This window comes from Mustela putorius, unplaced genomic scaffold (genome assembly GCF_011764305.1).
Source record: "Mustela putorius furo isolate JIRA1106 unplaced genomic scaffold, ASM1176430v1.1 tig00000095_pilon_pilon_pilon, whole genome shotgun sequence".
Taxonomy (NCBI): Eukaryota; Metazoa; Chordata; class Mammalia; order Carnivora; family Mustelidae; genus Mustela; species Mustela putorius.
This window is the reverse complement of record NW_025421280.1, coordinates 33,173,627-33,276,326: the sequence shown is the minus strand read 5'-3', so window position 1 is coordinate 33,276,326 and position 102,700 is coordinate 33,173,627. Positions and strand designations below refer to the sequence as shown.

Here is a 102,700-nt window from a genome sequence, read left to right as displayed (position 1 = left end):
GGACGCTGCGTGAGGACGAAGACCCCGGTGCGCATGAGCGAGACCTTCCCGGACTGAGTTGGGTGGTACATCAGGAGCGCCTGCTCCTTCTCGTCCCGCCCACGTCCCCGAAGGCCCGAGCGGACGCGCACGCGCACTGGGAGCGGAAGGGCGGGCAGGCGCGCGCACGAGGCCGGGCGGGCGGCGGAAGCGAGAGAAGCCGATTGTCGGGGGGGAGGGGAGCTGGCGGGTGCGCGCGCAGCGGGTGCGCGGGCGGCGTGGGGGGGCGGCCGAGACGGGCGGGCGCGCGCGCGAGACTTACCCTCGCTCGGCGGCGGCGGCGGCGGCGGCGGCGGCTTCTTTGTTTCGTGAGGAGAGGCGAGACGCCCACTCTGCCCCCGGCCCCGCGCGGAGGGGCGGGGGCGGCGCCGGGAAGGCGACGGCGCCGGCGGCTCTCGGTAAGGAACGCGGGCCGCGGGGGGAGCGCGGCGCGGGGCTTGGGAGGACGGTTTGAATGGAGCCAGGGCGCCGAGGGGGGAGGGGGCCGCCGGCGCCCGGAGCGGGGCTGGGGTACGGCGGCGCCGGAGGGTCAAGAAGCCTGTCCGGCACCGCGCGCGCGGGGAAGGCCACAGCGTAGCGAGGCCGCGGCGGCTACAGCATCCGCGGGCCGTGGGGTGGGGGCCCGGGCCGCGTGGAGGCCGCGCGCGCGCTCTCGCCGGGGTCGCCGGACAAAGCTCTCCGCCTCCTCTGCGGGCTGGGGTCCCGGCCCCGGGTCGCTGTGTCGGTCGCGGCAGCAACAATAGCAAGGCGTCTGAGCTTTTCTGGCTACGTTGTAACGGGTCCGACCTGAATGTTGTCTTTTTGGGGAGGCAGCGGTGGGAGCTCAGTAGGAACCCCCCCCCCAGATGAGTTCAGTGTCGCCTGGAAACGAGCCTTAGCAGTCCCTTTGGGTTAACCTACCTAACATTTTATTAAAAAAAAAAATCACGTATTCTAGATTTTTCAAAGAAAAGTAAATAACTCCCCAATTCTTTGCAAGTGGTGACTTCAAAATGTTTGCCCTGGAGAGTCTAGAGCAAGTGGGGGAGGACGCGTAGAACTGTTTGCTTTTGAAAGCATTGTTTTGGTTTTGCATCCTTTCGCCTTCAGTTGATTTTCTAGGTTAAGGCTTTTATTTTAAAACGTGGGCTTTTAGGAGAGTGTTTTGTGCTGGTCTCACGAAGACACCAGTCTTGATCCCCCCCTTCCCCCAGTGAATCCTTGGGGAAACTAGGGAATAAGTGCGAGAGCCACTTCCTAGGAATTTGAAACAAGTTTTCAGTTTCAGCTGACAGACCGGAATGGAGTTTGATTCCCTGGGCTGTCACTCACTTAGCTGTGTGACCTTGGATAAATAGCCTAATCTCTCTGAACTGCTTCGTTTCTTCCTTTGTGAAAAGGGGATAATGCCACAAATGGAGTTGGTGAAAACCTGTAAAATGGTTTCTGGCAAGTGGGAAGTACTGCTGTTATCATCAGGCCCAATCTCCTCCTTTACTGTTGAGCAAATATTTGTTGAGTCCCTACTGGGTGTTAGATGGCTTGGTGGTTGAATGGCCTAGGAGCCTCTCTAGTCTTGTAGGGGAACAGATGGTAAATGTGGGAACAACTCCCCGTGGCCTATCATGTGATCCTCATTACCCTTCCTGGGAGAGGAGCACAGTGGATGCACAGGGGAGTGATGGGATTAGGGAGGTTGATGGAAGAGGGGGGCCTTTTCTCAGGATCTGGAAGGATGTCCAGGCTCGCATGTGACCACCTGGACTAGTCATTGCTGTCCACTGCTACACTCACATATCGCCTTGATCCTTTCTGTGTAGCAGTTACCCCAGTGTGTAATTACACATCCATCTTCTCTGAGGGCCAGCACAGCAGGGATCATGTCTGCTTGGTCTCCTGGAGCGTACTCTGAGTCTGGCCCATACTAGGTCCTTAGGGAGCATTTGTGGAATGAATGAAGGAGAGTCCTTGTGGGGGATGGAGTAAGTGCATGCATGAAATGCTTGGCACAGGACCGGGGTTGGGTTGTAAGCAATAAATGTTAGTTGCTTGTGTTGGTTTTTTAACTTTCCAGGCCCACGTCCCTGGGAACGAGGGTGTGGGCTGGTGATTAGTATGGGTGGTGGTGAGGACTGCTAATTCTGGAATTGGACCTCCTGAATTCACACCCAGCCTTCTAAATCCTAGATTGACCTCCAGCAAGGCATTCACCAGTAGGTTCCCCCCACTTGTGAAATAGGTATGACAGCAATGCTGCCACAGTTGTTGTAAGGGTTGAAAACATAACATGGGAAGTTGTTTAGCACACTGCAGTGCCTGGCATATAGTGAGCACTCAGTTTATTGCAGTAGTTAATGTTGTTCTTTCTGCGTATGTGTGTGTGTGTGTATGTGAATTATTTAAAGAATGCAAAACAAAATTTGAGGTCATCCTATATCCCAGGAAGTTCAGGTTTGATGTGCTCATTATATATATTTTAATTTCTTTAAAATCAATTCATATATAATGATGACAATAATAAGTGCTCCTTCCTGTGCCACATACCCTTATCATTCCTTTTGGACCCTCAGAACACTGGGAGGTAGCCCTAGACCTGATCCTTGTCTTAGCTGTTTATGGGATGTGGGAGGGATTAGGTGTGTGGGGTGAGAACAACATTCTGGTGGTGAAGAAACTGACATTTAGGGATATTTCTTCACCAAGGGCTCTCTTAAGCCTTCTGGATTCGAATCCTGGCTTTACCACTTTCCCTCTTGGTGCCTTAGAGAAATGGGAGATGACAGTTCCTGGCATTTAGTGAGTCTTCAGATATGTCAGCCGGTTTTGGCCTCCATCATTAGGGCTGCCATGGCACAGAGGGATCCATTCTCACTGACCATAGACAGAACACTACATGAGTGACGCCCCCCACTGTCGTGCAAGAAATGGCCCAGCCTCACATTCCTCGTTTGAACAAGTGGGCATTGAGAACCTACCATGAGCCAGGCCCTGATGGGGGCTGGGGATTCAGTGGGGAACAGGCAGACAAGGGCCCTGTTCTCATTCAATCGTAGCCATCTCCTTAGTTGCAAAGGGGGACAGTTCCGTAATGGTACCCAACTATGAGGATTGTTGCAAGGTCTAAACAACAGTAACAACTGTAACGTGCTTAGAACGGCGCCTGGCACACAGTACTGAACAGTTGGTAGCTGGTGTCATTTATTAGGATTCCTACAATGTCCTGGCCATTTGAGATACAGAATATATTTTTGCTCTCCTGTGGTAATAGTTCTGTATGTTTTCAAAGTTGTAGCAAAGGAATCAGCTCTTATGTTTTGTTTCTCATAATTTAAAAATGGTAAGCTTGCACTTTCACCATAATACACTGGAAAGAAAGAAGTGTGTTTGGTGACAAGGGTTTTGGAAAATACCAAATGTTTGTTTTCCATCTCACATATTTCCTTGTAACTTGTAACATTGACTGGAACACTTAAGAGGGAATTGTAGTTTAAAAAAGACTACAGGCGCCTGGGTGGCTCAGTTGGTTATGTCTCCCCTTGGTTTCAGCTCTGGTCATGATCTCAGGGTTGTAATACTGAGCCTGGGGCTCTGCGCTCAGCAAGGAGTCTGCCTGAGATCTTCTCTCTCTCTCTCCGCACCCTCCCCCCGGCCTTCCTCCCCCAAACAAACAAGTAAAACCTTTACAAATAAATAAAAAATTAGGGGGATGTGCAAAATTACTTCCCTACTATAAAACGGGAAGTGACAGCTGCTAGAATATTGGGGGGAAATGTCTGTGGGGAACACATCAGAGTCGCGTCTGAGGCTAAACGGACCTGCCATTGCTGTCAACCTTAAGGAGATCATCCCTAGAAATATAAGGCTCATTGGTACGATTGGAGTTTTCTTTTAACTGCATGCCAATGATACTACTTTTTCATTACGTGGATTTAATGAACACGAGAAATTTGGCCTCGGATCACCTTCATGTAAGGGAAAGGCACTCGAGGGTAGTGCCAGATGTAGCTGGGTTTGCTGGGCCATTGGATTTTGTAGGGCAGAGAGAAAGGAAGGGATGCATTGATTTCCCTCTCAATTACCTTAGAGAAGGGGCTTTCTTTAGAACACAGGTAACTGTTCGCGGGGCATAAACTAGCCCAGGCCCCTTGGAAGCCTTTGGGACTAGACTGGTCCCCAGTGTTTCCCTCTGGGACTGTTACTTTGTTATAAAGGGGGCATGTCTTTATTTTGGCATGTGGATACTTGTTCCTGGGGACAGTGGGTTTTGATCAGCGTGAAGTTCACCAGCTGTGTGTGAGATGAAAGGAGGCCGGACCCCAGATTTAGTAGCAGTGGGCTTTCAAAGGGCTCCTTGGGATGGTTCAAGTTCTCTTTTCTGCTGGTAAGTCATGCCCCGCTGGCTCAGGAAGCAGGTGGCTGCACGGCAGTTGCAGCCTCACCTGTTAAGGGAGGGGACGAGGTTTGATGTGGGTCACTCTGACTTGCACCAAAAGTTCCACTGAAGCAGAATGGTGGGTGCTCTTGTTGTCTGAATGGTGACGCTGAAGCCCGGGAGTCCATCTGCTGTGCGCAGCCAAGCCCGCCTCCTGGGAACGCAGCCGGGATACCCCTGCCTGTCAGAGTGCTCCGCTCTGCCTGCACTTGGCACCCTTTCAGGCTTTCCTCTGCCTTTTGATCCTCAGCCTAAATCAGATCCTCAAGCCTGGAGTCAGACAGACTTGAGGCAGGACTCTGCTTCTTGAGTGATATTGGACCAGTGACTTACCCTTCCTGAGCAGAAAACCCCATTCCCCTCTGTTCCTCCCTCCAACCCTCTCTTACCTCATAGTTTCCCGGGTTGGCACCTCTAGTCACCGATACTGAACCACGGGATGCAAGTTGGAGCTGAAATCCAGCCTTGCTGGGCTTTGCCAGATCTGGCTCCAAGGCCGGTCAGCCCCGAGGAAGGACCACCTTTCATATTTCAAAGGGCATGTGCTTGCTGAAGCCCTGTTGGTTACCTTGGTCACCATTGAGCTTTTCTTTTTCTTTCTTTCTTCTTTTTTTTTTTTTTTTTTTAAGATTTTATTTTATTTATTTGACAGAGAGAGAGAGAGGGAATATAAGCAGGGAGAGTGGGAGAGGGAGAAGCAGGCTTCCTGCCAAGCAGGGAGCCCGATGCGGGGCTCTGGGATCATGACCTGAGTCCAGGTGCGCCTGACTCCTTTCTTGCTTTTAACCTTTCATCTATTCATCAGCGTCTCCAGAGAAATCTTCTAAAACCATCATCAGACCATGTCACCGCCCTGTCCAGAACATTCCAGTGGTTTCCCCTTGCACCTAGAGTAGACTCCTGCCCTCCAGGCCTGTGATCTGCCCTCCGCAGCCGTCTCTGACTTCACCTGCTGCCACATCCCCCTTTCCTGCTCCAGTCCAGCACAGTCCCACTCCGGCGAGCTCTTGTCCTTGCTGCTCGCCTGTCCGTCATGGCTCCCATGGCTCCCATTCCGCTTCAGGTCTCTGCTCGGGTGTATCCCCTCCCTGAGACTCTCCCTGGCCACCATGGTTGGTCCTGTCAGCTTGTTACCCCTGCTGAGTTTTTCATGGTACAAGTTCGTGGCATCTCCCCACTCCCGGCATGAGGAATACCATGTCATCTTTATTTGTGTGCTTGCCTCTGTCACTCAGTTGTCAGTTCCCCGAGGCAGGGATTTTATTGGCTTCTGCATTCCTGATACCTGGTACCCTGTTCAGCGCAGAGTTGGTTTTCAGTCAGTATTTGAGGTGGCTGGGAGGGCCTGTCGCAAGTGACACTGGGCGGTATAGGCACCACCCACCCTGTCCGCAGGTTAGGTGTCGTTCTCAGTGTTGAACAGGTGGCCGGTACCTCAGCCGACCCAGCAGTCGTAGACCTGACATCCTGACATCCATCCGGTGGGGTGTGACCAGCCTTAAAAAGAAGAGAATCTCTCTGCGTTAAACGGGGGGCGTGGTCAGGATAGATTTGTACAGCTGGTTGGATTTACTTGATGTGTGTTTGCTGCGTCATGTCATGACTCCAGGTCATGGTCAGAAGAGTCTGGAAAACGCCCGTGTGGTGGATAGGTGGGTCAGTGTTTGAATTCTCTCAGTGGAGACAGTGTCTCGCTGCTGGGTTAGAGCATGAACTCCCCAAGGGCAGAAAACAAGCTTGGTCGTTGTGATGGGTTCACATCTTGTGATGTGTTGTAGATGAGGAGGTCCTCTTCAGTGGATTTCAAGTGAAGGAAAAAATTTTTAAGCGGGCAGGGAGGTCTGGATTCCAGTGAATATGATGATACATGATTCCCTGGGCTAAAAATAATACAGTAAGACCCCTTATCTGTGGGGGATACGTTCCAAGACCCCCCCCCCCAGAGGATGCCTGAAACGTGAGTAGTACTGAAGCCTATCTCTACTGTTTTTCCTATACATACATAGCTATGGTAAAATTTAATTTATACATGAGGCACAGTAAGAGATGAACAATGTGAAAATTAATAGTAGGAAACCTCATCTAAATGGAATCAGGAGGACAGAAAGAGGAGCTTTCGAGCCCTACCAGTCGTCAGTTGCAGACCCGGGACAGGAACAGACCTACTTGGAAGTCACCTTGCAGGTCACAGTACTTTATTACCCCCGCTGAGAAAGAAAGGTTTTTTCTTCTGCCCCAGCAACCGCCCAGCCAGTGAGACACTACTACAGTTTGAACTCCCTGTTTACTCCGGCGGACTTCTTGTTTATAGCAGCCCTCCTAACTTCCCCCTTTCCTTCCATAAAGGAGCATTGTTTGTTCTCTGGACTTGCCTTTGGTTTTGCCATAGTTTTTGCTTGTCGCAGATTATAGTTCTCTGTGACTCCTGAATGCACACGTTTTTGCAGGTGAATTAACTGACAGGTGTTTTTTTTTTTTTTTTAAAGATTTTATTTATTTATTTGACAGAGGGAGACACAGTGAGAGAGGGAACACGAGTGGGGGGGTGTGTAGGAGAGGGGAGAAGCAGGCTTCCTGCCAAGCAGGAATCCTGCCTGATGTGGGAGTCGATGTGGGACTTGATCCCAGGACCCTGGGATCATGCCCTGAGCCAAAGACAGATGCTTAACGACTGAGCCACCCAGGCGCCCCGTGTTTTTGTTTTGGTTTTTGGGTTTTTTTGAAGATTTTATTTATTGATTTGATAGAAAGTGCATGCACACACACATAGACCAGGGACGGGGCAGAGGGAGAAGCGGACTCCTTGCTCAGGACCCGGAGATCATGACCTGAGCCAAAGGCAGATGCTTAACTGACTTGAGCCACACAGCTGCCCTGAAATTTTTTTGTATTTTTTATTTTTTAAAGATTTTATTTATTTCTTGGAGAGAACAGAGTGAGCATGAGAGACCTAGAACACAAGCGGGGGGAGAGGCAGAGGGAGAGGGAGAAGCAGGCTCCCACTTAGCAGGAAGCCAAGAACCCCCGGATCATGACCTGAGCTGAAGGCAGCCGCCCAGTCAATTGACCCCCCAGGTGCCCCCTGACAATTTTATTTTTAAGGTTAACAACGACTAATAATAAATGGAACATTTATGACAATAACAGTGTAATACAAGTTGCATGGATGTTCTCTTTCTCTCTGAGAATACCTTATTGTACTGTACTTGCCCTTCTTGTGATGATGTGAGATGATAAAATGCCAGTGAGATGAGAGGAGATGAAGTTAGTGTTGTAGGCGTTGTGACGTAGAGTTAAGCTACTATTGATTTTCTGGCAAAACTCAGCAGGAGGATCATCTGCTCGAGGACAAGGACTGTGTAACTGAAACTGGAAAGCGAAACCTGCCTGGGCGGGCTGGTGGGAGGAGGAACTACTGTACTTGGTAACGGACAGACTTGGCATGTCTGCATTTTAGGTAGAACCGATAAGACATTGTAATTAATTATCGTGACATGAGTTTTTTGTTTCTGAAGGGTATTCCTTTTTAAGTGTAGGGCAAGCTTTTGCCGCTTAATTATATTGCAAGGAAAATGCTTGGCAGCTGGCTTGAGCAGCCAGTGTTGGGGAAGCTCTGTGTCAGGAATATGCTATTTCCATATGTTCCCTAAGACAGCAGGTGCCTCATCTCATACGTCCTTCCAGGTTCGCGGACCAGTGTGCCAGGTCTGGTCGGGTATGGACAGTTTTCCTAGTAGAGTATTGGGGGGAACCTCGTTTTGTAGTTTTCATGTAACAAATAAGACTGGTTTTGCTGAAGGCATCCTGGCCAGCTCCTTGACTAATGTGAGTACCCTGGCGCGGCGGAACCACGGTGTGTCTGCTGATGAAACTTGTCGGGGAAGAAATTCCTCCGAGCCCAAAAAGTGAAGTCGCAGCTTTCCTGGGGCCAAACTTAAGTATAATGCTGGTTTTCAGACAAGACAAGAAAAAAACCCAAAATCAAAAACATAGTCTTAGCAAGCAGATTTTAGAAGCTCCCGATTTCCTGTTAGCTGTCTGTCCTGCTTCAGTGGCTGGCCACCACCGTTCTTTTTATTTTAACTTTATTTATTTATTTTTTTTTAAATTTTCATTCTGGTATAGTTAACAAGCAGTGTTGTATTAGTTTCAGGTGTCCAGTATAGTAATGTAAGAGTTAGCCCTCCCTTACCTCAGTGCTCAGTGTGGTGAGTGCGGGCTGGGGTCCCCAGCTCCTGTCCCCCGCCCCACCGGTTTGTTCCCTATAGTTCAGGAGTCTGGTTTTTTTTTTTTTTTTTTGGTTTGTCCCTTTTTTTTCTTTGTTCATTTGTTTTGTTTCTTAAATTCTCTTTTTTCCCCCTTTGCTCATTTGTTTCTTAAATTCCTCATTATGAGTGAGATCATACGGTTTTTGTCTTTCTCTGACTGACTTATTTCACTCAGCATAATACTCTAGATCCATCCATCCTGTTGTGGCCACTGTTGTTTTTTTTTTTTTAATATTTATTTTTTAGGGGCGCCTGGGTGGCTCAGTGGATTAAGCCGCTGCCTTCGGCTCAGGTCATGATCTCAGTGTCCTGGGATCGAGCCCCGCATCGGGCTCTTTGCTCAGCGGGAGCCTGCTTCTCTCTCTCTCTCTCTGCCTGACTCTCTGCCGACTTGTGATCTCTCTGTCAAATAAATAAATAAAATCTTTAAAAAAAAAAAATATTTATTTTTTATTTATTTGACAGAGAGAGAGATCACAAGTAGGCAGGCAGAGAGGCAGGCAGAAAGAGAGAGAGGCAGAATCAGGCTCCCTGCCCAGCAGAATCATGACCTGAGCCGAAGGCAGAGGCTTAAGCCACTGAGCCACCCAGGCGCCCCCCCACTGTTGTTTTTTATAAGAGAAAAGCAAGGGGTGGCATAAAAGAAGAAACTAGACCTACTCCTCAAGCAGTCTGGTTCCGCATTTGAACGTCAGTAGATGTTTCTATTTTATTTTATTTTATTTTTTTTTTAAAGATTTTATTTATTAATTTGACAGAGAGAAATCACAAGTAGACAGAGAGGCAGCCAGAGAGAGAGAGAGAGGGAAGCAGGCTCTCCGCCGAGCAGAGAGCCCGATGCGGGACTCGATCCCAGGACTCTGAGATCATGACCTGAGCCGAAGGCAGCGGCTTAACCCACTGAGCCACCCAGGCGCCCCGATGTTTCTATTTTAAATGATAATTTTGATGAGGTTGAAAGTAGAAAATAATGCAATCCTCACATCCTTTCATCTTTTTAATTTCCATAAAGGTACTTCTGGACATCTTTTCTGGGTATTTTATTTCCCAGGTATTTTTCTGATCTAGGTTGGTTGGTTGGTTTTAGCATTTCTTTTTTAAAGATTTTATTTTACTTATTTATTTGACAGAGAGATCACAGGTAGGCAGAGAGTCAGGCAGAGGGAGAGGGGGACACAAGTTCCCCACTGAGCAGAGAGTTCAATGTGGGGTTTGATCCCAGGACCCTGAAGCCATGAGCTGAGCGGAAGGCAGAGGCTTAACCCATCGAGTCACTCATGCACCCCTATTTTAGCATTTTTTAAAAATATGATTATAGAACTAATAGAAGATTATCATAGAAAAAATAAACACACACAAAAAACACCGGAGCTCCGTGATGTGGAAAGTGTCAGTTCCCCCTCACATACCTCCTAAGAGAGCTGCTGGCCGCTGCCAGCCACGGCTCGGCGAGCTTACTCTGAGCTGGCTTCTACTATCGGATGAACTTGCACCTGTTCTTACGGTTAGCATAGTGGGGCTTGGGTTGGGCACACCTTGCATCGATGCTCCCTCTTTCCTCTCCTGCTTCTTGGAACTTCCTCCACATCCGTGTGCATGAAGCTGCCTCATCGGGTATGGATTGTGTGGGGGTTCTGATTGTTCAGCAATTGGGGTGCTTCTCAAAGAAGTCAAGGTGATGATATGGCCACGTCACCTCCAGACCCCTTGGCTCTGGGAACCGGTTTTCATCTTGCAGCTTACTGAATATCTTAGCTCTCAGGTTTTTGCTTCTTGCCCCAGAGTAGTTTTACTTCCCATCACAGTCCTTTAGGCTGCCTGCCTGCATTCCCAGGCTCCATTCCTTCCTTGTGGCGCCCCCAGACACACCCGACCCGTAGACTACACACTCCTCAGTTAGGCTCCCACATACACGTGCCAGTGGTTTCACTATTTTGTCCCCTCCGTCCCCCCGTCCTTCACTTTTCTCATCTGCTTAGGTGTGGCTCTCTGGTCTGGGATGGGTCTCAGTTTTGTGTTTAATGACCTTCTTTCTCCCAGCCCAGACACCAAGTGACTTGTCATAGAGGAACTTGTTGCAGGAGTCCGGTCTGAACCGTGGAAGCCCCTGAAGCCCTCAAGACCATAGGATGACCTTGGGGACCCTAGGAATTTGCTGACAATGCCAGATCCTTAGTTTACTGTGTAGGAAAGGTAGAGGTGTTCCGTGATGAGTGAAGGAGGCGGTGGGGGGGGCTGTTGTTTGCCCTCAGATCCCACCTCGCTTCTGACATTTCTGGCCAAACTTGGCAAGCCCTCCTGAGTAGGCACGTTGCTGGAGCACCATAGTGCCCCGTTCCAGACCCTCCCCAGCTCTCAAGAGGGGCAGGCCCACCCCTGCCCTTTAAGAAGGTTGACTGGCCGGGACGCCTGGGTGGCTCAGTTGGTTGGACGACTGCCTTCGGCTCAGGTCATGGTCCCGGAGTCTCGGGATCGAGTCCCACATCGGGCTCCCAGCTCCATGGGGAGTCTGCTTCGCTCTCTGACCTTCTCCTCGCTCATGCTCTCTCTCACTGTCTCTCTCTCTCAAATAAATAAAATCTTTAAAAAAAAAAAAGAAGGTTGACTGGCCAAAAGGAGCTTGATGATGGATATGAACACTGCGTTTGTGGCCGTGGGATCCCAGAGGGCGAAGGATAGTTTGTAGCTCAGATCCTGCCCGCTGATTGCCTGGGCGGATCTCATCACTTGTGACCCCTGGTCTTTGCAGTGGGCCTGTGTGGCCTTCAGGCAACCTCTGTTCCTCCCCCAGCTTGGCGGAGGCGCCTTGTGCAGCCTTTACTACCCGAGTTTGCTCCTGAACGCTTCCGGACTGGAGCATCGCTTGAGGTTTGTCCTGTGGGGTAGGCTAAGTTAGGAAGCTTATTTACTACTTGTCTCTTTAAGAGAAGAGGAGCGCCTCGGGGGCTCAGTCATTTAAGCGTCTGCCTTTGGTTCAGGTTGTGATCCCAGGGTCCTAGGGTCAAGTCCCGCATGGGTTCCCTGCTCCTCAGGGAGCCTGCTTCTCCCTCTGCTTCTGCCTGCCACTGTCTCTCTCAAATAAGTAAATAAATAAATCTTTTTTTTTTTTTTTAAAAGAGGAGGATGGAAGGACTTAATCTGCATATTGCTTCTGGGTCAGTAGTGACAAGCAGTAAGCAACTGCTCAGTAAATGTGGGGGCCCTTGGCTTTGCCAGCAGGGTTGTGTTACTTCCTGCCTATACATGCCTTGCCTGCGTTAGCTCAGGTGATGCTGGCGACACCTGAGGGAGGGATTGGTCTCATCTCCAGCCTACAGAGGAGGGGACAGGCTGGGGAAGGTTAAGTCACTCATCTAGTATCATGCGGTTGGCCAGTAAGAGAGTCCAGACTCAGTGCAGGCTGCACTTCAGTGAGTTTCTTGGTGGCTTTGGCCTTGTGACTCTAACAACTTCACTGAGATGCTGGGGGACCGGTGAGCCGTAGGGACCCCTCTGTCAGCAGGGCCCATGATAGTCTCGCTGGGAGGTGCAAGGGTGTGGGCTCAGTGAGTAAATCTCAGTCCTTGCCCCCAAATGGGCCCACAGCCCTGCTTCCCCTCTGGCTGGGTCATCTTCCCTGTTACTTCTGTCACTGATTGTATCCTCAGCAGTTGTAAATCGCAAGGAGGCAGGAGCAAGTCACACTCCCTCTGGATTTTAAAATATCTCTTTCCTTCCTCTTATCTCCATGACCCTGAGATAGTAAAGGAAAACTGGTTTCCTCCGCGGACACCAGATGTGTGGGTTTTCCACCCGGGGCAAGTTTCTGCAGATACCTGCTGGGTGTCCTACACGTCAGTTCTGATGCTAATTACCTAGAGCTAGTGCAGACCCAGAGGTAAAAGGCTCAGTCCCACAGGACTGCTCCCCCCTTAAGATGGCAGTCCCAAGTAGTCGGCCCCCATGTTACCCACACTTCTGCCCCCACTTGGTTACAGATGGGGTTCTCACGAACTGCTCGTCAGGTTTATTTGATATCAGAGCTCACAAAACTCAAGGAGATACATATGTTTACCTGTTTATTATAGAGGATACAGATGAACAGCCATATGAAGAGGTAAATAAAGTGAGGCTTAGAAGGATCCTGTGCCTGGGAGCTTTTGTCCCCCACGGAGTTGGGGTACACCGCCCTCCTAGCATGTGGATGTGTTCCCCACCCCAGAAGCTCTCCTGGCCTCTTAGCTGAGAGATTTTATGGGTGCTTCATCTTGTGGGCGTGGTTGATTATTCACGTCTCGATTCCTCTCCCCTCCTTTGGAGGATGGGGCTGAACGTTCCAACCCTCTAATCATAGCTTGGTCTTTCTGGCAGCTGGCCCCCCCGATCCTGGAGCTGTCCCGGAGTCCACCACGAGTCACTACATTAGAAGAAAAGACCCCCCTACCACTTAGGAAATTCCAGGGGTTTTAGTCTAAAACTGAAGCAGAGACCAAATACATATATCTATTATGTCAGGTAGACAAAATTTTCTTTCTTTCTTTCTTTTTTTTTTAAGATTTGATTTATTGTGGGGAGGGGGAGAGAGAGAAAGAAAGAGTATGCAGGAGCAGGGGGAGGGGCAAAGGGAGAGGGAGAAGCAACCCCCTGCTGAGCAGGGAGCCTGACACAGGGCTCTATCCCAGGACCCCAAGATCACGACCTGAGTTGAAGGCAGAGGCTTAACCGAGGGAGCTACCCAGGCAGAGAGAGGGGAAGGGAAGCAGGCCACCCCTGCTGAGCAGAGAGCCCGATGCGGGGCTCCATCCCAGGACCCTGAGATCATGACCTGAGCCAAAGGCAGAGGCTTTAACCCACTGAGCCACCCAGGCACCCCAAGAGAGGGGCTTTTATTTTATTTTATTTTTTATGTATTTTTAAATAGAAGATTTATTTATTTATTTATTTATTTGACAGACAGAGATCACAAGTAGGCAGAGAGAGAGGAAGGGAAGCAGGCTCCCTGCTGAGCAGAGAGCCGGGTGCTGGGGCTTGATCCCAGGACTCCGGGATCATGACCTGAGCCAAAGGCAGAGACTTTAACCCACTGAGCCACCCAGGCTTCCCCAGAGGGGCTTTTAAATAACGCAGTACGTGGCAGAGTGAGGGAACTTAGTGGAGCCACTAGAATCCACCTTTTGAGGACTACTGTGTGATAAAATGATAAAAAAGATACTCTGTGATAAAAACGGTCCTGCATATAATTCTCTGGAGGAAAGCTTGCCTAGAGTGGGCAATGACTAATGAATAATAAGTAGTACTGTTTAATGTGTGTGTGTGCGCGCGCGCGCACGCGCCTGTGTGCGGAACAATCTAGAAGGGAGGCAGGGAGGTGTGTAGGGGTCCCAGCGGCAACATGAGGGCCGCTCTCCCCTCCCTGAGAGGGCCTACCCTGCATGGCTCAGCTCCATCCTTATGGCTCTGGTGGTGTCCCACGTCTCTGAGGAAACCCCCAACCCCTTCTTTGTACTCCTCACCTCCCCCTGCCCTGCTGGGAAGGGGTAAGGAGAGCAGGGTGGCTTGTTGCTCTCTGCGGAGCTGGTAAGCGCTTCTCCGTGTCTGGTGGGATTTCTGTGTTTTCTGCATTTCAGCACTGCAGATGTATTACTCTGTCCTCACGAAAGAAGTTAGGAAATTGAAAGGAATCATATTTAAGGCCATATATACATAAGTACACAACAGAAAAAGGGTTACCTGAACATTGAACTCTTACTATAAAAAGCATATGTAAAATTTATTAGCTCATGGCCCTGTGGTGGCAAGGAGAATTTACCATCATCATTAGATTTTTTTTTTTTTGTAGTGTAGTTTTGGATCTCGTAGAGGCTTTGGGTTATGGTTCCTGAGTATCAGTTTTTAGTTTTGGGCAGCATTCGGCAACATTCATTTAACCTCAGACACTTGAATATCGCCGTAGAACTGCTTCAGATATCAGAGTGCTGTTACTTCTGTAATACTTTTCTGTAAGTGAACCTGCATTTCAGACTTCCATTCATTTATTTTAAAGGAAGCTTGGTCTCACTGCCCCAAGGGGAAAACCAGCATCGCTTGCCGGGAATCTTTGTATTTGCTGAACTTCTGGAGGCCCAGTTGGATACTGTTGCTGGCAATGACTTTGAACCTTAGTCTTGCTCTCCCTTGTTGTTATTAGGAAGGTGGTAGGTATTAGGTGTGAAGGGCGTATCACCGCTGCCCTGAGACTTTGTCTTGGTTGTGAGCAGAACAGCAAGGGCAGTGAGACCCCAGGTGGGGCCGGGCCGTGGCTGTGGACCTCCACCTCCTGAGTCCTGTCTGTCTCTCAGGGGATTTTGGTCTGAGTTTATATGCCTGATGTATTCTCATTTGTGAGAGGAACGGAGGAGAGAGGTCTGGGTGTTGGGGGTTGCATGTCAAAGGTGTCCGCTCCTTATCAAGTGGGTGCTTCTTGCAATACTGCCTGGGGTCCTCCCTTGCCAGCTCTGACGCCCTGGTGATGGCCATGACCCCCAGACTGACCAGGACTTCTCTCCATCAGGAGACCACTGTCTGCAGCTCCTGTGAAGATGTCCACTCCGGACCCACCCCTGGGTGGAACTCCGCGGCCAGGCCCTTCCCCGGGCCCGGGCCCCTCCCCTGGAGCCATGTTGGGCCCTAGCCCGGGTCCCTCACCAGGCTCTGCGCACAGCATGATGGGGCCCAGTCCGGGGCCTCCCTCGGCAGGACACCCCATCCCAACCCAGGGACCTGGAGGGTACCCTCAGGACAACATGCACCAGATGCACAAGGTAGGGAGCCTGTGCCCAGTGCCCTGACTGACTGGGTCCCTGTGATCGGAGGAGGGACGATGGGCAGTGCATCCGGCCTTCTGCTCCGAGCCGGCCGCCTTCCCGCCTGGTGTCTCCGGTACCATCATCCCACATGGGACATGTGGTCCCACTGCTCCAGAGTTGCCTTTCCTTAAAAAATGAAGATGTCCAAATCCCTAAAAGGTGGCTTATGTCACATGGTTTCCTGCACTCGGGTGGCTCTGCTCACCTGTGCTCTGTGTCCCCACCCTGTCCTGCACTTGGGCGCCACGCACTCACTGTCCCGACAACTTTGGGAATTGATCAGATGCTTTTAACCTCTTAACACAAATAGTTTTCCTTTCTTTCTGTGTTCCTGGGTGATCCTCCTATCTGTGTCAGCATCTAAAGGAAAAAGTGCCATGTTCAAGCCTCAGAGACCACAAGAGATCCTCGTGGAAGATGGACATGGTGCGGCTTAGAGGCGAGGGGTCTCTGCTGACCCCTCTAGCCTTGCTCCCGGGGCCGTCCGTGTGTTCATACCCATTCTGCTTAGCTCTCCCCTTGCCCAGCAGGTGTAGGCTATTGTGCCCATTTTACAGACGAGGAAGTGGAGTCTCAAGAGATGGTCAGTTACCGAGTCAGGGGTGGGGCCGCTCTCATCCTTCTTGCCCTCCTTGCCTTCCCCATCCCCACACGTTTCTGTCAACAGTACGTTGTCGCTTCCTTTTTGGGAAGCTGTTGGTGACCTGACCACCTCCCCACCGCCCCCAGCCGCCACCCCGGCCAAATTGAGTCTGGCTTCTCCAGCACAGCCTCTTTCCCTCTCTGCCCCCTTTGTTTCTTCCTCTTGGAATCACTTGCACCTGTCTGCCAGATGCCTGGCCTTTGCCCTGCGCCGTGTTAGGAGCCCAGGGGCCAGAGGCCGTGGCAGTGGGACACCCCTCGCCTGCAGAGGCGTCAGCTTCCCGAGGATCTCCCCCTCCCTGCATTTGAAGCTGCTCCTGTGGTCCCCGCCAAGCGCCCTCTCCTCCTCTCGCTTCTCTCATGGCGCACACTGAGCTGTAGCTGACTTTCCTGGGCCCCTCCTTAGACTGAGCTCCCAGGGACCAGGATACTCCTGCCAACCAGGGCCTAGCAGAGTGCCCTGGAAGGGTCCTGGACAATGGCCCCTTTACCAGCTATTCCAGTCTGGGAAGTACTGAGTGCTGAGCCTTTGGAAGGAAATTAGGTGTCATTGTTGTGCAGAGGTCCAGTGTGCCTCTTAGGAGGAACAGAGCTATGCCACAGACACTTTACTCCCAGCTAATGGGCTGGAGGCCAATCTCCGATCAGTGAGGACATGAGCGTACTGTAATCATACCTGCAGGCAGAAATTTCTCTCTGTTCCTCTCATTTACAGTCTCCCAAGGGTTTCTGATCCAAAGATCGGTGGTGACCAAGTCTCCTTGTGACGATTAATTGGGAGCTTGGTGTCCAAGCTAAAAACAGCTCCTCTCCAGGAGCTCATGTCTTTTCTGTGTGGTATTTTGGCCATCCCAAACTGTCTTCCGGTGCCCTGATCCATCTGTCCCTTCACTTCCAGACCTCTAGGCTCCTAGGTGGTCGCCCACTGTCGAGTGACATTGTTTCCTGCATCTGCTTGACACTTCAGTCCGTGCCAGGACCACGGCTTGGACCTAAGCTGCTTGGTCACATCAGTGATTCCGTTAGACACCAGGGCGACCTTGGGTGGACATTTCCACTTGCAGTGAACTCTCAGGCAGCACTTTGCATGCTGTTCCTATTCCCCCTTGTTGAGCTTGCCTTGTCCTTGTCCCCTCTTGTAGCCAATGGAGTCCATGCATGAGAAGGGCATGTCGGATGACCCCCGCTACAACCAGATGAAGGGAATGGGGATGCGGTCGGGGGCCCACGCTGGGATGGGGCCGCCGCCAAGCCCCATGGACCAGCACTCCCAAGGTACTGCTTCATGACTCTTCTTCCCTTGTGTCTGTTGCCTGCCCCCCCGTCCCAACCCTACCCCAGTGTCCTGAGGTTATTTTCGTAGTCGGTCTCTCAGTCTCTCATAGGCAGATTCAGGATAGGCCTAGGCAGTCCGGTCTTGTGGGAGACTCTGCCATGGAGGGCTGGGGAGCTTGGGCTTGCCTGGTGCCCGTTTTGGGCTGGCTTGTCTTAGAGCAGCCTCCGAAGAGGGAACCTTGATAGGACGTGTTTATCTGCAGCCGTGGAGTTTAGACAGGGGCTGAGCAGGGCAGGCTTCTCAGGCCAGCAGCTCCCATACCATCCAGGAATGTACTAGCAATACGGATTCCTGGGCCCCACTTCAGACGGCTGGGACAGAATCTTGGGGTTGGGGCTCTGCTTTAACAAGCCGTCCCTGTAGTTTTTCTGTACCGGGCACTTGGAGAAGGGAAGAGTAGATGGCTGTAGTCATCGGGGTGGGGAGCTCAGTGCCTCCAAAGGGTTCCACACTGAATAGACTTTAGAGGCGTGGTCTGTCCAAGTTGAGGGGCAGGAGGGCAGGCCTGAGGGATCTGTGTAACAGCTCAACATGGACCGTCAGCAGGCAGCTTGCTGAAAGCTGAGCCAAACCAAACCGGTCATGCCGGCCACTGTCCAGGCTGCCAGGGTGTCTCCTCTCTCTGGGAGCTGCTCCTTTGAATCATGGGATTAACGTCATTGGCCGCCCCCTGTCTTGGGATAGGAGCCGGTGTAAGCACAGTTGGAATGTTACCATCTCTGCCTTAGAAATCAGAGGATGTGGGGGTGGGATTATGGACATCGGGGAGGGTATGTGCTTTGGTGAGTGCTGTGAAGTGTGTAAACCTGGTGATTCACAGACCTGTACCCCTGGGGATAAAAATATATGTTTATAAAAAATAAAAAATTAAAAAAAAAAAAGATTCTGCATTGTGACGCAAAAAAAAGAAATCAGAGGATGTGTGTTGCCAAGTGACCATTTGGATCCGCGTTGCTTCACAGGTTACCCCTCCCCCCTGGGTGGCTCCGAGCATGCCTCCAGTCCGGTTCCAGCCAGTGGCCCGTCCTCAGGCCCACAGATGTCCTCTGGGCCAGGTGGGGCCCCCCTGGATGGTGCTGATCCCCAGGCTTTGGGACAGCAGAACCGGGGCCCGACTCCGTTTAACCAGAACCAGCTGCATCAGCTCCGAGCCCAGATCATGGCGTACAAGATGCTGGCCAGGGGGCAGCCCCTCCCCGACCACCTGCAGATGGCGGTGCAGGGGAAGCGGCCGATGCCCGGGATGCAGCAGCAGATGCCAACACTACCTCCACCCTCTGTGTCCGCGACAGGACCTGGCCCCGGGCCTGGCCCTGGCCCTGGCCCGGGTCCGGGACCAGCACCTCCAAATTACAGCCGGCCTCACGGTAGGGCCCACGCTCCCCTGTGCTCGGGGTTGGGAGGGGGACGCAGAATGAACTGACCGGGATGTGGGTGGCGATGTCCACAGACCTGGGCTCTCCTGCCCTCGGCATCCCCCCGGAGCCCGCATGGCGTTGGCAGCGCTCAGGGTGCTCGGGCAGCAGGGCTACCTCCATGCTCTGTGTTGCCTCTCCCGCTGCCTCCCTGGCCCGCATCCCCACAGCCTTATTTGCGCCGAGGGGCTTGTTGCTGGCTGTGTCCCCTGGAGCCAGGCCTGCCTGTGGGGGTGGGGGTGGGAGCAGGCGTAAACACGGGATGCCTTCGATCATCTTGTTTGTTTCTCCTGATGTGTAGGTATGGGAGGACCCAATATGCCCCCCCCAGGACCCTCAGGAGTGCCCCCTGGGATGCCAGGTCAGCCCCCCGGAGGGCCTCCCAAGCCTTGGCCTGAAGGTAAGCCACCTCTGTCTTGGTGACATGCCTCTTCCCTGGCTCCCATCATGGCCTTGTGCCCTGTAGCCCCTGAGAGGGGCCTGTTGAGAGAGAGGCTCCCAAGGACAAGTCCTCGCTTTTTCTGCCTTCTTTGGGTCTTTTTTTTTTCTTTAAAATTTTACTTATTTGGGGTGCCTGGGTGGCTCAGTGGGTTAAGCCTCTGCCTTCGGCTCAGGTCATGACCTCAGGGTCCTGGGATTGAGCCCTGCATTGCACCCTCTGCTCAGCAGAGAGCCTGCTTCCTCCTCTCTCTGTCTCTGCCTGCTTCTCTGCCTACTTGTGATCTCTCTCTCTCTGTCAAATAAATAAATCTTTGAAAAAAAAAAAAGATTTTATTTATTTGACAGAGAGAGATAAAGTGAGAGAGGGAACACACGGGAGTGGCAGAGGGAGACCAGGCTCCCCACCGAGCAGGGAGCCCGATGCAGGGCTCGATCCCAGGACCCTGGGATCATGACCTGAGCTGAAGGCAGATGTTTAACGACTGAGCCCCCCAGGCGCCCCTGCCTTCTTTGGGTCTTATCTGTCCCTGGTCAGTTCCCAGAGGCTCAGGTTTGGTTCCACTGCATGATTCCTACCCCACCTTGTCCTGTGGGTCGTGGTAATCCTGGGGTCTCCTCACTAAGGAGAGGAGGAGCCTAGTGACCGAGTCCACCGGACGCCTCCAGTAAGAGGCTGTGGCGAGGCGCTGCCGCAGCCACAGACCCCATCCTTCAGAGCCCAGAGGCCATGTCTGACCCCCTTCCCTCCTGAGAACGCCACCCCCCCGCCCCCTGTGCTGTGAGAGGCAGGGAGAGTGACAGGGTGGCCCAGGGTTCCGTTTGTGCTGACTGGGTGCAGCCTCCGTGTTCTGTGTAAGATGCCGTCATCAGGAGGTGTTGGAGGGTCATCTCTGTGGGGAAGAAGTATGGACAGAATGGCCTCATTCCTTGTCCGCTTGGAGCCTAAGGTTTAGTGATGGGCCCTGCAGAGCTCATGGCTTAAGTAGGACTCCTTGGGCACAGGATGAAAGTCCGGAAACTGCTGTTCCCGCGAGGCCGCCCACAGAAGGACCGAACCTGGGAGCAGTGCTTAGGCAGGCGGGACTTCGGGGAGGGGAACGTCTCCTGAGATCTGGAGGGGGCAGGAGGGAGGAGGACCCCCGAGGGACCCCTGAGTGAGATGCTGCTTGGGCCTTATCATGTTTGGGGATGAGTTTGTCCCCAAGGCCATAAGCGCCCAGAGGGCTTTTCGTTTACCTCCGGAATCGAGCCGGAATTCAAAGCTGTGCCTCTCCCGCCTGCCTCCTCTCCCCCCACCCCTGCCAGGACCCATGGCGAATGCTGCTGCCCCCACGAGCACACCTCAGAAGCTGATCCCCCCGCAGCCAACGGGCCGCCCCTCACCTGCGCCCCCAGCCGTCCCACCCGCTGCCTCCCCGGTGATGCCACCCCAGACGCAGTCACCGGGGCAGCCTGCCCAGCCTGCCCCCATGGTCCCGTTGCACCAGAAGCAGAGCCGCATCACCCCCATCCAGAAGCCGCGGGGCCTGGACCCTGTGGAGATCCTGCAGGAGCGGGAGTACAGGTAAGGGCGCTGCTGCCTGGGGGCTCTTGGGCTTGCTGCCCCTCGCCTCAGTCAGTCCCTGTGTACGTCGGTTTGACTCAGTTCCAAAGGCCGGTGGGGTAGGAGATGGGAAGTCTGTCACCACTTGCCTAGTTCTCTCTGTTGCTGTGTATCCTTCCAGAGAAGTCCTGTGCGTGTACAGGCAGACAGGTGCCTGTGCTCAGGATGGGCGCGCGGTAGATCTTCCCCTATCTGTACCACATGAGCTTTTCTCCTTGTTGGATGCGCCGTATTCTGGCGGTGGCTTTACCAGAATTGATTTAACCCGGACCCTGTGATGGAAGGGATGTGATGTTGTTTCTAGTTTTTTCCCCCTCATCTTTTGTTAAAACAATGTTACAATCAACACACTTGCGTCTCTCTCTTTTCCCATGTGTGCCCATGTGTCCGAGTAATTCCCTGAAAGTGCCACAGCTTGGGTACAGGGGACCCAGGCAGGGAACGTTCCTAGATTCTGCAAAACTGCCCTGCAGAGAGGTCGTACAAAGAGGTGTTGAAGGCAAGTGCCTTCTTCTCCTCGCTCACTTTCCGCTCTTCAGCTCTCTGCGACCTGGCCGAGCCTTGTGGCGGGCGGTCACAAACGTCACTAGTTGCCGGCTGCTTTGCCAAGGCCTTCTGGGTGCCCGGCACAGGGGGAGAGAGCGGGTGTGTGGGGCCGTGCGGCTGGGGCACCTCAGGTTCACCCCCGAACACCTTGCCCTCTGCTGTTTCCCCATTGCGTTGACAGCTTGTTCAGGACTGGCCTCCCTTGGTAAACGTAAACCGCCTGCGGGAGGGGCTCTGCTTGTTGGCCATAATCCCCAGACGCACCAGTAAATCTTGGCCTAATGACGGGCTCCAGAGGGCTCCACCTGAGGTGCTCTGGAGCTCCAGCCCCTGGACCCAGGTGCCTCCCCTCCAGTTCCATGTAGGTAGCTTAAACGTGGCCTTTCCAGATACATCCTTGCATCCGCCACGCTTCCCTCCCGTTTCTGCACCTGCCTGCAGCTCATTGGGCCAGACCCTGCCTCCCCTTCACTGTTGCTCACCCTCCCCCATCCCGTGTCCTCATCTTAGCTCCCCACCCCCATCCTGGGAACTGGTGGCCTTTTCCACGCTGTGGACCCCACCACCTGGTCTGCATCTCCTTGCTGGCTTCCCTGTTCTCCCCCTTGCTTGTGCAGTCTGTTTTCCACACAGCAGTTTGAAGTTTCTTTTTATAATTAACTTCCATTAGACCTGTTCCCCAGGTTCAACCCTGCCACTGGTGTCCCCGAGCCCATCCAATAAGCACCTTTATGTTTAGCTTCTGCCCAAGGCTCTGTCCTTGCCTACACCCCTGTCCCTGTTCCTCTTTTTCTGTGGAATAAGTGAGACTCATTTCTACCCCCGGCCCTTTACATAAGCTGCACATGACTCCTTGGCTAATTGAGGCCTTATTGCTGAGGTCACCTGCTTATAGAGGCCTTGCCTAACCCCCTCACTTCTAGCCCCTTTCTCAGAGTATTTGGTACTCTCTGCAATTAGTGTAGATATTTAATTTTTTAATTCCTTTATGGGCTGTCTTGCTGGTAAGCCTGAGAGCTCTACGAGAATAAGTCTTGTTTAGTCTTATTTAGTGCTAAGGCCTAATGTCTGGATCAGTCCCTGGCACACAGCAGGCGTTTCATAAATATGGGTGAAACACTGAGAAGGGGGATTACCTCATTTGAACTGTAGACCAAGCCTGGAGCGGTTGCTCTGCGGGGTGGTCCCTGCGTTGAGGTGGAGACGCTGGTCCGCCTGACCCCCAGCTGGCTCTCGCTGCCGGAATGTCACAAAGCAGCTGTGCCCTGTCAGGGTCGGGTTTGCTGGGCCTGCCCCGCTCTTCCCGAGTTCTGGGTTTTGGCTGGCTTCCTTTTCTGAGCCATTGCCCATCTTGTGACCAGGACCTGCCCTCCTCGAGGGATGGATTCTCCTGAGGCCCCACCTTTAAAGGGAACGGGTGTGCTCCCACGAATACACAAGAGCTCTCCTCACCTCTCCTTCCTTCTGTCTTTGCCACCCAGGCTGCAGGCTCGAATCGCACACCGAATTCAGGAACTTGAAAACCTTCCCGGGTCCCTGGCCGGGGATTTGCGAACCAAAGCGACCATTGAGCTCAAGGCCCTCAGGCTGCTGAACTTCCAGAGGCAGGTGGGCGTAGGCGCAGGCCCGTCGCTTGAGGGAAAGAGCCTCTTCTGCCAGCATTGATGCTTCCATTCAAAGAGCTGCTTGCCAGGCGGTTCTTAAATAGGCCTTGACAATTAAAAGCAGCAGTGGCCTCACACCCCCTTTGGCTGGCTGTCCCCCTCTCCTGTCCACGTCCTGCTCGGTGGTGGGACGTTAGCCGCTCTCAGGATGCATAGCTGTGGGTCCTTCCTAAAGCAGTAGTTGGCGGCAGGAAACAGAGACTTAAGTGGGTCTGTTTCTGGGGGCGCTCTACCTTTGAATGACCCGTAAGGAATATCTTGCATGTGGTTGATGAGGGGCAGCACTGGAGACCTGAAGATTTGAGAGAACCTTCTGGATATCCTGAAGCAGTCATCTTCTGAGCTTTGCACTGTCTTTGGGCACCCACCAGAAGGCATTTAGAACGGCTCCTTCTGGAAGGAGCCACATGTGTCTAGCTTGAGATAATGTAAAAATGTGTGGATTTGACAATGTCGTGCGCATCGTTTCTTCCTTCCTCAAGCTACGACAGGAAGTGGTGGTGTGCATGAGGAGGGACACGGCCCTCGAGACGGCCCTCAACGCCAAGGCCTACAAGCGCAGCAAGCGGCAGTCCCTGCGTGAGGCCCGCATCACTGAGAAGCTGGAGAAGCAGCAGAAGATCGAGCAGGAGCGCAAGCGCCGGCAGAAGCACCAGGTGCGTCCCTGCCCTGCCGCGAGGCTCGGCCTGTGTGTCAGGGCTGCCAGGGCTCTACTGCCGTCAGGTCTTGTCTGTGTCTGAGCATGCTGTCTGTCTGTCTTTACTGTTCATCACAACCGTATTCTGGGCACCAAGAATACGTTAGTGGGTAAAACCGCATGGTAGCGGGTAGACAGGCCATAGTCACATGTGCCGTGTTTGGGAGGTGATGAGGGTGTGAAGACACGTGAAGCGGGGGAGGGGAGGGCTAAGCGGGGGAGGGGAGGGCAGAGGGGCCGCTGGCACAGCACCGTTCGGGGAGTTCTCTGAGAAGGCAGGACCTGAGGGAGGGAGCCACACACACATGTGGGCCAGGAGCCTTGCAGATTGAGGGGAACGTGCAGCGGCCCTGGGGCTGGAATGTGCCATGTGTTGTGTGACCAGCAGGGATCCCAGTGTGGCTGTGAGCAAGGGAGAGAGTGCGGGAGGACAGAGAGGGGGAGGGGACGCAGAGGGTCTGGGCTGAGGAGACCACTTGGGCCTTTACTCTAAGTGAGGTGGGAGCCATGGAGGGTCCCAAGCAGACAAGGGTGTGATCTGACTTAGCTTCTACTCGATCTGTCGGGAAGACCCCATCTCTGCCGGAGTAGGACGTGGGACGATTTGGTTTGTTTGCTCACTGACTTTTTCTAAAGCTCTGCTGTGGTCGCTGTCTGGTACAGGTGTAGTTTAGAATTTAAAAAGTCAATACTCGGCATTAACTACCGTTAACGTTTTGGTGTATCCTTCAGGTAGATTTTCTGTCCGCACAGAGTATTCAGAAGTTAAATAACCTCCTTTAAACAAACATATACACACGTGGACTTGTTTTTAAGTATTGTGGAAGCATGATTTTTTTTTTTTTAAGATTTTATTTATTTATTTGACAGAGAGAGATCACAAGTAGGCAGAGAGGCAGGCAGAGTGAGAGGGGGAAGCAGGCTCCCTGCTGAGCAGAGAGCCCGATGCGGGACTCGATCCCAGGACCCTGAGATCATGACCTGAGCCGAAGGCAGAGGCTTAACCCACTGAGCCACCCAGGCGCCCGGAAGCATGATTTTTAATGTCTACATTGTATTCCTTCTCTGCCTTGGTATCTGCTAATTTATGGAACCATTTCCCTGTTGGGGCACATGTAGCCTGTTCTTAGCCTTGCAGTGTTAGAAATAATACCAGAAGAGGCCTTCTTGACCTTGAATTTTTTTGGCCAATGTCTGCTGTTTTCCTTAAAGGGACTTCCTGGCAGTGGAATGACTTGTTTGGAGGGTGAGGGTGTTTTGAAGTGTGTGTTCAGTGCTAGTTTGGGAAAGGCGGATGGCCCTGCCTGTGACCCACGAGGGAGGGCCCCTCTGCCCACAGTTCCCCACGCGAGGCTTTCCTTACACAGGGATCGCCGAACCTCAGGGGCAGACAGTCATTGTACCGTTTCGATTACGTCCTCTGGGTTTTAAACAAGCTGCCTTTAAAGTTTTGTCTCCTTTTCAGCAACGTTACAGTGACCCTGGGGAGTAGCCAGTCCTCTCTTCTGTGTCTGTCCCTGCAGGAGTACCTCAACAGCATTCTGCAGCATGCCAAGGATTTCAAAGAATATCACAGATCGGTCACAGGCAAAATCCAGAAGCTCACGAAGGCGGTGGCCACCTACCACGCCAACACGGAGAGGGAACAGAAGAAGGAAAACGAAAGAATTGAGAAAGAGAGAATGCGGAGACTCATGGTAAATTCTGCCTTCGTGACATCGTGTCCCTTCATGTCCCTTTGTGGCTGCTTTGGGTGTGGCAGGCACCAGGGATCAATTGCCTGGTGTTATTCCCAGGCCGACTGCTGCTCAGAGTTAGAGTTGGGACAGAGAGAAAGAAAGGGCGTGGGTTCGGGAGTCCAGAAGACCTGGCCTGTTCATTCTGTCAGTGTTTGTGAGACCTTAGGCTGGTTAGCTGGCTGCTCTGTGACCTTTCCAGAAAGGGGAGAGGCACATGCTGTAGGTTGGGAGAGTGACTGATGATGTGATTGCTGGCCTGTCCCTCCACCCTTTGTGTTTGGCTGTTTGGGATGATTCAAGTGGATGCTGACAGGCACTGCTGTGTACACACGGCCCTAGCATTAAGGAGAAGCCTGCAGGCCCTACCCTCCCGGCCTCTCCTGCTGGCCGTAGAGAGATGGAGGCCCAGGCCGAACAAACGAGTGTTTTGGGTAGTGTGAAGTACCCCAAAGAGAAGGAAGCCGGATCAGGGAGTAGGGGTTGATGGGGTGTTATGGGAAGGGTGGGCGTGACTCCCTTAATGAAGTGCCTCCCAGGGATAGAGGAACCAAGGGCAGACCCCTGAGGTGGCGGAAAGCCAGGTGCAAGGCACAGCAGAAGGCCCCTAGAAGAGCGTGGTGAGGGCACAAGCTGAGGTCAGAGTCCCTAAGGCAGTCAGGGGGCCTTGTAGACCACAAGAAAGGCTTTGGATTTACTTTTGTGTATGGTGGGAGCCACAGGAGGCTTAAGCTGGGGTGACACCTGATTGATTATTAGAAAGCCAGGAGGGGCTTGCTTCATGGGTCCGTGAGAGTATCTGGCCTGTATTTGGGGGGGTGTTTGTGGACAGAGGGGCTAGGACTTGCCGTTGGCCTTTTCAAATGGCTTCTGGCAAAAGCATATCTGTCCAGCAGGCCCCCTCAGGGTCTTCCCTGGGTACGGGTTGAGGAGATGCTGAAGGGGGAGTCGATAGCCCTGTGAAGGTGTACGTACAGCACGGGTCTGGTGTCAGCTGAGCATTCCTTTGGGGAGGGTCTGGTTGCTGGTTAATGACAGCCCGCAGTGGGCTTCTTGGCTTTGGATTACCTGCCCTGGGCCCTAAGGGACGAGCGCATGTCTCTTGCGAACACCACCATAACCTCACCCTTCTGCAGGCGGAAGATGAGGAGGGCTACCGCAAGCTCATCGACCAGAAGAAGGACAAGCGCTTGGCCTACCTCTTGCAGCAGACAGACGAGTACGTGGCTAACCTCACGGAGCTGGTGCGGCAGCACAAGGCTGCCCAGGTCGCCAAGGAGAAAAAGAAGAAAAAGAAAAAGAAGGTGCGCTGGGCCCGGCCGTGCGCCTGCCCCTGGGTGGGACTGGAGCAGCCAGCTTGGCACGTGTGCCTCGGCCTCCCTGGTGACCGTGTCTCTCTTCACTTGCAGAAGGCAGAAAATGCAGAAGGACAGACGCCTGCTATTGGACCTGATGGCGAGGTAAGGGATCAGGAGTTTCTTTTCATGGAAATGCCAGCCCAGTCCTGGGAGCTTAGGTCTGTCGCATCCTTTAAATTTTTTTTTTCTTTTGAAATCACCAGAGCTATCTATGATGAATGTGTCCCCTGCCACATCGCACCCCCTCCTCAGTCCCACTCCCCAGGAAGGTACATTGTCAGCTCCCGGTGTGTTTCCTTCGGACTTCTTTTGTTGTCCGTCCCGTTATTTTGTTAGTTTCACTCTGACATAATTAAAGGACGGAACTCCAGCATCTTCCTCACCTGGGTTCCGTTTTCCCAAACATTTTTTCCTAAACCGTTGGGAGAGTCACGTGCAGACATGATGAACCCTTACCTCCGTATATTTCAGTGCGTTTCCTAGAAACAAGCTCCTTCTTTTCCGTGACTGTACAATGATCAACAAACAGAAACAAGCATGCCTGCAGTGACACCATGATCTCATCCGCAGTGCTTGTTAAGGCTTAGTCAGCTGTCCCTCTGGTGGCCTTCACAGCAAGTCCGTGGCCACGCGTTGCCTTAAGTGGCGATCCTTCTAGTCCTTTGATCCTGAACAGCTCGTCACTTTGTCTCAGCCTTTTCTGACCTTGGCATTTCTGAAGAGCACAAGCCATGTATTTCTCACAGGGGCCTTTCACTTGGGTTTGACTTGCCCTTTCCTTGTGGTTAGATTCCGGTTATGTATTATTGGCAAGAAGACACCAGAGTGACACTCTGTTCTTCTCCGTGCGTCACAGCGGGAGTCCTGGCGTGGATGGCTTCGGTCACTGGCGATGTTGACCGGGATCCCTTGGTGTCTGCCGAAGCATCTGTGATGAAAAGTTACTATTTTTTCTTTTTGTAATTATTAATTACCTTGTGGAGCGATGCTCAAGACTCTTTAAACAAATTTTACTTCCTCTTTCTTCCACTCGCTCGTTTTTTCATCTGCTTAATTGGTCTTTGCCTGTATCAGTTTTTGCCATGATCGTTACAGAATGGTAATGCCCCCTCTCTTCACCCTGACCCTCCCCTTCCCTCCCCCATGATATCTTCTGCATTTTTTAGATGACTTTCTATAGGAAGGAAGAGTTTCTTCTCTTCTTTCCTGTTTGGCCCATGGTACACAGTTTGCCAGCCCTGGTACCAACCTACAGGATTCTCATTGAATTTAATCCTTTACCATCATTATTTTGATGTTCAAAATAGTCCAGTCTGGGCTAGTAAGAGCCCCTTCTAGTTGGCCCATGTGTCCCTTGAGAGCTGCCTTACTTCCTTGCACACCGAAATGGCCCACGCTCATTTTCTCCTTTCGGCGCCAATATTTAGAAACCAACATCTCTCTCTCTCTTTTTCTTTATCTCCAAGGAAGTTAAGTAAGTAAGTAAGCCAAGTTCTATACCCAGAGTGGGGCTTGAACTCGTGACCCCAAGATCGAGAGTCGCATGGTTTACTCACTGAGCCAGCGAGATGGCCAAGATACTTTGTTAGATGCGATTGTTGATACAGGGCGTCATTGCTTCTAGGCCCTCCTGGCAGTCAGATGTTGGGAGCAGGCATCTGTGCATTGCTAGTCTGTATGTTCAAAACCTTGCAGTCACGTAGCTATCTCTGCATCTAACCTAATACTGTAGGGCTATTTCGGTTCTCTCTTTCCTTATAATAGCCCAAAACTTCGTTCCCATTAGCCATGGTATATTTCTTTATTTGCCTAATCCTGGAAAATATATTCTGGGAAATACATTCAGAGTTGTTAACTCATACTCCTGTGCAAAAGAGGCCTCCTGGCTAGAGTTTAGTTGGTGTCTGGAGTTACTCAGCCTGAAATTAATGTGCTCCCGGTATTACATTTAAACGACACTTGGATTAGTTCTCTCCTGTGCCCTCATTGGTGCGGTTTCCCCTTTCCTTGTTGGTTTTATTTATTTACTCATCATTTGTATATGTATTTTTTTTTTAAGATTTTATTTATTTATTTGACAGAGAGAGATCACAAGTAGGCAGAGAGGCAGGCAGAGAGAGAGAGAGAGGAGGAAGCAGGCTCCCTGCTGAGCAGAGAGCCCGATGCGGGACTTGATCCCAGGACCCTGAGATCATGACCTGAGCCGAAGGCAGCGGCTTAACCCACTGAGCTACCCAGGCACCCTGTATATGTATTTTAATAAAAATTTTTAAAAGGTTTTATTTATGTATTTGACAGAGATCACAAGTAGGCAGAAAGGGTGGGGGAGACAGGCAGAAAACGGGCTCCCTCTGAGCAGAGAGCCTAATATGGGGCTAGGTCCCAGGACCCTGGGAGCATGACCTGAGCTGAAGGCAGAGGCTTAACCCACTGAGCCACCCAGGCGCCCTATTTTAATAAATCTGTTAATAGATTTTATTTATTTGAGGGACGCCTTGGTGGCTCAGTGGGTTAAGCAGCTGCCTTCGGCTCAGGTCATGATCCCAGCGTCCTGGGATCGAGTCCCTCATCGGGCTCCTTGCTCAGCAGGAAGCCTGCTTCTCCCTCTGCCTCTGCCTGCCATTCTGTCTGCCTGTGCTCGCTCTCTCCCCCTCTCTCTTTGATAAATAAATAAAATCTTAAAAAAAAAATAAAAGATTTTATTTATTTGAGATAGTGAGAGATAGAGCCCAAGCTGGGGTGTAGAGGGAGAGGGAGAAGGAAGCCCCCCACTGAGCTGGGAGCCTGAGGTGGGACTCGATCCCAGGACTCTGGGATCATGACCTGAGCCGAAGGCCAACCTTAACCGACTTGAGCCACCCAGGCACCCCTTTCATGTCTGTATTTAATATGTGAAACTTTACTCGTCTGGTTCTAAAAGTCCGCACCGTACAAAGTGGCGCACTCGGAGCGGGCTTGCTGCCTCCACTCACTGCTTTTTCCCTACCACATCCCGACCAGCCTCCTGAAAGCCACTGTTCTCCCTCAGTACACTCATTTGGAGGGAAGCTGTCTAGAAGGGGGAGGTGTAAATAAGTAATGTTTCCTTTCCCGCCTTCCCTGCCCCCTCCTCACTCCTACCTTCCAGAGGAAAACTGTGAGTAACCGTTGTGGAAAGCCATGGTTGCTCTGGGGCCTTTTCTGTGCATGTGCCACCAGATGGTTTTCTTTTTCCAGCCTCTCATTGTGTCTCTGACATCTTCCCACGTTAGCTCACATACCTTATTCTTTCAGTGCCACCGAACCGTCGTATTTCTTGCAGAAAATATTTAAACAGTATGATAAAAAGCCAAAGTCCCCACGGCACCTGCTTTCCCGAGAGCAAGCGTGCGGGCTGAACTTGCATCCAGGAATCGTTTGGTCTACATTCTTTCGGTTTGTTTTAAGGCCATTTGGGGTGATCTAGACATAGCTAGACTGCACTCAGCAGGATCTCTTGGGCCACTTTCCAATTCAAGCCATTAATTCTGTTCTAATTTCGTAGTATGGACGTGTTGGCATCTCACTCGGCAGGCAGACGGGTAGTCATTTAGGTTGCTTTGCATTTGCAGTCACAGTGACGATCCTACACTTCTGGCCTCTGATGCGCCGCCGCGCGCCCCTCCCTTCCCGGAGCCGCTTGCCCTGGTTCCCTTCCTCCCGTTGCACACGTTGTTGTCACGAACCTCCCTGGACATGACGTTTCCATGCTCTCTCCCAGTCAGCGTGGCCTGCCGTAACACAGCACCATGGCTGGGCTGGCTTCAGTACCAAGAAAACAGTATGTTCTCCCAGCTCTAGAGGCTGTAACTCCAAGATCAGAGTGCGGCAAGGTTGGTTCCTGGGGAGAGCTCTCTTCCTCGCTTGTGGATAGCTGCCTTCTTGGTGTGTCCCCGTATGACAGGAGAGACAGCAAGCTTTGCTCTCTTTTACAGGGGGGCACTATTCCGTCCCTAGGGCCCCACCTTGTAACCTCAACTAACTCTCATCACCTCCCACCCAAGGCCCCGTCTCCATATATAGCCGCATTGGCAAGTTGGGGCTTCAGCATTGAATTTGGGGTTGGGGGGCACAATTCAGGCCATAGCAGACACACACTGTCTCCTGGAGGCCAGATTCCTAAAGTGAGTGACCAGTGATTAACTCAAATACGTATTTATTTCAAGAGATTTTATTTTCTCGTACTATTTACTTATCTTTTAAGTGGGCTCCATGCCCGTGTGGGGCTTGAACTCATAACCCTGAGATTGAGAGTCGCCTGCTCCGCCCACTGAACCAGCCAGGCGCCCCATGAGGTTTTATTTTAAATGTTATATTGAATTTTTAAGACTGCAGACTGGCGTTTCACCACAACAGAAAGCCTTTGTAAGGGGGTTTGGGGCATTCAGGGGAAAAGTCCTCTGGCGGCCAAGTGCAGCTCAGGGAGTTCTGTTGGGTAGTCACTGACTGCTCGTCCTGCTGAGCACCAGAAGCCTCGCTTTGGTGGTTGTGAACTGTGCTTGATCTCAGCCTGTGCTTCACAGCCTTGGCCCCTCTGAATGGCCTAGGAGCTTTTCTGAAAGCCCCAGAGCAATTGAATCAGAATTTGGGGGCGGGGGGAAGTGCAGGCCTCAGCACCATTAGCCACTCTCAGGGTGCACTCGGCAATGAAAGTCCCCGATGGGGCCCATGGAGGCTGTGCGTGTGGCAGGTGGTTGTTGTCACCTTTCATGGTAGGCAGGTTTGAGGGCCAGGTGGTCTGGTGACGTGAGAGCTGATCTCTGCTGTATGGGCCATGTTGACTGTGAGTGTGGTCCCTGAAGGGGATGAGAGAGTGGGAGAAGTTTCTGGAAGGTGTGAACAAAGGTTTAAACCAAGAACTTCATCCTTATCCTGGAGGTTTTCTCCAGGAAATTTGAGGGCACTAATGGAGGGGGAATGTTCGTCCAGCGTTGGCATCTCAAAACAAGAAATGGAGGAATTTCATATATGCTAAGAGGAAGTTAGTTGTTTTGCTTTCCAAATATTCTAGTTAGCTCTTTCACGGAAAAGAATGAGGACCTTTGAGAAAGTCTACAAATGTAGTATTAATGGTGGGGAAAGGGGGCCAAACGAATGTGAATAGTATAGTCATTTGTGTATAAACGGGGAGAGCGCAGTCCTTGTTTCTCACGCGCGGAGCAGTCTACGAGGCTGCGTGAGAGACAGGTACCTGGTGGACGCATATGGAGAGAAACTGTCTGATGGGGTCGGCGGAGGGTCCGCACTGTGCTCTTGTGAGGTTGGAGCCGTGTTACCGGTTTGAAAATGAAATACCTCGAAGAAACAGCTGTCATCAATGGATCGTATATTATTACTGGATTATTAATGTCATTAACCCCTCCCTTTTTTAATGTTATTAACCCATTTTCACAACCACTGGCCATATTTTGTGCCATTTTCTGGGCATGGAGTTGGGAGAGCCCTTCCCAGGGTGGCTGTAGTTAGCAGAAGCCTGAGCTGTGGAAACCCTAGAACCTCAGGTTACACGTATGACCCTTTTTCAGCCTCTGGATGAGACCAGCCAAATGAGTGACCTGCCGGTGAAAGTGATCCACGTGGAGAGCGGGAAGATCCTCACGGGCACCGACGCCCCCAAAGCGGGGCAGCTAGAAGCCTGGCTTGAGATGAACCCGGGGTGAGTTGGCCTTGTTCCGGGGGCTCTGGTAACCGATTCTGCTTTCATTTAGAAGTAGGCCAGTTCACTAAGGCTAGTGAATCCTGTGCGCTCTGGCAAAGTGTGTATTAAAACACTAATATTTTTTCTAGATATGAAGTAGCTCCGAGATCTGATAGTGAAGAAAGTGGCTCAGAAGAAGAGGAGGAGGTAAGAGTCCATTTCCTGGCTGCTGTGGTTCTCAGTGTGGTAACTTCCACTCCTGGGGCCCCTGTCACCCCTTTGCACTGTGATCTTCTCCTGCTCTGAGTGGGTGTTGTATGGGGCAGGAAACACGCCCGGGACAGCCAGGGGCTGAAATTTGGTGCCTTAGAGCTGCACTATCCAATACAGTAACCTCTAGCCACATATGGCTCCCCAGTCTTAAATTAATCAAATTAAGTAGAATTTAAAACGGACCATCCTTAGCTCTACTAGCCGTCTTTCAAGTGCTCAAAATCCAAAGCCCTCCTCTCTGGAAAGATCAGTGTGAAGTTGGAATTATTAGATCATGTACGTGTTTGCCCATTATAATATAATCTTTGGAAACATAAATAGTTGGATTTGTTGTGTAAACTCTAAATCATTTAACTATGTCACCTTATGGTTGGCAAAGCTGTACTGACACGCCACGTTCCCCTCTCTGTGCTCAAGTGCCTCCTAGGAGCACACAGTTTTTACTTTCCTCCTTTTTCTTTTTTTTTTTTTTTTAAAGATTTTATTTATTTATTTGACAGAGAGAAATCACAAGTAGACAGAGAGGCAGGCAGAGAGAGAGGGAAGCAGGCTCCCTGCTGAGCAGAGAGCCCGAAAGCGGGACTCGATCCCAGGACCCTGAGATCATGACCCGAGCCGAAAGCAGCAGCTTAATCCACTGAGCCACCCAGGCGCCCCTACTTTCCTCCTTATTACCACTTCAGCTCATCTGGAATTTTATTTGGGGTAGGCTATGGGGCAGAGCTCTGCCGTGTTTCCTCTCCGAGGAGTACTAAGTGAACTGACATTCAGTTTAGTCCTCCCGTCCCACTGGCCTGTAACATCTTTTTAAATGTGTTCAATTTTTATACCCAGTGGGGTTATTCGAGGGCGGCCTGTTCAGGTTCATTTAACATTGATTGTAATGATTTTCCAGTAAAATTTTGTTGTAATTTTTTGATAGCTCTGTAGAGAGATAATTTAAATACCATAAAATGCGCCCATATGAAGCGTATAATTCGGTGATTTTTTTTTTTTTACTGAATTTATAGACTTGTACAGTCTTTACCACACACCAATTTTAGAATGTCCTGTAATCCCAGAATTCTCCCTCCTGCTGGTTTACAGATTGTTCTGACCCCTTCCTCCAGCTCCAGGAAACCAGGAATCTGCTCTCTGTCTCTGTAGATTTGCCTTTTCTGGGTATTTCCTACAAACGGAATCCTATAACGTGTAGTACTTTGTGTCCGGCTTCTTTCAGATAGCTGTTGATGTTCATCCCTGTTGTATGTGTACCAGGAGATCATGGCTGTTTATGTCCGCGTCCTGTCCTGCTGTGCGGTGTGGCACGCTTGCTTATCCTTTCCCAGTTGATGAGCTATTTGTGTTGTTTCCATTTTTGCTGTTACAAATGATATTGCTGTGAACATTCCCATACATGTCTTTGTGCGGACATATGTTTTCATTTCTCAGGGGTAGATACCTAGGAGTGGAATGGCTGGGTCATGGTAAGTTCATGTTTGCCTTTTTTTAAGAAACTGCCAAACCATTTTCTAAAGTGGTTGTACCATTTCACAGGTTCCAGTTTCTCCATATCTTGTCCATACTTGGTGTTATCTGTCCTCTCGATTGAATCCATCCTAGTGGGTGCATAGTAGTATCTCATCATGCCTTTAGTTTGCATTTTCTTAGTAACTAAATAATGTTGAGCATTTCTTTGTGTGTTCGTGCACCTTTCGTATATCTTCTTTGGTGAATGTGTACTCCTGTTTTTTGCCTGTTATGAACTAGGTTGTCATCTCATCACTGAGTTGTAAGATTTCTTTATATATTCTTGGGACATGTCCCTGATCAAATACAGAGCTCACAGTATCTTCTCCTGGTCACTCTGCCTTTTGCTTTTTCTCTCCATGGTGTATTTTAAAATGCAAAATGTTTTTAATTTCAAGGAAATCTAGTTTATCATAAATTTTTTTGTTCCTGCGTTGTGCTTTTGGAGTTATATCTAAGAATTCTTTGAAGTCACTTAGATTTTTCTTCTGTGTTTTCTTCTAGACGTTTTGTAACTGAAGCTCTTACAGTAAAGGTCATAGTTGAGTCAATGGCTATGGTCTGAGATGCAGGTATAAGATTTTTTTCTTGCCCACGGATAGCCACTGTCTTCGCACCATGTGACAGAAAGATCGCTCTTTCCTCCTTCAGATAGTCTTGGCACTTCTGTTGGAAACCGTTTGACCAGAAATGTAAGGTCGTTTCTGTGTCTCCTTTATGTTCTATTAATCTTTATGTCTGTGGTTGTGCCACAACCACTTTATCTTGGTTGTTGTAATTTTATAATAGTTAGGTGGCGTTACTCTTCCAGTTTTGCGGCTTTCACTGTCTATTTTAGATCCTTTGTGTTCCTTTGTAAATTTTAGGGTCAGCTCATCAGTTACTATAAAAATTTCTGCTGGAATTTGTATTGGAGTTGCATTTAATCTGTGGATTGATTTGGGGAGAATCATACCTCAACAATATTTGGTCCTATAATTCATGCTCATGGAATGTCTCTCCATTTATTTTTATCGTTGTTGATTTCTCTTAGCACTGCTTTGAGGGTTTTCAGTATACAGTTTGTATACTTTATTTGCTAAATCTATTTTTAAATATTTCTTTTGATGCTATTATGAATAGAATTAATTTCTTTCTTTCTTTTTAAGATTTTACTCATTTGAGAGAGAGACAGAGTACAAGTAGGCAAAAGGAGAGGGAGAAGCAGGCTCCCCATTGAGCCAGGAGCACGATTTGGGGCTCAATCCCAGGACCTGGAGACCATGACCTGGTTTGAAGGCAAACACTTAACCATCTGAGCCACCCAGGCACCCCTAGAATTGATTACTTAATTGTATTTTTTGGATACTTTATTGCTATTACATGAAAATACAGCTTCTTATATTAGTTTTGAAAAATATTGGTCTTGTATGTAGATATGAACTTGCTGAACTCATACTATTTGTTCTGATAGTTTGGTTTTGATTTTTGATTTTTGTAGATTCTTTAGGATTTTCACGTGCAGGATCATGTCATGTTTAGTAAATAATGGCAGGTTTACTTCTTCCTTTCCCATCTGTGTGCCTTTAACTTCTTTTTTCTTGCTGTATTCCATTGGCTGGGTTCTCACTACTTGCTGTATTCCATTGACTGGATTCTCTACTACAGCGTTGAGTAGAAGTATTAAGAGCAGATATCCTTGCCTTGTTCCCACTCACTGTTCTGCGTTTATTCTGTCACTGCTGTTTGGTGTCAGCTGTAGGTTTTTCATAGAGGCTCTTTATCAAGTTCAGTAAATTCTCTTCTATTTTGTCTATTTTTTTGGTCTATTAAGCTGGTGGTCTGGTTTTGTCTTTTATCTGTTAATACAATTTATTATGTAAATTAATTTTGGATATTACCCCAAACCTTGCATTCCTGGGATAAGTTCTACTCTGTCCTACTGTATAATCTTTTCTGTATATTGCGGCGTTGTTGATATTTTGTTGATGACTTTTAGGTCTATATTCATGAGATATTAGTCTATAGTTCTCTAGACAAGACATCCTTGTCTGGTTTTGATGTGGTTAACATTGACCTCACAGAATGGACTGGAAAATATTCCCTTCTCCTGTACTTCCTGGAAGAGTTTGTGAAGGGTTGGTATTAATCCTAGTGTATTTGAGGGGGTACCTGGATGGCTTAGTTGGTTAAGTGTCTGACTTTGACTCAGGTCATGATCTCCGGGTCCTGGGATTGAGCCTTGTGTTGTGCCCTCTCCTCAGAGGAGGTCTGCTTCTTCCTCTCCCTCTCTGATCTTTTTTCAAGTAAATAAATAAAATTTTTAAAAAAAGAAATCTTAATATATTTGGTAGAATTCACTGCTGAAGCCATCTGGGGCTGGCCATTTCATTGTAATAAGGCTTTTATTTACTAATTGACTTAACCCCCCCCCCCAGTTTTTCCATTTCTTCTTGACTCAGGTTTAGTAATTGTATCTTTCTAGGAGTTTGTCTTGTTTCATCTTAGCTATTTGTTAGCATAAAGTTATTGATAGTATTTCCTTCTCTTTTTGTGGCTCTGGCAGTAATACCTATTTAATTGCTCGTTTTGGGAATTCAGTAATTTGTCTTTCATTTTTTGGAAGGCAGTCTAAGTTTAGGTTATTCATTTAAGACCTTTTTTTCCTGATATACTTGTTTAGAGCTATAAATTTCCCTCTAAGCACTGCTTAAACCTCAAGCCTGTAATTTTGTTTTGTTTTGTTTTGTTTTGAGGGCGGGGGGAGTAGAAGGAGAGGGACAAGCCTGATGTGGGGCTCAGTCCCATCACCCCGAGATCATGAGCTGAGCCAAAATCAGGAGTCGGATGCCTACTTGACTGAGCCACCCGGCACCCTGTGCCTATAAATTTTGATTTGTTGTTTCTGTGTTCTTTCAGTTCAAAATATTGTCTAATATTTTTTATGTTTTGTGTTTTGTGTTTTTTTAGGTTTTTTTTTTTTTGACCATCAGGTCATTTAAAGTTTGTTAAATTTTAAGCATTTGAAAATTCCCTAGTTTTTTTTCTGGTTTTGATTTCTAATTTAATTTTCTCATGGTATGAGAAGAGTACTTTATATGATTTTATTTCTTTTTAATTTATCAAGAGTCATTTACTGGCTCAGGATCCTGGGGAATGTTTCATGTTCACATCTTCTGCATTCTTTGGGTGTAGTGTTCTGTATATGTAGTTCTACTGAGTTGGTGGATAGTATTGTTCAGGTCATGTATATCCTTTATGATTTTGTGTAGTTCTGTTGTTGAGAAAGGAGTAGTAAAATCTCCAACTACTGTTGTTGAATTGTCTGTTTCTCCTTTAAATTCTGTCAGATTTTGCTTCATGTACTTTCATGTTCTGTCGATACATATATTTTAGTTGTTTCGTTTTCCTGATGTATTTGATATTTTATCATTATTAAGTATCTCTCCCTGTCTCTAGTAATTTTTTTTGAATATGAAAGAACCATGGTTTTTTTTTTTAAGTTTTTATTTATTTATTTGACAGAGAGAGATACAGTGAGAGAGGGAACACAAGCACAAGCAGTGTGAGTGGGAGAGGGAAAAGCAGGCTCCCTGCTCGGGGAGCCTGATGCAGGGCACAATCCCCAAACCCTGGGATCATGACTTGAGCCGAATGCAGCTGCTTAACGACTGAGCCACCCAGGCACCCCTCTAGTAATGTTTTTTTTTAAAGATTTCATTTATTTATAAGAGAGAGAACGAACTGGAGGAGATGCAGAAGGCGTGGGAAAAGCAGACTCCCCACTGAGCAGGGAGCCCCTTGCGGAACTTGAACCCAGGATCTTGGGATCATGACTTGAGCCAAAGGCAGATGGTTAGCCAACTGAGCTACCCTGGCACCCCTGGTAATTTTTGTTTCAAAGTCTCTTTTGTCTGGTGTTCGAATAGTCCCTCCAGCTTTCTTCCAGTTACGGTTTCTTTGCGTGGTATGTATGTTTCCGTTCTTTTACTTGAAACCTGTTTGTTCATTTGAGTCTGGAAGAGCAGATAGCTAGATGTTGTTTTTTAAATCTAGTATGACAGTGCCTGCCTTTTGATTGCGTTTTACACTGTTTACGTTTAATATAATTATTGATACGACTTTGTTTACATTTGCCATTTGGCTATTTCTTTTGTCTCATGTCTTTTTGTTCCTCAGTTCCTTTACTGCTTCTTTGTTAACTACTTCTTACTGTATCATTGTATTCTGTATATTTTAATTATTATGGTATCTTTTTAGTTACGTGCCTTGTAGTTGCTCTGAGGATTACGATATGCATTTTGATTGATCACAGTATACTTTAGGTTAATACTAACTCCATTCTGGGAAAATACAGAAATTGTGCTTTATTCTAGTTGAATAAAGCTAGGTCTGTTTGCTGCCTTTCCTTTGTGTTGTCTATTACGTAGCCATGTGTTACTTACACATCACACACCTATATACACCTGTATATCGAACCTGTATACGCTGTAAACCCTGCAGAGCCGTCTTCTGATTCAACCTCCTGCCATCTCTCGATTTGGTCTGAATAAGTCAGTGGCTTATTCAAGTAAGGGAAGATGGATTTATCCAGTCTTCTGTGTTGATCCGTACAGTTGCCATTCCTAATGCTATTGGTGTTTAAGTTCCTGTCTGTTAGCGACAAATTCTCTCAGGGTTGGTAAACCCACGACTGTATTTCTGTAGCTTTGACTTTGCAAGGATGGTTTAGTTGACACAGATGTCTTTGGTGACAGCCTTTTTCCTTGTGAATGTGTTGTTCCACTGCTTCATGGTCTCTGTCTCAAACGAGAATTTAGCTGCTAATCGTATTGATGCTCCTCTGTACTTGGTAACTCATTGTTCTCTTTCTTGCTTTCAGGATTTTGTTGTCTGGCCTTTTTTGGCGGATTGTGAACCCTCTCTGTATTTATTCCCCTAAGTTTTTGTTCTGCTTCTTGGCTGGGTAGTTTCTTGCTTTTCATCAAACTGGGGAAGTTGGTGTCTAACATTGAGATTCTGTATTTGTTGATTTACTGTGCTTAAAGAGAGTTTTCCTTGGTTGTTTGAACATATTTATAATAAGAGTTGCTTCGAAGATTATATGCTGAGTTCATCATCTGGGAGCAGAGACAGAGTCGTTTGCTTTTTCCCTGAACACACATCACACTTACCCTTTTTGCCCATCATGCAACGTTTAGTGGAATCCCGTTTCTAACCATGCTGGATTCTGACTCCCACTCGCGGCTGGTTGTTTCGGTGGTGTATCTGTTCGGTAGCATACTTGGGCTGAATATGTGGAAATCTTTCCCCAGTTGTGTCTCTGCTCAGTTTATTGTTCGGTTTTATTCTCATTTTTATTTTTAATCCTGGCTTTCTAGGAAGAGGCCATGTTTCCTTGTAACTTAGTAGCCGTCCAGTGACTGGCCGGTGATTGTGCTCAGATTTCTTGAGCGAGTAAAGCTGCTGCCTCTGGTGGGTCAGTGCGTGTGAAGCTGCGCATTCCAAGTTCAGGCCATTTCCAGGTCTGCCCTGGCTTTCACTTTCTGTGAGGCCCCGTCTCATTTTTCTCTGCGCATGGTCACAGGCTTAGCTGGTCATTTGCTTTCTCAACCAGAGCAAAACTGGGAGAACCTCACTTACACAACAGCAGGGCTGCTGGCTGGTATGGGCCTTGCCCCCTGCTCTGCAGTGACTGGGTCCCCTTCAGCCTCGGCTGCCAGTGCTCCCGGCTTGGCTGTCCTGGGAGAACCTTCGGGATGGAGCGGGGGTAAAGAGGGTTGGAAGCAGTTCTCAGAACGCTACCAGCTCCCACTCTTCTACTCAAGGTTTAGCAGATTTTCAAGCATCAGTGCTTCTCAGGCCCCTGGAGCTGTCAAAAGGTTGTGCTTTTGCCAGTTTTTGTCCAGCTTCAAGAAGACGTGTGCGTGTGTGTGAGAGAGAGAGAGAGAGAGAGAGTGTTTGTGGACTTCCTTACTCAGACTTAGCCAGAAGTCCTCCCCCTATTTTAATTCCAGATACAGTGATACCAGCTAGGATAAGTTTGTACCAATTACGATTTTTTTTCCCCCAAAAATGTTTGTGCTTTCATTATATGCTGTTCGTTATTCCAAATGACTTGTAAAATAATTTTGCATGCTCCGAGGGACATCGCACAGGACTTTGATTGGAATCATTTAGTAGACTAATTACAGATATGTTTTAGTTTTATAGAAATCCCGTCATACATAAAGATAACCTGTTGCTACCTTGTATGATTTACCCAGGAATACAAGAATGGTTTAACATTGAGAAATGTATTTGTGTGCCTTTCAGCAGTTTGCCACACAGAATCCCTTTATCATTCGCTCAGTCAAGGCTGAAAATTCCCTTTAATGAAGAACAACACTTAAATCTAATTTCCAAGTTGATAGAAAACCTTGCAGTAAACTAAGATGGCTGTTCTCACCAATGTTACTTGACATAGTGTAAATGTTTTAACCTTGTTGATATACCAGGAGTCAGTCGAGAGCAGCAAGTACCGAAAATTGGCTCTAAAATGTTTAATACTTAGAAGATCTCCGAGAATCAAATGAAAAACTGCTTTGAGTTGGTCGGGCCAGGAATAAGCATGGCTGTATGCATTTTGTGATGGAGGGAGGCACGGTGCGCGAGGCTCGTGCTGTTAGTAAAAGGAAGACAATCCCCTGAGGTAGCTGTAAAAAGAAGTCTCTGCGTTCCGTGCTAGGAAAGCTAAAAAATCGTAAACTGAGCTATAATGAGAAGAGACCAAGAAGAGGCATGACACATTCCGGGACAGTGGGAGGGCCTGAAAACAGCACTGGATTCCAAAAGTGTGTTCCGATCCTGAGGGCCCTGTGCCTGTCCCTGAGGCGGGGGGTGACCTGAGGTGGCCTGAGGTGACGCGGGCTTGTGTCTCGGTAGGAGGAGGAGGAGGAGCAGCCGCAGCCAGCACAGCCTCCCAACCTGCCTGTTGAGGAGAAGAAGAAGATTCCAGACCCAGACAGCGACGACGTCTCGGAGGTGGACGCCCGGCACATCATCGAGTAAGGCATCCCTCCACAGCCTCTTGCTCTGTCGGCTTCCTTCGGGGCCGAACCAGCGGGCCTGTTGAGCTCTAGGCCTCTCTCTGGACGGTGCACACCCCTGTCCAGCCAGCAGACATTGTGGGGCTGCAGACAGAGTGAATCGATTTACTTCAGATTTCACTGATTTTCATATGTGTCGAATATTCCATTCATCCACATGGTTCATCTTGTGCTTGAGAGAGTTGGGTGTGCAAGGACAGCCACCTCACTCCTGCTCCCTGGGTGCCCTGACCCCAGCCCCTCCCTGGAGCACCGCGTGTCTTCAGAGATGGCCCATGTCCAGAGATACAAGCAAAACGTGTATATGTTTTTCTTTCTACTTGTACATGTGTATCCAGGCACACCTTCCTTCCCCCTGGCTTTTTTCCCTGCAAGTTCTCTCAGAGGTGATGCTGTCTCCACGCGGGGCGTCAACCACATGGCATCGTGGGTTCCGCCGTCACGCATGAGCCTGTCCCTAGTGGCGGACATTCCCGTTAGCTTCTCACTTTTGCTCTTATAAGCACAAGTACAGCTAACGTAGTGACTTCATCGTTGCTTATGGTACGAAGTTAATGGATACTCTTTAAAAGAAGTAGAGGGCTGAGAGTTGTGTACGCTACGGGTAGGAAAGCAGCCCTAGAGCAAGCTCCCAAGAAATAGGGCAAACCCCCCAAACTCACTGGAAGATTCTTAAGACATAAATCCACCAAAATCACAGTACAGCATGAAACAGTATGACATATAGGATCACCTGTATGTCACGTTAATAAAACAAACAGGGGTTTTTTTCTTAATTTTTAAAATTTTATTTATTTGAGAGAGGGAGATAATGAGAGTGAAAGCGTGAGTGGGGAGAGGGAGAAGCAGAGTCCCTGCTGAACAGGAAGCCCAAAGCGTGGCTCGATCCCAGGACCCCGGAATCAAGACCCAAGCCATAAGCGGACACCCGATGGGCTGAGCCACCCAGGTGCCCCAAAAATGTAGTTAACGTCACTTTTTAAAATAATTCCAGGGGCGCCTGGGTGGCTCAGTCATTAAGCGTCTGCCTTCGGCTCAGGTCGTGAGCTCAGGATCCCAGGATCAAGCCCCATGTTGGACTCCTTGCTCAGCAGGGAGTCTGCTTCTCCCTCTCCCACTCCCCCTGCTTGTGTTCCCTCTCTTGCTGTCTCCCTCTCTCTTGTCAGATAAATAGATAAAATCTTGTAAAAAAAAAAAATTGTGATAAAATAATTCCGGGTAGGATCATGGAATAGCCACAATATATAGGATTCTGGTTTTGTGTGGAGCTGTGCCACGTGCCTTTTCCCTTTATGTCCAGGAATGCGCGGTAGAAAGTGTGGGCTATAGGACCAGCCTCTGGTGGAAAGAAACAGTTTTCTTACAATGTGGCAGCGACCTGACTCCTGTTCTGGGCCGGTGGGGTCGGGACCCGCGCACCCCATTTCGGATTAGTGGTTGCAGCCTGGCCTACCCTCAGACTCTCCGGCTGCGCGGCGGCTTATGTGGCTCAGGCCGTGGGTCCCCGGGCAGAAGGGCTACTCGCAGAGGCTTGTGTCAGAAGCATGTGGTCACAGATCGGAGTGGGTGTCCTCACACGGTGCTTCCCTGTCACTCCCAGGAATGCCAAGCAAGATGTGGATGACGAGTACGGCGTGTCCCAGGCCCTCGCTCGGGGCCTGCAGTCCTACTACGCGGTGGCGCACGCGGTCACTGAGCGAGTGGATAAGCAGTCGGCGCTTATGGTCAATGGTGTCCTCAAGCAGTACCAGGTAAGGCCGGTGGGGACGCGGCCGCAGGCGGTGTGGAGGTTCCCTGCTGCGGTGGCTGCTGAAGCCACATTCCAGTCTCTCTGTCTGGACACTCGCTCTTCCCCTCTGAACCTCCAGTTCCCCATCGGGGACGCAGGGGCCTGATCGGTTAGCTTCACCTCCGGGAGATGAAATTGTGCGGTCGATCAGCATCTGCTGGGCGCTTAATGTATGCAGGCCGAACAGGAGGCTGCTGCCTGTTGGCTTCTCATCCCTCAGTGACCTTAGTCAGCAGGTGCTTCCATCTCTGAGTTTGGTTGGGGTGGAGGATGATGAGGAACGGGGAGGTGCAGCGATTCCCCAAAATAACCGCTCAGGCCTGGGCGCACAGGTACGCGGTGCATGGTTCCCGGAGCCCTGCCGTGTGTGGCACTGAGACTGGGGAGTGAGATGTCCAGAGCCTGCTTCCAGGTGGCCCTTCTAGGTAGAAACCTAGCTGTTCGGATATGTCCCAGAAAAAGAGATTGGACCCTCTGTCACCAGCGCAGCAGCCCAGTGGTTCCGTAGGAGTGATTCCGTAGGGTGAGGCCAAGAAGCCAAGGAGTGGGCTGCTGGAGAGCAAGATGCCAGCACTGCTGACGGCCGCAGGTGGTTCCCTGGGCCAACCGCGCGCCTGGCCGCGCTGGTCTCTGCAGTGTGGACCGTGCTCTCAAGCCCAGCGAGGGCTTCAGTCCTGGCCGCTCGCCTCTCTCCTTGTAGATCAAGGGCTTGGAGTGGCTGGTGTCCCTGTACAACAACAACCTGAACGGCATCCTGGCCGACGAGATGGGCCTGGGCAAGACCATCCAGACCATCGCTCTCATCACGTACCTCATGGAGCACAAGCGGATCAACGGACCCTTTCTCATCATAGTACCTCTCTCGTAAGTGCTCTCGCCCGGGGGGTGGTCCAGGAGTGTCCAGTGGGGAGGCCCTCCCTGTTGCTCGGGTTCACCTCATTAGCTCTTTAAAGACCCCCATCTCCAAATACAGCCCCATCCTGTGGGGGCTTGCGGTTACACGACTCAACCCCTGGCATCCTGCCTCTGGTCTCAGGCGGCGGGACAGGAGAAGGGCAGGTGAGGGAGTGCCCCCCCATCATCCCTGTTGGGGCAGCTCTCGCAACATGACCTTGAGGTTCCCCTCAAGGGACACCCCCCCCCCGACCAGCACATTCCATACAGGGTGTCTCAGGAGCCAGACAAGCTCCCACGAGCAGAGTGGAGCCCTAGCCATTTGAAGAAATACCCAGAACTCTTATTCTCTGGGGCACTGAGCTGTGTGGTCCCCATCCCACCCTTGCCCCGCAATCCTGATGTTTAGTGAGATGGGCAGTGGGGCCTCTGTGAGGGGAAATGGTAGCTACTGGCTCCCTCCTCTGGGTAGGCAGCTCCCAGGGGGCGCCAGGATGGACCAGCCAAGCCGGGCATCCCTCTTCCTAGCTCAGCACTGCCACAACATGGTTCACCTGCCTCAGAGTTTTTCTAGAAGTCCTGGGGCTGGCTCATGGGCCCACCTCAGGTTTCACATCATGCATGAAACCAGTCATAGGCCTGGGGTACGGTCTACCCTGATGGGGCCAGGCCTCTGTAGTCTGCACTTGGCCTGGCCCTGGAGGGACTTCCGACCCCCACCTTTGGCCAGCACTCATCAGCAACTACTTTATCCTCGAATCAGCTGTCCAGGGGAGGAACAGGGAGCTAAGTGCTTATACCCTGATCCCACAGGAAATAAGATGGCCAGGACCCCAGAGCCCATACAGCCATGCTGGGGGGTCCCAGATCTCTCCCAGAATTTACTTGGAGAAGTTTATTTCTTCCTTCTGCCTTCTCCTCCTCGTGGTCCTGTAAATTTGGCTGCCCTGCTAGGAACAGATCCGCATGAAGAGATCTGTTTGCACATTGTGACAGAAGGTCCCAGCCTGAGGACAGATGGCCTTGCTGCCTTCTCCCTCATACTCAGACCCAGCTTCCCAGCTTTCTGCTGTGCTTCCCTGTGCACTGTCCGCGAGCCCACCAGTGACTGTCCCCCCTTAGCTCCGGCGCCCCCTCCTGAAGCGTGAAGTCTGACATGATTTCCACCAGAACAGTTCACTCCATGCTATCCTACAGTGTGGGTGTTTTGTTTATGACTTCTTGTTTTGAAATTATTTCGCTCATAAACAATTATAAAAATAGAATCAAGATTTCCTGCATTCCTTTTTATCAGCTTTACCTGTCATTCCTAATTCCAGGACCATTATAAAGACAACTGGTCTCCGGACGCCTGGGTAGCTCAGTTGGTTAAGCAGCTGCCTTCGGCTCAGGTCATGATCCCAGCGTCCTGGGATCGAGTCCCACATCGGGTTCCTTGCTCGGCAGGGAGTCTGCTTCTCCCTCTGCCTCTGCCTGCCATTCTGTCTGCCTGTGTTCGCTCTCTCCCTCTCTCTCTCTCTGACAAATAAATAAAAAAATCTTTAAAAAAAAAAAAAAAAGACAACTGGTCTCCATTAGTGGTATGCCTGTCAGTTTCCCCATGTAATCTTAGGACTTTTCCTTTGTAATTTGTACGTTTCGGCTGGCGAGGCACTTAGAGACCACGGAAAGGTCCCGTTTCTCATCATACTTTCCCCAGAGATTTCCACGTCTGTCAGATGAGTCTGGCTTGAGACGCTCTTCCCCTATGGGAAGGGCCAGTCGTGGCTTTCTTTCTATTGTTCCTCCCACATGTGTGGGAGAACCACTCTCAGGAAGAACTGTGCCTTCTCCAGGTATTAATTTTAATTTATGTAACTTTCTTTGAAGTGGCAGAATGGACACATTCATAATTTTGTTGCTTATCCGAGATCTGGCCCGGGGACACTCTTCAGGTTGGTTTCCTGGTTCCACATCCCAGTCATTGTATTGTGGTGGTTTGCTTTAGAATAGTTTGAGCTTTACCGGAAAGCTGCAGAGATACTCCCGAGGGCTCCATGCGCCCTCCCCCAGGTCCCCTATCGATAACATCTCACATGACTGTGGGACATTTGTCACAACTCAGGAACCAGCGGGCACATTACCGTTAACTAAGCTCCAGACTTGAATCAGTGTTCACTGCTTTTCTCCCAACATCCCTTTGCCATGCCAGGATCCCGTACGGCCTTCAGTCTTCTCGTAGCTGTTGCCCTCTGTGGTCTGCAAGTGCTCCTTGCTTTCCATGTTTTTGTTAACCTTGGTGGCTTTGAGGAGGATGAGTCAGATGTCCCTCAGTCTGGGTCCATCCGGTGATTTTCTCTGCTTGGATAGGATAGGGCGTAAGGGCCAAAGAACACGGGGCTGAAGGGCCCGTGTCGTCATTTCCAGGGTCAGTGCTGTCCATGTGCCTTATTCTGGTGATGTTGACCTTGAGCACGTGGTTGAGGTTTGCCCGTGCGGTTACTCTTTCTCCTCCTTCGATACACTGTTGAGGAGCAGTCCCCAAGCTCAGCCCCCATGTGAGCGGGCAGTTGAGCTCTACCTCCTTGAGGGGCAAATAGCTGTGTAAATCCTTCAGGATTCTTCTGTAGAGAAGATAGATTTCTTTTACCCATATGTTAATTTAGTCATTTATGTCCGTGGTGACTCATGGGTACTTATTTTATACTTTGGTCTGCATACCGCTATTAGTTCATCCTGTTCTCGAATCATTCCAGCGTTTGCCATGGAGAGCTTTTAGGTGGCTACTCTGTCCCTTAGACATGGCCCCATTGTTGTGGGGTTTTGAGACACGCCTTTGTATTTTGGCACCCAAAGATGCTCCCAGCTCGACTTGTATACCTGTCTGAGGCCCAGAATCAGGCATTTCTCTGAGAAGCTGTGGTCTCTGTTCTTAGAGAACAGTATTAGAAACCAAGAGCTGGGCGCTGGGGGTGCCCCTTGCTTCTGATCTTACTGGCAGGCCCTGTCAGTGGATGGCACTAGGAAATAGACGGATGTGTTTACCTAATGGGATTTGTGTCTAGTGGTGCCAACAGCTGTCTCTGACTCAGCTAGAACCGGAGAGCTCCTTCTAGCTTCTCTTTTTCTTTGTTCATGCACAGTGTTTATGTTCGGCTGCGTGTGCATATGCAGCACTTTCTAAACAGTTAATCCGTGCAAAACAAATTTACCAATTAGAGTACAGTGTTTGGATCCAGTTTGCTTTGTCTTTTGGCACAGTTTCCAGTCAAAATACCTTTTCCCAAGATTATTTAAATTGGCTTCAGTGTGTTGATTTTCAGGCCTTTTTACACCCATGTTCCACCTGGACAAGGGTCTGGGCCATCGAATGACACCCCTTCCAGGCCAGAAGAGCTCCTTTGGCCCGAGGGAGCATTTAAGATGGCGAGGATTCAGCTTCCCATCCATCTGTTCAGACGATCACCCGTCCACCATGAGTTTGCTTGTCCTGCCTCCTGCTAGACTCTGACTCCCAGCCTAGCTCCTCAGTCTCCCCCGCCCCTGACTCTCTCGCTCTTCTCCCCTCCTGCTACAGATGTTCCTCACACTTCACATTTTGGCCCTCAGCTTCTTTCTTGGTGCCCTGTCTGCCCTTGCTCTGTACAATAGAATCCAGGGTAATCTTTCTGACCATTGGTAATACCTCATCTGATGCAGGCCCAGGGGCTCCAAGATGCCAGGACCCAGGCTTCTAAAGATTTCTGCTCAGTCACCCTTAATTATGACTTTTGCCTTTCACCTTCTTACCTCATGGTTGCAATATGGCTGCACTGCCTCCATCATTTCATCTACGTTCCCAGGTTGGTAGACAAGGCAAAGAGCAGCTGGTTCTCCCTTCTCTCCACCCTCCTTTGAGAGTTCCCCCCGCCCCCACTTTCACCCCAGCAACTTGAGCTTTATCTCACTGGCTCCAGTGACGTTCCAGCTGGTTGCCCCAGCTTCTGAAGAGCCTGAGAGCTAGGGGCTTAAGGTGAAGACAGCACCACCCTCAGTGGAACTTCTTGCTGCAGGGAGCTGGGTGAGCCACGAGCAGTCTCTGCCGCTAGGCCTTTGAGTCCTGTCTTTACAAACTACCCAGACTAGACTTTTTGAGTAAGTTCCCTTTCTTACCGAAAACTGAATATCCCAGTTTTTCTCAGGGAACTCACTCTCTGGGAAGTTGGCCTTGTTGTTGTCACCCTCACCCAAGGCTCTCTCTCTTGTCCAGGTGAATTGTTTCCCATCTGCCTTCCACCTTCCACATGCCTGCCCGTTTCTCTCTGTCCTGCTCCTCCTAGCCTTGCTTGTCCCGTGGAGGCGGATGAAAGTCCGTGCTCCCACCCTGCACGCAGTCTTCTGGCCCTCCACCTGAGCCCAGCGTGCTCTCACCATCTCCACTGGCTCTCACCAGGCAAGAGCCTGCAGTGGCTGGCCATTTTCATTGCCAGGTGGCACAGAGAACTTGCGGTGTCTCCCGTGCTCCCCGATATCCCCAGCAGACCCTCTAGCACGGCTCGAGCCTAAAATGAGGCACTGTGAGTCCGCAGATTTCCCAGCAGCAGGTCCACAGCGCACGGTGTGTTCTCAGAGGGGCCTGGGACCCTACAGCAGTGACAGGGCTGGTCGTCCAGGTTCAGCCCCTGGGTCTGGCCTTCTGCAGCCACCTGGCTCCTGCCACCTTAGCGGCAGCTGCCCCTGTACCTGCTGCCGCATCTCTGTGTCCCTGGTCCTCTCACCCAGGGTGTGACACCCCCCCCTTCCCCTAGATGGTCAGTTACTCGGCCGGCTCTGAGCGTCACGGCCACATCGGCCTCGTGCCCCAGTGGACGTTGGCGTAGACAGGAGCTATTGATGAAGGAGTTAGAACCTGACTGTCCCTTCCTTGTTTCCGTCAGCACGCTGTCAAACTGGGCATACGAATTTGACAAGTGGGCCCCCTCTGTGGTGAAGGTGTCCTACAAGGTAGGTCACAGCCTAAAGGGATGGACATGCGTGAGGGCGGGGTGGGAGTGGGAGGTACCGATGAGCCAGGAGGGAGTCCACTTCCGGGAGTGCTGGGCGCACATGCACACGTTTTCCTGTGTTGTATTCATGGGGTCGTGCTCTCCGTGCGGGGTGTGGATCATTCATTTATTTCCGAGTAATGCGTTTGTAAATGGGGCCACGCAGTCAATTAGTGGAATCTGGTGACATCAGCGCTTTCACTGGAAGATTTCATTATTGTGCTCGGAGCTTCGTTAAAACTCATTCCTGTAGGATGCCTGCCTGTATTCTGTAGGACAGGGGACTTGTGGGCCATACCTAGATCGATTCACTCCATGAGGCAGAGACCCATTGTGCATCTTACCTTAGGGAAACAGAGGCAGAAGGGGCAGCCCTCATGCAGTCAGGTTGTGTCCCTGCCTTCCAGGCTCCTGGGTGCAGGCTTTCACCTTGTGCTGTGAGGCTGTCCGCCACATGATGGGGAGGAGGGGGTCCTGACACCGGGAACGGTGTGTGCAGGGAGAACTCAGTGCATTCAAGGAGCCAAGGAGAGTTCTGCCGGCAAGAGCTTTATGGGACGCACTGAAATTCAGTCAGTCTGGAATGTGAGCCTGGAGAAAGCACTGGGTTTATAGAGCCTGGGGCCCTGGTCACGTGGGTCAGGAGTTTGGAGCTGGGGAGGGTCGGGCAGGTTTGCTAACTGGGGAGAAGCTAGAGCCACATCAGGGACGGGTCTGCCGGGCTGCGCTCGCATGGGAAGCCAGGAGGCAGCACGCTGGTGTCCAGCTAGGAGGCCTGGGAAGAGGACGAAGCCCAGAGACCAGGGCGGGTGTGGAGCAGACAGCAAGCTTCCCCAAGGCTCTGGGCTGCCCGTGGCCCACATGCCTTTCTCCTCTCCCTGCAGTTGCCACTCTGCATGGCGGGCTTGGAGGACAGGCCCTGCAGCCTTGCCTAGCATCTTGCCACGGCAGCCACCGTGGCCCCGGGAGGCTAAGACATCTTGCATTCTCTCCCTCACAGGGTTCTCCAGCAGCCAGACGTGCTTTCGTCCCCCAGCTCCGAAGTGGCAAGTTCAATGTCTTGCTGACGACTTACGAGTACATCATTAAGGATAAGCATATCCTTGCGAAGGTAGTGTGTCCCTGTGTAAAACACAGAAGGCCCCCCGTGCTCACATGCTGTCAGTGAACACGTGAGCCAGAGTTAGCCTGCGTGTGTCACATGGACCATCTCCTCAGAGCTTCTGCCCAATTGCTTCGTCACATTCAGTGTCTCCCGACCCGTCAGCCCTACCGTTGTTGTTCCTGGCAGGGTTACAGTGAGGCCAACGTGGTCTCTGCCTGACCCTAGTCAGGGACGGCCCTTCATCCCTGCTAGCCGTGCCACCCCCACCACAGCCCTCAGGACACCAGCCCGCCGAGCAGGTGTGATTTCGGCATTCAGAGCCGAGACTCTGAGGCCCTTTGTGTTCTGTCTGCCTTGAGCTCCTGGGCTGGCACGCATTTGGTGGGGCTTATGCAGGCCTAGGAACCTGCTAATGGGCATAGGTGTGGAGTCAGATGATCAGTGAATCACTGAGACCATGCCTTGACCCAGATGTAAGACAGGCAAGCTTCCTGGCCTGCAGAAAGGCTGAAGATGACGCGTCTGTGTGACCGCTAACCATCGGGTAGAGAGCAGGTCAAGGGATCGTTTTCTGACCCAGGGCTGGAAGTGTTCACAAGTCATCTCTGGGGCTTGGTCACTGTGATGATTTGGGGTGCTTCATCTCGATCTCTAAGCTTAAAGATAGAAACAGAGGCTTGTGGTGTGGGTACACTCCTCTGACTTGTGGCAAGGCCTGGCCCATCCCCAGCCCAAGAACGAGGCTCTGAAAATCCTTATCTGACAACGTCATTAGTGAATGTCAAGGCCAAGAGACGGCGATTCCTTGTGGGAGATGGTTGTCTTGTTCTTGCCTTGGTCAGCTCAGCCCTTTTCACCCTGGGCGTCTGACACATGCACTGCCTCACTCAGGCCTCACTATGCCCACAGATGGTGGAAACTGAGGCCCAGAGCAGTTCGGTGGCTCATCGTGGGGTTCTACAGACCTAAACTATGCTTCAGGCCTGGGGTTCCCACCTGCATACTCACCCTCCCTCTGAGGCTCGACCTTGAGCCCCGTGTCTGTCGGTCCTATAGCCACCAGCAGGCTCTGGGCACGGCCCCCGCCCTTGGGGCTCACAGCCCGAATTTACCTGTGCTGCTCCTCTTTGGAGGCACAGCCTGATGCTTGGAAAATGTACCTGCTCTGAGCCATATTCCCTGTAGATCTCCCCCCCAAACACCCAGGGCCCTGTCTAATCAGTGGGGCGGGGGGTTACTTGGAGGATTTTTCTGTGCTACGTACAAACACAGGGAATTTGGGGGGAAAGCAGAGTGCGGTTCTGCAGCTTGCAGTGTTCACCTGATAGCAGGTCAAGGGCCTGTCTCCCGTGTGTCTGTCTGCACCCCATGCTTCATAGAGGCAGTGTCATATAGCTGTCAGCTGGTGAGCCAGTCCCTTTTGTCAGGGGACCTTGTCAGGCTCTGGTTCTTCACCTGAATATGCGATTCTATCTGGAGACTTGCCTGGTGCGGGGGGAAGTTCCAGCCACGGTGGAGGCCGCCCTGCCCCTCTGACCACTTGCTCTTGGCCCCGCAGATCCGTTGGAAGTACATGATCGTTGATGAAGGCCACCGAATGAAAAATCATCATTGCAAGCTGACGCAGGTCCTCAACACTCACTACGTGGCCCCTCGCCGCCTGCTGCTGACGGGCACACCGCTGCAGAACAAGCTCCCCGAACTCTGGGCGCTCCTCAACTTCCTGCTGCCCACCATCTTCAAGAGCTGCAGCACCTTCGAGCAGTGGTTCAACGCGCCCTTCGCCATGACTGGAGAAAAGGTGCGTGTGTGGCAGGCTGCATGCGGGGACAGGGCGCCGTGGCTGGGGCCGTGCGGAGAGGAACTTCCCACGGGCACGGGGCTAGGCTCAGCAGCTGCTCGCGGGTGTCCGCTGAGGGCCTGGGGCCGAAGGCCATGTGTTCGTGGGGCAAGGCCGCCTTTGCCCTGAGACTGATGGGCACAGATCAAGAGAGTGGACTCTGGGGAGTCTTTCGGGGCTTCCCTGACCCGGTGCCTCAGGCCCAGGGAGGGCACAGCCGGGAATCTGGCTCTGAGGTAGCTGTGGGGCTGGGGCCGAAGGCCATGTGTTCGTGGAGCAAGGCCGCCTTTGCCCTGAGACTGATGGGCACAGATCAAGAGAGTGGACTCTGGGGAGTCTTTCAGGGCTTCCCTGACCCGGTGCCTCAGGCCCAAGGAGGGCACAGCCGGGAATCTGGCTCTGAGGTAGCTGTGGGGCTGGCAGGGCATAGCTGGGGGCCCCTAGGGTCCTGTGGGTCCCTCTAGAGAGTTCACATTTCACGCTAACGGCAGGAAGCTCAGAAAGTTTCCATCAGGGGAGCAACATGGTCAGCTTCCGTAGATTTTGTTTTTAAAAAGCGCTGTGACCAGTGTCTCTCAATGTCTGTCTGGCCGTGGGTGGCATCGTCAGCCTGAAAGCTGGACTACGGTGCATGTGCCGTCGGGGGCCTGGTCTTTGTCCGCTTGAGGAGGGCCCCAAGCCGGCTCCCATTGTGAGCCTCCTGTGCTGCTGGGGTTTGAGGGGGATTTGTGGGCAGCTCGTGTTTTCTGTGGAAGGAGGCTGAGGGGCTGGAGCCTGTGGCTGAGGAACTGGGCGCACTTGCCGAGGTTGAGGGTAGCCGAGGAGCGCCACTGCCCACGGTGGCTGGGCTCCCCGGGGCTGCCGCTCCCTGGCCCAGGCAGCTGGTTCCTGACTGTCAGGTCCCCTGCAGGCAGGTCCAGGCCAGCTGGGGCCACCTTACCGTCATCCAAGAGGTACCCAGTCCTTGGCCCCTGTGGAGACAGGAGCCCTCCCGAAGGAGAAAGCTTGGCTTTTCCAAGAGTCTCCAAAGAGGCGCTCCCAGTGTTCCGACTTCAAGGAGCCTTGACGGAGCAAATGTTCTTATTTTGTTTACTTTGAAGTTTAGGAAAAGTTCAAAAGTTCTACTGAGAGGTGATCAGGGGACCCAGGGAAGATAAGTTTAAGTGTGGTCTGTTTGACTTTTCTTTAAAGATTTTTATTTATTTATTTGAGAGAGAGACAGTGGGAGAGAACATGAGCAAGGAGAAGGTCAGAGGGAGAAGCAGACTCCCCATGGAGCTGGGAGCCTGATGCGGGACTCGATCCCGGGACTCCGGGACCATGACCTGAGCCGAAGGCAGTCGTCCAACCAACTGAGCCACCCAGGCGTCCCTGTTTGACTTTTCTTTAACTTTTAAAAGTTGAACTTCGTGGCAGAGTATTCGATGCCTTGGGAGAGCAGCATTTCTTGCGCTCTGTCCTGCCAGGCTGAAAGGAGAGGATTTGGGGCTCCAGCGACCACCTCCACGACAACCACCCGTTTCACACGGTGGTTCTTTTTTTAAGATTTTATTTATTCATTTGACAGAGATAGCACAAATAGGCAGAGCGGTAGGCAGAGGGAGAGGGGGAAGCAGGGAGCCTGATGCGGGGCTTGATCCCAGGACCCTGGGATGATGACCTGAGCCGAAGGCAGAGGCTTAACCCACTGAACCCCCAAGCGCCCCAACCCAGTGGTTCTGTGAACGTGGAGCTCTCCACCTTCCGATTGGATATGTTGGCAGGTTTCCAGACACATGAGATTATATCACTCTTGGGGAAACAACCAAGTATCCTGTGTGTTTCTTTTCATGAGGCCTGTGGGACCTGGTTCCCTGGAGCCTTGGTTTCTATCTCCTAAGAATTCTGTGGAAGGTTCCAGGTCCTTGCAGTTGTCCACAGGAAGAGGGCGCCCCACCAAGGCCCGTAAAGCGTAAGGCAGTCTGAAACGGAGGCGCTGAGGGCAGGACGACTCCAGATGACCCTCCTTCGCGTCCCCGGCTCCTTCCTTTGGAGGTAACCTTGGTTTGCTTGTCTCGTGGGGGTGCCAGGTGGACCTGAACGAGGAGGAGACGATTCTCATCATCCGTCGTCTCCACAAAGTGCTGCGGCCCTTCCTGCTCCGGCGGCTGAAGAAGGAAGTCGAAGCCCAGTTGCCTGAGAAGGTAATGGACAGTTCTGAGTGGACAGTTGCGGTGTCGTGCCCGGGGCTTTCCCGGGGTGGGCCCTGTCCGGCGGCGCTGCAGCGGCCCTGGGTGTGTTCTCTCGTGGCCCTGGTCTTGCTTCACTTGGTCGTGTCCGTGTGACATGAGGATGGCCACTCTCGCCCTGGCTCTGTAACATGGAGACAGGTGTGTCTGAGATCGGGGGGTCCCATCCCACTGCACCCTCAGTGCTTAGCGGCTGTGGGCTGCTCGTGGGCCCGCTCACACCCAGGATGGCTCTGGCTGCTCGCTCTGGGTCCTAGTCCCCTGGCTGTCCCACCAGGCACCCTCTCCTCTCCCCCGACTCGGGCAGGCAGTACTTGCCCTTGGCTCCCAGCAGGCGGGAGAGGAGTTTTGGGAAGGTAGCCAGGTTGCCCCTTTGGGGCCAGGACATCCCCTCCAGGCTTCTCTGTCCCAGTGCACCTCCCGTAGCCTGCTGCCCCTAGTCCCCCTGCGGAGGGGGCTCCTTACCGTCCTCTCTGGTGCCCTCCTCCAAGTCCTATCCTGGGGTCCCGGGTCCTTCTGAGAGGCTCAGAGACCAGACATGGGCACGGGCTGGGCATTCGGCTCAGAGAGTCTCTGGTCTCACTGGTGACACGTGGCCCCTTTAGGTGGAATACGTCATCAAGTGTGACATGTCTGCGCTCCAGCGTGTGCTCTACCGGCACATGCAGGCCAAGGGGGTGCTGCTCACCGACGGCTCCGAGAAGGACAAGAAGGTTAGCCGTGGGCCCCCCCTTTCCCCATCCAAATGTCCAAGGCTGGGGCTGGGGCTCGAGCACTCTGTCACCTGCAGGGCCTTCCGCCTCCTTGGAGTTGACTGTGGAGCTTAGGGCCTGATCTGGTGGTGATCACAAGGGCCTCAGCCGTAATTCAGTCACAGCTGGGGGGGAACAGCCTCGTTCAGTAAGGCTGACGGGTCAGGGGCTGGTGGCTTATCTCCAGGGAGTCCCCCAAGACCCTCCCAGTCTGTCACTCCCCGGTGTTCTCTGCTTATGAAATGCTGGCCTCCTGCAGGTGCATCCGTCCGTAGGGCGGAGGCCAGCATGAACCCGGCAGAGTTAGAATGTTCTCTGGAGCCTCACCATCCTGGCTCAACAGCCATGCCCCTAAGCCCCTTCACCTTGTTACTTAGTGAGCTTGAGGTGATGTGCGGTGAGGACTGGGCGGGCTGCCATCTCCTGGGACCGCTCTGAGGTCGCAGACCCCTCCCTCCCCAGCTCACCTCATCGAGACAGAGATAGCCTCCCGGGTCCCTTGATTCTGCGTCCCATGCTTCAGGCTCGGCCCCGCCTCCCCATGTCTTCCTCTCCCTGTGTTCTTCGGGCCCTTTCTCACCTGAGGGTGCAGCAGCATGTTTCCTGGGTTACTTCTCAGCCTGCAGCCAGCACCCGCCCCCGCACCCTTCCTTCTCTCTGTAGCCAGAAATCTTAAGTCGTTGTGGCCCATCTGGCTGCGGCCCCCCCAGGGACTCCCCACAATGCCCGCCACCAAGGCAGATGCTGGTCTTTCCCTTCGGTCCTGCCACCCGCTCCCGTGTGCCAGACGGTCTCTGCTCCCCGCAGATCTGGCCTTGAGCTCTCTGTGCCGCCACAGCGGCCAGCCCCTTGCTCCCAGTTACCTGCCCTGGAGCGGCTCCGTTCTGCATCCCCCCCCTCCCCCTGCACCCCAGCCCTGGCCTGGGGACGGGACCCAGTGCAGAGCCTCTCTTCTGCCTCCGCAGGGCAAGGGCGGCACCAAGACCCTGATGAACACCATCATGCAGCTGCGGAAGATCTGCAACCACCCGTACATGTTCCAGCACATCGAGGTGAGGCCCGGGGCCGGGGCCGGGGCCGCAGGCCCTCCCATCTCCCGCAGGCGTCTGTCCCTGACGGATGGGCTCTGCAAAGCTAGTGGCTTTCTCCCTGAGGGCTTTTTAAAAAATGCTTTTTTAATACTTTAAATAGGTAATATGTAGTTAGTGTTTCACTGTTGATTTCCTGTTTGTAAGTGCTCCTTGTAAAGAACCTGAACTTAGTGGGGAAATACACAGTAGAAATGAAAGCTCCAGAAAGTCTGCCCTCAGAGAGCCGCGGTCAACACTCAGAGACCCTTCTTTGGGGCTTTTTGTCCCCACCTGATAAGGTCCCACTGTCTCTGCTGCATGGCGCGCTGGCTCTTCCTGCTCAGGGCCGTGGGGGTCTCTTCCTGGTTTGAAGCTCGAGAGCATTCTTCCATGTCAGGAAGTTTCTGGGTCAGAACTTTTTTGGGCCACGATACCCTTTGAGAGTCTGGATGCTTGCTTCTGAACTGCACAATTATGTCTTGACTTTCTGGTGTGAAGTCTCGGGATCTCTGCAAATCCCCTGACATCCCTGGGCTTTCATCCCGCCACCGCCAGGATGGTCTCAGGCCCACACTGCCCCCGTGTACTCATTTGGGTGGTTACCAGTGTCCTGTCATGATTGACTTTTCTTGGCGGGTGAAGCCCCAGAGAAGGGAGGTGGGCGGGATAGAAAAGCCCTGTGCAGCACCTGTGCGGGGCCTCCGAGCCACATCAGAGCCCCTGTGGGTCACTGAGCACCAGCGTGGGGGCTCAGAGGTGTGGGACTAGGTGGCCTCTTCCTGTGCTGACCAATCTCTTATTCTGTTGCAGGAGTCCTTCTCCGAGCACTTGGGGTTTACCGGTGGCATTGTGCAAGGGTGAGAAGCTTCCCCGTGAAGGGGGTGGGCACGCTGTCCATGTGAAGGTCTTTTTCACTTTTTTTCTTTTCTTTCTTTTTTTTTTTAAGATTTTATTTATTTACTTGACAGAGATCACAAATAGAGGCAGGTAGAGAGAGCAGGGGAAGCAGGCTCCCTGTTGTGCAGAGAGCCCGATGCGGGGCTTGATCCCAGGACCCTGAGATCATGACCTGAGCCGAAGGCAGAGGCTTAACCCACTGAGCCACCCAGGCACCCCTCTTTTTCACTTCTTGAGTGGCTTTATTGCTCTCATGACATTTGTCCAATTTCAGAGAGGCTATAGTCATGTCAGAAAATTTAGGAAATAGAGATATACCCGAAGAAAGGACTAATATAGAAATCCTCCATTAATCTTGAGAGCCAGAGCTGGCTGCCAGGCCCCACGGAGCCACATCTGGGCTCTATGATTCGTGACAGCTGTATTATTTTATTTTTTATTTTCTTTAACGATTTTATATATGTATTTGACAGGTAGAGATCACAAGTAGAAGAAAGGCAGGCGGGGGCGAGAGACGGGAAGCAGGCTCCCTGCTGAGCAGAGAGCCCAATGTGGAGCTCCATCCCAGCACCCTGAGATCATGACCTGAGCCAAAGGCAGAGGCTTAATCGACTGAGCCACCCAGTTGCCCTGTGACAGCCTTTTTAACCGCTCTGGGCCTCAACTCTGTCTGCTAAGAGAGATGCTATTTGATCCACCTTGTTATTGGGGTTTTTTTTCCCAGCATTTTTTTTTTTTTTTTTTTTTTTTTTTTAGATTTTATTTGTTAGAGAGAGAGTGTGTGTGTGTGTGAGCGTGCACAAGCAGGGGGAGGGGCAGAGAGAGAAGGGTTCTGGGATCATGACTTAACCAAACGCAGGCACTTAACTAACTGAGCCACTTAGCATTGATGATGCAACCTAGGCTTCACTCAGCTCTGGTGTTGGACGAGGGTACCCTGTCGAAGTTTCATCACTGCAGTCTTGCTCTAGAGCTGAGGCCAGCAGCAGTTCTCTGAGCTAGTAAACGGTTTTGAAGAACAGGGGCACCAAATAAAAGATCAAAAAAGTTCTTTTGCTCTGTATTTTTTTTTTTTTAAGATTTTATTTATTTAACAGAGAGAGATCACAAGTGGGCAGAGAGGCAGGCAGAGAGAGAGAAAGGGGGAAGCAGGCTCCCTGCTGAGCACATAGCCAGATATGGGACTCAATCCCAGGACCCTGAGATCATGACCTGAGTCGAAGGCAGAGGCTTAACCCACTGAGCCACACAGGCGCCCCTGCTCTATATTTTTCATTCCAAGTTGCATAATGGGGGCTTCTGGATCTGAGTTCAAGTCCTGGCCCCCAGCATATCGGCCGCTATGTCACACGGTACCCCCTCAGCCCGTCTGCTAGGCTGTCAGCTGGGGCTTGTTGACCAGAGGGAATGAGAGAAGCTGCAGTGGCCCTTAAAACTGCGTGGGGTGCGGTGTGGGCCCTCCAGCATGAGCCTCTGCTCCTGGAGTTCCTCCCGTGGGCTAGGGAGGAGGCCCCACTTCCTGTTGTCCCAGCATGCTTCCCGATAGCATCTCTTCTCATTCTTAGAAGTATCTGAGTTGGATGATAATCATGTGCTCACCCTTGACCGAGTATGGCCTTGAGCGTATTTGATTTGGGTTGAAATGGCTTTGCTGGAATTTCATGGAGGTCAGAGGGTCAGCCTGGGAGAACCGCGCCGTTGACCTCCATGTTGAGAGCCTGGAGAGGGGAGGTGCGCTTCCGCCTCTGCCTGTCTGCCAAGGGCCGTCACTAACGTGTTCTTCCTCTGCCCCCTGCTCACCAGGCTGGACCTGTACCGAGCCTCGGGGAAGTTTGAGCTGCTCGATAGGATCCTTCCCAAACTCCGTGCCACTAGCCACAAAGTGCTGCTGTTCTGTCAGATGACCTCCCTCATGACGATCATGGAAGATTATTTTGCGTATCGCGGCTTTAAATACCTCAGGCTTGATGGTGAGTATGAGCAGGAGAGATGTTTGTGGAGGGACAGGTTTATGCACGGTTGCCAAAGCTACTGGCCAGTGTCGCCTCCTTTGCAAGGCCGTGCAAGGCCCGGAAACTGGGTCGAGCATCCAGAGTGAACCTAGCACATTCAGTGAAACAGGCTTACAGGACTAGGAGGGAGGGCTCTGCAAGCGTCGTGGCTGGATCCAAGCCTGTGGCCTAGAAGAGCTTCCAGCCTGGATCCGACACCCCCGTCTCCTAAACATGAGGCTGACAGTGTTTGTACTACAGCTCTGGGTCCAGTGGTTGTCCTCTTTTAGTGGGAGCTGGCAGAAGTCCACATCCTGTGGACATCAGGGACAAGTATAGTGAGTCCCCGGGTTATTCTTGCTTCAGGTACAGCTGGACCCAGGAGTCTCGAGGACAGTGCTGTGGCTTTTCTTGGCTCCGCTGTCCTCCATCTTGGCTTAATACTCAGGCAAGCTGTCCAGGCTCCCTTTATACTTTTTCTGTGTTCCCAACTACAGCCCACCTTCTCCCCCAGAAGTCCAGGGGCTGGCTCTCTCTAGGTTGATGGGAGCCATGTGCCTTTCTTTCCACTGCCAGGTGGTTGTAGAGCTGTCACTGGCCAGGGCTGGAGCTGTAATCGGGTTTGTCCATGGCCGAATCGTGTGCACGGAGGGTAGTGGGGCGGGGGAGAGGGGAGCTGGTGACACAGGATGACAGCAGGCTCTCCTGGGAACAGTGCTTAGCTGCGACTCCCATGCTCTCCTGGGAAGTTGTGTGTCTCTGGCTTTATCCCAGCATGCGGGAGCCCCAGGGAGAAGGTTGCTGAGTGAGATGGTTGACAGCATGTGGGACACATGCTCTGACACATGTCGACTGACCAGGGAGGCCCTGGAGGAAGTCCATGCTCTGTCCAACTGCAAGAGTGCCCGGATGCCCCAGGAGCGAGCTTGGGAGCTTCTGGCTCGAACACAGTTCACTTGGTGGCTCCTTTCTTACAGCTCCTCTGAGCTTTTTTTTTTTTTTTTTTTTTTTTTTTTAAGATTTTATTTATTTATTTAACAGAGATCACAAGTAGGCAGAGAGGCAGTTAGAGAGTGGGGGAAATAGGCTCCCTGCTGAGCAGAGAGCCTGATGCCGGGCTCGATCCCAGGACCCTGAGATCATGACCGGAGCCGAAGGCAGAGGCTTTAAGCCACTGAGCCACCCAGGCGCCCCATCTCTGAGCTCTTATTGAAGCTCATCGCCAAGTGCATTTCCCTGGCAGGATGCCCCAGACCTCTGCGCCCTCATTTGTCTTGCTGTGCATCTGGTGGAACTGTGGTTTCACAAACTACAGACCTGTGGTTGCTGGGCTGATCGCCCGTCAGTCTCTGGCCTCCCTACCCTCACCCGCAGCCGGCCCTTTGTGTCTGTCTTGCCATCTGTCCTCCTGGTCTTGGAGTTCCATCTGGGGCAACCTTTATAAGCACAAATGACATGTGTGTCTTGCTATGTTCCTGCCTCCTCCTGGGGCCTCCTTCCCAAGGCTTGGAGACTGAAAACTGCCCCCCTGCTAGCAGGGTGGCCGGACCTCTCCAGCCGCCTCGCCCATTCTTCAGGGGCCGGGCCGCGTGCACACTGGGTCTTGTCTGTCACCATGCCAGCCCTCAGGAGAGGCTGTAGGTGGAGACTGTGTTCCCCCGTAGCAGGGGTTCATTTGCCCCTTCTCTTTCCTTGTTCTCCATGGTGAGAAGCCTTTTGTCTACTTAGCCACAGCTACACAGTACACACATGGGCACAGACCAGCTCTGGCAAAGAATAGACAGGGTAGGGGCTTAGCAGCATGTTGTGAGATGGAACCTACCAGTGTCAAAGCGGTGAGATTGAAGGTGTGGGCTGGGCCTGGGGGCAGCGGGCCCTTTGCCATGGGCCTGCCCCTTCCCTGCCCCAGCCAGGCCCTGTGGGCATCGGGCCTCTGTGCTGTGCAGCGTGATGGCTGGGCAGGTGGCTGGAAGCATTTAATCTTCATTTCATCACCAAAAATGACTCCTGATTTTGCCAAAGGCACCTTTGGTCTGAGCTGGCAGCCACCCACGGGTTTTGTGTGCTCCTCTGGTGCTCACGGGGCTGTGGATCATGTCCTGACTGGTCACGTGAGAGTCCCCGTGGCTCCATGAAGAGGGGAAACCACTGCTGCTCGCAGGGCAGAGTCCGTATGGTGAGGCACCTGTGTGCTCGCCTGCAGAAGCCTCTGGGGATAGAGAAACCCCCTGCCGTGGGATGGAGGCACGTGCCAGCCTCCCAGCTAGTCCCTCATTCCAGGCCCTGTGCCCCGGCACCCATCCTGTGTCATGCCCACATTGGGCCCATTTGACTCCAAGGTGATGCGGTGGCCTGTAGGGGCTCCTTTCCACCTCCTGGGGTGGGAGGAGTGGCGTCCACGTGTTTGCATCTTAAACCTGAACAGCTCTCGTGTCACCGCTCGGGCACGCGTGTGGAGCAATCATGGAGTTGGCCCCGGAGGCCTCTGTGGGATGTGTGCACGTGCTGTCCCCGCTCTATGGAGCCGCTGTTCCTCTGTGCCTCCTCGCCATTGCTCCCCACCCCACCCTGCGTGGTGCCCCCACTCACAGCCTTGTCCCTGCGCCCCTTAGGAACGACAAAAGCGGAGGACCGGGGCATGCTGCTGAAAACCTTCAATGAGCCGGGCTCCGAGTACTTCATCTTCCTGCTCAGCACCCGCGCCGGGGGGCTCGGGCTCAACCTCCAGTCGGCCGACACTGTGATCATCTTCGACAGCGACTGGAACCCCCACCAGGTGAGGCTGGACTGGCCCCAAGTGGGGCAGGGACTCGAGGCTCCCTGGAGACCCTCTTCCATCCTGGGTACCTGGTGGCACCCACGGCGCCTGAGGCCTTTGTAGAAAAGCCCTGAAAGTATTCATTTTTCTTTATTTTTTAAAACATCTCTTTTTGCTTTGATTATGAAAAATACATACTCCGTTCCTGTTTTTTTAAAAGTCCTCATTTTATTTAAATATGTAAAGTGGAAAATGCCCTTATCTTACCAGCCGTCAGTGATTTTCAGTTTTCGGGATCCAAGCCTTCCAGGTTGCATCCTGTGTGAGTTCTCACACACTTGTGCTTTTAGAAACAACTGGGGTGTGTATGTACGCTGCTGCCCTGGTTTTGTATCTGTGTGCCCTCTCCGGGGCTCCATGCCAGTAGCTTCAGAGAACTGGTATTTGGTAGGTACAACAATTTTTTTTTTTTTATTTTATTTATTTATTTGACAGAGATCACAAGTAGGCATAGAAGCAGGCGGGGGGCGGGGACAGGCTTCCCACTGAGCAGAGAGCCCGCTGCAGGGCTCAATCCCAGGACCCCAGGATCATGACCTGAGTGAAAGGCAGAGGCTTTAACCCACTGAGCCACCCAGATGCCCCGGTACGGCAATTTTTAAGGGAGGTTTTAACTTTTCCTGATGTCTTATTGTAAAAGTAGTAGACTTTTTTAATGCAAATATCAGTAACTCAAAATAACAAACTAAAGAGTCCATTTTCCCCCTCCCACCAATCCCGCTCTTTCTGACCACGTGCTATCGTGTACCTATATGTACACACATGTGTTTTGGTTTTGACAGAAACATGGTGGGTTCTAGCACGTGTTCTTCCCTAGAGCAGCTGCTTTGTTTCTCCTCTCCGGGCAAGCGCACTGCAACTCCACACAGGCATGTCCTCAGCTGCCAGGTGTCCGGACATATGGTGGCCTTAAGGCTTGACTCTGACTGCACTTGGCAGGCGTCTGGGTTTTGTTGCTCAGCGTGACCACTTAGGGAGCCCCTTGTCCCCCTTTTGGAGTGTTGGGACAGGACTCACTGACCAGGCAGCCCCGAGAGGTGGGGGTTGCTTGGCCCATGGGCATGTCCTCTGCTCATTCAGGTCACCTCTGCCTGAGTGGCTTCCAGGAGGCTGCCCCAGGTTTCCCTCCCACTACAGAGTATAAGCCCGTCTTTCCCTGCAGCCTGGAGGCACTAGTACACGGTGTGAACTGTAGCCCATCCGTTGGGTGGAGACTCAGGCTGGTTACTAGTGTCCCTTTCTGTCATCAGCCTGGGGTGTAGTTCTCACCAAGACCTCTGTGACCAGCCAGTTTCCTGAGATGTGATTGTGGTGTGCTACCCCCAGTAGTAGGCAGACAGTGGACAGGGGTTCCCTGGAGCCCGATAGCCCGTGCTTGGAAGCACCGCCAGGAAGCGTGCCGGCCGAACTCGGAGTTCAGCTGTAGACACAAGGCATTCCTGGCCCCCCACCTGACCCCTGGGTGTGAATCTTGACTGTAGGCCCCCACTGCTACTGGTCCAGATGTGGGGTTTCATGCGAGCCCTCCTGGTTCGGAGCTGCAGTGATGATGCAGCCGGTGTCGGCAGCCACGGCTACCATGTGATCGGAGCTTGTTGTGCTGCACACTCTGGGCTGAGTGTCCAATGCCGTTTAGTTCTTCGTCCCTCGCAATCACCAGAAGGGTCTGTGTAAACAGAGTGAGTCCTGAGTCTCATAGAGGTTGGACCTCAGCTTGGGCCGCAAAGCAGGGAAGGAGGAGGGCCTACAACCAAACCAGGCATTTCCAAAAAGCTGCCCAGCTTCTTAACCATCCCATGAACGATTCCCTTAACCATGATATGGCCTTCCCAAGCGTGGGGCCTCCTGGAGTGGGTGAGAGGTCCCATGTAGCTGTGACACAAGCTCCTTGGGAACATAATCGCCCAGGACTTGCCCTCCAAATTGTACCATGCCCTGGAGTACCTAGAGAATCCTGTAAGATGGGAAGGGACAGTCCTCGGGGATCGTCAATCTGGCACAGGCTGCAGGATGTGTTCCTGGGCTCCCCGCTCGAGAAGCTGCTGGTCGGGGCAGCAGAAGGGCCTAGCAGGAGAAAGCAGGCACACAAGAAAAAGAAGGCCTTTCTAGACAGCACCGCGAGGTGTTGGCTGTCTCTTAGACCTCCGCAGAGCTGGATTGGGACTGACCTGCCTCTCTTCTTCTAGGACCTGCAAGCCCAGGACCGCGCCCACCGCATCGGGCAGCAGAACGAGGTGCGGGTGCTCCGTCTGTGCACGGTCAACAGCGTAGAGGAGAAGATTCTGGCCGCGGCCAAGTACAAGCTCAATGTTGACCAGAAGGTGATCCAGGCTGGCATGTTCGACCAGAAGTCCTCCAGCCATGAGAGGCGTGCCTTCCTGCAGGCCATCCTCGAGCACGAGGAGCAGGACGAGGTGAGGGCAGCGCCGGCCCCGACCCCCTCCCCGGCGTGAGTGGTGGACGCATGAGCGGCTTTTCATTTTTGTTTTTTTACCTTTTTTGCACTCTTATTTTTTTTGCATCCCTTTGGAGTAAAGGGAGTGTGGGCTGAAAGGAAAGAGGATGAGTACTTGCTTTTTCTTTGAAGTGGTTTTTTTTTTCTAAACTGCTGGTGAAAGACGCCGGATTGACAGCCCTGGAGACTGAAGTCCTCTATTTATCCACAGAGCAGACACTGCAGCACGGGCAGCGGCAGTGCCAGCTTCGCCCACACTGCCCCTCCGCCAGCGGGCGTCAACCCCGACTTGGAGGAGCCACCTCTAAAGGTGAGAGGGGTAGTTCAGTCTCCACGCCCATTCAATCCTCGGCTTCTCGGCTGAGACGGCCAGCAAGGGCCCTGATCCCACGGAGCGTGCGTGTGCGTGTGCGTGTGTGCCTCTCGCTGCCGTGTGGGTCCCCATCCACCGCAGCCGGACAGGGACCGCCAGCTCATCTCCCACGGACCGCCGCCGCTCGCCTCCGAGCCCGGCCGCCGCCCACCCTGGCCTCTCCGCACTCGGACTAACTGTGCGAACCCTTCTAGGAAGAAGACGAAGTGCCCGACGACGAGACGGTGAACCAGATGATTGCCCGGCACGAGGAGGAGTTTGACCTATTCATGGTAGGTACCGTGGGCGGAGGAGGGCGCCCCGCACACCTCTGGGGGCGCTTTGCGGGCGTCGCACACCCCGCCCTACTGACATCAAGTAGAATAAGACAGCTCAGTACAGACAGAGCGAAACTTCTTAGAGATGGCGGTGTCTCTGGTGGGTCATGGAGCTGGGGCCTCTCTCGGGGGGCCCCATGCTGCCTCCTAACTGACCTGTCCTCCTCCCATGGTCCCCGAAGAGAATTGCCACAATGGTGGGACACGCACATGCACATGCACACACATGTATGCACACCCATCCTCTGTGTGACCCTCAGGCTTGCCACATGGAGGACTTGCCTGTCTTCCTGATTGTTTTGTCCTTACGATTCCCTTTCAGAGGGAGGTCGTACTGTTCCCGGCCTGGGGTCAGTCAGAGGTGCTCCTTAGCTGTGGGTAAAAGGCGTAAGTCCGCACGGAGTTAGAGTGTAGGCCCTTGGTCCCTTTTCTGCGACCCTCCCATCTTTTCTGGAATTCTCTGCCCCCGAGGCCGAGCCCCTAGCGAGGGTCTGCTCTCAGAGCCAGAAACCTCCGAGATGCCGTTGAGCAGACTCACAGCCTCCCCTTGCCACGTGCCCCTGTGTACCCCCAGCTCTCCCCGAGCTCACACCTCTCTCCCTCTGTCCCCTGCCCCGCGTCCCCCAGCGCATGGACCTGGACCGCAGGCGCGAGGAGGCCCGAAACCCCAAGCGGAAGCCGCGCCTGATGGAGGAGGACGAGCTCCCCTCGTGGATCATCAAGGACGACGCGGAGGTGGAGCGGCTGACCTGCGAGGAGGAGGAGGAGAAGATGTTCGGCCGCGGCTCCCGCCACCGCAAGGAGGTCGACTACAGCGACTCGCTGACCGAGAAGCAGTGGCTCAAGGTACATGCTGGAGAGGGCCGGCCGGGGCGGGGCGGGACAGCAGAGATTCGACAGCCGCGCCGGGGCTCATGCGGAATCCAAGCGGGCTCCCTTTGGCCCTACTTGGTTTTCATTAACCACGGCGAGACCTCTGTCAGGGGACCCGCTCCCTCCGGTCCTCCTGACCAGCGCGGGAGCTTTACAAGAGCTTCGTGGGAGATCTCGCCGCTCTCCGCTTGCTGTGCTCTCCCCAGTGCCTGGTGGTGGAAAACAGTGACGGGTCAGAGGGTGACCTGCCCCCGACAAGGGGGGAGTGCCAGCAGGGTTCCGACAGCCTCACATGGGGCACGTCGACCCCAGAGCCAGGTCCGTGGCAGCAGCAGGTATAGGTGGCTGAGTCAGGGCCACGGGCGCCTGGTGAGCCCCCTGGGACTGTGGTGACGCGTCAGGCCCTTCCCCATGCAACCCTCCCCAGAAGCCAGGTGGTGGCGTTCAGCTGGGCCCGGCTGATGGGCGCACCCCAGAACAAACCACAGGGCCTGCCTAGGCCTCTGGTCACACTCCCTGGGGTTCCTCGTGACTGACTGCGGCCCTGCTGCCTCCTCAGTCCGTAGGTCTGGCCGCCCTGGCCCTGCCCTGGCAGCTCAGAATGACCCAGACTAGTGAGCCCGCCGGCTCAGGTGCTCACGTGGGGGCCACTGACACGTGCCAGGAGCCTGTGACCTGCGGGTGGGGCCGCTGGCTTGTCCAGCTCCTCAGCCATCGGCCCCGAGCTCCGGGGACAAGAGGAGAACCGCTGGCGATGGAGCGTAGGCCTGAACGCAGACATGTGGAGCTCCCGTGGCTCTGATCCTTTGAGACACGATACCTTTGTGTGTGTGTGTATCTGTAATTTTTTAAAAATTTTAATAACATATAATGTATTATTAGCCCCAGGGGTCCAGGTCTGTGAATCACCAGATTTACATACTTCACAGCACTCACCCTAGCACATACCTTCTCCAAGAAACACGATACCTTTGAGCATATTTTGCTTTAATACATATACCACTGAATTTACTCAACTAAGTTGTACAGTTCTGTAGATTTTAGAATGTTCAGTGTTGTTCCGTGATCCCCACAAAATAGCTTTGGAATATTCTTTTCACCTCAGAAAAAAGCCCTGTCCTCTTCAGCTCTCTTCCTGTCCCTTTTTCCCCCCTCACTTTTGTTCTGGAGATTTCATATGAAAAGAGGGATGTGTCCTCCCTTTGGCCACTGGCTTCTAGCAGTAAGCTGCATATTTTCAAGGTTTATCCGTGTGGCAGCAAGTGGCCCTCCTTGTCAAGGCCAAGTAGTGGCTTGTTGTGCAACTAGACTACACGGTGCTAATGTCTTTGTTTTTGGTAGACGATCAAAGTTCATCTTTTTTCTGTTTTCTACCTCTGGCCTCCTGTGAACATCGGAGGACAAGATTTTGGCAGGATAGATGTTGTGATTTCTTTCTTTCTTTCTTTTTTAAGATTTTATTTATTTATTTGTAAGAGAGAGAGAGAGAGAGCGAGCACAGGCAGACAGAGTGGAAGGCAGAGTCTGAGAGAGAAGCAGGCTCCCTGCGGAGCAAGGAGCCCAATGTGGGACTCGATCCCAGGACGCTGGGATCATGACCTGAGCCGAAGGCAGCTGCTTAACCAACTGAGCCACCCAGGCGTCCCGATGTTGTGATTTCTATCACATGAACACCCAGAAATAGAATTTCTGAATCAAATGGTAATTTACTTGTTTAGTCTTCTGAGGAACTTCCAGACTGTTTTCCACAGCAGCCACACCATTTTACGTTCCCACCAGCAGTGTGAGGCAGTTCCGGTTTCTCCCATCATCCCAGCTGTGTTTGTCACCTGTCCTTTTGACGCTAGCTTTTCCAGTGAGTACACCACGGTAACCTCCTTGTAGTTTTTAATAGCATTTTCTTGGTGGCTAACGGTGCTGGGCATCGCCGGAGGTGCTTGTCAGCCATTGGCGTATCTTTTTCAAAACTCCCATTATCGATTGTGTGATTTACAAACACTTTCTCCTATGCTATGGGTTATTGTTTACTTTTTTTAATGGTGTCCTTCGAAGCACAAGTGTTTTTTAATTTTGAGGAAGGCCAGTGTATATCTGTTTTTTTTCCTTTAGCTTGTGCTGCGGTATCCTATCAGAGAATCCACTGAGAAATTTAGGAGCACAAAGGTTTACCCCTTCCTTTGAAGAGTTGTAGCTTTTATGTTTGGACCCGTGATCCTTTCTAAGCAGTTTCTGTTTACGATAGGAGGTCAGGACCCAGCTCCTGTACAAGCAGGTGTCCAGTTTTCCCAGCCCCATGTGTTGGATCGACTTTCTTCCCCCTACAGGGCATGTGCTTTTTGTACATGTTCTCAATAAGAGTTTGCATTAAAAAAAAAAAAAAAAAGAACACGTTTACCCAAAACAGACACTCTCTTTTCTTCGTGGCGGCCACTCTGGTGCCATATGTACCCAAACTCTTGAGAGTGGTGCTGCCTCTTGCCCTTCTGGGCTGACCCATGTGCTTGCGCCTCGGGACCGGAAACCCTAGGATTGCGTTCCTAGGGGAGCCACAACAAGGACCCCGAACTGGGTGACTTAAAACCATAGCAGTTTATTCTCTGAAAGTTCTGGAGGCCTGGAGTCTGGTTTCAGAGTGTCAGCAAGGTCCTTTCTCCTCCGAAGGTTCCAAGAAGGACCCTTCCTCGCCTCTTCCAGCTTGTGGGGGCCTCGGCATTCCTCAGCCTGAGGCCGCATCACCCCCATCTGCTCCTGTCTTACATGGCCTGTCTGCCCTGTGTCTTTGTATCCTTTCCTGTCTCTCCTGGGAACATTCCCATTGGAGTTGGGGCTCACCTTAACTCAGGATGACTTCATTTTTTTGCTCTTCAAGTAATTAAATCAGTAAAGATCCTATTTTGAAAAAAGATCACATTCGGAAGTTCCAGGTGGACATGAACTTCAGGGGACACTGTTCAGCCCCTCGTGCCCACCTGGGCTCGCAGTGCACACGCTCCCCCATACTGGCCTTATAGTCCTTTCTGCCTGCCACACGTCTTTCGTGTTGTTCCTTTGGCCTGGATGCCTTACCCACCCCCACCCTGCAGCTCTCAGCTTAAGTGCCACCTCCCCTGAGATGCTCCCCTGACCCCCCCGCCAGCGCACGTCTGCTACACCATCAGAGCACCACTCACTCTCCTTCCTGGCAGTCAACACGCTTGTCACCATGTTCGTGAGACGTTTGTCTGCTCACTCTCTTCCCTCCGTGAGGGACATGAGCTGAGGCTGTCCTCGACACCTGGCCCTGTGTCCTGCTCCCAGTCACAGCTGATAAATGCGAGACGGACAACCAGACGTCCCCTGGAGTCCTGCCCCCACTCCCTGTCCTGATTGCAGGCGCCCCTGGCTTCTCATCTCTATCTGCAGAGATTAAAAATGTGCAAATGAGTTCTTATCATTGAGAATGAATCAGTTAGTGTTGTTCAAAAATTAATCTTGTTCATAGAAACTTGCTCGGCAGTTTCGCTTCAGAAGTCTGTATACAGGGGTGCCTGGGTGGCTCAGTCGTTTCTTTCAGCTCAGATCATGATCCCAGGGTCCTGGGATCGAGCCCTGCATCGTGCTCCTTGCTCTGCGGGAGGCCTGCTTCCTCCTCGCCCGCTCCCCTTTCTTCTTTTGCTTCTCTCACTGTGTCTCTCTCTGTCAAATAAATACAATCTTTAAAAAAAAAATAGTCTATGTACAAATAAAACAGCTGTCTGTCGTGGCCTTCCTCACACAGGGGCCCCTTCTCCACATGGAGAGAGCTGAAATGCCCAAGGACAGGGCAAGTCTAAATGAAATACTAAACAGACATCAAAAATTACATTGCAGAAAAGCGACGGGAAGTACATCCAGGACATAGTAAGCAAAATCCCGAGTCCTGGTGTGGTGTGTGGATAGAGGCCAGCGCTGTCCTCGGTGCTGCCGCACGTCCATGGGAGGGGCCGGGTGAGTCCTGGCTTTGGACGGCGGTGATGGCGCACACAGCGTGAGTGTACCTCACGCCACCTGAGTGCACCATTGAAGGTGGTTGAGGGGTCAGTTTTGTGTCATGTACATTTTGTCACAATTTCTAAGAAACATGGCAAGGATCTAGAGCAGAAGGACTCGTAGTGTTACCTCCTGGTGGAGGGATCCCAGGATCCAAGTCTTCGGGGACCTTTGGTGGGTCTGTGCCTCTTTAATTGGCAACGAAATGCAGCTGTGGCTTTGCTCAGGCTGGACGAGGGTGGGGAGCACCTGGGGAGGCAGAGCCGGCCTGCCGGGGACTGCGGGTTTGCGCCTCGAGCTTTGCTTGTCGACCCCGGTGCTGGCTGTCCTATTTTACCACTATTGACCCTGAAGGCCATCGAGGAGGGCACGCTGGAGGAGATCGAAGAGGAGGTCCGGCAGAAGAAATCGTCTCGGAAGCGCAAGCGGGACAGTGACGCCGGCTCCTCCACCCCGACCACCAGCACCCGAAGCCGCGACAAGGACGACGAGAGCAAGAAGCAGAAGAAGCGCGGCCGGCCACCCGCCGAGAAGCTGTCCCCAAACCCTCCCAACCTCACCAAGAAGATGAAGAAGATCGTGGACGCTGTGATCAAGTACAAGGACAGGTAAGCCAAGGACCGCAGCGGGTGGGCGCTGGGGGTCCTCAGAGGTGCCTCGCCCGGCATCCTGTGTGCCTGTGAGCCGGTTGTGGGGACAGTCACTGCACAGACATTGGTGGCCTGTCTTTGCCTCAGTACGCCTGCCCTCATGGAACGTACGTTCTGCAAGAGGCAGGCACTCTCTCAGCTGCGGTGAGAGTGAAGAGAAAACTTCATGGGGAGGTGGAGGCAGGGGGCCGTTTTCAGGGATTGTGATGTTTGAGGGGGAGCCCTGAGGAATGGAGGTCTGGGGCCGAGTGCTCCAGCAGAGGCAGGAGCTTGCGCAGAGGCCTCGGGGGCCTGTGATGGGCGAGGCGGAAAGAGAGGGACCTGTGCCTTGATGGGCGCCGATTGCATGGTGGTGGGCTGTGGTACAAGGGCCGGTGTATCTGGAGCCAAGACCAAGCAGCTTCCCTTCTCTAGAGTCTCCACCCTCTCCCCGCACGTGGGGGACATGCCAGCCCAGTTCTCACCCTGGGCCATCGCGGGTGGGCCGCATATGGTGAAGACTGACCAGGCTCTGCTCTGGGATTTGGGGTCCTTGCTCTTGCAGAGTAGGAGACTGCGGCAGATGCGTGTGTGGTTCACAAGTACCATTTAACTAAGAAATCAACAGTTCTCTGAGGCCCTCCCCGGGAGCATGTGCGCATGGTCTGCCAGCTCGGGCGCGAGGCCTGGATCTTGCTCAAGGCTGGGCCCGTAGTGCTCCCCAGTGTCTTAGTTCACTTTCTGGTACACACTGGCCATACTTCTGTCACGATAACCAGACAGTTGTTCTGCTTGATTTTATAGTAACATGTGGCAGTTAGTCATTAAGCAAAGTAAGGACAAATTGTCATCTGTAGGAGGGAAAAGTGTTGAGGTGTATGTAAGCTCTCAGTACATCATTTGGAGAGGCTCACAGGTGTGAAATTTTGGGGGGGATGGTGATGGTTGTACCCAAATAAAGGGTACAGATTGCACTTAAAAAAAGAATCTTATTATTAAAAGAGAAACTAATGACTAAGTGAGAAAGGCTTGTTTCAGCTCAACCATCCACCCTAAAAATGTAGCATAAGCATTAGAGAAGAAAGTATTGAGCTGATACGCAAACTTCACCTTTGAGACAATTTCCACAATTATTTGAAATATGGAATGTGCAAAAATCCAATGAAAACAAAAGATCCCAGTAATCTTTTTGCAAGGGAGCCTCAAAATGATCAAAATGAAGAAGACCTTTAAAGGTTAGAGGGCAAGGATGGACTTTTCGAAGGTCATACTGGTCTCTGGGATATCCAAATGGAGAAGAACCTTGACCTTACCCAACACCTTAACGTGTCAAGTTGAAATGGAAACATCAGTGTGAAAGGTTAAACAAAGTTGTGGAGGAAAGCATCGATGAAAATCTTCATGGCCTCGATGTAGATAGGCGTTGCCTTCTGAACAGGACACAAGCACCGCTAACCAGAAAAGACCTGTAAAGTGGACGTCACTAAAATTAAGAACATCTGTTCATCCAAGGACAACTTCATGAAGCTTGTGAATATTTGCACCAACTGAAATTTTAAAACGGGCAAAAGCCATGAACAGGCATCTCCTGGAAGAAGATAGCCCAGGGACCGATCAGCATGTGAAAAGGTGCTTAGAATCATTGGCATCAACGTTGGTGGTAACATTGAGGTAAAGCGCCATAAAACCAGAGATGCCTCCATACACCCACCAAAATGGCTAAAACTCCTTGAAGTGTTGGCAAGCACATGGACTTTACCTCCTGCTTATGGGAGCGGTCTGCTCTTTGGGACTAAACCTTCTGACCCACAGACTCCAATCCTGGTTGTAAACCAGAGACGGCTGAGTGCCTGTGTCCACCCAAAGACAGGTTCAAGCAGGTGCATAGCAGCCTTGATCGTAACTGCCCCAAACAAAACTGCCCAGTGTCCAGCCATGGGAAAACATATCAGTGGAGGCCTAACCCAAGAGCAGGATTCTACCAACCGCAGGAACAGACATCCCTCCACTCTCTGGGAGAATCTTACAGTCATTTTGAAAAGCTGATCATGGCGACGGGTATGGAACAGTGGTTACCTCGAGACATAAAAACGTTTGGGGTGCCTGCGTGGCTCAGTTGGTTTAGCGTCTGCCTTCGGCTCAGGTCATGGTCTCAGGATCCTGGGGTCCAGCTCCATATCGGGCTCCCTGCTTGGTGGCGATCTGCATCTCCCTCTCCCTTTGCTCCTCCCCCTTCTCCTACACTCTCTCTCTCAAATAAATAAATAAAATGTTTTTAAAAATTTTTTAAAGAGATGAAAACGTTCATCAGGATAAACATTTGATACGCATGCTTTCCTGCAGTGATCCACCTCGGTTTAAAAGAAGACAAAACACAAGGCACTTGGAAACAGTCTCCTGAACTTGTTGCTAAGGCCTTGGCTATTTTTTAGTCATCTCGTGACTTACTGCAGATGCCCCCTGAGCATCAGCCTTAGCCCTGGATCACATGAGAAGAGAGGAACTGACTCCCCCAGCTGCTGCCTACAGTTCTTCCAGCATGTGCAAGATGGCCTGAGAAGTCAGGCGTGAAACTCACACTGACCCCTTGTGGAGGCTGTTCTGCAGGAGGCCGAGATCCAGTTTGACGAAAGCCCCAGCCCTGGGGTCACAGAGCTGCACTCCCGGCTGGCATGAGACCTGTGTGGTGGGACACCTCAGTGGAGGGTTTGACACGTGGTTGACAGCTAACCCCCGTCCTCCCGGAATGGGTGACATCACAGGACTGGGAGTTCTCCGTTACAGTGGAAAGAAATGTAGAGAAGTTACAAGTGGAACTTGTATATACGGTCATTAAAGAAAGCCTCCCGCATGCTGGCGTCGAGAAGTGATTGGAGCGGGTCCATCCGCTTGCTGCTTTGCTGCTGGTCCCCTAGGAAAAGATCAAGCAGGGCACATAGAGACTTGGAAAAATTATCCTGTTTTCCTGCCTGAAAAGTTTCCTCATAGCAAATACTTTCAAAGATGATGTTTGGGTAAAAGGCTGACCTATTTAATGGATATTTTTGACATTCCTTAACATCCTGAATTTGAAACCACAGGGAGAAACAATAGTACCATTCGTCCTGTTGTGAGATTGGGTGAGAAGTGAGACCACCGTCACTCTTGACATCAGTTGCGGAGTTCTGAGAACCTAGACCGCACTCAGGCTTGCTAATTCTCTAGAAGGATTGTCTGGACTTTCTGAAAGCTGTTCAACTCACAGTTCTGGTTTGTTACAGTGCAAGGACACAGATGGGCATCAGGGCAGCGTCGTGGAGAGGTGTGTGTGTGGCGCTCCCAAGCGTCCTCTCCCCAGGGAGTCGCTGACAGCACTGACTTCCCTGACACATTAGGAGACAAGACTCACAGAGCACTGCCAGACAAGGAAGCCTCAGTGTCTAGAGTTTTCAGTGGTCACACAGACACGACTAACCACCCAGACACGACTAACCACCCACATGGCTGATCTCAGTCTGTAGCTCCTCTGTGGGTTGAACTGATGCCACATGACCCATCACCCTGGCCTTAAGTCGCAGTCAGAGATTCTGTGGGCCAAAGGCCCCCAGGTAAACAAAGGCAGCCCAGAAGGCAGGACATTTCAAGGGCTGAGAGTTTACCACCCAGAAGCCCGGCACAAAGGCCAGACCTCTCTTTGGACTAGGTTAAACTCTCAGGGCACACCCGTCAGGCACCTGGAACGTTCTGAGGGACCAGACACCAGACCACACCAAAGAGAACTGAAGTGAAATAAATTTGGAAGTATCCCATCACACACTTTCTTATCTCAGACTTCCTTTATAGCTCATTTCTGGAAGAGGAAGTGAAGCATCTTTTTTTTTTTTTTTTTTTTTTTTTTTTGCCAGAACATTTTAATTAGCTAAAATCTATACTTGGGTTAAACACAGAGCCTGAGGAGAGAAGGAACTATTACAGCTTAGTGGCTCCTCGATGCCAGTAAATTGATTACAGGATGTTGTCAGCATTTGGATTCGATACCCCCAAGTCTGCCTTGCCAAGCGAAAGGGTCAGGTGCTACAGATTCCACTCCCAGTGCTCATGGGAACCGGGGTTGGGGTCTCCATGCAGGGACTTGAGATGTTGCTTTTGATTACAAATTTCAGGATCTCCTCCAGCTATATTTCAATACGAGTGCAGTCACGTTTGATATTACCTTTGTACTTACATCGTGTCTATATACAGGTGATGTCTTCTTCTAGAAGCTTTTGCTTCATACCTGCTCAGGTTCAGGATTGCCATGCCCCTCCCTCCCCAGACCCCTGTGTCAAGTGTGGCCTGAAGGCGTGCTGCACAAGTAGAGCTGGAGGATAAGCAGGGGCCCCGCCAGGGGAAGAGGAAGAAAGGAGTGTCAGGAGCAAAGGGGACAGCATATGCAGAGGCCCTGAGGCCGAGGGCACGGACGTCCTGTGTGCAGAGAAGTCCAGCTAAGGCCAGGGGATATCATGGGCTGAGTCTGCATTGCAGAACCTCACCGGGCTCCTCCTCCTCAGGGCTTGGAAATCTCAAACTGCATCAGGGATCAGGGAGCCCTATCGTTCACAGGCAGAGTTGGAACTGGAATGAAGAAAGTAAGTTGGAAGATAGGGATTTGGACTTTAAAATCTAAACACGTGGGGCGCCTGGGTGGCTCAGTGGGTTAAGCCGCTGCCTTCGGCTCAGGTCATGATCTCAGGGTCCTGGGATCGAGTCCCGCATCAGGCTCTCTGCTCAGCAGAGAGCCTGCTTCCCTCTCTCTCTCTCTGCCTGCCTCTCCGACTACTTGTGATTTCTCTCTGTCAAATAAATAAATAAAATCTTTAAAAAAAAATAAAAAATAAAAAATAATAAAATCTAAACACGAAAATAAGTCAGGCACAGGTTCCAGGTCAGGTTGGGACCGGGTCATGGGGCTCTGTGTGCTGCCAGCAGCAGGTAGCCAAGGCGCTGTCTGCAAATGCTGGGCTGTGGGTGTGCGCTGTGGAGCTCACACCTGGGAGCTTGGGTGTGAGAGAAGGGTGTCTGCTGGGGGGAGCCACTGAAGCAGGCCGGCGCCAGAGGACCCTCCATAGTACCTGTGCTCCCTGCTGGGCTTTTGAGCTCGACCGTGACCCGCTGTAGGGCAGAGTCATGGCTGTTGGGCAGAGGAGGGTCGGCGCCAGGTTTCCTGAACTTGATCCTACCCATGTGACAGGCGGGACCACTTGTTCTAGGAAATCCTCGCAGGTTACTCTCGATGGCTCAGGAAGCTGGTGGATGCGTTCAGGCTGCCGAGGCTAAGCCTCCGGGGCCAAGCCCCACTGAGCAGACCCTCTCGGTCCCCTTCCTCCTTCCCCTCCCCAGCCATTTTAAAAGGACTTGGATGACTTGAGTGTCACGGACATCTGGGTTCACCATCCATCTCCCTGCCTCAGTTTCCAGCACAGAAGTAGAATCCCCCAAATGGGATTCTAGAGACCCCAAATGTGAGATACCATGGGCCAGGCAAGCTGCCTGGACACCAGCCCTGAATTCATGTGTACAGATCTTGAAATTTGGACAGTGAGGGGCCCTGGCCTCGTCTGTGGTGGCGACTTCGGCCTGAACCTGGCAGCCACTGCCTAATTAAAACCTGTTACCCCTTGCCCTTTGCCCTTGTGGGGAGCCCTGCACCTCCCTGTTGAGAATCAAAGAACAGAAGGTTCTTGGGAGTTGAAAGAGTTGTACATTGATTTGCAAGAAAAACAGGCGCTGTAGCAAGCCCCGGGGCAGGTTGTCTGGCTGACCAGTGCCGGGAAAGATACCTGCATGGGGCTCCAGGCCCCTCAGGACAGTCTCCTTTCGGGGAGAGAGTAGAGGGTGGACAGGCCAGGGAGCTGTTTCCTGAGGGGACAGAGAGGCCTCAGAGTTCCCTGGCCTCAGCCATGGAAGGCCATGCAGCCCTTCATCTGGAGCCCAGGCCCAGGCTGGGTGCGCTCCAGCAGAAGCTAGCCTCTGCCTGTGGGTTCAGGTCTGGGGTCAGCACTTCCTGCCTGGCGCCTAGCCGGGAGCCCGCCCTGAGAAGTGCCCCGGTGAGCTGCCCTGAGCAAACTGCTGATCCCCGTCGGCCAGGCCCTGGCCAGCCTGGATGCGGGTGCAGGGGCAGGCCGGGCAGAGGGCCCAGTGGGGCTCTAGGCCACAGGGGGTTAGTCCCTGCAGCCTTGCCGAGTCATGCTGCGGTTCCGAAGCTGCCACAGAATTTGCTGGATGCGGTTGCACCTGCCCTGTTTGTCGTCCTGCCAGCTCCAACCCCCCCGGGCTTCCCTCCCTGCTGGTGGTTGGTTGCCACAGTAGAAGAAAACAGGGCAGCTGTGTTGGAAGGAGCTTAAAACTAGTTACATATAAGCTCCAAACAGGACAGGACAGACCCTGGGCCCCAGAAATAAGTAGTTTTGGGTGAACAAGTCACACCCTCTGCCTCCCGCAGAGTTCCGTGTGCTGGTGCGTTCCAAGTGTGGGCTCCTTATGCTCTCAGGGAAAGCAATAAGGAAACGGTCATGAAAATAATCAACAGGTAAGACAGGAACTATGAAAGGAAAATTCAGAATTGCTGGGAAAGGGGGGGTTGTGGACAAGAGGATGAATCAAAGGTTCGAGGTCAAGTAAATGAGAAATCACGAAAGAATAGATTTTAAAATGAAGCTAAAAGACAACTAGCTAAAAGAATTGAAAGGTTAATGTTTTGAAGGTGAAACTAGTTAAAAATGTTAGTTAACTAAACTTAGAAGTTCGGAGGGCAGGGAAGGGAAGGTGTGGAGATGGGTCTGTCTGCTCCAGCTGGACCAGAGGGAACCCTAGCACCCTGGGTCCCGCGCCGCGCATCCGGCGGTCCCTTCCATTTCAAAGGGGGCTTTGCAGCCTCCCCTCCGGCTCAGCTGCTCATCCCGCCAGGGGCTCATTGTTCATAGCACCTGCGGCCACGAACTCTGACTCATTCCAGCCAGGGGGCGCGCTTCTCACGGCCCAGATCACCCAGCCCCGCCGAAGGTGGCCTTCCCCCCTTCCCCCCCCCCCCCACACCATGCTCGCACGACCAGCTCCATGGGCCTCTGATGGCAGCTCCCGAGAGAGCTGGGCTGGCTTTGCCTCTCGTCTTCCCCTTCTCTCTCGTCTTCCCCTTCTCTCTCGTCCTGAGACATGCTCTTTGCAGTGCCTCAAATAGGTCCTCAGATAGTGTCTCAAATAGGTCAGAAGGCAAAATTTGAAAGTGAAATAACGAAACCCATTTGTTTACTTCATTAGTATACAATTACTTCTTTTCTTCTCTGGGCTTCTGCTCTTTGTCCTTGTCACCCACAACAAATGTCTTTTGAGCTGCTGCCACCATAAAGCATGGTGCGAGGTCAGCCCCTGCGGCCTGCCTGGGGAAGCCGCCCGGGCACGCAGGGTATGTGCTGGCAGCTGGGAGCCTGGCTGGATTATGATCTGGTTTCTGCTTGCTGTGTGATCCCAGGCTCTGCATCTTTTTTCACACCTCAGGGTCTCGCCTCCAAATCCAAATGGATTTGACGAAAATGTTAAATCCAGGTGCTTCCCTAGCTCAGGTTACTTGTTTCTTTTCTTTCCTTTTTTTTTTTTTTTTATTGATTAACATAAAGTTTATCGGTTTCAGATGTAGAGTTCAGTTATCCTGAAGGCAAGGAAAACAAAAGCAAAAATGAACTATTGGGATTTCATCAATATAAAAAGCTTTTGCACAACATCGGGGTTTCTTTAAAATGACGCTTGGATTGCGGTGTTCACCTGTATTAAGAAACACGTGCCCCCCCAGATGTGTCCTTGGCTCATTTGAAACTGCAAGCTCATTAGACACTTAACCAGCATCATAACCTACAGCTAGTCTTGGCCTTGGCACCCATACCCTGAAATAAAGCTTCCCCACCCTACCGGGAGAGCACAGGGCCAGCAGCCCACAGACCATTATCCTCAGCCAGCTCGCTGGTGAACACCCTTTCCTCTCCCTCGTGCGGGAGTCAGAGTTGTTTCTCTACCTTGCAGCCTTAAGTCCAACAGAACTGGCCCTTTCAGCGGGTGGAGGCTCTTCATAAAAAGACTTTGCAACTAAGTGTTTCAGATTTCTCTGTGATGCTCAAGCTATCCTTGATTTTGTGACAGTAAAAAAGCTGAACCTAGGGGCAACTGGGTGGCTCAGTGGGTTAAGCCTCTGCCTTCGACTCAGGTCATGATCCTGGGAGCCTGCTTCCCAGCCCCCACTCTCTGCCTGCCTCTCTGCCTACTTGTGATCTGTCTGTCAAATGGATGGATAAAATCTTTAGAAAGAAAACAAAAAAGCTGAACCTAGAAAATAATTATATACTAACAAAGTAAACATACGGGCTTCGTTATTTCACTTTCAAATTTTGTTTCTGGAAAACCTTCTGAGATGCTGTTTCAGATGGTCTGCAGCTAAGTCAGTTTTGAAATTGCTGAGCTGCTCTATCCGGGACCTTGCAGGCTCAGTTTGCTGATCAGAAGTCAAAAGAGAACATGGTCCAGGGCTTGAAGATGTCCCTGAGCGATGTCATGGGAAGATGGACTAAACTGGACTCGAGGGAGGAGAGCAGGGCTGAGGGACAGAGAGGGAGTCCTTCCTGGCAATATGGGACCACCGCCGTACCTGGCTAGCAGGGTCTGTCTGGGGCACTGTCTTCACTTGCTTGCTTGTGCCTGCCTGGGGACAAAGGGATAGTGCTCTGATCTACTTGCAATGTCTGCACTGGTCAGAGGATTAGACAGGACACCAGGCACTATGTTGCCATCCCTGATAGGGACAGACAGTTGTTTTTAGGATTCCCACCAGCGGCCAGCAAACCCACAAAAAAATAACTCTGCCCCGCCGGCTGTGTATGTATCACCCTGAATTTAAGAATGGAGGATTTTAGAAAAATGAACAATATAATATTCCAAGATATGAAATTAAAGGAAATTCACATTTTGTTGTTCACAGAAGAAGTTTTATGGGAACGCAGCCAGAGCTCATTTTTCTGCATCTTGTCTGTGGCCAGTTTTGTGCAACAGTGGCAGAATTGAGTAGTCATGATAGAGATGGGATAGCCCGCAAAGCCTGATAGAGTTACACCAGTGGTTGACAGAAAAAGGTTACTGACCCTTGATTTAGAGCAGCGTATGGGAATGGGTAGGAGGGGTCCCGACTTGGTCGTGGGGTGGTGACCTGTGCAGAAGCCCTGCCTGTCACCATCTCTCATTGCTTCTCTGGTTTCTCTCCATCTGTTGGAAAGGCTTACGGCGGGATGACCTCTTTGATGCAGAGTTCGTGGTTCGGTTCTGTTGTTCTTCCTCCCCATGTTGTAATTTTGCTTTAAGGACACAGTGAAGGGACATTTGGACTTCTGGGCTCTCTGTGTCAGGAAGCTAGTTCTTTGACCTTCATGTCTAAGGACTCCTTTGGCTGGAAGGCTGTAGAAGAGTTAGCAAACACTAGCTTTTGGGACCCAGAGCTGTCTACCACCTCCCCCCTTACCCCATGCAGTGACCTGTGACTGCCACAGCTCTGGGCTCCCTCTGTCCTGAAGGCTTCATACCCCAAGAGGAAAGCATCCTCTGTTTCCTCAACTCTGCAGGGTGGGTTCTGACTGGCCAGCTCGTGTCACTGACACGAGGCCTTTGCCTGGACCCGTCACTGAGACAGGAAGGGTGAGGTACAGCACTTGGCCCAAGTCTTGGGTGAGAGGTTGGGACCAGCGTTGGGCAGCGCCACCAGAACCCTGAGTTGGCATGGGGAGGGCCCACTTCCTTAGGGAGGCAGCCGTGGTGGGTTGAGTAATAAAGGCCCTTATCAGGGCTCTTCAGGATCCAAGAAGGGCGCGTACTACTGGACAGAGCCCTGCCCCAACAGAGAATTAGACTCGTTGCCAAACCTCATTCAGCGAGAAGCACCCACTGGCCTAGACTGGGGAGGAATTGGCTGCTTCGGGCAAGGGGCCCTGACTACGTCCCATGTCCTGTTGTAATGGGGACAGGGCGGTGAAAGAGGGAGAAGGAAATCCCTGCTCTGGGAGCTGGCGTCAGGAGGCGCGAGGGGAGCGCCCTCGTAGTCCTCATGGCCACAGGCAGCAGTGACAATGGCTGCTGCTGCTGCTCCTGTTGCCGAACGACGTGAGTGCCCAGGTGGTGTCTGAGTGGAAATCACAGCCTCAGGATTTTCCCAAGCTCCTTTACTCCCAGATTACTCTGCCCGCAGAAGCTTCTGAGAGCAAGGCTCATAATACAGGAGGCTAACAGGCACACAGCCCTCTCAGGGCAGGAGGTGGATTCTGGTAGTTGCTGCCAGTTCTTTCTGGAATGGGATGGTGTATAGACGACCATGCGGTGTGGGGGGCGATGAGGCGCCCTTGTTCAGAGATGACCTTTGTGACACCAAAGTTTGCTCCATGACCACTGAGACTCTCACCCTGAGCTGTTTCTTCAGCAAACGTTTATTGAGCACCGGCTTTGTACCAGGCTTTGTTCTAGGTGACGGAGATAGAGCAGGAAGTAGAACCGGCAAGGCCTCTACCCTCATGGCTGCCGTTCTAGTCTAGCGAGGACACAGACACCCAGGATTTGGTTGGGAGAAATGACACTGATCTGGGTGACTGGCTTCATATCTAATAACGTAAAGAGGTTGAATTGTCAACATTTCTAGAACACAATGCAGTACCGCTGTGACGGGACAGTACTGGTAAATCGGAATTTGATTCAAACTAGGATCCATTCATCAAAAAATATCATCAAAAAGTAAGAAGACATGAACATAGGATGGAAAAGGGGTTTGCCCAGAGGACTCTGTGGAGGAGGGTAAAGACGTGAACAGATACTGGCCGGAAAGAGGTTGTCGGGGGATCCTCCCACCTGTGAAGCGGAGCCCGGGTTTCCTGCTCATCAAGGAATTGTGAATTAAAGGCACACGGAGGTAGCATTTCGCACCCCGCGTGTGGAACAGCCGCACTGACCAGGAGTGACAGCAGGTTGAGCTGATCAGATGAGAGCCGCCCGGCCCTGCTCTGCAGCGCTCCCCCCCACCGCCCCCCGTGTATCCCAGAAGTGCGGGCCAGCCGCTCCGACATGAGTGTCCCCAGCCACGTGCTGCCAGATACCCAGAACTGGCACAGCCCAGGTGCCCACCTGGGGCATGAGGCAGCTCCCAAGGTGTGGGAGCTGCGCCTGTGTGTGCCGCAGAGACGGTTGTCACAGCAATGAGGGGATAGCCAGGCCTGGGAGCTGACTGTGCCGGGCCCGCTGTCATCAAGTTCAAGAAGAGGCCAAGCCCACCCAGGTCCCAGAGGTCAGGTGGGCTCTCGGGAGCCTGGTGCACCTCGGGATGCTGAGCGCTGAAGATCTCCTATCTCACATCTTACATCTCACATCTGACGATCTGTAAGAGGGGGTGAGGGGCCACAGAACCTCGGGGGAGCGGGCACTTGCTCTGAGGTGATGTGAAGGCCGCAGCTGGGCTTCCCAGGGAGCAGTGGCTTTGATGATCCCGAGGTGGGGGGAGAGAGGGGTGCTGAGGTCAGAGCCCTGGAGGGCCAGGCCGCCACCACAAGGACTTTGGGCTTTGTGCCCAGTGAGGTCGACAGCTATGACTTTTCCGCCACTAACGCAGAGGGGAGGAGGGCTGGCGAGGGAGCCTGGAAGGCCCATTTACCAGGCTCTTGGCCCCAAGCTGGCCTCAGCAGTGCCTAATGGCAGGGTGGGGGTCTCCAGAAGACTTCTAAGGATTAAAAATGACATCTCAGCACTTAGGCAACTAAAATTTAATGGCAGTGATGTGCTGAGAGAGGATACCTTTTAAAGTCCCCCATCATCCTGGGGCCCTGTCCCTCCATCCCGTGCGCCCAGTTCCGGGCCATCTGTCCTCCGAGCTCACTGCACCAGGGAAGCATCCGGCGCAGGTGGCCACCTGGGCCTTCATTCCTCAGTGACACCCTTATTCCAGAGGTTTGTAAAAGGAGCCCCATTGCTGCCCGTTCTTTCCTGTCTCCGCCAGTTTCTTAGCCCAGTGGAGATGAGAGGGTTTTATGACAAAACTCTCCACTGTATCCCAGCACCAGGGTCTTACTTCATGAGCTCCCTCGAGGGCCACACACATCCCGCGAGGCCCAGCCACCTTCACGGATGCGACAGATGAGTGCAGGGGCGCGTAGCCTAGAGAGCCTGGCCTTAGCGCCGGGCACAACACATTCCACACCCACCAGTGAGCAGCAGAATGAATGTAGCGGGTCACCTGGCGTTTCTAAAATGTGAAATAATGGAGAAAACATCAGAGTTCATCTCACTTGGCAAAGGCAACCCCGTGCAGGGAAACCCCGGGTATTTTACGGCTGCAGGTGCATGTCCTGGGTCAGAGTGAAAGCTGTGGCTCCTGCCGTGCATCCTGGTCAAAACTGTGATGAGAAGGCTGTCAGGGTGAGAAGGGGGAGCTCTCAGAAGGTTCCGGGGGGCAGCAGGACGCGTGCAAGTGGCTTGCAGCTTGGGTCTCCCTTTCCCCGGCCAAGTACCCAGTGCCTTCTGATTGCAGTTCTCTTCGGAGATATGCGAACAAGCCCCAGCTGTCCATGGCGAGCCATCCATAGCCTGTTCCCGCAGAGAAGGGAAGCCTCCTACTCCGGGGGCATTTCAGGGTTCCCTGGCCAGATGCGCCAGATGCCACGATTGCCTAAAGGAGCAGCTTTGCCAACACCGCGGGATCCTAGAAACTTTGCTCTTTCGGGGTTTCTGGCACATTACGGGGCCCCTGGTCCTCCTTCCACAGTTGGGGTCTCCTGAGCTGCCGGCCGCACATACAGGAGCTGGATTCTGGTCCCGACACCTTGCTGGCTTTGGACAGCCATCAGCATTCAGTCCTATCAGCATTCAGTCCTTGCTCTGGGCTGGACACTTGACACACATGTTTCCAGCAAGCCCTGCCCAGACACAGCCTGCCTTGGGCTTCTGCCTTCCAATCTGTAATCCCAGTGTGAAGGGTGCCCACGCTCAGCGAGGACCAGCCCCACCCCGCCTTCCAGGGTGCGTTTTCAGCCACATCCTGCCACGTTGGGTTCAACTGGTCACAGATGAGGTTAGGGCAAGCCTTGGAACAGAGCCTCAACCAGGTCACCGGCCCCCCAGGGTAGGGTCCATGGCTCCAGGCTGATGGAACAGAGAGGGAGACTAAGCTCATAAGAGTTGTCGGCTCTCGTCCACCAGTCCTTAAAGCGCCTGCTCCCTCCGTTCTCAGGCAGGCCCAGGAGTGATGTCCCCTCTGAGCTCTTGTCCCTGGACAGAGGCAGGTCTGGGTGTGGCACAGCCTGGCGCCCAAGTGCATGGCTTGTCTTGAAGTGAGGCCTGGGAGACGGCACTTGACACCCTGCCACGTCACAGAACATCTTTCCTCTGCTTCCTTGTGGAAAACCAGTGCTTTCCCAATGGCAAGGGCTAGAAAACTGCTCGGGTCTTCCCTTCGGGTCTCTCTGGGGAGCATCTCTCCACTGGTTTTCGCCAAATTCTCTGAAGTTCACGGCCCCTGAGTGTGCTACCTGTAAGAGACACGCGTGCAGAAACTGGTCTTTCTCCAAGAACACATACTTACTGCTCCCGACATAAGCAAACTGATTTTTGCATCGTACATAAATGCAGTTGTGATTCTGCCTCTTTCAAGTGCTGAGGCTTAGGCTGCTTGGCATCTGCTGATATTCCCTCCAGGAGCTGGAGGGATTGGGTGAGGGCTTCAGATGCATCCCCGGCTCCTCTGGGCTTGTTTCCCTCAAGAATGTTTCAGAACTCACAGAACAGTACATATACAGGAGATAACTCCTGAGTGCTTTGAATTTCTCATTCTTCAAGCAGCGGGTGGGGGCCGGGGAGGGGGGCTCCCCCAGCTGGCAGGACCTGTGAGTGACGCCCACTGTGTCCCGCCTTGCAGTAGTAGTGGACGTCAGCTCAGCGAGGTTTTCATCCAGCTGCCTTCCCGCAAGGAACTGCCCGAGTATTACGAGCTCATCCGCAAGCCTGTGGACTTCAAGAAGATAAAGGTAAGCCTGGCATGGGGTGTGGGAAGTGTGCCCACATCGGTGTTTGGGGGATCTGAGCCAGTATCTTCCATGTCTGGGTGCTACTGGGGTGTATGGGACAGATGACCCTGGAACAGACTGGGCAGAGCCTGAGCTGTTGGACCCAGTCACAGGCTCTTGGGGTTCCTCATGGCCTCAAGAGCCCTAGCAGCCCAGTTTGTGGGAAAGGGTCCTAAAACTGTTGATGGGCAGCCAGCGTTCGGGGTTCCTTCAAGGTTACCCATGACCTAGGCTTCAGCCGTGCAGCTCTGTGCTCAGTGGGCCTGGGCTTCCAATCTGTACAGAGGTCCCCAGAAGACAGGGCTATGACCTAGTTAGGCAGAGGGACTCCCGAGGCACAGGGCGGAGTCCTGAGGTAAGGCCGCTTCTCCCTCTACCCACAGGAGCGCATCCGCAACCACAAGTACCGCAGCCTCAACGACCTGGAGAAGGACGTCATGCTGCTGTGCCAGAACGCTCAGACCTTCAACCTGGAGGGCTCCCTGGTGAGGAGGCCCCGAGGGGCAGTCGTGGGCAGGGCACCCACTCCTGGCTTTTGCCACCTTCGCAGCTAGGCCCCAGTCCAGCAAGCTGCTTGCTCTGTCTTAAATTGACTGATTAAGGGGCAGCTGGGTGGCTCAGTTGGTTGAGTGTCCCAACTCCTGATCTCAGCTCAGGTTTTTTTAAGATTTTATTTATTAATCTGAGAGCACAAACAGGGGGAGAGGGAGAAACAGACTCCCCACTGAGGTAGGAGTCTGATGCAGGGCTTGATCACAGGGTCAATGAGTTCAAGCCCCGCTTTGGGCTTCACACTGGCATGGATCCTACTTTTAAAAAAAAACAAAGGGGCCCCTGGGTAGCTCAGTCGGTTAAGCATCTGCCTTTGGCTCGGGTCATGATCCCAGCATCCTGGAATCCAGTCCCACTTGGGGCTCCCTGCGCAGTAGAGAGCCTGCTTCTCCTTCTGCCTGCCCCTTCCCCTGCTTCTGCAGCTCGCTCGTGCTGTCTCTCTCTAACAAATAAAACAAACCAAAAACAACAGGTTGATAAAAGAATTCTCAGCCACTAGAAATATTTTGTCAATTGTGAAAGCAATGTATTCCTTACTAAAAGAAACAGATTAGAGGAAATAAACTCAGTCTGATCCGTCCAGGATGACCCTGTGAGCAATCCAGTGTACATGCTGGAATTTCACTTTGAATTCATTAGTGACTCCTTGAATCGTGTGGATGTGTCCTTTCCTGCAGTGAAATCAACATACACAACCTCAACTCAGCAAACTTTTCCTAAGTGTGCTATGGATAGATTGTTCGTTGGAAAAGAGATTTTAGTCTTAAATTTGGGGGAAATGCTACTTTAAACAAGGGATATGTGTTTCCACCATTGCTGCACACCTTTTCAGAGCCTTTAAAAGCATATCCTCACTGGGATTCTTCAGAGGGAGGGAGGAACTTGTAGTTCTTCCTAAACTAGCACATGCACACTTTTCTCCACGTCTCATGTTCTCTTAGGCCCTGACTGGGAAAGGGTTACGGAGGGCTCTCTGCCCTGCACAGGCTGTCCTGGCCAGAGGGCAGGGCCAGTCAGCCCCCAGCCCACGGAAACCCCACATGTCTCTTTTTAGATCTACGAAGACTCCATTGTCCTGCAGTCGGTTTTCACCAGCGTGCGGCAGAAAATCGAGAAAGAAGATGACAGCGAGGGCGAGGAGAGTGAGGAGGAGGAGGAGGGCGAGGAAGAAGGCTCTGAGTCTGAGTGTGAGTCCCAGCGGCGGGTGGTTGCGCAGACCAGCATCACAGCCAGGCCGCTTCCTGCCACCCCTGACTCGGCTTGCCGTGCTCTCCCAAGCTCACATCTTTTTTCCTTCTCCCCCACTCTTTCTGGTCCCTACCCCAGCCCGCTCCGTCAAAGTGAAGATCAAGCTGGGCCGGAAGGAGAAGGCGCAGGATCGGCTGAAGGGGGGCCGGCGGCGGCCGAGCCGCGGTTCGCGGGCCAAGCCGGTGGTGAGCGACGACGACAGTGAAGAGGAGCAGGAGGAGGTGAGTCCCCGGCACTGGCAGCAGGAGCCGGTGGCCGTGGCGGGCCAGTCTTTGGAGCTCTGTCCGCGTGCCAGGTCTTGGACCCTTCTGTCACAGCCTTGGGTGGGTCAGTGCCCCAACACCCCACTCCACAGATAGGGAGACTGAGGCTTGGGGTTGGACACGGCACATAACTCCAGACCAGGTCCGTGTGACCCTGGTGAACCAGTGCTCTGAGGCCGGTGGGTGCAGTCGCCTCTCCCAGCACACTGGGCCCGCCATGCTAAGGCCAGTGGGGCTGAGTCTCTATCGAGGGTGGGGTCAGGAGACCCTGGGATGAAAGATGCCATCAGACAGGCCCCTATCTGTCACTCCTGAGCAGACACAGCCCCCTCTGTAGCCGAGGCTTTCATGATGCCCTCGCCCTGGGTGACACACATGCTTCGCCACCAGGTCTCTGCTCATGGCTCTGTTCTGGCCTCTGTAGGACGATTTCCAATCAGTGGTGGTGGATAAAAACAAAAACCAAAATCCCACGATCTAAAATTACCAAAACAGTGTGGAACAGGCCCTGTGAATTATGCCACGAGTGGTGTCTGCGTGTCGCCTCTGCCCCAGAGCGGCCGCTTACCTTACAAGCAGGGAGAAGCGGCAGGAGCATCGAGCCCACAGTGGCCCGCTTTGTGGGAATGGAGGATGGTGGCAACCCGTCTGAGCAGACTCTTGGCCCCCTGGCTGGGGCCTCAGTGCCCAACCCTTCCCTACTGTGGGAGACCGGCTGTTCACTTCGGAGCCTCAGTTTCCACTTCTAGAAAACAGGGAGGCCACGTGGATGTCCTGGGGTCTGGCCCCCGGCGGAACTCCAGTGCTGTCTCAGGGTTGCTGTTTTTCTCATGCAACCATTTGTAGTAATTGCAAAATCTGGAGGCTCGGAACAAACGTGACCATGTCGCGGTAACCCGGTGAGGACATTACCGATGTCCTGGCCGTGGAGCGCTGGCCTGTGTTTCCGGAGAGGAGAGTCTGGGCCGTGAAGCTCCCCATCTGCCCAGTCCTCATGCGGCAGAGCATTCTGTGGGCCTTGCCAAGCTTTTCAAAACGTTTGTGCGGTAGAACAAGCATTCTACATAGAAATAACCACGGTGGTCTTGAAGCTGCAGGTCAGGGGCACAGGGACAGGCACATGCGGTGGGAGGAAGCACAGAGGGCCCAGCGAGGCTCCCGGATCCGAGGAGAGTCCGTGTGGGCATAGGGGCCAGCCCTCGGGAGATCCGCGACACCAGGATTTGGCCATGGCGCCAGGGGCAAAGCCAAGGGCTGCCACACCTTCAACCTCATGGTGCCCCTCGGCTGCCCGCTCCCTCCCTGCCCCGCCCCCAGTGAAGGCAGTCAATGAACGTACTTGACCCCAGGGGGGCGCCCTCCACAGTGGGGCTGACCATGCTCTCTCCTCCTGTCCCCCTCCAGGACCGCTCAGGAAGTGGCAGCGAGGAAGACTGAGTCCCAACATTCCAGAGTCTCGACCCCGGGCCCCTGGTTCCAGAGCCGAGGCGGCGTAGCCCTTAGCAGTAACGGGTAGCAGCAGATGTAGTTTCATACTGAGGGTAAACTGTATAAACGAAAATCTTCCATATTTATACGGCAGAGAAGATGTAGGATTGTTTGTGTCTGGCCCTGTCCTGGCATCCGTAGCGTTTGTAACAGCATTAACTGTTGAAGACGAGAATCATGACTCGGGGAACACGCAACACCCGCGCGTCTTTCTTCTCCTGGCAGTACTGTTGCGGCCGCAGTTGGGAGTCACTGTAGTTTCCGCCGTGGATGCACGCGTGTGGCCATCCACCCTTCGTACTGTATTCTGTGGGGCAGGTCAGACTCGCTGGGGCCGGGGGCCGCAGGCCCGGCGGGGTATGTCAGTGTCACTGGATGTCAAACAGTAATAAATTAAACAGACAAAACTCGCAGCCTTGCCTTCCGTGGTAGACTCATTCCAGGCTCCCTGCGGTGTCCCCGGTGCCTTGCGGGCCCCGCCCTCCTCCCGTCACCACATCCCATGGGTGTTCGTTTCACAGGGGGAGGACACTGAGGCCCGGGCAGAGAGAGACCTGCCGGTCCTCACACCATCTGATCTCCAGCTCAGGCTCTTGGGCCTGCCGGTGCCACGGCCATGCAGGGAGCAGGCAGCTCGGTCCCTTCCCTGTCTGCAGCCGAGGGTGACAGCCACAGAGATGGGCAGGGGCCACACAGGTCAGTGTCGTGGCCTGGGAAGCCCAGGGCACTGTGGAGCTCTATGACGGACATGGAAGTCTCCAAGATAGGTGATTTTTTTTTTTTTAAGATTTTTATTTTTTATTTGTGAGAGAAAGCACCCAGGTGGGGGGTAGCAGCAGGCAGAGGGAGAAGGAGACTCCCCACTGAGCAGGGAGCCCAGTGCGGGACTCAATCCCAGGACCCGGGCATCACGACCTGAGCCTAAGACAGACACTTAACCAACTGAGCCACCCAGGCATCCTAAGATACGTGTATTTTTAAAATATATATTATTTAAGTTGTATAAAGACGTGGGCCCCTGGGTGGCTTAGTCAGTTAAGCATCTGCCTTCAGCTTGGGTCATGATCCCAGAGTCCTGGGATCGAGTCCCGCATCACTTGCTTCTGCCTCTCCCACTCACCCTGCCTGTGCTCTCCCTTTCTCTCCATGTCAAAAAAAAAAAAAAAAAAAAAAAAAAAAAAGTCTTTAAAAAATGTAGGAAGATGTGTTGATGCCCGTAACAGAGAGACTTTCTGATCCAGCTCTGTAGGCCCGCCTCCCCCACAGCCTGCGGCTGCTGACGTTTCTGCTCGGACCTGGGGTTTTGTTTTTAGGCGTCTTCCTCGAGCAGTCCCCCCCTCGCCGGCCTGGCTTCCAGGTCAGCTGGTGACGGCTCGGCCTTTGTATTCAGACACCTGACTCGCTGAGGCTCCGCGCCAGTGGCCCCGTGCTTAGGCAGCTTTGGAGTTGGCCCTGCCTCGGCTTCCCACCGCCCTCTTTCACGTTTTCTCAGCGCACGCACACGGCCTCCCCTTGGGCAGGCTGTGTGGACCTGCGGGTGGACGGGCCTCTCTCCACCTCTCCCAAGCAGGTGCATGAACTTGCGGGTGCTCCCAGCTTTCTGGCCTGTTGCTGCTCCATGGGGCCAGCTGTGGTTCTGTCGTTCTCCGGGCCTTTCTGTTGCCTGTGTGCCCAGCTGAAGTTACAGCCAAACAACTCGCTCACTGCCTGCTTGATGGTGGTTATCCCTAGTTTGTAGATGAGAAAGCCTGCACGGAGAAGGGAAGCATTTACCCAAGGCTGCACTGCCAGTCCCAGAGCCACTATTTATTTGTAAAGCATTGCTCACCTTCCTTCCAGGTCGGGTGGTGTGGGTTCCGGTCCTGACCCAACCACTTCCAGGCTGTGTGACCTTGGGCTGCATTCTGCCCCGTCTCTGAGCCCACTGGGAGATGGGAAACCAAAAGATACTTGGGAGCGTTGTACTTCCTTCAGGCATTTCTGTATTTTCCATGGTAATGGTAAAAAGGAAGATAAATTTTGGTGACTCGGTTTTTGAGTGGCAGACTTTGATCTTGGCTCAGGGTCATGATTCTCAGGGTCTTGGGGAATAATTTTGAAGCCAAAAAAAAAAAGTGAAGGTAATCAGTAGGTGCTGGTGTTTGGCAGAACATCGACACATGGGGACCCGGGGACACATTGACCAGGATGAGGGTGAGAGGTCAGGCTGCAGGACCCCTGGCCCGGCTCCCGCATTGACCTTGGCCTAAGGTCGCAAAACACCAGAACCAGGCACCTCCACCAGCCCGAACTCCTGCTGTTTCGGGTTAGAGATCCTACCTGCTCCCTCCCCACGCCCCAGCCAGACTTCGCTCTCAGCACCCATCTGTCTGGGTAGTGCTTTCCCCTCCAACTCTGCCCTCTGGCCAATGTCTTCCTCCCCCACTTCTCCCAACATCCCGAGGGCATGGGGGACTTTGTGCTTCGTTCCCATTTCACAGATGACACAGGTGGGGCGCAGAGAGGAGAGGCACTTGCTCACCACCACAAATCTGAGCCCAGGTTTGGGAAACAGAAGAGTCCTTGGGGACCAGGACGGGCCCTGGGTCTAGAGGAAAGGCCCCGGATCTAGAAGGTGACGGGAGGGGTGGGGAGTTGAGCAATGGGGGCAGACCTCTGTGTCCCCAGGGAAGCACAAGAGGCCTCAGGAAGACATGGTTGAGGATGTGCACGGGATGGCTCATGACTGCAATGTCACGTGGTCAGTGCATGATGGGAAGCCACGAAATGCCCTGACGAGGCTGGGACTGGGAGGGGGGCAGTCACAAAAAACCAGACCAGGGCTCCTGGCTGGCTCAGTCGGTGGAACACGTGGCTCTTGATCTCCAGGTCATGAGTTCAAGCCCCACACTGGGCATAGTTTGCTTTTTTTTTTTTTTTTTTTTTTTTTTTTTTTTTAAAGTCACTGGGTGACTTACTAGGTTAAGTGCCTTTGGCTCAGGTCATGATCTCAGGGTCCTGGGATCAAGCTCCATGTTGGGCTCCTCGCTCAGTGGGGAGCCTGCTTCTCCTCCGGCTCCTCCTCCCCCCAGCTCAGGCTCTCTCTCTCTTTCTCAAATAAATAAATAAAATTAAGGGGTGCCTGGGTGGCTCAGTGGGTTAAGCCGCTGCCTTCGGCTCAGGTCATGATCTCAGGGTCCTGGGATCGAGTCCCGCATCGGGCTCTCTGCTCAGCAGGGAGCCTGCTTCCCTCTCTCTCTCTCTCTCTCTCTGCCTGCCTCTCCATCTACTTGTGATTTCTCTCTGTCAAATAAATAAATAAAATCTTTAAAAAAAAATAAATAAATAAATAAATAAATAAATAAATAAATAAAATTAAAAATATCTGTATGTATACCCTTGGAGCTCCTGGGTGGCTCAGTCGGTGAAATATTTGACTCTTGATGGCTCTTGATCTCAGATCAGGTCTTGATCTCAGGATGGGTCGTGAGTTTGCATCCATGTAGGCATGGAGACCACAATAAATAAACACACACACACACATACACATCTTTTCTTCAGGAATTACTCTTAAGGAAATTATTAGAGATACAGTCAGAGAACAGGTACCATTTCCATTGGGTGGGAAAAGCTCTATACAACACAATACTAACACCCCATTAAGGTTCATCCAGAAGACACTGAACAGACATTAAACAGCATATCAGAGGCATGAGAAAGGGATTAGAGGGGCGCCTGGGTGGCTCAGTGGGTTAAAGCCTCTGCCTTCAGGTCGGGTCATGATCTCAGGGTCCTGGGATCGAGCCCCGCATCGGGCTCTCTCCTCGGTGGGGAGCCTGCTTCTTCTCTCTCTGCCTGCCTCTCTGCCTACTTGTGAACTCTGTCTGTCAAATAAATAAATAAAGTCTTTAAAAAAAAAAAAGGGATTAGATATGACACAAAGAGGGGATAATGGATACAAATGGTACTGATCAGTGAAATTCGAATTATATCTATAGTCTCATTAATCATATTGTACTAATGTCCGAATGTTAATTTCCAGGTCCAGTAAAGCACTGCGATTATGGAAGATACGTAATGTTACCATTAATTGCACTTACCATTGGGAGAAGCATTGATGGGACCACTCTGTACTGTTTTTGTAACTTTTTGTTTTAAGATTTTATTTATTTGACAGAGACACAGTGAGAAAGACAACAGAAGCAGGGGGAGTGGGAGAGGGAGAAGCAGGTTTCCCACCAAGCAGGGAGCCGGATGCAGGGGCTGGATCCCAGGACTCTGGGATCAATGACCTGAGCCAAAGGCAGACGCCTAACAACTGAGCCACCCAGGCACCCCTGTTTTTGTAACTTTTCTGAGTTTTTAATTATTTCCAAAAAAGTGTTTAGAAAATTGGGGGTGCCTGGGTGGCTCAGTGGATTAAGCCGCTGCCTTCGGCTCAGGTCATGATCTCAGTGTCCTGGGATCAAGCCCCGCATCGGGCTCTCTGCTCAGCGGGGAGCCTGCTTCCCCTTCTCTCTCTACCTAGCTCTCTGCCTACTTGTGATCTCTCTCTGTCAAATAAATAAATAAAATCTTTAAAAAAAAGAAAGAAAGAAAGAAAGAAAATTGTATCAGTGGGGCACCTAGGTGGCTCAGCTGTTGGGTGTCTGCCATCAGCTCTGGTGGAGGGTCTGGGGTCCTGGGTTCAAGCCCTGTGTCTGGTCTCTCTGCTTGGCGGGGAGCCTGCTTCCCCCCACCCCCCACCTGTCTCTCTGCCTACTTGTGGTCTCTGTCAAACAAATAAATAAAATCTTTTTTTAAAAAGTTTGTATCAGCTAGGACAGTCTGCTGTAACAAACATCCCCATTGTCTAAAGGGTTTAAATCAACAAAGGGTGATTTCTCTTCTTCACATCTACCAGGTTGTGTTACTCAGGGACCCAGCAATATGTTGGCTCCAACATACCATGGGCCTCTATAGTTGCCAAGCCAGGAAAATTGCACTTAGAGCATCCCCCTGAATGTGACACATGTGCCTAGTGTCCTTGGCTCAATCAAGTCATATGGCCACTACTAGCTTCAGTTGAGGACACAAAGAAAATCCTTTGGGGGCCTAGAACAAGTTCAGTGAGTACCACACTGTGAATAGGAAATAATCCCATTTCATAATGATTTACATTGTATCTATATATCTGTCAATCAATTGATCAATCAATCCACAGTAGATGACTAGATTAAATATATTAAATAAATAACATATACATTAAGTAAATAATATATATAACATGTAAATAAAAATATATATATATACTGGATAAAATAAATATATAAATTTAAAATAATATATAAATAATATACACAGAATTAAATAAATAATATAAATAATATATAATAAATACTATATATGTAGTGATGATATTGAGTAGACTGTGGATTACCTCTTGGCAATTTCTGAGTCTAAGTTTTCTACTTTCCTAAAGTTTTTTCTTTTTTCTTTTTTTTTTTTAAGATTTTTATTTATTTATTTATTTGAGAGAGAGAGAGATCGCAAGTAGGCAGAGAGGCAGGCAGAGAGAGAGAGGAAGGGAAGCAGGCTCTCTGCTGAGCAGAGAGCCCGATGTGGGACTCGATCCCAGGACCCTGAGATCATGACCCGAGCCGAAGGCAGCGGCTTAACCCACTAAGCCACCCAGGCGCCCCTACTTTCCTAAAGTTTTTACATTTAAGCATGTGCTGTAATCCAAGACAATGACCAAATAGTTGGAATTTAGATCAACCTCAGGAGAATCGTCTTAAGTAGGAGATGATGAGGCTGAGACTTAGAGGAAGTAACAGCAGTGTTTTTCTAGCCCCAGACACGTGATTTCAGTTTTAATCTCAGAGACATTCTATCAAGCGGGATTCTTGTTTCCAAATGACATCAACCAACCTGGGTGGTTTCTGCCTCCAAAGAACAGTGGGTGTTGGTGTGAGAATGCGATTGGCAGATTCCAGGTCACTTGCTCACATTCTTGTTCAAGGGATGCTGGGAAAGCTAATATCTAGCCTTTAGAATTTCAAAAATTGGAGGTGGGGGAGAGATCCACAAATGCAAGAACTAGGTTCAGACGCTGAATAGACAAACTTGGGGGGTCGGGGGTTCATAGCTTGAGAAAAGGGAGATCAGCTCTACCACCAACTTGCTATGTGACCTTAGGCAAACCTCTTTCCTTCTCTGAGCCTCTGTTTGTCTCTTTGTTAAAGGGGGCCTGAGTAATTTTGCATATATTTGCCTATGAAACATATATTTTATACCTTTTTTAAAAGATTTTATTTACTGGGACACCTGGGTGGCTCAGATGGTTAAGTGTCTGCCTTCAGCTCAGGTCATGATCCCACCAGGGTCCTGGGATGGAACCCCATGTCCCAGCTCTCTGCTCGGCAGGGAGTCTGTTTCTCCCTCTCCCTCTGCCTGCTGCTCTGCCTGCTTGCACTCTCTCTCTCTCCCCCTCTGTCAAATAAATAAACAAAATCTTGAAAAAGTAAAATGAAGGGGTGGTTGGGTGGCTCAATCATTATGCGTCTGCCTTCAGTTCAGGTTAGGATCCCAGGGTCCTAGGATCAAGCCCCGCATCAGGCTCCCTGCTGGCTGGGAAGCCTGCTTCTCCCTCTCCCACTCCCCCTGCTTGTGTTCCCTCTCTCCCTGTATCTCTCTCTGTCAAATAAATAAAATATTTTTTTAAAATTTAAATTAATTTAAATTAAAAAATAAAATTAAACGAATGAGAAGTGCCTGAGTTGTTTAGTTGGCTAAGGTGCCAACTCTTGATTTCAGCTCAGGTCATGATCTCAGGGTCATGGGATTGAACCCCAGCCTGCTCTGCACTGGGGGCAGAGTCTGGTTCTCCCTCTCCCTCTGCCCCCCCCAACTCATTCTCTCTCTCCCTCTCTCAAATAAATAAATAAAATCTTTAAAAAATAAAAATAAGGGATGCCTGGGTGGCTCAGTCGGTTAAACTGCTGCCTTCGGCTAGGGTTATGATCCCAGGGTCCCAGGATCGAGTCCCGCATTGAGCTCCTTGCTCGGCAAGGGGTGTGCTTCTCTCTCTGCCTCTGTCTGCCACTCTGCCTGCTTGTGCACTCCCTCTCTCTCTGAAAAATAAATAAGTAAAATCTTTAAAAATAAAAAATAAATAAAATGTTAAATGGTGCAGCTGCTGCAGAAAACAATATGGCGGTTCTTCAAACAATTAAAAATAGAATTACCAGCGACTGGCCAGCTGAGTCAGAAGTGCCTGAGACCCTTGCCCTTGAGGTTGTGAGTTCGAGCTACAGGCTGGGTGTAGAGATGACTTAAATAAAACTTAAAAAAAAAAAAAAAAAGAATGAGAAAGAGAGTGCTGTGATCGCAGGCAGCTAGCAGTACCCAGCACCTCTGTAGACAGGTGCCATGTCTGCAACCCAGGACCACGACCATGCAGGAGCGAGCACAGAGCCTGGGTTCCAGGCGGGGCGTTGGGGTCACCGAGCATCAGAACATGCAGAATGGGACGATCAGACAGGTCTGCGCCCTACCCCGCCCCCACGGGGATTCTGATGACCTTTCTCTCCCTGGATGCCCATGGGTTCCTGGCAGCCGGGTGGTGGGCAGCCTGAAAGAGGGCTGGGAGGCCGTGCAGCCCTTGACTTCCATCCCGAGGCCAAGGCTCACCAAGGCTGACGCAAGAAGCTGTGGGGGCCAAGGTCGCACACGTGGCTTGCAGGAGATTGTCACGATATTTGGGGTTTTAGTCCCCTTCTCTTTATTTATTTCCCTTCCCTCCCTCCATTCTCTCTTTCCTTCCCTCCTAGATATTCTTTCTTTTCCTTTCTTTCTCTTTTATTTGTGATCATGGCAAACACACATCACATAAAATCTACCATCTTCACCATTCCAAGCGCACAGTGCAGTGGCGCTAAGGACATCCACATCGTTGTGCAACTGTCACCGCGTTGACCTTCAGAACATTTCCATCTTCCCAAACTGAAACTGTCCTCATTAAACACTAACTCCCCCTCCCCCTGGTACCCACCATTTTCCTTCTGTCTCCATAAATCCGACTCCTCTAGGGACCACCTATAAATGGAATTGTCCTTTTGTGAATGGTTCTACTTTTTTAATATTTTTCTTCTTTAAGATTTTATTTTAGGGCGCCTGGGTGGCTCAGTGGGTTAAGCCGCTGCCTTCGGCTCAGGTCATGATCTCAGGGTCCTGGGATCGAGGCCCGCATCGGGCTCTCTGCTCAGCAGGGAGCCTGCTTCCCTCTCTCTCTCTGCCTGCCTCTCTGCCTACTTGTGATCTCTGTCTGTCAAATAAACAAATAAAACCTTAAAAAAAAAAAAGATTTTTATTTTATTTTTATTCTTTAAGATTTTATTTATTGGGGCACCTGGGTGGCTCAGTGGGTTAAGCCTCTCCCTTCAGCTCAGATCATGATCTCAGGGTGCCGGGATCAAGCCCTGCATCGAGCTCTCAGCTCAGCGAGGAGCCTGCTTTCCCCTCTCCCTCTACCTGCCTTTCTGCTTACTTGTGATCTCTCTCTCTATCAAATAAATAAATAAAATCTTAAAAAAAAGAAAAAAGATCTGATTTATTTTTATGACAGACACAGCGAGAGAGGGAACACTAGCAGGAGTGAGAGACGGAGAAGTGAGCTTCCCGCCCAGCTGGGAGCCTGATGTGGGGCTGGATCCCAGGACCACAGCATCATGCCTGACCCGAAGGCAGATGCTTAACAACGGAGCCACCCAGGCGCCCCAATATTTTATTTATTTTAGAGACAGAGCCGGGCAGGGAGGAGAGGCAGGGGGAGGAGAGGGAATCTCAAGCAGACTCCTCGCTGAGTGCAGAGGTCAACGTGGGGCTCAATTTCACAACCCTGAGGTCACAACCTGTAAATCAAGAGCCAGATGTTCAACCAACTGAGTCACCCCATTGCTCCTTGTTTCACTTTTTTCTGAATCACACGAATAGGACACATCCCATAAGGCGTCAAACATCATAGGACACAGCGAAAGGCACTCTCCCACTTGCCTCCTGAGATTGGAACCCAGGGCTATTTGTGTCCCTGGATGTAACCACAGACTTTGGACTGTTGCAGGCAGTCTGGACGGGAGTCCTCACCTCCATCCATCTTCGCTCCTGCCCACAACTGTCCATCAGTCTCGGTTCTTCAGGAGTCCTAGAAATCCACGGACACAGTCTGCTCTTAGCTATACAGCCCACGTGACCACCTGGGCGGAGAGATGCGAGCCCAGCTCCGCCCTCCAGGGGCTGGTGCCTGGCAGGCTGCATACACCCGGCCTTTTACACCAAGAGCAGACTGCTGCTAAAAGAAAGCCTGATCTTGACCTTTGGGTCAAGACCCCATGGCCTCTCAGTCGCACCCTAAGTACCTCACACAGGCTCTTCCTTCTGCCCGCATTGCCTTTCGTTCAGCCAGGTCCTTCTCGTTATCCAGGCCTTCGCTTCAATGCTCCCACGCTCCGAGAAGCCTCCTTCCAACCCCACCTCAGCTCAGCCCAGTGGTGTGAGGCACGTGGCTAATATTATCTATCTTGCTCCAGGTGGTGGCTACACAGATGAGTAGATATAAAATAAACCTATGCCGGGACACCTGGGTGGCTCAGTCGGTTAAGCGTCTGCCTTGGCTCAGGTCGTGATCCCAGGGTCCTGGGATCGATCCCCACATCAGGCTCCTTGCTCAATGGGGAGCCTGCTTCTCCCTCTCTCTGCTGTTCCCACACTGTTTGTGTTCTCTCACTCTCACTTGCTCTCAGATAAATAAATAAAATCTTAAAAAAAAAAAAAGTCATAAAAAGAGGCACCTCCCACACTCGCCACTCCTTTTTTTGTGTTACCACAAATTTGGGTATGAACAGCCACCTCGCTGATTTGTTTCATGCTTTCTCCCCCCACTGGAACCTCAGCTCCTGGGGCGGTGGGAACTTTGCGTTGTTCCTCTGGTGTCCTCAGCACCTAGAACGTTCCTGAGAGAGAGCAGACGTTCCGGAAAACCTTGTTGAATGAGGAATAACTACAAGGGCATGGAGACCCAGAAAGAAGTGGTTTGTCCAGAGTCCCAGAATTGATGTAATGGAGACACAGAGCTGACCCCACTTCTGGCCAGATTTCCAATACCCGTGAAGCTTTCCAGGATCCTCCAGATCATTCCAGATAGGCCAAAACCATTCAGAAAACTCTCCATGTGTGGGCAGGCAGGCTATAAGCAACGCGCCTCATGTGGTTATGTTGCAGAAACCATGACAGGGGTGGGGACTGTTCATGACTGAACTTTCCACTTCAGGATTCACGAGGATTGATAACCGGTGGATGAGTTAAATATAAAATATATCGGAAGAGGTGCCTGCTCTCCCAGCCCGCCCCTCAACTCTTGCCCAGGGCTCTCTCTCCCATCCCTAACCCATGACCTGTTTAATGAGTCATCTGCCCAAATTACCCCTTGGATCCAGCCGCTCTCAGTTCCAGGGCCTCAGATGCTTCTGACTGCCCTGGAAATAGTTTCCTTCATTCGAAGGGCATGCCAAGGCCTCGAGTGTCCATCCTGGACTTCCATACATGTGCCCCACCCTTCCGCCAAGCTCTCTCCGTCTCCACCTCACTGTCTGGCCCGCCATTATTAGACAGTTTGGGGTTGACAGAAAAATGGAGCGGAATATGCAGATTTCCCATATACCACTGCCCTCCCCCACAGGCACAGCCTCCCCACTATCAACAGCCCCACCAGAAGGGTGCACTTGTTACGACGGATGAACCCACGCTGACATGCCATTATCACCCAGAGCCCATGGTAGACACGGCAGTTCATTCTCCATGGGGTATAATCTGTGAATTCAGACAAAGGTATGACATGTCTTCTGTAATATAGAATAGAGCCACTGGCCTACACAACCTGTGTGCCCCGTGTACATCTCCTCTGCCCCCTGCCGCCACGATACCTGGCAACCAGTCAGCGGTTGGCCATCTTCATAGTTTCGCCTTTTCCAGAATGTGGTAGGCACAGTTGGAAGTGTACAGTATGACCTTTCATCGGACCAGCTTCTTTCACTTTTTAAGAGGCATTGATGGGGGCGCCTGGGTGGCTCGGTGGGTTGGGCCGCTGCCTTCGGCTCAGGTCATGATCTCAGGGTCCTGGGATCGAGCCCCACATCGGGCTCTCTGCTCAGCAGGGAGCCTGCTTCCTTCTCTCTCTCTCTCTGCCTGCCTCTCAGTGTACTTGTAATTTCTCTCTGTCAAATAAATAAATAAAATCTTTAAAAAAAAAAAAATAAGAGGCATTGATGGTTCCTGCATGTCTTTTCATGGCGTGATAGCACATTCCTTTTTAGTACGAACATTCCATTGGTTGGACGTGTCATGGTTTATTTAGTCATTTACCTGCTGAAGGACATCTTGGTTGTCTCCCAAGTTTGGGGCCATTATGCATAAAGCTGCTATTAACATCCACCTGCAGTTTTTTGTGTGGACTTAAATTCTCATCTCATGTGGGAAGTGTCAAGGACCATGATGCCTGGGCCATATGGTACGAGTGTGTTTACTTTTAGAAGAAACTTCCAAACTATCTTCCAAAGTGGCAGCTCCATTTTGCATTCCCACCAGCAATGAATGAAGGTTCCAATTTCTCTACCTCTTCACCAACACTTGTGAATTTCTGGTTTTGGCTTTTTAAATATTTTTATAATAGCCATCCTAAGGGGTGTGAGGTACGAGGCATCTCGCTGTCATTTTGAATTGCATTTCCCTAATGATTAGTAATGAATATCTTTTCATGCCCTTATTGGCCATTTAAAAAACTTTTGGGGCCGGTGCCTGGGTGGCTCAGTGGATTAAATCCTCTGTCTTCGGCTCAGGTCATGGTCTCAGGGTCCTGGGATCGAGCCCCACATCAGACTCTCTGCTCGGTGGGGAGCCTGCTTCTACCCCACCACCCCACCTGCATCTCTGCTGGCTTGTGATCTCTCTCTCTCTCTCTGTCAAATAAATAAAGAAAATGTTTTAAAAAATTTTAAGATTTTATTTATTTCTTTGACACAGAGAAAGAGAGAGAGAGCACAAGTTGGGGAGTGGCAGCAGAGGGAGAAAGAGAAGCAGGCTCCCTCAGAGCAGGGGGAGCCTGATGTGGGACTCGATCCCGGGACCCTGGGATCATGACCTAAGCCAAAGGCGGTTGCTTAACCAACTGAGCCACCCAGGTGTCCCCCCCAAAAAATTATTTTAAGATTGTATTTATTTGACACAGAGAGAGAAAGAGACATGAGCAAGGGCAGCAGCAGGCAGAGGAAGAGGGAGAGGCAGGCTCCTGCAGAGAAGGGAGCCTGATACAGGGCTCGGTCCCAGGACGCTGGGATCATAACCTGAGCCGAAGGCAGACATTCAACTGACTCCGCCACTCAGGTGCCCCTTACTGGTCATTTTTATGTCTTCTTTGGAGAAATGAGTATTCAAGTCTTTTCCTCATTTTTTAAATTGGAATGTCTGTTTTACTGTTGAGTTGTAGGGACTCTTGACGTATATTGGATGCTAGACCCTTACAGATACAGGATGTGCAATTATCTGGTCTGATGCCGTACATTGCCTTTTCATTCTGTTGAGAGTGTCCTCTGATGCATGATCGTTTTTAGCTTTTCTAAAATCCCCCTTACCTATTTTTTTCTTTCATTGCCTGCACTTTTGGTGTCACATCCAAGAAATGATTGCGAAATCCAGTGTTATGAAGACATATTCCTATTTTTTTCTTCTAAGAGTTTTATAATTTTAGTTCTTCCTTTTATGTCTTTGTTCCAGTTTGAGTTAATTTTTGTACCTGCTGAAAGGAAGACTTGTCCAACTACATCACTGTGCATGTGGATATCCAGTTTTCCCAACACCATTTATTGAAAAGACCGCCCTGACCTCATTGAATGATCTTGGCGCCTTTATAAAAACTCATTGGGGGGGCGCCTGGGTGGCTCAGTGGGTTAAGCCGCTGCCTTCGGCTCGGGTCATGATCTCAGGGTCCTGGGATCGAGTCCCGCATCGGGCTCTCTGCTCAGCAGGGGGCCTGCTTCCCTTCCTCTCTCTGTGATCTCTTCCCTTCCTCTCTCCTACTGTGATCTCTCTCTGTCAAATAAATAAATAAAATCTTAAAAAAAAAAAAAAAAACAACTCATTGGGGTGGGACGCCTGGGTGGCTCAGTTGGTTAAGCAGCTGCATTCGGCTCAGGTCATGATCCCAGCGTCCTGGGATCAAGTCCTACATCAGGCTCCTTGCTCCGCAGGGAACCTGCTTCTCCCTCTGACTCTGCCTTCCACTCTGTCTGCCTGTGCTCGCTCTCGCTCGCTCTCTCTCTGACAAATAAATAAATAAAATCTTAAAAAAAAAAAAAAACTCATTGGGGGCGCCTGGGTGGCTCAGTGGGTTAAAGCCTCTGCCTTCAGCTCAGGTCATGATCCCAGAGTCCTGGGATAGAGCCCCATATCGGGCTCTTTGCTTGGCGGGGAGCCTGCTTCCCTTCCTCTCTCTCTGCCTGCCTCTCTGCCTACTTATGATCTCTGTCTGTCAAATAAATAAATAAAATCTTTACAAAAAAAATAAATAAATAAAAACTCATTGGATATGAATGTTTTTGCTCTATTTGTCTGTCTTTATGCCAGTACTATAGTGTTTTGTTTTGTTTTTTAAGATTTTATTTATTTATTTAACATATAGAGAGAGATCACAAGTAGGCAGAGAAGAAGGCAGGGAGAGAGGGGGAAACAGGCTCCCTACTGAGCAGAGTGCCTGATGCGGGGCTTGATCCCAGGACTCTGAGACCACGAACTGAGCTGAAGGCAGAGTCTTAACCCACTGAACCACCCAGGCACCCCATCTGACTTTGTTCTTAAGATCATTTTGTTTATTTGGGGTCTCTTGAGATTCTATATGAATTTTAGGGTGAATTTTTCTATTTCTGCTAATAACATCATGGGACATTTGATAAGGATTACACTGAATCTATAGAGTGCTTTGGGTAGTGGTGACACTAACAATATGAAGTCTTCCAATCAATGAACCTGTGATGTCTTTCCATTCATTTGTCTTTTTAAATTTTTTTAAAAGTTTCTGTTTATTTATTTGACAGAGGGAGAGAGTGTGTGAGAGCACAAGCAGGGGGAGCAGTAGGCAGAGGGAAAAGCAGGCTCCCCAGCTGAGCAGGGAGACCAATGCAGGGCTCCATTCCAGGACCCCAGGATCATGACCTTGAGCCAAAGGCAAGCACTTAACTGACTCAGCCAGCTAGGCACCCCTGAATTACACTCAGTAATGTTTTTTAGCTTTCAGTGTGGAAGTCTTTTTTTAACATTATATTTTATTTGTTTATTTATTCATTCACTTATTTATTCATTTATTTATTTACTCTTTTAGTGAGCCCCTGAAGGCAGAGGTAAGGGACAGAGGGAGAGAGAAAATCCCAAGCAGACTCTGCTCTGGGCACAGAGCCCAACATGGGGCTTGATCTCAGGACCTGAGCAGAAAGCAGGTGCTTAATGGACTGAGCCACCCAGGCGCCCCCATCTGTT

At 51.6% G+C, this 102,700-nt stretch overlaps 1 protein-coding gene across 7 annotated transcripts; it reads left to right on the top strand.

Annotated features, from left to right (window-relative positions):
• Positions 1-296: 296 nt before the first annotated feature.
• Positions 297-88,575, top strand: SMARCA4 (SWI/SNF related, matrix associated, actin dependent regulator of chromatin, subfamily a, member 4). Of its 7 annotated transcripts, XM_045083913.1 has the most exons (35): positions 297-437; positions 15,248-15,497; positions 17,327-17,459; positions 18,483-18,887; positions 19,237-19,335; positions 20,682-20,940; positions 23,007-23,133; positions 23,672-23,845; positions 25,410-25,583; positions 26,759-26,926; positions 27,032-27,082; positions 32,524-32,654; positions 32,786-32,843; positions 41,322-41,443; positions 43,086-43,236; positions 43,975-44,138; positions 49,064-49,130; positions 50,172-50,282; positions 51,835-52,077; positions 54,186-54,299; positions 54,950-55,057; positions 56,062-56,148; positions 56,977-57,023; positions 58,867-59,033; positions 61,667-61,830; positions 64,059-64,286; positions 64,539-64,637; positions 64,895-64,972; positions 65,645-65,863; positions 70,244-70,506; positions 84,464-84,572; positions 84,995-85,096; positions 86,218-86,350; positions 86,490-86,632; positions 88,079-88,575. In XM_045083913.1, exons 2-35 carry the CDS (start codon positions 15,276-15,278, stop codon positions 88,109-88,111), a joined length of 4,953 nt encoding a protein of 1,650 aa, XP_044939848.1. In that variant the 5' UTR covers positions 297-437; positions 15,248-15,275; the 3' UTR covers positions 88,112-88,575. The 7 variants fall into 7 exon arrangements, with proteins under 7 accessions (XP_044939848.1, XP_004748468.1, XP_012909602.1 ...); XM_004748411.3 differs by lacking the exon at positions 297-437 and having other exon boundaries at positions 70,253-70,506; XM_013054148.2 differs by lacking the exon at positions 297-437 and having other exon boundaries at positions 84,467-84,572.
• The last annotated feature ends 14,125 nt before the right edge of the window (positions 88,576-102,700 follow it).

Bases quoted from the DNA above. Each gene is read 5' to 3' on its own strand.
- SMARCA4 (XM_045083913.1), top strand. From the start codon at position 15,276: ATGTCCACTCCGGACCCACCCCTGGGTGGAACTCCGCGGCCAGGCCCT. The intron at 19,336-20,681 runs GTAAGCCACCTC...CACCCCTGCCAG, and splicing joins TCCCAAGCCTTGGCCTGAAG to GACCCATGGCGAATGCTGCT. The intron at 32,655-32,785 runs GTGAGTTGGCCT...TATTTTTTCTAG, and splicing joins TGGCTTGAGATGAACCCGGG to ATATGAAGTAGCTCCGAGAT.